General features: G+C 44.4%; 2 protein-coding genes, 2 long non-coding RNA genes and 1 pseudogene across 10 annotated transcripts in view; 3 read left to right on the top strand and 2 right to left on the bottom strand.

Annotated features, from left to right (window-relative positions):
* Nucleotides 1–9,419, top strand: part of BLOC1S6 (biogenesis of lysosomal organelles complex 1 subunit 6) — a 16,835-nt gene extending 7,416 nt beyond the window's left edge. For both annotated transcript variants that reach the window (XM_033190226.1, XM_033190227.1), the window contains 3 exons: nt 4,434–4,521; nt 6,777–6,863; nt 8,042–9,419. In XM_033190226.1, the coding sequence (XP_033046117.1) occupies nt 4,434–4,521; nt 6,777–6,863; nt 8,042–8,161 (295 nt within the window). In that variant the 3' untranslated portion in view covers nt 8,162–9,419. The remainder of the gene's footprint in view (nt 1–4,433; nt 4,522–6,776; nt 6,864–8,041) is intronic.
* A 3,878-nt stretch (nt 9,420–13,297) lies between these two features.
* Nucleotides 13,298–14,294, bottom strand: LOC117070714 (annotated as a pseudogene).
* A 24,547-nt stretch (nt 14,295–38,841) lies between these two features.
* On the top strand, nt 38,842–103,338 carry SQOR (sulfide quinone oxidoreductase). 5 transcript variants are annotated; one of them, XM_033190225.1, is made up of 11 exons: nt 38,842–39,038; nt 39,181–39,269; nt 64,045–64,295; nt 67,090–67,260; nt 74,817–74,870; nt 85,001–85,195; nt 87,453–87,662; nt 94,976–95,159; nt 100,739–100,806; nt 101,105–101,283; nt 103,031–103,338. In XM_033190225.1, the coding sequence occupies exons 3-11, from the start codon at nt 64,062–64,064 to the stop codon at nt 103,086–103,088; spliced, it is 1,353 nt and encodes a 450-aa protein (XP_033046116.1). In that variant the 5' UTR covers nt 38,842–39,038; nt 39,181–39,269; nt 64,045–64,061; the 3' UTR covers nt 103,089–103,338. The 5 variants fall into 5 exon arrangements, with proteins under 5 accessions (XP_033046116.1, XP_033046115.1, XP_033046114.1 ...); XM_033190224.1 differs by having other exon boundaries at nt 38,848–39,273; XM_033190223.1 differs by lacking the exon at nt 38,842–39,038 and having other exon boundaries at nt 39,131–39,269.
* Nucleotides 60,785–64,104, bottom strand: LOC117070715. 2 transcript variants are annotated; one of them, XR_004432021.1, is made up of 3 exons: nt 64,011–64,104; nt 62,660–62,743; nt 60,785–60,945 (listed from the first exon to the last, which is right to left on the bottom strand). It is a non-coding gene; the product is annotated as an uncharacterized LOC117070715 (long non-coding RNA). The 2 variants fall into 2 exon arrangements; XR_004432020.1 differs by lacking the exon at nt 64,011–64,104 and adding an exon at nt 63,866–63,956.
* A 14,801-nt stretch (nt 103,339–118,139) lies between the features above and the next one.
* Nucleotides 118,140–121,237, top strand: LOC117070709. Its single transcript, XR_004432018.1, has 2 exons — nt 118,140–118,357; nt 119,265–121,237. It is a non-coding gene; the product is annotated as an uncharacterized LOC117070709 (long non-coding RNA).
* Nucleotides 121,238–143,022: the final 21,785 nt, after the last annotated feature.

The raw sequence follows: 143,022 nt of genomic DNA, 5'->3' as shown, positions 1-143,022 counted from the left end.
AGAACAGAACCCATAGAGTGGGATCAGTATACAAAAACATATACTCAGGCTTTATCAGCTCCCATCCACAGACAACAGACTCAGCTTCTGCCTCCTCCTGGGTCAGGGCCTCTCTGGATAGCCCAGGCTGGCCTGTCATTTCTTTCTGTGGTGGTCATCATTATACTGGCTATGAACTGCTGCTGCTCTGAGACCTACCCTTTGAAAACTTACTTAAGAGGCCTTTATTAGGGGAAAAGGAGAGGAATAATAACTGTGCTCATTTTATAATTATAAGTAATGTTATAATCCTTGGTGTTAAGGTGCTAAATGCATATAAAAGGATCTTGGCTCACTGCAACCTCCACCTCCTGAGTTCAAGAGATTCTCCTGCCTCAGCCTCCCAAGTAGATGGGATTACAAGCGGCGCACCATCACACCCAGCTATTTTTTTTTGTATTTTTAGTAGAGACAGGTTTCACCATGTTGGCCAGGCTGGTTTTGAACTCCTGACCTCAACTGATCTGCCCACCTTGGCCTCCCAAAGTGCTAGGATTACAGGTGTGAGCCACTGTGCCCAGCCACATTCTCTGGAACCTTCTTTGAGAGTGGCCAGACTTACAGGTCAGGAAAGCACTATACTTAAAATTACAGTTTTATTATAAAGGGTACAGATCAGGACTAGCCAATGAAGAGACATACAGGGTAGTGCCTGGGAGGTTCCTGAACACAAAACTTCTGTTTCCTTCCCCAGTGAGAGGAAACCCCTGCTGCCAGCACATCAGTGTGTTCAGCAGCTTGGCGTTCGAGGCTGCAGTGAACTGTGGTCACGCCACTGCTCCCTAGCCTGGGTGACTGAGTGAGACCCTATCTCCACAACAAAAATTCAGTCTTTTAATCTACGTACTTGGAATGTCTCTATTATTTAGATGTTCTTTGTTATTTTTCATTAGTCTCCCATCTTGAAGCTCTAGGGGCCCATCATGAGTCACTTTATTAGTGTAAACTCACGTGTGATCCAGGGAGCTGATAGATAACAAAGACACTTCTGTCACTTGGAAAATTCCAAGGATTTTAGAAGCTCTGTGCCAGAAACCTGGGACAAAGATCAGACAAATTCTTTGTTAGATAACAGGTGTCTGTTCAGATCTTTTGCTTATTTTAAAATTGGATTATTTTTCTTTTTGTTGAGTTTTAAGAGTTCTTTGTATATTTTTGATATGAGTCCTTTATGAGTTTTGCAAATATTTTCTCCAAGACTGTGGTTTGTCTTATTACTCTCTTTACAGTGTCTTTGGCAGAGCAGGAGTTTTTAATTTTAATACATTTATTTAATAAATAAGAAAAAATCAGTTTTTTCTTTTATGAATTGTGCTTTTGGTATTGTATCTAAAAACTCATCACCAAACCAAGGTCACCTAGATTTTCTCCGGTGTTTTCTTCTAGAAGTTCTAGTTTTGCATTTTACGTTTAGACCTGTGATTTATTTTGAGTTAGTTTTTTTTTTTGTTTTGAGACGGAGTTTCACTCTTGTTACCCAGGCTGTAGTGCAATGGCGTGATCTCATCTCACTGCAACATCCGCATCCTGGGTTCAAGTGATTCTCCTGCCTCAGCCTCCTGAGCTGCTGGGATTACAGGCATATGCCACCACACCTATCTACTTTTTGTACTTTTAGTGGAGATGGGATTTCTCCATGTTGGTCAGGCTGGTCTCGGACCTCAGGTCATCCGCCCGCCTCCCAAAGTGTTGGGATTACAGGCGTGAACCACTGCGCCCAGCCTATTTTGAGTTAATTTTTATGGAGGCTGTAAAGTCTGTGTTTATTAATAGATTCATTTCTTTGCGCATGGATAGTCAGTTGCTCTTCAGCACCATTTGTTGTTGTTGTTGTTGTTTGAGACAGGGTCTCACTCTGTTGCCCAGGCTGGAGTGCAGTGGCACAGCCTCAGCTCACTGCAGCCTTGATTTCCTGGCTCAGTGATCCTCCCACCTCAGCCTCCCAAGTAGCTGGGACTACAGGCGCACAGCACCACACCTGGCCAATTTTTTTTGTAGAGACAGGGTTTCACCATGTTGCCCTGGCTGGTCTTGAATTCCTAGGCTCAAGTGATCCTCCTGCCTTGGCCTCCCAAAGTGCTGGGATTACAGGTATGAGCCACTATACCCAGCCATGATTTGTTGAAAAGACTATCCTTTCTCCACTGCATTGCCTTTGCACCTTTGTCAAAGAGAAGTAGATTGTTTTTGTGTAGATATATTTAAGAGTTTTCTGTTCTGTTCCATTGATCAATATGTTTGTTCTTTTGCCAGTACCATGCTGTCTTGATTTCTGTAGCTTTTTGTTGTTATTGTTTTTTTGTTTTTTTTTTGAGACAGGGTCTCACTCTCTTGCCTGGGCTGAAATGCAGTGGCGTGATCTCAGCTCACTGCAACCTCTGCCTCTGGGAGGTTGATTCTTGCACCTCAGCCTCCCAAGTAGCTGGAATGACAGATGCACGCCACCACACCGGGCTAATTTTTGTATTTTTCCTAGAGATGGGGTTTCACCATGTTGGCCAGGCTGATCTTGAACTTCTGACCTCAGGTGATCACCCGCCTTGGGCTCCCAAAGTGCTGGGATTACAGGAGTGCGTCACTGTGCCTGGCCAGATTTCTGTAGCTTTATAGTAAGTATTGAAATTGGGGGCCGGGCGCGGTGGCTCAAGCCTGTAATCCCAGCACTTTGGGAGGCCGAGACAGGCGGATCACGAGGTCAGGAGATCGAGACCATCCTGGCTAACACAGTGAAACCCCGTCTCTACTAAAAATACAAAAACTAGCCGGGCGAGGTGGCGGGCGCCTGTAGTCCCAGCTACTCGGGAGGCTGAGGCAGGAGAATGGAGAATGGCGTAAACCCGGGAGGCGGAGCTTGCAGTGAGCTGAGATCCGGCCACTGCACTCCAGTCCGGGCGACAGAGCGAGACTCCGCCTCAAAAAAAAAAAAAAAAAAAAAAAAAAAGAAATTGGGGTCCGGGCGCGGTGGCTCAAGCCTGTAATCCCAGCACTTTGGGAGGCCGAGATGGGGGGATCACGAGGTCAAGAGATCGAGACCATCCTGGCTAACACGGTGAAACCCCGTCTCTACTAAAAAAAATACAAAAAACTAGCCGGGCGAGGTGGCAGGCGCCTGTAGTCCCAGCTACTCAGGAGGCTGAGGCAGGAGAATGGCGTAAACCCGGGAGGCGGAGCTTGCAGTGAGCTGAGATCCGGTTACTGCGCTCCAACCTGGGCCGCGACAGAGCGAGACTCCATCTCAAAAAAAAAAGAAATTGAGTACTGTGAGTCTTCCAGTTTTGTTCTTCAATATTGTGTTGGCTTTTCTATGTCTTTGCCTTTCCATATGAACTTTCAAACAGTTTGTTGATATCTATACAATAACTTGCTGGGATTTTGATTGGGATTGCATTGAATCCTTAGATCAAGTTGAGAAGAATTTACATCTTAAAAAATATTGATGGGCTGGGCATGGTGGTTGACACTGGTAATCCAAGCACTTTGGGAGCCTGGGGCAGAAGGATCTCTTGAGGCCAGGAGTTGGAGACCAGCGTGGGTAATGTAATGAGACCCTGTCTCTACAAAAATATTTAAAAAGTCAACCTGGCATGGTGGTGTACACTGGTAGTCATAGCTACTTGGGAGACTGAGGCAGAGGATCCCTTGAACCAGGAGTTCTAGGCTGCAGTGAACGATGATCATGCCACTGCAGTCCAGCCTGGATGACAGAGTCAGACCCTATCTGAACAACAACAGTTGAGTCTTTTAATCTGTGTACTTGGAATGTCTCTCTATTATTTAGATTTTCTTTGATAGTTTTCATTAGAGTTTTATAATTTTTACATTTAGATCCTGTACATATTTTGTTATATTTGTACCACAGTATTTCACTGGGGATGGGGAACTACTATAAATGGTATTATTTTTAAATTTCAAATTAATTGCTGGTACACAGGAAAGAAATTGACTTCTGTATATTAACCTTGTATCCTGAAATCTTACTATATTTGCATATTAGTTTCAGGAGGTTTCTTGTTGAATCTTTGGGAATTTCCACATAGGAAATCACCTGGGAACAAAGACAGTATTATTTCTTTCTTCTCAGTTTGTATATCTTTTATTTCTTTTTCTTGTCTTACTGTATTAGTTTGGACTTAACGTATGATGTTGAATAGGAGTTGTGAGAGGGGACATACCTCGTTCTAGTCTTAGGAGAAAATTACTTATTAATAAGTTATCAGAATGTGGCTTTAGAATATTATTTTGAAAAATCCTGTTCTGTATTAAATAAACCTTGGAGAGTTAATACGTTTCCTACTTAATTTCTGTTATGATTAACCAAGATGAATATGATTCCTTTTAATGGGCCAGTATTTTAAATATGTAGAGTTTGTCTTGGCTGTGTGTTTTTGTTTCAGACAGAACCAAGTTGTATTGTTAGACACACTGGAACAAGAGATTTCAAAATTTAAAGAATGTCATTCTATGTTGGATATTAATGCTTTGGTAAGTATGATTTACTTGATGCAATTTAATGACATCTTATCTTAGCAACAGCTAGATTTTAAGTTTAGAATTTGTCTTTTTAACAAGAAACCTTAATTGAACTTCTATTGTGTTGAATTATCTTTCAAATGTTGAATTTGTACTAATTCAACTACTAAATTTAGTAGTTGTAGTAATTTAGAAATTGTAGTAATTTGTAGAAGTTGAACTTATTTGTGCATTTGGAATAGACCTGCTCATAATTGAGGACTTAGAAAAGAGGACTGAGACTTGGCACAACGGCTCATGCCTGTAATCCCAGCACTTTGGGAGGCTGCGGCTGGAGGATGGCTTGAGTCCAGCAGTTCAAGACCAGCCTGGGCAACATAGTGAGAACCCATCTCTACAAAAAGTAATTTAAAAAAATAGCCCGGCAGGGTGGCAAATGCCTGTGGTCTCAGCTATTCCAAGAGCTGAGGTGGAAGGATTGCTTGAGCTTAGGAGGTCGAGGCCAAGTGAGCTGTGACTGTGCCACTGTACTCCAGCCTGGGGGACAAAGGGACACCCTGTTTCCAAAAAAAAAAACTAACTGGAAGTAAAGAACCTTTGGGGTACCATTTTTTTTTTTTCTTTAAAGAGAGTGTATTTCTCTTTACCAATTACATGGTTTCTAAAATTAGCATTTTATTTAATTATATGGCATATTCATAATGCTATAATAAATTAATGCCATAGGCTGAAGTGGACACTTTGAGAATGATCAATTATACCTTTCAATATAAATAGTTGAACAGTTAAATTTCATCAGAAGTTCTATAGCTTTTTGGTGAGAGGAAGTGATACTCTTTATTATAAGAAACAAGGAATTAACAAAAAGGGAACTTGTTGCTACCTTTATTTTCTGATGAACATTAAAAATAGTTTTGTTTGTGGGCGGGGCATGGTGATTTATGACTGTAATCCCAGCACTTTGGGAGGCTGAAGTAGAAGGGTGGCTTGAGGCCTGGAGTTTAGGACCAACTCGGCCAACATAGCAAGACCCCATCTCTATTAAGGAAAAAAGAAGCTGGGTTTGCATGACTGTAGCCATTCATGCATACCTCAAAAAATGGACTTTTCTTTGGACAAAGATGGTTTACTAATGTTTTCCATTTATAACATTAAAAACAAAGTTCATATTCTCTGGCATTAGACAGAGGCCTGTGGAAGTAAATACAGAGTCATCTGCCCGGTAGTTCCTGGTTTCTTGTGAGGGAGGTGGGCGAGGCTACACTGACCTACTTTTGTGTTCCCCACTGAGATCCTGTTGCAACAGAAGGAATATTTGTTGAATGAATGAATGTTGAATGAATGAACCAAGCAGATGTAATACTGTTGCTTTGGTCAGAAGGGGCAGGATGGAGTCTTCCTCTTTTTTCTTCTCTTAATCAAGAGTAGTTTTTATTATCATCTGGGAACTGAAAACTGGAAGGCCCAGGATATGTGAAAAGGGACTATAACTTCTGAGCTAATCAGACAGTGACTTTACTTGCAGCTACATTAAGGCTGTGAATCTCTCTACTGACATTTCTTTCATTTCTTCTCTCTCTGTAACCTTGTCTGAAAATAGGGTGCTTTTCTCCTTCTCTGTGACATCTCTAGGCTTGCATTATCCTCCCATCTTCTCCTGACATAAGACTTCATTTTAGATTATGCAGGTTGGCTGAGTTGTAAAGACTGTACTTACGATTCCTCGAGAATGAAAGTGTCCTCACAGAGATCATTCTGCTTAGTCTGACTAAAAGAGCCCAAGGAATAGGATTAAACTTGTCCACAGTCCTCTCTGTTCAGGGCTCTGTGGCCACAGCTTGGGTTTTCCATATGGGCAGGCACGTCACTTAAACTATTTCATGTGCTCTGGCTCAGTCTCTCTCTTGTAAAGGCAGAGAGAATGTGTTACTTTTCTTAAATGAAACTGATAGCGTTATTAGATAGTCTTATCTGAAATTTTATAATTACATGTTTTTAAAGCAAAATATTGTCTATTCTCATCTTAATATAAATGTCTATTTTATGTTTAGTAACACTTTTGTCAATCTGAACTAAATCAAATGTCTTTCAAATCCTACTAATGATATAAGGAAATCTTTATTTTGGAATTAAAATGTTGAGGTAAGGCTGTAAAAATTTTGACCAATTTAGGAAGCACGAACTGTCATTTATATATTGCCTTATTTATTCATTTTGATATTTTAGTCTATTTTAACTTGACTTTTCATTTATTTTTCCACGTTAAGTTTGCTGAGGCTAAGCACTATCATGCCAAGTTGGTGAATATAAGAAAAGAGATGCTGATGCTTCATGAAAAAACATCAAAGTTAAAAGTGAGTTGAAAATTCTTTCACATTCTTTACAAAAGTAGAGGTTTAGTTGTTGTGTTTTTTTTTTTTTTTTTTTTTTTAAGATGGAATTTTGCTCTTGCCACCCGGGCTGGAGTGCAATGGTGCGATCTCGGCTCACTGCAACCTCTGCCTCCCGGGTTCAAGTGATTCTCCTGCCTCAACCCCCCAAGTAGCTGGGATTAGAGGCGCCTGCCACCACACCCACCTAATTTTTGTATTTTTAGTAGAGACATGGTTTCATCATGTTGGCCAGGCTGTTCTCAAACTCCTGACCTCAGGTAGTAACGCCCGCCTTGGCCTCCCAAAGTGCTGGGATTATAGGCGTGAAGCCACTGTGTCCAGCCAGTATTCTTATTTTGACTTTTTTTTTTTTTTTTTTTGAGACGGAGTCTCGCTCTGTAGCCTGGGCTGGAGTGCAGTGGCCGGATCTCAGCTCACTGCAAGCTCCGCCTCCCGGGTTTACGCCATTCTCCTGCCTCAGCCTCCGGAGTAGCTGGGACTACAGGCGCCCGCCACCTCGCCCGGCTAGATTTTTGTATTTTTTTAGTAGAGACGGGGTTTCACCGTGTTAGCCAGGATGGTCTCAATCTCCTGACCTCGTGATCCGCCCGTCTCGGCCTCCCAAAGTGCTGGGATTACAGGCTTGAGCCACCGCGCCCGGCCCTTATTTTGACTTTTATACTCTTATTTACAATAGCATAATTAATTCATGGTACATTGTTTTCTTTTAAAAAATGTCATTGATTATGAAATGTTAGAGACAGGGTCTCACTATGTTGCTGAGGCTGGTCTTAAACTCCTGAGCTCAAGAGCCCTCTGGCCTCGACCTTCCTAAGCTCTAGGATTACAGACATGAGCCACCGCATGCAGCCTAAAAAATGTCATTTTGTTTTTGAACTGCACACTGAGCTTTTTTACTAATAGCTGGGTTGATAGGCTTAGATTCTCTGGATATGCACTACAGTTCTCATTTAATAACAGCTTAGAGCAACAAATTTTTTTTGTATCAAAAGGACCTTAAATTATCCCAAATTTAAATGTCCAAGATGAAATTTATTAGTGTGAATGAATTGCCTCAAAGCAGAGCACTATTATTTTCAAATTAGACCATACCTGTAACCCCCGATTGCTCTCTTGGTTTTTAATTTTTTTTAACACAGAAAAGAGCACTTAAACTGCAGCAGAAGAGGCAAAAAGAAGAGTTGGAAAGGGAGCAGCAAAGAGAGAAGGAGTTTGAAAGAGAAAAGCAGTTAACTGCCAGACCAGCCAAAAGGACGTGAAAAGTTCTGTTTGTGTGTTTTCTTCTCCTGTCCCATATTTGGGTTATGATGACTTAATGTAGACTGAAGTTGAGGTAGTGCCTTATGCCGTTATGTCATATGTTGAAATCCTTATTCCGGTATTACTGTGTCTCCATGCCTTTTTTCCAAGTAGCAGACGTCATGTTGCTTGGTTTTTGATATTTATATGTAAGTTTTTCAAATTTTGTTTAATTTTAAAATTTATTATTTTGATCTTGAATTATTTATAAACCGGAAAATGGTTTGATTATTGTGAGTCAAAACTCTAAGTGGTTAAAAATTAGTATGAATTTTTTAGCTTCTTGATGAATACAGATTTAAAACTCTCCAGTTCTTATTTTATGAAATGACTTGCCTTTCTGGTAATACAATGCTGATTTTTTAGTAATTGCCTTTTCATTGCTTAATTAAGAAGAAATGCCAGCTGTTTAATCACACCTACCCCTGGAAAAGAAGTGAGTGAGCCTTTTGAACAGTTGAATTTCATCAGAAGCTCTATAGCTTTTTGGTGAGAGGAAGTGATACTCCTTATTATAAGAAACAAGGAATTAACAAAAATAAGGAACTTGTTGCTACCTTTCTTTTCTGTTGAACATTAAAAATAGTTTGGTTTGTGGACTGGCCATGGTGGCTTATGGAGAAGAGATGAGCCTTTGTGAAGAACATAATGGAGAAGTGCATGCATGAGAAATAACAGCACTTTAGGTGTAGTTCAGGTGAGCAAGATGCCAGATAGATTCTACTAACCATATACTCTCTCTGCTTCTTAGCGTCGTTGTCACTGCTTTCTGTAGCTTTTGGGTTCAAAGTAGATTATATCTATTCCTAAAGCTTGGTGGAGGTGGTGGAGCTATCACACACTCAAATGAGCTTGTATATTTATAATACAATATAGTATTATAATAACAGTTACCATACACTGAGATATAGTTTCTGTGCTTGTAAAAAATTCTTGGCTGGGCGCGGTGGCTCAAGCCTGTAACCCCAGCACTTTGGGAGGCCGAGACGGGTGGATCACGAGGTCAGGAGATCAAGATCATCCTGGCTAACCCGGTGAAACCCCATCTGTACTAAAAAATCCAAAAAAACTAGCCGGGCGAGGTGGCGGGCGCCTGTAGTCCCAGCTACTCAGGAGGCTGAGGCAGGAGAATGGCGTGAACCCGGGAGGCGGAACTTGTAGTGAGCTGAGATCCGGCCACTGCACTGCAGCCTGGGCAACAGAGCGAGACTCCATCTCAAAAAAAAAAAAAAAAAAAAAATTCTTGAAGTGAGGTCGGGCATGGTGGCTCACGCCTGTGATCCCAGCACTTTGGGAGGCCAAGGTGGGCGGATCATGAGGTCAAAAGATTGAGACCATCCTGGCCAACATGGTGAAACCCCGTCTCTACGAGAAATACAAAAATTGGCTGGGTGTGATGGCAGGCACCTGTAGTCCCAGCTACTTAGGAGGCTGAGGCAGGAGAATCGCTTGAACCCGGGAGGCAGAGGTTGCAGTGAGCCAAGATGGCGCCACTGCACTCCAGCCTTGGCAACAGGGCAAGACTCCGTCTCAAAAAAAAAAAAAAAGAACAGAAAATTTCTTGAAGTGGAATGATGTACACCAACTACTGACTTTACAGATAATTACAGGGATGGTGAAAAATTAGTAAATAACTTCACAAAAGAGGCAGCATGATGCCTTTAGTGTTTTCTAGAATTTTTTTTTTGTATATTGTTTGTAACAACTTATTGTTTGAGGGAAATATGAGGTTTCATTGTTTAAAATCAAGAGTGTGTTGTTTACTGTTTCACAGTATTATTTAATATCCAACTGGTCTCCAATCTCCATTACATAGGGACTGTACACAGCCTGTGAAGATGTATGAATGTGTGTCTTTTATAAGCCACAATACATTTTTGGTAAGATGGAATCACTACCTCTGATCACATATGTCAGACTAATGATGGAGAAAGCATTAGGTTTCAGTTGAGGGCTAAGAACTGGTTTGTTTAAAGGTTTAAATTGTTGGAAAGAGCATTTGCCTTCTTTATTGAATGATGGCCTCAGAATTCAGTTGACTTTGACCTAATATTTAAGAATATAAATATATTTTATTTGAAAAGGCTGAGTGTTGCCCTCAAACACTTGCTAAAACTGCCTAGGGCAGGATTCACTGGCGCTTGCGGACAATATCACCTAAATTGCTGAATGTACTCATTATAATATAATATCTGACAAAGGTGGTACAGTGTTTCTGAGTCATTTGGGACCAACTGCATGCTGTTTAAAATGCTAGTTCCTGCACACAACTCTCCATCTACTGAAGCACATCTGTTTTCTGTGTTTTGCTTTGCTTTTTGTGTTTAAAGTTTCCCTCAGTGATTCCAGTGCACCTGAAAAGTTGAGAACCACAGGCTTAGTGGTAGGTCGGGGTTTCCTACACTAGGCTGCATGGCATTATCACCTGGGAACGTTAAAAAAAATGCAGACATTCTCAGTTCTTAGTGTAGTTATGATGTGGATCCCATGTATTTTTTAAAAAGCTCCCCAGATAATTTTGATGTCAGGAGTCACTAGTATAGACTATCTATCTAGTGAGTTGTGTTATAAGCAATGAGATACTTTAAAAGCTACCCAGTAACTCCTGGGATTAATTTTATGAAATAAATTCTGAGCTGCTGCTTTTGATATAGTCAGACTTAAGACTGAACCCCAGTAGACAGGCAATAGATACAGAATTCTGGTTCGTTAATTGAACTTTTGTGACGTGTTTAAAAACAAGTCATATTTATTGAACAAATGGCAAGGCACAAATACTTTCAGAATTGTATTTAAGTTTTGAAGATTTTTTAAAAAGTGAAAATGAATGTATATTAGTATCCTCTATTTTAAAGTCAATTGTAAACGAGAAGTACTGTTACTTTGGTGATTAAAATCCAAAACTTTAGCTGTATTTCAGTAACAAAAACATATCTTACTAGACTGAGTGCGATGGCTCACACCTGTAATCCCAGTGCTTTGGGAGGCTGAGGTGGGAAGATTCTTTGAGCCCAGGAGTTCAAGGCTGCAGTGAACTCTGATCGCACCACTGAACTTCAGCCCGGATGACAGAGAGAGACCCTGTTTCTAAAAACAAAACAAACAAACAAACAATGTATCTTACTGACTAAACTACAAAGGAACTCATATTAGTCTTGTATTTTTCCCCAAAATAGTGAATTGGTACTTGGGAGACTTCTGTTTTTTGTTGAAAAAATTGCCTTTGTTTTGAAATTATATCACCTGTGTTCTGAACTAAAATGATGGGAGTTCATTTTGTATTTACTTTGCAGTATATATCATGTAAATATGCAAATGTTGAATGTAATGTAGATTGTGTCCTCGTTGAGTTTTTGGGTGATACAGTTTATAAATATACCAATTATATACCCTCATACATTCGTCTGATTTTGAGCTTGTAACATGAGAACTGCTTTTTACACATTTAATAAAAAAAGTCTCTGAATTTTCTGGTATCATTTATCAAGCATCCTTCTGTGCATAGCACTATATACTCCCCTTCATGTACATTATTTCAAACATTCTATCTTCTCTTCTCACCCGTTATCTTTCTCTTAATGTTCTCCATCTCTTGTGTCACAAAATTATGGGTCCACTCATGAAATTTCTTTTATTTATTTTTTTTTTTTGTTGAGACGGAGTCTCGCTCTGTCACCCAGGCTGGAGTGCAGTGGCCGGATCTCAGCTCACTGCAAGCTCCGCCTCCCGGGTTTACGCCATTCTCTCGCCTCAGCCTCCCAAGTAGCTGGGACTACAGGCGCCCGCCATCTCGCCCGGCTAATTTTTTGTATTTTTTTTAGTAGAGACGGGGTTTCACCGTGTTAGCCAGGATGGTCTCGATCTCCTGACCTCGTGATCCGCCCGTCTCGGCCTCCCAAAGTGCTGGGATTACAGGCTTGAGCCACCGCGCCCGGCCGAAATTTCTTTTAGAAAGGTGATAAAAAGGGGAGGCGCGGCATTGGAAGGGCAAGGCAGGCGGATCACTTGAGGCCAGGAGTTCGAGACCAGCCCAGCCAATGTGGCAAAACCCTGTCTCTACAAAAATTACAAAAATTAGTCGGGTGTTGTGGTGCATGCCTGTAATCCCAGCTACTACTCAGGAGGCTGAGGCAGGAGAATCACTTGAAAAGGGTGGCAGAGGTTGCAGTGAGCCAAGGTCGTGCCACTGTACTCCAGCCTGGGTGACAGAGTGAGACGCTGTATCAAAAAAAAAAGAAAAAGGATAGAGACTGGGCACAGTGGCTCATGCCTGTAATCCTAACACTTTGGGAGGCGTTTGGATCACTTGAGGTCAGGAGCTCGAGACCAGCCTGCAGCCTGGCCAATATGGTGAAACCTTGTCTCTACTAAAAATACAAAAATCAGCAGGGTGTGGTGGTGTGCTTCTAATCCCAGCTACTTGGGAGGCTGAGGCAGGAGAATCACTTGAACCCAGGAGGTGAAGGTTGCAGTGAGCTGAGATCATGCCACTGCCCTCCAGCCTGGGTGACAGAGCGAGAACAAGACTCCATCCCCCACCCCCGCAAAAAAAAATAGTGTGAAAAGATTCTAGTCAAAATAAACCAGTTTCAAAAATTTTTCACTTTGAGAACAAAAATAATACCTACTATTAGTAGTTTGGTAGGTAGAAAGTGCTTCAAAAGGATCCCTGCATGTATGATTTACAAAAAATGAGTATTTCCAACTTACAGAATATTTTAGGTCAGATTTTAAACTTTTTTTTTTTTTTTGAGACAGAGTCTTGCTCTGCCACCCAGGCTGGAGTGCAGTGGCCAGATCTCAGCTCACTGCAAGCTCTGCCTCCCGGGTTTACGCCATTCTCCTGCCTCAGCCTCCCGAGTAGCTGGGACTACAGGCGCCCGCCTCGTCGCCCGGCTAGTTTTTTGTATTTTTAAGTAGAGACGGGGTTTCACCGTATTAGCCAGGGTGGTCTCGATCTCCTGACTTCGTGATCCCCCGTCTTGGCCTCCCAAAGTGCTGGGATTACAGGCTTGAGCCACCGCGCCCGGCCAACTTTTTTTTTTTTTAAGGATATTTTATTAAAAATAAAAAAAAAGTGGGCTCTGGGAACAGGGTTAGTCCATTCAGGCCTTCAATCCTGGTGGTGATTTTGTCCTTTTCAATGATGTGGACAACAACTCCATGCCTGACACTGCAACCTGGTCAACCGCATTCAGCATGACTTGAGAGATGCTTTTTTTTTTTTTTTTTGAGAGGGAGTTTTGCTCTGTTGCCCAGGCTGGAGTGCAGTGGCGTGATCCCTCACTGCAAGCTCTGCCTCCCGGGTTCACACCATTCTCCTGCCTTAGCCTCCCAAGTAGCTGGGACTACAGGCACCCACCACTGCGCCCGGCTAATTTTTTGTATTGTTAGTAGAGACAGGGTTTCACCATGGCCTTGATCTCCTGATCTCGTGATCTGCCCGCATCGGCCTCCCGAAGTGCTGGGATTACAGGGGTGAGCCACTGTGCCTGGCCGAGATGCTTCCCAACAGGTGTTCTGGATCCATGCTGGGCTCCCAGAGGGACTCGTACATTCTGTACATTTGTTTGGCGCAGGTGCCACTGACCACAAAGTCATCAGTTGCCACGGGGCAGCCGATGAGATTGAGAGAGCAAATGAAGGGCTTAAAGCTCTTTGGGTCCAACCCAGAAATGACTGGCTCAGTATAGTAGGGGCCAAACTATTTCTCATACAAGAGGTTGGCCATTATGCTCATGACAGTATAAGGTTTGGTCTGCCAACCTTTCTTCAACTCATACAGGTTCAGCTGGAACTTGAGGCACTGGGCAAACTGTCTGGACATCTGTGGCAAGCCCAGCTAGACCGGTGTATGGCCCGTCAACCATGAACAACATCTTCTGGAAGTCCGTGGTCACCATCTGGGCCTGGATCCTGAAGCATCTGTCTGCGGCGATAGCCACACGGTTCTTCCCCTTCATGGCCGTGACAGGCCCTCCATTATAGGACATAATAGACATGATTGTGGTGTGCTAGGACCCCTTCATCCAGATTTTTAATTTTTTTAACCTTGGAGTTTTTGGATCCCTGAGGGAGGAACTTCTGTGAATGGCTTTTGGAGGGGACACAAACCCTTATAATTGTATTACAGAATTTTGTGTGTGTGTATTTCCCAGGACTGGGTCTACAGATTTCATCAGATTCATATGATGAATCTATAAATTTCCTACAAAGCAGTGATTCTTGATCATTAAACCTCCAAACCTCATTGTGCACATATTTAAAAAGTTACTTCGTTTCTAAATATTTATTTATTTATTTATTTATTTTTGAGACGGAGTTTCGCTCTGCCACCCAGGCTGGAGTGCAGTGGTCAGATCTCAGCTCACTGCAAGCTCCGCCTCCTGGGTTCACGCCATTCTCCTGCCTCAGCCTCCCGAGTAGCTGGGACTACAGGTGCCCGCCACGTCGCCCAGCTAGTTTTTTGTATTTTTAGTAGAGACAGGGTTTCACCATGTTAGCCAGGATGGTCTCGATCTCCTGACCTCGTGATCCGCCCGTCTCGGCCTCCCAAAGTGCTGGGATTACAGGCTTGAGCCACCGCGCCCGGCCTTAAATATTTATTTTGATGAAGATAGTTCCTATATAGGTTCGTTCAGATTAATCAGATATTTAAGATTTGTTCTGTTGCTAGTTGATTCCTCCTGTTGTTGTTTTGTTTTTCGAGACGGAGTCTTGCTCTGTTGCCCAGGCGTGATCTCAGCTAACTACAAGCTCCACCTCCTGGGTTCACACCATTCTCCTGCCTCAGCCTCCCTAGTAGCTGGAACTACAGGTGCCCGCCACCACACCCGGCTAATTTTTTGTATTTTTAGTAGAGACAGGTTTCACCATGTTAGCCAGGGTGGTCTTGATCTCCTGATCTCGTGATCTGCCTGCCTCGGCCTCCCAAAGTGCTGGGATTGCAAGTTTATTCCTACTGTTTTAGCTCAGTTTGTATGTATGAGGTCAAATGCTATTTAGTCTTCAGGTTAGCATTTGAGTGAGACTAGGTTTATTTTCAAAACCTGTAAGAGAATGAAGTGAGTAATCAAGAAAGACAGTTCTAAGGACTGCAATTTGAAAAGCACTTAAAGCAAAAATTCCAAAGAAACACAATGTAAAAGAAGGGCAATCAAAGAGAAGGTGGGTAAAATTTGGGATGGGATGGGGGTGGTGACTGAGAAAGAGAAAAAGAACAGGCCTAGACCAACGTGGAAGGTCAAGGTAATTTATGCTTCATGTACGTACCCTGAATAAGGGAGGCTTGCAGGCATGTAACCAACAATAAACAGAATCCACCTATTTTTGGTTAAAAGTAACAAAAAGTCGCTCCCTACTGTCACTTTATTGTAAATGGAGGAAAAGTTTGTAGCTGTTCATCCTGGTTTAGACCATAAATATATTCCTAATGAGCTCTAGGAAGCCTACAATGTTCACATCCTGATAAGGATGGGCTGAAAATCACTCTGAGAATGATTTTCACTCTTATTTTTGGTCTGACTTTTATTTGTCCATTAGAAGAGACAATTAAACAGTACAAGGGAATACAGGCTTGGTGCAGTGGCTCATGCCTGTAAACACAGCACTTTGGGAGGCCGAAGCAGGTGGATCATAAGGTCAGGAGTTCGAGACCAGCCTGGCCAACATGGTGAAACCCCATCTCTACTAAAGATACAAAACATTAGCCAGGCGTGGTGGTGCGTGCCTGTAATCCCAGCTACTTGGGAGGCTGAGGCAGGAGAATTGCTTGAACCTGGGAGGCGGAGGTTGCAGTGAGCCAAGATCATCCCATTGCACTCCAGCCTGGGTGACAGGGTGAAACTCCATCTCAAAAAAAAAAAAGACAAGGGAATACTAAGAAACAAAAATATGTCTATAAACCTGAAGGTTCCTAGCCTTCTCTTTGATTATAAAATTTAAAATTTTAAAGCATGTAGTTGCCTTAGTAATATAGTGGTTAGGATTATGAACTCAAGTCAGATTGAAACCGAGCATGATGACTCACACCTATAATCCCAGCACTTTTGGAAGCTGAAGCAGGAGGATCACTTGAGCTCAGGAGTTTGAGACCAGCCTGGGCAACATAGTGAAACCCCATCTCTACCAAAAACAAAAAAAAAAACAAAAAAAAAAAAAGAAGAAGAAGAAAAGAAAATTAGACAGGTGTCTACACGCCTGTAGTCCGAGCTACTTGGGAGGCTGAGGTGGGTGGATCACTTGAACCCAGGAGGTCGAGGCAGTGAGCCATGATCCCACCACTGCACTCCAGCCTGGTGATAGAACATGACTCTGTCTCTACATAAATAAATAAAGTCAGACTGCTTTGATTCATGTTCCTGCTTGATTTGGGACATTAGACAAATTGCTTAAATTCTGTGTCCCTAAGTTTCTAAAACTGTGAAGTTAGGATACTAAGAGCTTGTAGCTTGATAAGGATGTAAAGTTTCATGATATCTATATAAAAGCCCTTATTAACAAAATAGTAAGAGCTCAAATGTTGGATATTATATCTTAGTACCTCAAAGTCACATATCTACATGGGGGACTACTTATGTTGCCACCTTTTGCACATCTATTTTTGCTCATCGGAGTTCTCACTGCCTATAATGTCTGCCTGTTGGACACCTGTTTATTCTTTGCAAGTCAAATGGCACCTCTTTATGGTTTTTCTCACTGCCACCCAAAGAATTTATTTTTCTGTGTTCCCACAGTACTTTCATCATACATTGCCTTAACACTTACAGTATCACTTATGTGTTCATGTGTTTTTCAGATGTGTTCTGGGTATGACTGAAGTGGGTTGTAGGAAGCAGTGAACTGCTGCTGCCTGGAACCTCCCCCAACCCCATTCCCCTGCAGTCCCACCCTCTGCCCAGCATGCTTAGGAAAGTTGATTGTAGGGAACCCAAACAATCCCTGTAAGTAGGAGGTAAATAGATAGAAGGTAACTAGAGTAAATAGATTAAGAAAGCAACCAGATGGCTTAACATGTCATCAGAGACTTTCTGCGCACTTTCATTTTCGTGGTATAAAAGGTAAGGTGTATATTGCAAGTCCTGAGATGTCCCTTGTCTTGCTGCTGCCCAAGACTGCCTACTATGTAAGTTTCCCCTGAATAGATTTTTGGCTACCTACCAACCTAGAGTGGTCTGCTTCTTTCTTTGGTCTGAGCTTGCCCTCCGCTTATGGAGGCCATTATTGGTTCCAGTACAGAGTTTTCCTAACATGAGATCAAAGATATTTCTTTTTCTTTTTCTTTTTCTTTTCTTTTTTTTTTTTTTTGGAGATGGAGTCTTGCTCTGTCGCCAGGCTGGAGTGCAGTGGCTCGAACTTGGCTCACCACAACCTTTGCCTCCTGGGTTCAAGCGATTCTCCTGCCTCAGCGTCCTGAGTAGCTGGGATTACAGGCATGCAGCCCAAGATATTTCTTAATTATCTTTGTATTCCATGGTGCGGTGCCTGGTCTATCTGTAGTTTATTGTGAGGGCTGGCAAGTCTGAAATTTGTAGGGCAAGCCAACAGCTGAAAACCCAGGGAGGAGTCGATGTTGTAGTTTGAGTCCAAAGGCGGTCTGGAGGCAGAATTTCCTCTTCCCTGGGGATCTCAGTCTTTTTCTCTTAAAGCCTTCAACTGCGTGGACGAGGCCCCCACTATTATGGAGGACAATCTCCTTCACTCTAAGTCTACTGAATTAAATTTAATCTCATTTAAAAATACTTTCACAGCAACATCTAGACTGATAGTTGGCCAGATAGTGGGCACCATGGCCTATCCAAGTTCCCACATAAAATTAACATTCATAGTTGGTTTTAGTATGTATTTTGGGCTTGAATTGAATCTTATAGGAAAGAGATATACATAGATTTTTAAAAAGCTATAATGAAAAACTGGATTATATAAATGCCAAATAAAGAATATTACAATTAAAAAATTGAATTTCTGCAATTCAGACATTGCTAAGGAGCTTGTAATCCTTGGATAATATAAGCCACTGCTTCCATGCCTAATTATATATTTAGTTAGACTAAAAAATAATGATAACAGGTCCTGAGATTTTAGAAATAAAATGAGCTCAGAGATAATGAGTGAACTGGAGGACACAAAAATAGATGCCATATCTGTTTAGATTTATATCTTCTCCATCAACTAGGGGCTGCTCAGGTCTCTTAAAAATAGCTTCAGGAAAGAGGTGGGCAGATTGAGAGTAGGCTCAACAGATAATCCGGCTTCAGACTTTTTAACAGGACAAGGCACAAAAGGGGTAATGCTGCCATCTTGTGGTATTGTTCCCCTAGTTCTACAAATTCTAGTATTGTCTCAATCGGTCTGATGAAGTTCAGCCGGCCTACTTTTTTCTTTTTTGAGACAGTCTTGCTCTGTTGCCCACACTAGAATGCAGTGGCGCGATCTCGGCTCACTGCAACCTCTGTCTCCCGGGTTCAAGCAACTCTTGTGCCTCAGCCTGCAAAGCAGCTGGGACTACAGGCACCCACGACCACCCCCAGCTAATTTTTTGTATTTTTAGTAGAGATGGGGTTTTGCCATGTTGGCCAGGCTGGTCTCGAATTCCTGGCCTCAAGTGATCCACCGGCCTCAGCCTCCCAAAGTGCTGGGATTACAGGTAGGAGCCACTGCTCCTGGCTGGCCTAAGCCTTTTTATAGCTTTTTAGGCAAGTTAGGATTTTCTGTATTGTCTGAGCTTTGTTTAAACAGTGAGATGCTTGAAAGCAATCTATCTGAAACATTTTATAGGATTTAAGATATTTTCTAACTTTTTGAGTCTCCTAGTTTGATATTAGGCTTGAGGTTTTGATCAATTAATGATCAATTCATCTGTCATCTATTAACAGTCATGCTCAGAATCATCATTTAAGCAAAACATTCTGGTCCAAAGATCTTGCTGGGATCTTTGGGATCGCATGTATTTCCATGCTTTTATTCATCTGAGCCTATGATGTCAGGCCTTAGCTGATTGGATATGGGGTGGATACCTGGCCCAAGAGTAGCCAACCCATGGGCTAGTCAGTGATGAACTGGTCTGGCCGGAGAAACTCTGCCTAGATGGAGACTGCAGGGAATCTCAATGGCTTAGTCAATTACTGTCTTGGGAATATGCACTAGAATAGTCAGAGAGAGTCAGCCCTTTAGTAATTAAACAAGTGAGAGGGCACACAGATACTGACAGAGACTGGATGAGTATTAAGTGGAGATGAGTAGGGGATCGATGAACTTCTGCTTCTGAAAGGGGACAAAGTAATCAGCTCCCTCAAAATGACTTGGATCCTGAGCCAATTTGCCGGTATGGGCTCTATGAGACTTAAGCGCTAGACTTTTCTTGGGTTCCCATGGGATTTGATTCCTAGGCTAAGGTTCTTGTTTTCCACATTTTCACAAACATTTTTACCATACTGTCCTCCTGTCCCTAACACATCTCTGTTTATTGCAACTATAAGCATATCACTGTCTTTTAGGTTATTCTAGTAAGTTATATTTTTCAAAATGTTTTAATGTACATTATTTAATTTAATAATAAGGATCCTACTTAGCAGTTTATATATTTCCATGTCTGCTAGTCCAGGAATTCAAGGACGAAGATATCAATGACCAGCACAGAGATGTAATCTTGCTCTCAGCCACACACCTGAATGTTTCCCTTATTTCGTTGCTGGGTGTTTCCCTTATTTTGTCCAGTTTCTTTTCTTATTCTCATATTTGGCTGGATTTCTAATACCAGATCTACATCAGCTCCTTCTCAAACCTAAAATGCAGAGCCCAGATCTGTTGAGCAGCTATTATACTCCAGTTGCTTTATACATGTTATCTCCTAACAGCAGCCTTAGGAGTAACTGTTGTTATTACCATTTTACAGATGAGAAAGCTGAGACACGTTGCGTCTGATAATTGCCCAGGATCACATGGGTATAAGTGGTGGGACTGGGATTTGATTTCCGGAAAAAGGTGAGTTTTCTTAAGTTGGAGACCTTAGGAGTAGAGATAGAAATTGACCTTAGGAGTTTTACTTTAACGCCGGGCGCGGTGGCTCAAGCCTGTAATCCCAACACTTTGGGAGGCTGAGACGGGCGGATCACGAGGTCAGGAGATCGAGACCATCCTGGCTAACACGTTGAAACCCCGTCTCTACTAAAAATACAAAAAACTAGCCGGGCGAGGTGGCGGCGCCTGTAGTCCCAGCTACTGGGGAGGCTGAGGCAGGAGAATGGCGTGAACCCAGGAGGCGGAGCTTGCAGTGAGCTGAGATCTGGCCACTGCACTCCAGCCTGGGTGACAGAGCGAGACTCCGTCTCAAAAAAAAAAAAAAAAAAAAAGAGTTTTACTTTAAATACCTTGATAAAACTATATCCATAATGGGGAATTATGGGGCCACACCAATCTATCTGCTGTTTTTCTTTATCCAGTCTGATGATATTGGAAGAACAAAAGTAAAGGATGATTTGTTTTTTCTAAGACCACCAGAGCGGGCACAAAAGAACCAGCGACTAGGCAAGGGTAGGAGCAAAACTGCAAATTTATTCTTTGGTCACCTAGCTTCAGGGAAGAAGGTGTGGGGTGAGGTCCATCGGTCTCCAGCAGTGGGGAGGCTGAGGGAGTCACCCGGTGAAGCTCTCGGACAAAGTTCCTGCAGTTCCGACAGGAGTGGAGACTAAGGAAGTTCGCGCGGGGCGTCTGCTGGGAGCGGCTTTTCTAGGAGTGGAAGGGCAATAGGTGGGGCACGGGTGTGTTGGGGGGGGCGTTCCGTAGGTGCGACCAGGTAAATCTTGGTCTCCTCAGATTGACGTCACCTAGCGCATGCCCGGTTGGTCTGCACCTTCCCGGGAGCCGGCTGCATTTTCGTGCAGGTGGGAAAAGTTGGTGATGAAGAACCCGAAAGTGCGCCATCTTACCGCCATCTTACCTCCGTTCGTCCAAACAGTCCAACCTTTTATTGGTAATAGTGATAAGGGGCGCCTTGGTCTGTCTGGCTACTTCCTGCTGTTAAGGGGCATCATTAAGGTCGGGGTCCATGGTTGGCATTTGGACGTACGGATGAAGAAGCACCTGGTTGAAGATGACGCGAGTGACCTCCCGAATCCCGGCACGGAGAAATTTGATCAAAATGGGGACAAAACATAAAATAAGGCACAGTATTAGTATAAGAATGAGGAATGGAAGCATTCGTTGGAACATGGACAAAACCCAGAAGGATAGTCCTGGCAAGGCTGGGGAGTATGAGATAGTTAAGAAAATTTAGTAAGTTTGAGGCGAGTGGGGGAAAGCCAAACTGATTTCCACTGATTGCTTTCAGTAGGGGCCCTTTTTAGCTGGGAATGAGGAACGAGTGCGCAAAGTAGTTGTTGGCCAGGCAGCAATTAAGGAATGGAGTTTTTCGTGGAGTGGATGGCTTTCCGCTTACTCCTACTACAGAGATATTGGATGGAAGGCTAGGTCCAGAGAAGGATGGCAAAACAGAATAGGTAGCCCCGCTGTTGATTAAAAAATTAATTGTCTTACCTGCTACCAGGAGAGTTACCCGCGGCTCGGCGTGGGTGATGGGGGGTCCCCGAGTCTCGGCACCTTCAGTTGTCGTCGTCCAGATGTAGGAGCTGGAAGGAACTCCCAGGATCCTGGGAAAGGGGGTCACGTGGAGACGCGGCACCTGTTCTCAGGGTAGGGCAATCAGACTTCCAGTGTCCTCCCTGTTGGCAAGCAGGGCAGGGGGTTGCTGGTGGACGAGGGTTAGGACATTCACTGGCCCAATGTCCTGACACCTTGCACTTATAGCAAGGCTGCGTTGGGGCTTGGGGACCTTGTGGACACCTGTTGGCATAGTGTCCTGCCTTGCCGCACTTATAGCAGGCTCCTTTAGTAGCCTTGGAGTCTGCGGGGTGTGTGCTCTCTGGTTTGGGGTTACGACTGGGCTGTAAAGCCGCCGCTAGGATGCGCTCTTGCTCCTCAGGGTGTAGGGTAGAGATTAGGATAACCTGGAGGTCATGCCAAGTTAAGTCATAGGCCTGACAAAGGTATCTAAATTCCTTTATGTATATGGTAGGATTAGTTGAGAAATCACCTAAACGCTTCTCAATTTTGGAAAGGTTGGCCAGTGAAAAAGGGACATGTACTCTGACTACCCCCTCTGCCCTAGCTACCTCTTGCAAAGGTGCTAACACTATAGGAGGGTGTGGGGCAGGAATGGGGGCATCAGCAGGGCACCTAGAGCGGGTGTGTGCAGAGATAGGGGACCCTAGGTGGCCGGCTGAGGACATGGAAGGGGGCATGGGTGCGAGCGGGCTACCAGTCGATGAGGAGCAAGGAGGAGGAGTCTGGGCAGGAAGAGAGGGGGTGGAGAGAGTGGGAAGAGAAGGAGGAGTATAGGGCAGGTCGGGACGAGAGCGTAAGGCCGAAAAGCCTTGTATGTAATTAATTTCAGACCACTTGCCTAGCCGCTGGCAGAAATTGCTGAGGTCGATCACACCACAGTGGAAAGGAAAATTAACCGCTTCCTCCTAAGGTCTTGTTCGAGCTGTAAGGTTTTTAAATTGGCTAGGAGGCACCCTAACGGGGTGCTCTTTGGAAATTTGGACTGGGGGTTTCCCATTTGTTTCCTCTTTACTTACACAATGGACACAATGGAAATGGAAGTGGATCTCTGCCTGGCTTCAAAGCGTCCTTTGGAACCACCAGAGACAGACTGGAGGCTCTTGGAGCCAAGGTGGAGATTACCTTCAGGCGGATGTCTCCGTCCTGAACGGGTCTCCTGAGCCACTTGGTGGCTCAAAAGTGGGCCTCGGACCTGCGCAGGATTTTTGGCTGAGGGAGGTAAAGAGGAGACAAGGGCACTTACCTCAGAGAGGCCGTGAGAGTGAGGGAAGCGGGTCTCAGGTCCTGGTCCGTCTGCGGCGTGGAAGCAGGAGGAGGTTCCTCAACCCTTAGAGGCCTGAGGAGGGGTCTCCTCCCGGGTTTTGGCACCAACTGATTTGTTTTTCTAAGACCACCAGAGCGGGCACAAAAGAACCAGTGAGTAGGCAAGGGTAGGAGCAAAACTGCAAATTTATTCTTTGGTCACCTAGCTTCAGGGAAGAAGGTGTGGGGTGAGGTCCATCGGTCTCCAGCAGTGGGGAGGCCGAGGGAGTCACCTGGTGAAGCTCTTGGACGAAGTTCCTGCAGTCCCGACAGGAGTGGGGACTAAGGAAGTTCGCGTGGGGCGTCTGCTGGGAGCGGCTTTTCTAGGAGTGGAAGGGCAATAGGCGGGGCACGGGTGTGTGGGGGGGGGCGTTCCGTAGGTGCGACCAGGTAAATCTTGGTCTCCTCAGATTGACGTCACCTGGTGCATGCCCGGTTGGTCTGCACCTTCCCGGGCGCCGGCTGCATTTTCGCGCGTGCGGGAGAAGTTGGTGATGAAGAACCCGGAAGTGCGCCATCTTACCTCCATTCGTCCAAACAAAGGAGGCATGAGTTTCTCTGTTAGGAGAGAGCCTAGTGGTGAGGATACACAGAACTGTTATTTTCCTGCAAGGTTGCTTTAATTCTAGACAGCCACTAAAACTCCACACCTCTAGGGATAGAAATGAGCAACAGTGAGACTGGAACTGGGTGAGATTTGGCTCAGGAGCGTCTCCTTGAGATAACAATGCTGCTGATAGAAGGAAGGCAAAGCTGCTAGGAGAAATTAACAACTCCGGGATGGTTAGGACATTCCTGTTAAGGCAGGGCTATTTTGAGACATTTTATCCCCGCCACCATCTGCAGAAATCTACCTTTGATGCTGCCTTCCTGGGCCTGCATTTCTGGGTCTGTAGCCTACCACTTGGCTCCATCTATTTTGCACCTTTATCGCTTTGAAGAAAGAGCATAGCTAGTACTAGAAGCCAAATTTTTATCAATGGAGAAAGTTAGTTTCCCTTAGGGATAAATGTACAGACAGGAGGTGATCCCTAAGACTCTTACTGGCATTAACGTACTGCGACATCAATGGCTCTTGCTGCAGTTGCAGCTTCCAGGCAAATGCACTCATTGCAGGTGGGTTGTTTTTGGCCTTTAACCACCTCACAGCCTAGGCCTCAAGTGAGGAATCCTAAGATATGTAAATTCACCCTCTCAGAATGGAGGAACAGGGAACAGACTGCTTCTGAGTCAGGGCAAGTACTTCTTTCCTGTTTGGATTACAAGTATAATAGCAGGGAGAGAGGAAGTGAGGCAAACACAGATCACTTTGTCCCTATGCAGTCTGCCTGGGAGCCCTCTTATTCTACTGACTCAAAAGACACTCCTGAAAGCAGTGCCATCCTGAGCAGCAGCGTGTGCTACTTTACAAGTCAGACCTGTTATTAAAGATGCAGACTGGCATTTAAATCAGGCTGTGTCACACCCATCCTGGGCTTTGTTCTGGCTCCTGTGGTGGCCAGGAGAATGTGCCTCACACACCTCCAGCCACAGGGAGCAAAATGGCCTAAGAGCTCCGGTGTTGTACTCTGAGACCTACCTGCATTTGCACCCAGGCATGCTTCCTACACAGGCCGCTCTGAACAAATAGTTAAGGCTGGCAGGGATACTAAGACAGGTCCATTCCTGGAAGACATGGAGCTTCTCTGACTTTGGTTGACGGACTCCCCATTAACTTTCCTGAAGCTCTGCTGGGTAGTGTAATGCTTCTCCCCAACCCTCCTTTTCTTCTTCACTCAGGCAGATAGTACAGATAAGAATAAAGAGGCTGAAGGAAGTGGATGTGTTCGAAGGGCTATATTATATAAGGCCAGGCAAGGCACAGCGGCTTACACCTGTAATCCCAGCACTTTGAGAGTCTGCGGCTGGTGGACTGCTTGAACTTATCAGGAGTTCAAGACCAGCCTGGGCAACACGGTGAATCCCCATCTCTATTTTTGTAATAAGATATTATATTTATTTTAAAATATAAAAATATAGAAGGCCAAAAGACCCACTAGAGAATATGTCCCATGAGAAGGCACACAAGATACACCATTCTCCCAGCCATCAAAATGCACTGATGAGAAGGGCACCAACATCGCTAAGAAGTTCTGCAGGCCGGGATGATGGTAGGAGTGGCGGTTACAATCTGAGCTTGTCAGCATCTGTGGGCATGATGGGGCCAGGAGGTGGCACTTAATTGCCAGAAGCCAGGAGGCTTTAATTGCCTTACCCACCAAAAGGCAGGGTTTGAGGGGCAATCACTGGGCTTTACCAGCAGGGGGTTGTGGAAATGGTTAATGGAGCATAGTGTCTATTTTGAACTTAGAAGCAAAATAGGCAGACAGTCAACAAGGATAGCTTTTAGCATCTATGACGGGGTCAACAAACTGTTCAGGTAAAGGGCTAAATATTTTGGACTTTGCAAGGCATATGCTCTTTGTGGCAACTGCTCAGCTCAGCTGTTGTAGCACAAAAGCAACCGTGATGATGTGTAAGCAAACGAGTGTCCTGTGTTTTAACAAACCTTTAATTACGAAAAATAGATGATCGACTAGGGCCATCAACAGCTGATCGTTTGGGCATCATATGCTGATCCCTGATCTTTTGTTTGTTTGTTTGTTTGTTTGTTTGTTTTGAGGCGGAGTCTCGCTCTGTCGCCCGGGCTGGAGTGCAGTGGCCAGATCTCAGCTCACTGCAAGCTCCGCCTCCCGGGTTTACGCCATTCTCCTGCCTCAGCCTCCCAAGTAGCTGGGATTACAGGCGCCGCCACCTCGCCCGGCTAGTTTTTTGTATTTTTAGTAGAGACGGGGTTTCACCGTGTTAGCCAGGATGGTCTCGATCTCCTGACCTCGTGATCCGCCCGTCTCGGCCTCCCAAAGTGCTGGGATTACAGGCTTGAGCCACCGCGCCCGGCCTTTTTTTTTTTTTTTTTTTAAAGCAGATTGGAGAAGCAAGAGGCTGAGGGCAGCCATTTCAATAAGAAGTCTGGCTCCCTTGCCCAGTTCCCAGACTTGAGTTAATTTTTGTTGTTGTTGTTGTTGTTTTTTTTTCTGAGATGGAGTCTCGCTCTGTTGCCCAGGCTGGAGTGCAGTGGCCGGATCTCAGCTCACTGCAAGCTCCGCCTCCCGGGTTCACGCCATTCTCCTGCCTCAGCCTCCCTAGTAGCTGGGACTACAGGTGCCCGCCACCTCGCCCGGCTAGTTTTTTGTACTTTTTAGTAGAGACGGGGTTTCACGGGGTTAGCCAGGATGATCTCGATCTCCTGACCTTGTGATCCGCCCGTCTTGGTCTCCCAAAGTGCTGGGATTACAGGCTTGAGCCACTGCGCCCGGCTTGAGTTAATTTTTAGATCTGGACCCATGGATTGTAGAGGTGGTTGGAGGCAGAACCCTGCAACATGATGGCAAACATAGTCTGTGATGATTCCCCTAGTCTCCTCAGAGAGATCTATGGTCGTTTTCTTGGGTGACTATACACTGAAGGGGAAATAATCAGACATTTGAAAAATAATTGGACAGGCCAGGCGCGGTGGATCACGCCTGTAATCCCAGCACTTTGGGAGGCTGAGGCTGGATCGCTTGAGGTCAGGAGTTTGAGACCAGCCTGGCCAATATGGTGAAACCCTGTCTCTACTAAAAATACAAAAATTAGCTGGGCATGGTGGCATGTGCCTGTAGTCCCAGCTACTTGGGAGGCTGAGGCAGGAGAATCTCTTGAACCCCGGAGGCGGAGGTTGCAGTGAGCCAAGATTGCACCACTGCACTCCAGCCTGGATGACAGAGCGAGACTCCCTCCCCCTCACAAAAAAACTATTGGACAAAGGGTCTGAGTTGCACTGATACTGAAAGGCCCAAAGAAGCATCATGGCCCTGCTGTTAGAACAGGGTTAAGGAGGACCAGCTGAAAAATGGGGTACTAGATAAAGTCCAGTTTACAATGGGCCCAGGAGGCCTGCAGATCCACTCAGTGGTCATACTGCATCTTTTCCCACCACTCACACCTCCAACACTGCGGGGGTCTGCTGGCAGAACTGAATGCACTATGGCTTGGACCTGCTGCAGCACCCTTCCTTGTTCTAGCCCCACTCAAGCTGGAAGCTTTCTATCTCATCCAGTACATGGGCCAGAAATATACTCCCCAGGGGTAGAATATGTTGTCTCCAGAACCCAAAAAGGTCTGCAAGGCACTGCTTTCTTTCTTTGAAACAGGGTTAGAAGATACATCAATTTGCCTTTTAGTTTAGAATAGGCTATTCCAGAATACTTCCAAACACTGGACCTCCAAAAATGTTACCGAAATGGCCTGTTCTGGACTCTTCACAGGGTTTATCTCCTACCCTCTGAAATGCATGCATCTTATCAAGGCCTCCAGCATACTTGCCCCTCCGGCTGGTCCTGTCTAATGAGCTTGATGTCATCTCGGTGTAATGGATCAATGTGATATCTTCTTGGATGTTTAAGAGGTCCAGATCTCTCAGACTGTCGTATAATAGGAGGTGTGATAGGTAATATAACTCTAAGGCAAACTGTCAAGTAATATTGTTGTATGGTTTTTCTGCCCACAGAGCCTCAGCCAACACTTCTATCTGGAAGCTTAGGGAATGCTTGATCCACAGACATGGAATCCTATGTAGCAGAGCATCCAACTAGGAAATCTACTTGAAGTGAAGGAGGTATGGGAGTGGGTCCTGACCATGGGATTCTCTGGTTGTGTTATGAACTGCACCACCCAGAAAACTGGCCTTAGACATTGTTGAGATGGTCTTCTAAAGTTACAACTGAATGGGAGCTCTGAGAAAGGATATGAAAGAATGAAGTGCCATCTTTCAGGACACGGTGCATTTATTAAATCAGTGACCTCTCTATGGTGCTACGTCCTTAGTAGGAAGGATACAAGGGCCAGGAAACTAAGGGGTGGAAGGAGAAGTGGCCCTACTTACCATCATTTCCAGTGACCCACTTACTACCATTCCCCAGTGATCCACTGGGGGATTTTCTGCTTTCTTTCTCTGCAACTCTAGGCTCCGCATGATTGGAGGTCTTGATTCTCAAAGGGAACACACTCTTGCCAGGGACATAATAAAGGTCCCACTGAACTATAAGTTATGGCTGCTGACAGGGCGCTTTGTACTTTTTGTGTTCAGGCACCAGCAGGCAAGAGAGGAGCTGTTATACTAGCAAAAGCAATGAACTGATCATTAGCGGGAGGTAAGTTCATTTACAAGATGGGGTAAGGAGGAATATGTGTGGAACTCAGGTGATTCATTTGGGTACCTCCTGTACTCCCTAGCCCCATTATAACTGTGAATAGACAGATGCGGCAATGTCAGCCTTAAAAGAGTATGATTATCATGAGTTCAGACCCCTCAGGAATAAGGGTTTGGGTTACACCACCAGGTAAGCCACCAAGACCGGCCAAGGCAATAACTGAGGGTGAAGGAGATTTAGAATGAATAGTGGAAGAGGAAGAAGGTAAGTACTAATAGTGGTCCTGGGATCAACTGTGGTGATCTTGGGACTGTAATTCATCCAACCAACCCCCTCTGCTCAGTTGCCCCTTAGGAAGGAAGGCCCGTGAGGACTACGGAGGAGCTGCTCCTTGCACCTCTGTGGAGAAGTACATCTATACGGCTCGAGGGGTGGACTGTAGTGGCCATTAGAACACGCCTCACAGACCTCCAGCTACAGGGAACCTCAGTTTCTGGGCCCTGGTTACTTTGCTCTGAAGTGTTCTGCTACATTTGTACTGAGGATGCTTCCCATGGGCTACTCCTAGCCTAATGACAGCTCAGCAAGGATACTAGGCAGACCCATTCCTGAGAACAGAGATGGCTTCATAATTTGCAGGACCTAGTGCAAAATGAAAATGCAGGCCCCTTGTCAAATATGATGAAAAAATTTAAAATGGCAACAGCAGAGCATTAAGCCAAGTATGGGCCCTGTGTGACTGTACAGATCACATTCTCATTAAGCTGGTTCGGCCTGAAAAATAGGAGATTTCTCTAGGACTGGCTCTGACAGTTTTGCTGAGCCTTCCTTAGAGTACACAGCTGTATACAAAACTTCCACTCAACCTTTCATCCCTGTCTTTTTCTTCTGAGGTCAGACTTGCATTGTAGGCTGATGGATATCTCAACCATCTCCCTCTCATTTTCCCCCCAAGAATTTCCTTAAAAATCCTTGCATGTTTAGCTTTGTCTTGATGCCTGCTTCTCAGAGTACATGGATTAACACAGAGCCTTAATTCTGCTATGTTACCACACTTGTATGTAACAAACCCTCCAACATAAAATCTCTTTTTCCCAACAATAAAGCAATTTAGGCTTATTTCCTGGATCTCAGTTAGATACTGCTTACCCATAAAATGACTTGATTTCAAATGTACAGTGCAGGTCACACAGAAATTAAACTTAATTTGTATCCCATTTTTACCATATCTTCTCCCCTGACTGACAAGGCTGATTGTATTTTGGGCATGGGATTGCAGTAGAGGTTCCCGGGAGAGGAACAGACATTTGGAAGAAAACGGTGAGAAATCAGCTGGGCGCGGTGGCTCACGTCTGTAATCCCAGCACTTTGGGAGGCTGAGGCAGACGTATCATGAAGGGAGTTCAAGACCACTCTGACTAACATGGAGAACCCCTGTCTCTACTAAAAGTACAAAATTAGCGAGGCATAGTGGCACATGCATATAATTGCAGCTACTTGGGAGGCTGAGATAGGAGAATCACTTGAACCTGGGAGGTGGAGGTTGCAGTGAGCCGAGATCAGGCCATTGCACTCCAGCCTGGGCAACAAGAGTGAAACTCCATCTTAAAAAAAAAAAAAGAAAAAGGAAAAAGAAAAAGGTGAGAAATTATTGAGAGAAAAGAGAATGGGAGTAAGAAAGAGGGAGAAAAGTAGATGCAGAAAAGCCTTCGACAAAATTCAACAGCCCTTCATGCTAAAATCTCGCAATAAACTAGGTATTGATGGAATGTATCTCAAAATAATAAGCTATTTATGACAAACACACAGTCAATATCATACTGAATGGGCAAAGATTGGAAGCATTCCCTTTGAAAACCGGCACCAGACAAGGATGCCCTCTCTCACCACTCCTATTCAACATAGTGTTGGAAGTTCTGGCCAGGGCAATCAGGCAAGAGATAGAAATAAAGTGTGTTAAATTAGGAAAAGAGGAAGTCAAATTGTCCCTGTTTGCAGATGACAAATATGTTTAGAAAACCCCATCGTCTCAGCCCCAAATCTCCTTAAGCTGATAAGCAACTTTAGGAAAGTCTCAGGATAGAAAATTAATGTGCAAAAATCACAAGCATTCCTTTACACCAATAACAGACAAACAGAGAGCCAAATCATGAGTGAACTCCCATTTATAATTGCTACAAAGAGAATAAAATACCTAGGAATCCAACTTACAAGGAATGCGAAGGACCTCTTCAAGGAGAACTACAAACTGCTGATCAACAAAATAAAAGAGGACACAAACAAATGGAAGAACATTCCATGCTCACAGATAGGAAGAATAAATATCATGAAAATGCCCATACTGCCCAAGGTAATCTATAGATTCAATGCCATCCCCATCAAGCTACCAATGACTTTCTTCACAGAATTGGAAAAACTACTTTGAAGTTCATATGAAACCAAAAAAGAGCCCGCATTGCCAAGATAATCCTAAGCAAAAAGAACAAAGCTGGAGGCATCATGCTACCTGACTTCAAACTATACTACAAGGCTACAGTAACCAAAACAGCATGGTACTGGTACCAAAACAGATATATAGACCAATGGAACAGAATAGAGGCCTCAGAATTAACAACACACATCTACAACCATCTGATCTTTGACAAACCTGACAAAAACAAGCAATGGGGAAAGGATTCCCTATTTAATAAATGGTGCTGGGAAAACTGGCTAGCCATAGGTAGAAAGCTGAAACTGGATCCCTTCCTTACACATACAAAAATTAATTCAAGATGGATTAAAGACTTAAGTTTTAGACCTAAAACCATAAAAACCCTAGAAGAAAGCCTAGGTAATGCCATTCAGGAGCAGGCACGGGCAAGGACTTTGTGAACACAACACCAAAAGCAATGGCAACAAAAGCCAAAATAGACAAATCGGATCTAATTAAACTAAAGAGCTTCTGCATGCAAAAGAAACAACCAACAGAGTGAACAGGCAACCTACAGAATAGGAGAAAATTTTTGCAATTTACCCATCTGACAAAGGGCTAATATCCAGAATCTACAAAGAACTTAAACAAATTTGCAAGAAGAAAACAAACAATCCCATCAAAAAGTGGGCAAAGGATATGAACAGACTCTTCTCAAAAGAAGACATTTATGCAGCCAACAGACACATGAAAAAATGCTCATCATCACTGGTCATCAAAGAAATGCAAATCAAAACCACAATGAGATACTATCTCACACCAGTTAGAATTAAAAAGTCAGGAAACAACAGATGCTGGAGAGGATGTGGAGAAATAGGAACGCTTTTACACTTTTGGTGGGAGTGTAAATTAGTTCAACCATTGTGGAAGACAGTGTGGCGATTCCTCAAGGATCTAGAACTAGAAATGCCATTTGACCCAGTGATCCCATTACTGGGTGTATACCCAAAGGATTATAAATCATGCTACTATAAAGACACATGCACACGTATGTTTATTATGGCACTATTCACAATAGCAAAGACTTGGAACCAACCCAAATGTCCATCAATGATAGACTGGATTAAGAAAATGTGGCACATATACACCATGGAATACTATGCAGTAATAAAAAAGGATGAGTTCATGTCCTTTGCAGGTACATGGATGAAGCTGGAAACCATCATTCTAAGCAAACTGTCACAAGGACAGAAGACCAAACACCATAAGTTCTCACTTATAGGTGGGAATTGAACAATGAGAACACTTGGACACAGGGCGGGGAATATCACAACTGGGGCCTGTCAGGGGGTTAGTGGCTGGGGGAGGGATAGCATTAGGAGAAATACCTAATGTACATGATGAGTTGATGGGTGCAGCAAACTAACATGGCACATGTATACCTATGTAACAAACCTGCACATTGTGCACATGTACCCTAGAACTTAAAGTATAATAAAAAAAAAAGGGAGAAAAATAACGGGTAGTTGAGAGGAAACAAAGAAGGCTAAGAGGGACATTAATCTATTCTTGAGGGATCTGCCCCATGACTCAGACACCTCCCATTAGGCCCCAGGCTGTGCCTGCAACATTGGAGATTAACTTTTTTTTTTTTTGAGATGGAGTCTTACTCATTCGCCCAGGCTGGAGTGCAGTGGCATGATCTCGGCTCACTTCAACCTCCGCCTCCTGGATTCAAGCAATTCTCCTGCCTCAGCCTCCTGAGTAGCTGGGACCACAAGCGTGTACCACCACACCTGGTCAATTTTTGTATTTTAGTAGAGATGGGTTTTCTCCATGTTGACCAGGATGGTCTTGAACTCCTGACCTCACTTGATCTGCCTGCCTTGGCCTCCCAAAGTGCTGGGATTACAGGCATGAGCTACTGCATCTGGTGGAGATCAACTTTTATTATGAGATTTGGAGAGGAAGATCATCCAAACTATAGCACTGTCTTTTAGGTTAATAATTTTAAAAATGTGTTCATCTCTTAAATCATGTAGAAAAAAATAGTGAAATTAAGACTGTTAAAATAATACTAGCCTTTATTATTGCCCATGTGTTTACCTTTATTGAGATCTCTATTTCTTCATACAACTTTGAGTTACTGTCTAATGTTGTTCAATTTCACTCTGAAGAACTTCTTCGAGAATTTCTTACAGGGGAGATCTAGCGGTTACAAATTCTCTCATTTTTTTGTTTGTCTGGAAATAGTTTAATTCCTCTCTCACTTTTAAAGGACAGATCTGCTAGTATACAATTCTTGATTGACAGTTTTTTTCTATTTTAGCACTTTGAATATATTGGTCCATTGCTCTCTGGCCTCCAAAGTTCCTGATGAGAAATCTGATAATCTTATTAAGGATCCCTTGTATGAGACAAATTGCTTCTGTCTTACTGCTTTCAAGATTATCTTTTGATCTTTGTTTTTCAAAATTTTAGTTATAATATGTCTAGTATGGTCTCTTTGAGTTCATCTTTCTTAGAGTTGAGCTTTTGTATGTTTGTATTTATATATTTTATCACATTTGGAAAGTTTTCAGCCACTATGTATTCAAATATTATTTCTGTTCCTTTCTCTTTCTCTTTTTTTTTTTTTTTTTGAGACGGAGTCTTGCTCTGCCACCCAGGCTGGAGTGCAGTGGCCGGATCTCAGCTCACTGCAAGCTCCGCCTCCCGGGTTTACGCCATTCTCCTGTCTCAGCCTCCGGAGTAGCTGGGACTACAGGCGCCCGCCACCTCGCCCGGCTAGTTTTTTGTATTTTTAGTAGAGACGGGGTTTCACCGTGTTAGCCAGGATGGTCTCGATCTCCTGACCTCGTGATCCGCCCGTCTCCGCCTCCCAAAGTGCTGGGATTACAGGCTTGAGCCACCGCGCCCGGCCTCCTTTCTCTTTCTCTTCTCTGTAACTCCCACAATGAATATGTTGATCTGCTTGATGGTGTCCCACAGATGTCTTAGGCCCTGTTCACTTTCCTTCAGTAATTTTTATTTCTGTTCCTCAGACTTAATAATTTCTATTGTCTTCAAGTTCTATTATCTTCAAGTTAACTGATTCTTTTGCTTGCTCAAATCTGCCTTTGAATCCCTCTAGTGAATTTTCATTTCAGTTATTGTGCTTTTTTTTTTTTCTTGAGACAGAGTCTGTCTTGGTAGTGGGAGGCTGGAGTGCAGTGGAATGATCTCAACTCACTGCAACCTCTGCTTCCTGGGTTTAAATGATTCTTGTGCCTTGGCCTCCTGAGTAGCTGGGATTACAGGGGCCACAGCTGGCTAATTTTTGTATTTTTAGTAGATATGGGGTTTTGCCATGTTGGCCAGACTGGTCTTGAACTTCTGGCCTTGAGTGATCTGCCTGGCTTGGCCTCCCAAAGTGCTGGCATGAGCCACTGTGCCTGGTCCAGTTATTGTAATTTTGATTTTCAAAATTTCTTTTGGATTATTATTATTATTTTTTTTTTTTTGAGGCGGAGTCTCGCTCTGTTGCCCGGACTGGAGTGCAGTGGCCGGATCTCAGCTCACTGCAAGCTCCGCCTCCCGGGTTTACGCCATTCTCCTGCCTCAGCCTCCCGAGTAGCTGGGACTACAGGCGCCCGCCATCTCGCCCGGCTAGTTTTTGTATTTTTAGTAGAGACGGGGTTTCACCGTGTTAGCCAGGATGGTCTCGATCTCCTGACCTCGCGATCCGCCCGTCTCGGCCTCCCAAAGTGCTGGGATTACAGGCTTGAGCCACCGCGCCCGGCCTTTTGGATTATTTTTAGAGTTGCTCTTCCTTTGTCTCTCTCTTTCTCTCTCTCTCTTTCCTTTTCTCTCTGTCTCTCTTTCCTTCTCTCTCTTTCAACAGGGTCTTGCTATATTGCCCAGGCTGGTCTCAAGTGGTCCCCCTGCATTCTGAGTGGCTGGGACTACAGGCATGTACCACTGTGCGTGGCTTAGATCTTCTATCTGTTTTTTGATATTTTCATTTTGTTCATACATTGATATCTTGATTTTCTCTACATCTTCCTTTTGTTCTTTGAGCATCTTTATAATAATTGTTTTAAAATGTTTGTCTAGTAGGTCTGCCATCAAGTCTTTTTCAGGAACAGTTCATATTGATTTAGTTTTTCCTTCGAATGGGCCATACTTTTCTATTCTTTTTGTATGCCTTGTGATTTTTGTTGAAAAGTGAACATTTAAATCTAATAATGTGGTAACTCTGGAAATCAGATTTTTCCCCTTTCCCAGAATTTGTTGTTTATTGTTATTGTTTTTATTTTTTTATTGTTGTCGGCTGTCTCTGTGCAAAGATCAGCTAAGGTGTCAGCTTAAGGTCTTCTCAGATCTTTCCTAAATCTGTGCATTTCTTTGGGAATACACAGTCACTTTCTAATTTTCACCATATATACAGTTGCTTTTGAGTGTCTTAGTCTTTAATATCTGTCTTTTAAAAGAGAGAAAAAAGAAAAATGAAGAGGTGAGGAAGGGGTACTGGATCTTTAAATCACTTGAAAGTCACTTCAGCTTGAGGGAAAGGAGATTGCAACAATGGGGGGCAGGTGCAACAACATGATCACCTGCCTCTTTGCATCTTTATGATCAGAAGCAGCAATCAGCAAGCAGAGCACACATTCTCAGTATTGCAACAGTGTGCTTTTTGCCCAACCTGGCTCCCACAAGCTATATGTAAGCTGTTCCTGGAACATACAATTTTTTTGAGATGAGATCTTGCTTAGTCAGCTAGGTTGGAGTGCAATGGTACCATCATGGCTCACTGTAGTCTTGACCTCCTGGGCTCAAGCACTCCTTCCACCTCAGCCTCTGAAGTAACTGGGACCATAGGCATGTGCCACCAAACCTAGCTAATTTTATTTATTTATTTATTTTTTGGAGACAGAGTCTCACTCTGTTACCCAGGCTGGAGTGCAGTGGTGTGGTCTTGGCTTGTTGCAGCCTCCACCTCTTGGGTTCTAGTGATTCTCCCGCCTCAGCCTCCCGAGTAGCTGGGACTATAGGAGTGTGCCACCATGCCCGACTAATTTTTGTATTTTTAGTAGAGATGGGGTTTCTCCATGTTGGCCAGGCTGGTCTCAAACTCCTGATCTCACGTGATCTGCCTGCCTTGCCCTCCCAAAATGCTGGAATTACAAGTGTGAACTACTGAATCCAGCCTTGGGCTAATATTTTCAAAAATAATTTTTATAACTTTTGTAGAGATGAAGTCTTGCCATGTTGCCCAGGGTAATCTTGAACTCCTGGGCTTAGGTGATCCTCCTGCCTCGGCCTCCCAAAGTGCTAGGATTACAGGCATGGGCTACTGTGCCCGGTCAAAATATGCACTTTATTACTGCAGCTAACTGAGACAAATTAATATATTCTCTTTTAGAGTGATGATGTGCAAACACAAAGATAACTTTTGGTCTCCACATTCCCACATGCTCTGAGGTAGTCTATGGCCCAAGAGACACAATGTTTATTCTTTTAGCATATCTTCCAGGTAGTTCTTGAAGCAGGAGAAAAGATTTTATCTCCTTTTTTTTTTTTTTTTGAGATAGGGTCTGGTTTTGTAACCCAGGCTAGAGTGCAGTGGTGTGATCTTGGCTCACTGCAACCTCTGCCTCCTGGACTTAAGCCAGTCTCCCACCTCAACCTCACGATTAGCTGGAACCACAGGCACGTGCCACCATACCTGGCTAATTTTTGCATTTTTTGTAGAGACAGGGTCTCATTTTGTTGCCCAGGCTGGTCTCAAACTCCTGAGGTCAAGTGACACACCAGCCTTGGCCTCACAAAGTACTGGGATTACAGGCATGAGCCACCACGTTTGGCCTTATCTCCATTTCAACAACGACAAAATTTAGGTGTAAAGAATTGCCCCAAACCCAATTTGAGACTAGATTTCTGAGAAAGACTTGATTTTAGATCCAGTACTTTTCTTATGTCCTAGGAGACCTTTCTGGGTGGAGTCTAAGCTTGCCTGAACCACACCCCTCCCTGCTCTCCAGTACTCTAATAATACATGTATTTAGTAGAACCTTTTGTGGCACTAGGACTGAGTATTGTTATTATTATTATTATTGAGACAAGGTCTAGCTCTGTTGCCCAGGCTGGAGTGCAGTGGCATGATCTCGGCTTACCTGTGCCTCCCAGATTCAAGCGATTCTCATGTCTCAGCCTCCTGAGTAGCTGGGATTACAGGCGTGTGCCAGCACACCTGGCAATTTTTTCTTTTTTTTTTTTTGTATTTTTAGTAGAGTGGGGTTTCATCATGTTGCTCAGGCTGGTCTTGAACTCCTGGCCTCAAGTGATCTGCCTACCTTGTCCTCCCAAAGTGCTGGGATTACAGGCATGAGCCACTGTGCCCAGCCAATTTTCACTATTATACCACTTTGTTTATATATGTAGAAAATAGTATATGATAAGAAGATCTTATATTTGTGGAGCCTATAGTAGACAGCTTTCTCCCCCAATCCGCTGCTGCCAGTATTCAATCCCCCTTTCCATTTTTTGAAGGAATACCCATCATAATAGTTCTGGCAGAAGCAAGAGGGCCAAGTACATTCTCTCCCTGCTCTGACAGCTACAATGCTGGCCTTTGACATACAGTTGGTCAACTGGAAACTCCCACTGAGAACTTTCACTTTCACTCTCTTTATATTTGTGTCAATCATTCTAGAGTAATTTGTGATGACATGGGAGCATCCTGTGGGTAGCCAGGCTGTTTCTGTTAAAACAAGGTGTACATTCTGCTTTTTGATTCTCCAGAGCTGTCCTCATTCCTGTGCACTTCTCCTCCCATCGTTACCTATCATTTTGATGGTTCTGTGAATCCTTGAGAGCCTTTTAATGTCCCCCCTTTTTTTCTTTTTTTTTTTGAGACGGAGTCTCACTCTGTTGCCCAGTCTGGAGTGCAGTGGCGTGATTTCGGCTCACTGCAAACTCCACCTCAGGGTTCAAGCAATTCTCTGCCTCAGCCTCCCGAGCAGCTGGGGTTATAGGCACCTGCTACCACGCCTGGCTAATTTTTGTATTTTTAGTGGAGCTGGAGTTTCACTATCTTGGCCAGGCTAGTTTTGATCTCCTGACCTCGTGATCCACCCGCCTCAGCCTCCCAAAGTGCTGGGATTACAGGCGTGAGCCACTGTGCCCAGCCTAATGTCCCTTTTCTACTTAAGGCATCCAGAGCTGGTTTCTTTCTTGCAACCGAGAATGCTGATTGAGATAGAACCTCCATATACATTAGTGCTTCTTGTCTGAAAACAACAACAACAACAACAACAATAACTTGACCTTCAATGACACAGATGAGGAAACTCCATGGCAGTTTTGGTTATTATTTAATAAGCAGATTAGCTGTGAGGAAAACAGCATGTTTGGGAGGTGTTGGGGATGTCTGTTAAAAGCAAGGCATAAAACACAAGTATTATGCTGCAATATGGTTTGGCTGTGTCCACATCCAAATATTAACTTGAATTGTATCTCCCAGAATTCCCACGTGTTATGGGAGGAACTCAGGGTGAGATAATTGAATCATGGGGGCTGGTCTCTCCCATGCTATTCTCATGATAGTGAGTTAGTCTCATGAGATCTGATGGGTTTATCAGGGGTTTCTGCTTTTGCTTCTTCCTAATTTTCTCTTGTTGCCACCATGTAAGAAGTACCTTTTGCCTCCCTCCATGATTCTGAGGCCTCCCCAGCCACGTGGAACTGTAAGTCCAATTAAACCTCTTTTTCTTCCCAGTCTTGGGTATGTCTTTATCGGCAATGTGAAAACAAACTAATACACCCTGTTCATCTGCCTATCTGGTTCTGAGGCTGCCTTATGGTTTGGCAGGATGAAACTCCATGTGATGCTTGCTCCCTGATGCATAGCAGGAACTCATTCCCAGCTCTCCCACAAGTCTCATTGCAGCTGTGAAGCCTTGGCTAGGTTACTGTCCCAGCTAGGGAGGGTTTGCTGGGGAGGCTAGGGTATGAGCTGTTTCTCTAGCTACTCACCCAGGAAGCGTTTGCTGCGGGAAAGGGATGAAGGTGGGGCTTGCTGATCAGGCAGGAAGGACAGTACAGGAGGATCAGCCTCTTTGCTCTGATCTTCCTCCTGAGCCTTCCCTTTCTTGTGATAAGGATCCCTTTCACTGTTCCATTCTCTATTTCCACTCGTTCCTGTTGCCAGCCCTTTCTGCCCATGTGCCTGCAGATCTTCCCAGAGCCCTGGTTTGGATTTGTTTTCCTTCTCCCGGATGTTCTTGAATTGGGGTGTGTTCCTCTTAGTGCTAGCTCCTCCTATCACTTCCCACCCTTTAATGATTCTTCTTTCAGTTTCCCATATCCCCAAGTGCACTTTCATTCCTCTGCAAACTTCACATGGGTAGGAATCAAGTCTGATTTTTTTCAACAGTGTATGCCTACACAGCAGGCACAGGGCTAGTTGGACACAGAAGGCAAGGACTCAGAGAATATCCATCAGATGAAAGAATGACTGCATGAGTAAGTGAGTCAACTCTCAGTCCCCTTCCTTGTCTGATGGGCAAGTTACAACTTCTGTTCTCCTTTGAAGTGTTCTCTTTTGCACTGGAAGGCGGGTTGTTGAGTGAGATAGTAGAACAAATACACTGGAGGCTCTCAGCATGGGGGATATGGTCAGGACATCTCCCTCCCTCTCTTCCTCCCCTTCCTTCCTTCCCTCCCTCCTTCCCTCCCTCCCTCCCTCCCTTCTTCCTCCCTCCCTCATTTCCTTCCTTTCTATTTTAATGGAGTCTCAGTCTGTTACCCAGGCTAGAGTGCAGTGGCACGATCTTGGCTCACTGCAACCTTTACCTGCCGGGTTCAAGCAATTCTCCTGCCTCAGCCTCCTGAGTAGCTGGGACTACAGGCACGTGCCACAATGCCCAGCTAATTTTTTTGTATTTTTAGTAGAGACAGGGTTTCACCATGCTGGCTAGGCTGGTCTCAAGCTCCTGACCTCGTGATCTGCCCACCACAGCCTCCCAAAGTGCTAGGATTACAAGCATGAGCCACCGCACTCGGCCCAGGACATGTTTCTTAACTCTGAATCTGATTCCGCAGCCATCAGTCTCAAACCACCCAGCAGGCAGCACATCCCCTGTGACTCCTTCCTGCCTGCATCCTTCCCATTTAATCCAGGACTGCTTGGCTTGGGATGTGGAGGGTGATGGGACCGGGACGTGGGGTGAAGCATTTTGGAAATATGGGAGGGGACTTTTTATTTGTCATAAATTTGGGACAGAGTCTATTGGCATTTAGAGAGCGGGAACCAAGGAAGCCAACCTCCCGTGCTATGTGAACAGTGCCATATAACAATGAACTGTCCTGGCCGGACATGGTGCCCCACTCCTCTAATCCCAGCATCTTGAGAGGCTGAGGCAGGAGGATGGCTTGAGCCCAGGAGTTCAAGACCAGCCTGGGCAATATAGTGAGACCCCCATCTCTACAAAAAATAAATAAATTTAGAAAAAAATTAGTCGGGCATGGTGGCACATGCCTGTGGTCTCAGTCACTTGGGAGGCTGACGTGGGGGGACTGTTTGAGCTCCAGAGGTCAAGGCTGCAGTAAGCTGTTATTGCACCATTGCACTCAAACCTGGGTAGCAGAGTAAGACCCTGTCTCAATTAAAAAAAAAAAACAAAAAAACAAAAACCCAATTCACTGTCCAGAGTCCTGCACAATTTCTGGTGTCCTGTGCCTTGTGCCAACATTCAAGTATGCAAAAACCATTTTTTTTTTGGTTAAGTTATTTAGGTTCTAGTTCAGATAATTATAAACATTAAGCATTTTGCATGGCTTTCATATACTAAAATTTCCAGGAATAGTTCCATTGGAATAAAGGAAGAAAAGAGTTGTATACTTTGTTTTGTTCAGAGCTTCTTTACCAGAGTTATTTGTCATTTCAAAAAATCATGTTGGCTGGGTGATCCCAGCACTTTAGGAGACCAAGGTGGGTGGATCACTTGGTCAGGAGTTCAAGACCAGCCTGGCCAAAATGATGAAACCCTGTCTCTACTAAAAATACAAAAATTAGCCATGGGTAGTGGTGGATGCCTGTAGTCCCAGCTACTCGGGAGGCTGAGGCAGGAGAATCACTTGAATCTGGGAGGCGGAGGTTGCAGTGAGCTGAGATCATGCCACTGCACTCCAGCCTGAACAAGGGAGTGAGCCTTCATCTCAAAAAAAAAAAAAAAAGAAAGAAAAAAAGAAAAGAAAAGAAAATCATGTCACAGAAGCAATGCTGCAGATGGAATTGATTTACCAATAAAAGTCTACAGTCTGCGTTTGTATTATATTGTTCATGATGATTTTGCCTAGATACAGTCAGTTCCTTCGATTAAAGATAGAAAGTATCAGTTGAAAACATTTTTTAAAATAATTCAAGCCGGGCATGGTGGTTCACGACTGTAATCCCAGCACTTTGGGAGGCCCAGGAGGGCAGATCGCTTGAGGCCAGGAGTTTGAGACCAGCTCGGCCAACATGGTGAAATCTCATCTCAACTGAAACATACAAAAATTAACCAGGCATGGTGGCGCACACCTGTAGTACCAGCTACTCGGGAGGCTGAGGCATGAGAGTTGGTTGAACCCATGAGGTAGAGGTTGCAGTGAGCCGAGATTGCTCTACTCACTGCACTCCAGCCTGGGCGACACAGTGAGACTGTGTTTCAAAAAAAAAAATGTGTATATATATATATTCAAAATTCATAAAACCAAGTAAGCGTAAAAGAAACTCAAACTTTCAAGGGTTGTTTTTTTGAAAGCTTCTAGCACTTGCACTTCTTAGGATATGAGACTTTTGGGACACCCTATATTTATTGTAAAAAGGGTTACTGAATCTGGTATGGGGGAGAACCACTCACTGACACTTTACATCCACCTGGAAAGAGCCACCAACTGAAAATGTCCAGTCATGAATATGGGACGGGACACTGTGGAGGCCAGTGGCTGGAAGCCAGCTTGCCCCTGCCTGCGCGTTTTGAGGGAAGGGCTCCAGCGCACACCAAAGCTGAACCTCGGTCACCTTCTCTGTGAAATGAGCGCGGGAATACCTGTGTTTCTGGGCAGCTGTGGGAACCTGGTGAGAAGCCCAGGGCACATAGGAGGACCCAGTGGGAACAGCCAGGGCCTCTCTGCACAGCGCCCCGCCTGCGCTTTTGTCTGCCCTGATCACAAAACGCTGTTGGCACCCAGGGGGCGGAAGCGTCAGGTGGCCTCGGTGGCCTCCGCCTGTGCGCCCGAGCCTGCAGGGCCGCCCTTCAGGGCGCGCAAGGGGCGAGTCTGCCCAGCCAGCAGCGCCCCAGGCCGGATGGACGCTTGTTCCTGGTTCTGTGCCCGGTGAGCGCTCAAAGCCCTTGTGTGTGCACTGACCATGGTGCCTGGGCTGCCGCCCCGGGCGGGGCACGGCAGGACCTTTCGGGACCTTTCCTGGGGGGAGCCTCGCTTTCCCCGCCTCCAACCTCCGCCTGGAGGGCGGGCGAGCGGGCGGGGCCCCAGTACAGGCCTTGAGACCCAGAAGGGAGCGGCGATTTTTGCTGTGCCACGCAGTGACCGAAGGCTCCGCTCACGCCAGGGTAAGAGGCATCCGCGGCCGATCTCTGGCCCTGGGCCAGCGGAGGGAGACTGGGCAGGGACAGCGCCCACCACCGAGGCTGTTTGTTGGCTTAACTCGATTTCCGCAGCTGGGACTCAGCAGACCCGGTGCGCCGCGCCCCAAACTTTGCTTCCTCAACTCCGGACACCCGCAGCTCTTGCTGCCCTTGTCTGGAACCCGGGTCTTGGGACTCGCTTCCTTCTCGGAGTGGAGTGTCAGAGCCTCAGGGCCGCGGAGAGCCCAAGCCGAGAGGGGTTCTTAAAAACCGAAGTGTCCGTGGTCTTGGTGTGTGGACGTTTCTGGCGCCTTCCACCTGTTGATTGTCACTCGGCACCGTCCCTGAGCGGGAGTGGGTGCTCGGCGTCCGGGGACCAGGGACTGACACAGTCATCCATCGACACTGCACGTGGGACAGAGGGGCGCTCGAGGGGTCGGCTGCAGCTGAAACCTGAAGGGGAGAGGATTTAGGGCACCTGCTGAACAGGAATTGGTGGAAAGGGAGAAGGGGTCTTCTGGTGGAATCTGGGCTCATTTCCTTTCCTCTTCATCTGTCTCTTTTATTTATAGTAATTCTAACCTGGCTTTTTGCTCGAAGACACTGTGCAGAGCCCCTGGCTTTGCCTGGGCTGCCCATTGGTATAATGCAGGGCTCTGGTCCATTTTTGTGCTGTGTACCCCTTTGGCATTTCTGGGAAGGTTAAAGACTCTTTCTCAGAATAATACTTTTATTTTTGAGACAGAGTCTTGTGCTGTCGCCCAGGCTGGAGTGCAGTGGCACGATCTCGGCTCACTGCAACCTCCATCTCCCTGGTTCAAGAGATTCTCCTGCCTCAGCCTCCTGAGTAGCTGGGACTACAGGCGCAGGCCAGCAAACCTGGCTAATTTTGATATTTTTAGTAGAGGTGGGTTTCACCATGTTGTCCAGCTGGTCTCGAACTCCTGGTCTCAAGTGATCCGCACACTTTGGCCTCTCAAAGTGCTGGGATTACACGAGTGAGCCACCGCACCAGACCAGAATAATGCTTTTTTAAAGATATAAAACAAAAGGAGGAGTATTATAAAGGAAACCAATTGCAAAACACTTGTCGAAACGTTAAAGGATGCGGCCGGGCGCGGTGGCTCAAGCCTGTAATCCCAGCACTTTGGGAGGCCGAGACGGGCGGATCACGAGGTCAGGAGATCGAGACCATCCTGGCTAACACGGTGAAACCCCATCTCTACTAAAAGATACAAAAAACTAGCCGGGCGAGGTGGCGGGCGCCTGTAGTCCCAGCTACTCGAGAGGCTGAGGCAGGAGAATGGCATAAACCCGGGAGGCGGAGCTTGCAGTGAGCTGAGATCCGGCCACTGCACTCCAGCCTGGACGACACAACGAGACTCCGTATCAAACAAACAAACAAACAAACAAACAAACAAAAAAAGTTAAAGGAATTTATGCTATAGTAATATATATGTCTTTAAAAAACTAATGCATTATCTAATAGCAAGGTTATTAAATAACAAGATCTAGCAGTGGATTAAATAGTTACCATAATTTTGAAGTAGTAAAGAACATAAACAATATTTCAAGATATAGGTAACACTTGTAATATAAGAAAATATCTGTTATTTATTTATTTATTTATTTATTTGAGACGGAGTCTTGCTCTGTAACCAGGCTGGAGTGCAGTGGCGCAGTCTTGGCCCCCCACAACCTCCGCCTCCCGGGTTCAAGCGATTCTGCTGCCTCAGCCTCCCGAATAGATGGGACTACAGGCGCGTGCCACCAGGCCCAGCTAATTTTTGTATTTTTAGTAGAGACGGAGTTTCACCATATTGGCCAGGATGGTCTCTCAATCTCTTGATCTCGTGATATGCCCGCCTTGGCCTCCCAAAGTGCTGGGATTACCGGCATGAGCCACTGTGCCTGGCCAATATCTGTGATTTCCACTGGTGACAAAGTCTTAGTACTGACAATACTGCTGTAGTTTGTTGGCTGCATACATAATTGAAGTAAATGTTAAATTTCAGTTAGATACTAGAGAAATAAAAGATGTACATATTAAATATCAGTAAAAATAAAGATGTAAAAAAATTTCCCATCTACGTTCTTGGGTCCAGGTTAAGATCCTCTGATAGTAGAAAGGGCTCTGACCAGATGACTTGGCTTCTGGGCTTGACACTTCCATTGATATTTGCAAGGTCCATTGTAACGTTTGCCTTTTTTTTTTTTTTTTGAGAGATAGTTTTGCTCTGACGCCTAAGCTGGAGTGCAGTGAGGCAATCTCCGCTCACTGCAGCCTCCTCGCGGGTTCCAGTGATTCGCCTGCCTCAGTATCCCTAGTAGCTGGGATTACACTAGCTGCCCACCCCCACACCTGGCTAATTTTTGTATTTTTTGGTAGAGACAGAGTTTCACCATGTTGGGGAGGCTGGTCTTGAATTGCTGACCTCAAGCGATCTGCCCTTCGCTGCTTCCCAAAGCAACCACCACGCCCAGCCTAACCTTGGGTTTTGAATTTCTTTGAGCCTCGGCTTCTTCACTGTACCGTGCAGATACTAACACCTTCCCAAGAATTTAAGGCACCTAGCACTGCACTTGGTATAGAGGGCTGAAGTAGGTACCATTTATCAGAACTTATCTGTATTCCTTCCTAAGCTTATGGCCTTATATCCCCAAGCCTGGGGAGGTACTCAATATTTATTGAATGAATAGTTGGGTTGGAAAAGGTTGCTTGTGACTAAGTCCAAAAAACCAAATTCATTAAGAAGATAGCTCGTGGTTTGGGAAATGACTTTGTTTAAATTTGGGGCTTTTTTTGTTTTTTTTCTGGCTGGACAAATACATAAACACATCTGGAACGGGGGTGCTTGAAATGTCAGTCAGGGCCCAGGGTCTGTGTGTGCGTGTCTGCGTGGCTGGTGTTCTGCCAGTGAAAATGAAATTGAATGTTGAAACGAAACTGGATTCCTTTGCAGAACGGTTTCTGCCCCATGTTGCCTGTGTCTAGCTTTGTTAATCCGATGTGTTGTAACACAGGAAATGTCTTATAAAGAATGGAGACAGATCCATGACAAGGCATTTCTGGGCATAGATGTATTTTTTTCTTCTCCTTTCACCTTTCCTTGCTCCACTCTCTACTGTATAACTCCTCTTTGACTCTGAAGACTTGGTAAATAGGAGCAGTTTGGGTAGTTTATGAAAAGCTGCCCAGACCTGGCTTGAAGCCAACCAGTTGCTTGTTTTTTTTTTTTTTTGAGACGGAGTTTCACTCTGTCACCCAGGCTGGAGTGCAGTGGCATGAGCTCAGCTCACTGCAACCTCCACCTCCTGGGTTCAAGTGATTTCCCTACCTCAGCCTCCTGAGAAGCTGGGACCACCATGCTTGGCTAATTTTTGTATTTTTAGTAGAGACGGGGTTTCACCATGTTGGCCAGGCTGGTCTCGAACTCCTGACCTCGTGATCCACCCACCTCAGCCTCCCAAAGTGCTGGGATTACAGGCGTGAGCCACTGCGCCGGGCAACCAGTAGCTTCTTAATCCCAACCTTAAAAATCTTTGTAATCCCCGGATGTGGATGGTAATAATAATAAAGAAAAGTAGATCTAGCCAATCATCCCTGTGATTTACATTGAGAAAGTGCTAAATTGGGACAGGAGGTAAAGAACTTTGTGGAAAAAACAAAACAGAACAACAACCACAAAAAAACCCCCGGAAATTTAGAACACACTGGGACTATCTATGTCTATAACTTTGGGAAGGGCAAATACTGGTGTTATGGACTCACCAAATTCATATATTGAAACCCTAACCCCCAGTATCGTAGAATGTGACTATATTAGGAGATAGTGCCTTAGTCAAAAGTGGTGGTGAGCACCTGTAGCCCCAGCTACTTGGGAGGCTAAGGTGGGAGAACTGCTTGAGCTCAGAAGTTTAAGGCTAGCCTGGGCAACATAGCAAGACCTTGTCTCAATAAAAGAATAATTAGCCAGGCATGGTGGCTCATGTCTGTAATCCCAGCACTTTGGGAGGGCGAGGTGAGTAGATCACTTGAGGCTGGGAGTTTGAGACCAGCCTAGCCAACATAGGGCAACCCTGCCTCTACTAAAAATTCAAAAATTTAGCTGGTGAGGGGGTAGTGTGCATCTGTAATTCCAACTACTCAGGCGGTTGAGGCATGAGAATCGCTTGAACCCAAGAGGAGGAGGTTGCATTGAGCCAAGATCATCACACCACTGTATTCTAGCCTGGGCAACAGAGCAAGACTCTGTCTCAAAAAAAAAAAAAAATTAAAGAATAATTAAATTTAGATCATTAGAGTGGGGTCCTAATTAAGTATGAATAGTATCCTTATAAGAAGAAGACTCGTCAGGAGCACATGTGCATAGAGAAAAGGCCACGCAAAGGCACAGTGAGAAGGTGGCCCTCTGCAGACCAGGGAGAGAGGTCCCAGGAGAAACCAGTCTCATCAGCACCGAGGTCTTGGACTTTCAATCTCCAGAACTTTGAGAAAATAAATTTCTGTTCTAGACTTCATCTAGTCTATAGTGTTTTGTTATGGCAGCCCTAGCAAATTAATACAACTGGTTCTACCAAATGGACAATTGGTTTAAAAAAATGGCTACAACTAGGCACATCTCTTAAGTCATGATCCCGACATGTCCATCACTTGCTCTTAGGGTCCCTTACCCCACCTACGCAGAAGAGTCTCCCATGTACTTTCCTTCTACAGACACCCTGTGTGGTCCCTAGGCTCCTGCCTGAGGTTGTTAAAGTCATATTCACCTTCATGATTTTGATTGTTAGGAAAAGAGAAACTTGGCCTCTTCAGTAAGTGACGCAGGTTAGCTGTTGTGCCATGTACATAGTAAGTACTTTATAAATGCATGATGGGTGATGGATGATGATGTTGATGATCATCCTTGAATACCATGGGGTGACTCCCTTCTGATCATAATGAATCTCCATGTTTTGGCTCTAGCCCAGTCCTCAGGGAATTTTCATTCTGCCTAGCGGGGAACCAGCAGCTCTGACCCTAGCTACGTGAATGGAGAGAAAATGGCTTGTCTTTATTCTAGGACCAATTTCTGACTTCTGGGAGGGAGGGCTGCTTCTGGAAGTGGGGATTGTGGTGATTTCACTCTATGATAACTTTTTTATATCTTTGGCTATTTGTTCTAAGGTAGCCCATGATGTCTTTATAGGAAAATGATGTGTTTTAACAACCACCGTGTTTGGAGTATAGATTGTGAGAGCTCTTCAAGACAATGCTGGTCTAGTAAATGTGGTTTCGTGTTTCTGTGAGCACATAAATGATGCTTGAGACGGATGAGGGGCATCTGAGTTTGGAGGAAAGTCATGAGCCTTTCAAGGTCTAGGTGATAAAATCCAAGCTTGTTTTGAATCATCAAATAAGAAAGGTTTTTAATGGCAACTAGACACCTCCACTTATTTTATACTCAGGGAAATGGACTCAAAATGGCTAAATGACTATCTCATGGTCTCACAATCTTCATTTCCTCACTTATAAAATGGGAATAGTAATTCCCAGCTCTCTGGTTTTTGTGAGTAATTATGATAAGTGCATAGCACAATACCTGTCACATATCAAGACTTCCACAAATGATTTGGGGTCTTGGGGGGAGAGATTGGGAGGAATGGTTTCCCTTCTAATTATGTTCCAGGCCTGCTTATTAAGGCCTTGTTATTCTTTGCCACAAAAATTCACATCTCGGGTCAATCTAAGGAGTTATTAGAACAAAGTGTCCCCATTTGAAAGCCTGCTTGTGAACTTCTATTTTCCTTTTCTCATTTAGAGGATAGCAAATTTTTAGAGGATAGCAAAGTTTGATGCCACCCAGCCTGCTCCTTTATTCCATTGATGAAGAAAACATGGTCCAAAATGGGTCAGGATGAGCTGTACCTAGCACTCCCTGGGCTGTGGTCCTGGGTCTTTTGAGTTTTGATATACCCTCAGACAAAGCTTCACCGGGAATGGGTCAGTGTCATCTAGCTGGATACAGGAGACACGTGAGCTGTCTACACCTCATTCTATCCCAACTATTAAAGGATTGAGTTTAGAGTCTCTCCAACTGTGTTCAAATAGCAGATGTATACCTTGTAATTAAAGAGTGTTTTCTCATTATGGTAAGACCTCACACACTGGGTTCCAAGGAATGATATGCCTGAATGAAATGGCCAGTCCGGTTTACAGTGAACTTTTTGCATGTCAGATTCTGAGTGGAAATCCCAATGCTCCTGAGGCTGATGAATAATTTAAATGTGGTCATTTAACAAACTCAGGAAAACAAGTTGATCCCTGTTGTGTGACTGGGAGTATATTGATTCCACATCAGACTTCTTTTTCCAGTGAGTCGTGTCCTACAGTCTGCAGATGGGCACACACAGGCATATACAGACTAGGAAAGGAAACCTGAAAATTACCTGACCAGAGGCCAACTATGAGTGGTGGGGTTGAAGGGGAGCTAAGTTGTGCTTATTTATGTACTAGAACGTGAGAAGTCAGGCTCCCACTGGCTACAGCAAGCAGAAAAACAAGGTGTTCTTTTTTTTTTTTTCTATATAATTCAGTCAAAACTCTTAACTTTCAGTTGAAATAATCCAATTGACTGACATGTTTTCTTTCCTGGAATCTGAATGCAAGCATTTTCCTTGTGTAAATATAATTCTTGTTTTCTGCTTAGCAATTGTATTGGTTTGGCGAAATTGTCAGTTCTCTTGTTACAATGCATTCTCTGATTGTAAAATAAGCGCAGGCCAGGGAAATTTGTAGGACATTTCTCAGGAGCAAAGGGAGCCACTGTTTCATTGTCAAGTCCTCATTAGCAACTCTTAATCAGTAACTCTGTAAAGAAAATTCCTACAGTTTTGCCCCTGAAGAGTGAGGGAACTAAAGAACCCCAGCGCGGCTCCAGTTCTTGAATCATCGGAGAGCTATACAGAGTGTTCCTGTTTCCCTGATGACTCAGTCCTGACCCACTACTGGTGTACTTGCTTCACAGCTTAATATTTAAACAAATGTTTGGATTTATAACAGCTCCAGAGGGAGAGTTTCAACATGGCCCTGCAGGGCTAAGTGAAGATTGCTCCATTTTCTTTATTTGTTAACAATATACTAATACAATTCCTGAACACACAGGCAAGAATAGCACTGCCATTACTCAGGAGGAGGTGTGCCAAGAGGAAGAGCACAGCTGCTATCCTTTCTCGGAACAGCACTCATTCAGTTTTCAAGGGGTGTGCTTTTCTTCTCTCTCACAGTGCCTTGGAACTTTACTCCACTTTGAGTAATTCTAGTATGGCTACTTACATCTTGTCTTCATTATATTCACCTGAACAAGTGGATATAATGTCATAGTTCACATTCTTCCTTCTTCTTTATCCCCTATAGCTGATTGCCGCAAAAATGTCAGTGTGTGTCTCACATTCACACCCTTCATCTCTGTTCCCATTGCCCAGACTCCGCCCTCACTGGTGCCTGAATTTCTGAAACAGCCACTTAATGGATCTTCATATTCCTGGTCTTTCCTGTTATAACAGACAGACTCTTCTTACCCATCATTGACTCTGCAGTGCCTAGCACAATGCCTGGCATCTAGTAAACACTCAAAAATGCTGAACTCAACTGAATTGCTCCAATTCATCCTCTCAACTTCTCCTGGGGACTCTTTCTAAGTCTTTCTAAACCCAGCTTTATTAAGACCTTCCAAGGGCTCTCACTGCCATTAGTGGTAACCACAGGCTGAAATGCACACCAGGGCTGAGCAGGTAACAAATGAACAACATAGGCTGAGTGGGGCTGGAGTGAACTGAAACCTTGTGCAGGGTGGAGAAGACCAATGCCAAGAGTTTCCATGTGAGAATGTGGGCTTAGTGTTAGAGGCCAAGAATCTGGAATATTTTTGGCGACATCTCCGAATTTTTTAATGTTGATGCTGAATTCAAAATTCAAGAAAAGCACTGTGAGCCAAGCAAAACACGGCTCCGGCCTGCACTTGGCTTGCAGGTTGCTGCTTTGTGACCCCTAGATCAAATTGCCATTGTGTGGGATTAAGTAAGCTCTCAGACCTAAACTTTAGTAACACATGCCTATCCAATTTTCTTTCTCCCTCTTCCCAGTGCGCTAGACTGCCCTCCTTTACATCCACAGTTAGGAGATTCTCATTGCAAGTGATTCTACTTTCAAAATCTTGAACCCAACTGTCCAAAAGTAGCCCAAACAGGTCCCTGCTCTAACTTCCCTTTTTCTGCTCATATAATTCCTTTTTCTTCAGCTGCCTAGATGTCAACTTTGGCTTTTTTTTTTTTCTTCCAGAAACCTTTCCCACATCTCCTGAAATTTTTCTCTCTTCTCAGCCTCTATCTTATCTGAATCTTTATTTGCATTTCTAATGCTCACACCTGGACCACTCCAATAGTCTCCTAACTGTTTGTGAAAATCAGCCCGTGTCAAACTGGTTTTGTTTCTCCTCCAACAGCAGGGTTAATTTGTTCCAACACCGGAAGTTTCTCCTACTCAAAGCCGCTCCTTTGTGCGATCACTTTCCAGAACTTTGTTTTCCCATGTAAAGCCTCAACGCTCTAGCTAAAAGAGTGGGAGGGGGCCAGGCCTGGAGAAATTGCTGTCTCTCAGCATGCATCCTTATATATAGTAGGCACTCAGTGAATACTTGTGGAAACATTCTTTTTTTTTTGAGACAGAGTGTCTCTCTGTCGCCCAGGCTGGAGTGCTGTGGTGGGATCTTGGCTCACTGCAACTTCTGCCTCCCAGGTTCAGGCAATTCTTCTGCCTCAGCCTCCCAAGTAGCCGGGACTACAAGTGCGTGCCACCATGCCCGGCTAATTTTTTGTATTTTGAGTAGAGACAGAGTTTCACCGTGTTAGCCAGGATGGTCTCAATCTCCTGACCTCATGATCCACTTGCCTCAGCCTCCCAAAGTGTTGGGATTACAGGCGTGAGCCACCGTACCCGGCCTAGAAACATTCTTAAATAGCAGCAGAATTGTGACCATGCGGATTTCATGTAAGTCTGTTTCGTAAAGATGTACTTACATATTTAGCATAGCTAAACGTAAGTAATTTAAATCCTGTATCATTTGTGCAGGTAAAAATTCTCCTAAGAAAAATTCAGCTTAGATTATGTTTCCTGATTTTCACTTCTGCAAATTTAGCCACTGTGCGATTGAGACAAATTCAGTGTAGGTATAAACCTGAATTTGCACAGACTTATATGCTGCAGAAAACTTGTTTCTTACCTTCCTTTCTGAGCACTTCTGGTGGATGCCCTCCTTTATCAAGGTTAAATGGACAAAACAGATGTGATGATTTTTCTTGGTAGAGAAGATATCTTAAGTTTCAATAGAATGGAGGATAGTATATCACAAAGGAAAGGAAGGCCACGTGCTGCTGCTTCTAGAGCGGTTACTGCATTAAAAACTCAAACTGTAACTATGTTATTTAGTTGCAAAAATTTAGCTCAATCACCCACATAATTGTAATATTCTTCAGTAATGTGTAATTAAATTGCATTTTAGAGACGGCATCTTTTTTTTTTTTTCCTTTTTAAGACGGAGTCTTGCTCTGTTGGCCAGGCTGGAGTGCAGTGGCGGGATCTTGGCTCCCTGCAAGCTCTGCCTCCCGGGTTCAGGTGTGTCTCCTGACTCAGCCTCCTGAGTAGCTGGGGTTACGGGCACCCGCCATCATGCCTGGCTAGTTTTTGTATTTTTTAGAGACAGGGTTTCACCATGTTAGCCAGGCTGGTCTTGAACTCCTGACCTCAAGTGATCCACCTGCCTTGGCCTCCCAAAGTGCTGGGATTAGGAGAATTTTTATTAGAATTTTTACCTGCATGAGCCCCTGTGCCTGGCTTAAATTGCATTTTAAATGCCACCTGACAGTTTAGTGGATATGTGAGGAGAAGGAGCCGAGCAAAAATTTGTTAAACATGTAAAAGCTTCTATCTGATTGAATAGTTAGCACATGCATTTTAATCTAGATGTATTATAATGTACCTGGGATTTGTTTTAATCAAGTATGGTGAGGCCAACAGATCAGGAGGTGACTGCTATGAAGGAAGAAGCTCTTGCAGTTCCCTAGAAACAGGAGGCATAACACCCCATGTGGGGCCATAGGGGAAAGCACCTGCGTAGGTCGGGGGCAGAAAAAGTGAGGGGAAAGAACAGGCGAAAGGCAGTACTGGGAGGCAGGGGAAAGGGCTGGCCAGGTTTGAGACTGGCTAGTTTGAATAATTTTACAGTGCTCCAGGGTGCATCAGCTGCCTGTAGTCATATTTGTCTGATGCCTGGCCCTGGAATAATCAGGGCAGAGGAAAATTGCCTCCTGGAGTGTAAAAGCCAGATAGAGGAGCTGGTTCAGAATATGGCTCTGGATTGGTTGGTTTACATATCAAAGGTGTGGTCATAGGCAAGTCAGGCAAGTCTTTTACCATCTCTCAGAATGAGTTAGTTGTGGGAGGGGCAGTCTCTCTGGGATTAGCAAGGCCCCCAAATGTCAAACCATAAAAAAAATACAGACAATGAAAAACAGAATTAATACAGCAGGACTCAGAATATTTACATCAAGGGGAAACAGTCAGTTGCCTTCCTGGTTTCATGAAGTATCTAATGCAGTGCCATTGATATGTGCTGTAAATATTACTGGACACGTTACTTGCATGTATTTCAGATTAAGATGAGATCACGCTAAGAATCTCGTTTATGGGCTGTTTGGCATTTTCTTGGCGCCCGAAGTTGTGCTAATCAGGTGACAGTAACAATTTCCTTTTTGAGATATTTCCAGATTTAGACCTACCTTCTTAGAGTTTAAGTCAGAGGGTATGATGGTTAATTTTATGTTCCGGTTTGACTAGGCTATGGGGTGCCGAGAAGTTTGGTGAAACGGTGTTCTGGGTGTGCCTGTGAGGGCGTTTCTGGATGAGAGTAACATTTGAATGGGTAGATTGGGCAAAGCAGATTGTCTTCCCAATGTGGGCTGGCCTTACGCAATCAGCTGAAAGCCTGAATAGAACAAAAAGGCTCACATTCCCATGAATGAGGGACAGTCAGCCCTCCCTGCCTGGGTATCTTGGAGCTGGGACATCGGATGTTCTCCTGCCTTGAGACTCAACTGAAACATGGCTTGTCCTGTGTCTTGAGCTGGTGTTGAGACTGAAACTGTACCATAGGCTCTCCCGGGTCTTCAGCTTGCTGACTACAGATCTGGGACTTAGCTTCCATAATCTTGTGAGTCCGTTTCCAGGAATGTCCTTCATGTAATAGGGAAATGATGATGTTTGCTTTGGTTGCCTCCCTTGTTCCTTTCACCTCCTCTAGTTAAATCTTGTTTTGACCCTGCATTGGCTGTGGGCGCAGGGAGTTTTCCCGTGTTCCAGGAGGTAGCCAGGTTGTAACTAACAAGCATTGCTATGCTTGTATTTCTGATAAATTTTCTAAAAGAGATCTCAGAACAAAGGGTCCTAACTCACCAAGGATCCAGGTATTTGTTGTGATTTACTTTCTTATTCAAAATACATATTAGATATTGTATCTAATTTTGTATTTGTAATTTTGGGTTATGAAACCCCAGATTTGAAGCCCCAAATTGTATAGGCTTCAATGCCCATAAAACCCAGATCTGCCCCTTCTTAGAAGCCTGTCCCTCTAGGAGACAGCATGTGGGGCCACCCAGTGATGCAGGACTCTTCTGTTCTGCCCCATCGCAGCAGAGGGGCCATCCCTGGAGTTGGAAGGTGCAGACTGGGAATTGCTCCCTCTCTGAATTGCTAGCTCCTGCTAATGCCTGCATTGCTGCTGCAAAGGATATTCAGAAAAAGTTCCTCATCAGAAAAAGAATTCATGCTAGCTCTGGCCCTGCTGCTGATGCAGTGTGTGAAACCCTTGAGTGACCTCGCCTCTTGGAACCTCAGTTTCCCCATTTGTAAAGTGATATCAATACTTCCAGTATGAGCTCCATTTTGGGCCCTCTGAATTGTAAAGCTCTATGCACATGGGAGGATGTATGATTATAAGTTGTGTTGCTATTACTTGTGTTGCTAATATCTTGCTATTATTGAAATATGTCCAAACCTTAACATTTCAGTGACTAAAGAGCAAAATCAGTGTTCACTCTGACATACTGTTTTTTTGATTTTCCATTCATTCACTCATTTTAAGTTTTTATTGTGTAAACTTTCATCAAACATGTACAAAAATGACTGCCACAAGGAACTCCCCATATATATCCATCCACTGATTTCAAATTATTGCCAACTCATGGCCCATTTTGTTTCGTCTACACCCCTACCCACTTACACCTCCTAAAATATTTTCAAGCACATTCTGAGTCATTTCAGCTATAAGAATCTCAGTGTATATTTCTAAAAGATAAAGACTCTTAAAAAATTAAATCAGTACTATTATTGTACCTTGCCCTTCTCTGCCAAAAAACTTAATTTCCTTCTTTTCAGTTTATTTAGTAAGCTAAAATTTAATAACAGGGAGGCTGACGCAGATGAATCACCTGAGGCCAGGAGTTCGAACCAGCCTGGCCAACATGGTGAAACTCTGTCTCTATTAAAAATATAAAAATTAGCTGGGTGTTGTGGTGGGCGCCTGTAATCCCAGCTACTCAGGAGGCTGAGACAGGAGAATTGCTTCAATCTGGGAGGAGGAGGTTGCAGTGAGCCGAGATCATGCCACTGCACTCCAGCCTGGGCAACAGAGTGAAACTCTGTTAGAAAAAAACAAAACAAAACATATATTCACTCTTATCTCCCACCTCACTCCATGGCATTCAACCAAGCTACTTTAAATTTTTTTTTTTGAGATAGAGTCTTGGTCTGTGGCCCAGGCTGGAGTGCAGTGAGGCAATCTCCACTCACTGCAACCTCCTCTTCCTGGATTCAAGTGATTCTCCTGCCTCAGCATCCCTAGTAGCTAGGATTATAGGAGCACACCACGACGCCTGGCTAATTTTTGTATTTTTAGTAGAGATGGGGTTTCACCCTGTTGCCCAGGCTGGTCTCAAACTCCTGAGCTCAAGCGATGCACCCGCCTCGGCCTCCCAAAGTGCTGGGATTATTTTATTTTCACTCAAATTTAAAGTAGCTTGGGCCAGGCCTGGTGGCTCAGGCCCGTCAATCGCAGCACTTTGGGAGGCCGAGGCGGGTGGATCTCTTGAGGCCAGGAGTTTGAGACTAGCCTGGCCAACATGGCGAAATCCTGTCTCTACTAAAAGTAGAAAAATTAGCTGGACTAAAAGTAGAAAAATAGCTGGGCATGGTTGTGGGTGCCTGTAATCCCAGCTACTCCAGAGACTTGAGGCACCAGAATCGCTTAAGCCCAGGAGGCGGAGGCTGCAGTGAGTGGAGATCATGCTGCTGCACTCCAGCCTGGACAACAGAGCGAGACTGTCTCAAAAACAAAATAAAATAATTTCAGCCAATAGGCATTTTTCCTGAATTATTAGTTTGAATTAAGTTCTGTTGCTTAGTCATGTGGCCTTAGGCAAGTTCTCTATCTCTACTCAAACCCTCAATTTTATAATCTGTAAAATGGGAATTCTATTTAAAAGGTTATGAGGAGTCTTTGAGACAGCACAAGTACAACTGGTAAACAAGAAATGTTAGTTATTATTTCGATGATATTTTTTTGAGATGGAATCTTGCGCTGTTGCCAGACTGGAGTGCAGTGGTGCGATCTTGGCTCACTGCAACCTCCGCTTTCTGGATTCAAGCGATTCTCATGCTTCAGCTTTCCCAGTAGCTGGGATAACAGGCATGCGCCACCACATCCAGCTAATTTTCGTATTTTTAGGAGAGACAGGGTTTCACCATGTTGGCCAGGATGGTCTTGATCTCCTGACCTCATGGTCTGCCTGCCTTGGCCTCCCAAAGTGCTGAGATTACAGGCGTGAGCCACCACACCCGGCCAAAATAGGTTATTTTCCTACCAAATCCTGTCTTCTGGATGTGAAATAAGAAAATATTTGGTTAAGAGGTGTAAATAACTGATAATAGCATTAGGGCTGACTTAATTAATTAAATATGCCCAGAAAGCCCAGGTGGGAGGATTTAGTTAAGGAGGAGGAGGAGTTTTCCAGCAGTTCCTCCACCTGGGCACCAGGTGTAAGCCTGATCCGTGCTGTGTCCACAGTGCTCGCTGGTGCCCTGAGACTGGAAGCTACAGATCCAGACACAAGCTCACAGTAAGCTTGGCCCGGGTCTGGCGGGAGGAACAGGGTAGGCGACAAGAGCTGGAGCCTGTTTGTCGTCTGTTTTCCTCTTTGATTTTGGAAGTGTTCTGCAAAGCGATCTGTTAAAGGTTGACCCTGTGGTTATTGAAACCCAAAGCAGAGTGGGCCCAGCCTGGCCTAGGCTTGAGAGGAGACAATTGTTAAGTCAGAGACCCACTGTGTCCTCAAAAGCAAAAATAGCTGAAGGGTTGATGACAATCCTTGGCTTGGTGGATCTTTCATTAAGAATGCTCTGAGTAATTCTTACTTAGCGAGCAGCTCTGTTTGAACTCTGCCAGGTGCCCTGGCTGCTCACAAACCATGTCATGTGACATAAGATTAGGACACTTTTGACACAGGCAGTCTGTATTGCTTGTCCAGGAAGCGCTGTAGTGGAAAGGTATGAAGTCCCAAAGACTTGTCCAGACCAGGTGTGGAACCAGGGGCCAGTGATGGAAGCAGGGGATGCCCAGTCAGCTGTCTTATCTTTCAATCAACAGGGACTTTACTTTTCCAGTTAGACTGCGGTCGTATCAAAGCATTCATTCCGATTCTTTGAAGGAGGGATGCAATCAATTTAGAATTAATAGAGGAATATTAATCTAACTTAAAAGCATAATACTATTTGATTATAAAATATATATTGCATGTGCCATTTGGTACATGAAAGTTAAATTTACTTTATTTATTGATTTTTTTCTTTTTCTTTCTTTCTTTCTTTTTTTTGAGACAGAGTCTCATTCTGTTGCCCAGGCTGGAGTGCAGTGGCATGATCTCGGCTCACTACAACCCCTGCCTCCTGGGTTTAAGCAATTCTTTTGCCTCAGCCTCTCAAGCAGCTGGGATTACAAGTGTGTGCCACCACTCCTGGCTTATTTTTGTATTTTTAGTAGAGAGGGGGTTTCGATATGTTGGCCAGGCTAGTCTTAAATTCTTGACCTCAAGTGATCTGCCCACCTTGGCCTCCTGAAGTGCTGGGATTACAGGCATGACCCACCACGTCCGGCCGGTAGTTAATTCTTATTTCTTAAAAAAGTTAAGTGTTTCAGGCTATCTTCTGAGGAGACTAAGAAATCATATCAGATTTTTGCTCCTTGCTGACAGAAGTTTTCAGTTTTCTATTTTTTCTCTGCTGACTTTAGGGTCCAGTTTGGTCTTCTTCTTTTTTTTGTCTTTTTTTTGTTTTTTTTGAGACAGAGTCCCACTCTGTTGCCCAGGCTGGAGTGCAGCAGTGTGATCTCAGCTCACAGTCACCTCCGCCTTCCGGGTTCTAGCAATTCTTGTACCTCAGCTTTCAGAGTAGCTGGGATTACAGGTGCGGGCAACCATGTCCCCCAGGTCCAGCTAATTTTTTCTAATTTTTGAAGAGACCAGTTTTCACCACATTGGCCAGGCTGTTCTGAAAGTCCTGATCTTAAGTGACCCACCCACTTCAGCCTCCCTAAAGTGTTGGGATTATAGGCGTAAGCCTCCCTTTTTTTTTTTTTGCCTTCTGGTTAAGATTGTGTGGCTGGCCGGGCAGGGTGGCTCACACCTGTAATCCCAGCATTTTGGGAGGCCGAGGCAGGTAGATTACTTGAGGTCAGGAGTTCAAGACCAGCCTGGCCAAATGGTGAAACCCCATCTCTACTAATAATACAAACTTAGCTGGGTGTGGTGGCAGGCACCTGTAATCCCAGCTACTCGTGGGTGCCAAGGCAGGAGAATCGCTTGAACTCGGGAGGTGGAGGTTGCAGTGAGCCGAGATCCAGCCTGGGCAACAGAGCAAGATTCCGCCTCAAAAAAAAAAAAAGAAAGAAAGAAAGATTGTGTGGCTGTTACTTCCTTCAACTGTTTCTTTCTCTGCTTGTTACTATAGACTTACTTTAGGTCAATGTCAGTAATTCCTGTTGGTTCCTAAGTGATGTTTTCTGATGCCACTTCTAATATCAAATATATGTTATCTTTTTCAATACCAATCAGTACCAACTAGGTGCCCAGTAATTCAATTCAGTTGTGACATTAGCTTCCAGAGTTAGTGGAGGCCCCATAGTTTAAAGCTCAGTCCTGCAAGACTGCCCTCACTTCAGATGCCAGCCAGGCAGGGCATCTGCTGCTGGCCCCAAGGGGACCCGCACCTGTGTCTGGCCAACTACAAATTCCAAGGCTCCCATGATCCATCCTCCTCAGGTTCGATAATCAGCTAGAACTACTCAAAGAACTCAGGGGAACACTCTACCTCGGTTTACTGGTTTAGTATAAGGGATACAGCTCAGGAATTGCCATATGGAAGAGACATACAGGGCAAGGTAGCAGGGTGGTGCAGAGCTTCCAGGCCCTCTCTGGTCACACCACCATCCAGCACATCAGTGAGTTCACCAACCTGGAAGCTCTTGTCTTATTGTTGAAGAGCTTTTATAGAGCTCAGTTTCCAGCCCCACTCCCCTTCCCAAGGTTGGAGGTGGGACTGAGAGTTCCAGCCCTCTAATCACAGTCACATGTTTGGTTTTTCTGGTGACCAGCCCTATCCTGAAGCCATCTAGGGATCCCACCTTGAGTCCCCTTACTAGCATAAACTCAGGGACTCATTATGAAAAACAAATGACACTTCCATCACTCAGGTAATCCCAAGGGTTTTAGGAACTTTGAGCTAGGAGCCAGGAACAAAGACAGAATATGTTTTATATTATACCATGGTTTAAAAGTGGCATTTAGGCTGGGTGGGGTGGTTTATGCCTGTAATCCAGCACTTTGGGACGGCGAGGTGGGCAGATTACATGAGGCCAGCCTGGCTAAAATGGTGAAACCCCGTGTCTACTAAAAATACAAAAAATTAGCTGGGCATGGGGGCGCGTGCCTGTAATCCCAGCTACTCAGGAGGCTGAGACAGGAAAATTGCTTGAACTCGGGAAGTGGAGGTTGCAGTGAGCTGAGATCTCCTCACTGCCCTCCAGCCTGGGTGACAGAGCCAGACTCAAAAAAGAAAAAAAAAAAAAAAAAAAGAAGTGGCATTAAAAAATTACGATTCTTGCCCTGGTTTGTTTCTTTGACATTGCATCGTGCTCCACCTTCTCCACAGGCAGGGCTGGATTATGGTTCTGGGTTTTCTGATTTGGAAGTTTAGGTGAAGTTACATTGTTAGAATTAGAGAGTAATTGAGATTTTTCGGCATTTTGAAACTTGGACATTCCCTCTAACATATTCTTTTGTGTTTTTGAAGTTGTTGCTTATAGTTCGAAAGTGAAATTTGACTGCAAAGGCCAGGACATTCTGCTATGTGACTGTCAATGATGTCAATAAAACTGGTTCAGAGGACTTTTTGTTTATAAATACTGAATCCAGGAATAGGCTATGGATAATTAATGAAATAAAGCAGAAGTAGGCTTCTTGGCTGAGTGAGAGAAATATTTGTGTACATTTTCAAGAGAGGAACCATGAGGTGTTAGCCTGGAAGGGAGCTAGTGAAGTGGCTACGTTGACTGGGGTGTATACCCATGACTTATTGTCTTGCGCCAGGAAAATTTAGGACACGGACACACACAAGGAGTTTAGGAGTGGAGGTTTAATAGGCAGAAGAAAAGAGAAAGAAAAACAACTCTATTGAGAGAGAGGGGTCTTCTGAGTGGAAAGACCTGGCTGGTGGTGGATGTATCAGATTTTACAGTCAGGTTGGTGGAGGCCGTGTCTGATTTAATAGGGCTCACAGATTGGTTTGATCAGGTGTGATGTTTACATAGTGCGTCAGGAAGGCTGGCCTCCGCACCCTAATCTTATTATGCAAATGAACGTTCCCCTTAGTTGGGGCCATCTTATCTGCTCCTTACTGTACACATGGCTGACAGAGGGAAAATGGAGCCGCCATCTTGAACATGATTGGCACAACTGCCAGCATCTATGTCTGCATCTCGATTTTACAGGCTGCTCTTTGTTAGACAGGAAAATGACTTGGGGCTGCTTTTCATTAAAATGAAAACCTTACCGAGGACTTCCATACCCTCACTATCTGCCTGAATAATTTTTTCTCAACTTTTGTACCACTAGGAGGCCAAACAACCTCAGACGGGGTGGCTGGAAATCAGAAACTGAGCCAGGCCTCCTCCTGCCCCTGCCCTGTGGGGTTCTTTCTATGGGGCCTTTTCCATGGGGATAGATATAGTGTCAGGACCATGAAAACATGATTTTTATTTTCTGGAAAGTGAGAAGTTTTGCGCTGTGATTCTATCATTCTGTGGACATTTAGAATGAAAGGCAGGATGTGATGACTGGGTATGCACCATGAAATATCTTCTTCCTTCCGTATGAAACATCCATGTCTTACTTGGTGATTTCTTCTTCTCTTCAATCTAAAAAAAAATCTGTTTGAGTAATTTAAGAAATTTTAAATGTATAATGTATTAAAGAAAACTTGAGAAAAGTACACACAAAGAAGAGGAAAAATAATTATAATCATATTAAAACCATTGCTAATATTTAGGTATCAGTACCTTGAAAAATGGTTTCCCTTTTCTGGGAAGTTGTAGAAAGTATACCCCCCCCTTTTTTTTTTCCCATTTAACATTATCACACAAGCATTGTTTTGTTGCTGTTGAGACATATTGTTCTAAAGGTCATAGAGATAGTACGGTGTAGTGGTTTAAAGTAGAGGCTCTGACACAAAAATACCTGGGTACAAATCACAGTCCACCCATGGGCTGTATAACCTTGACAGTTACTTAACTGCTATATGCCTTAGTTTTACCATCTGTTAAATGGGAATGATAGTGGTAGCCAACTCACAAGTTAAATGCTTATGTAGAGGACTTAGTAAATGTTAATTATCATCTAAAGGAAGATTTTATTAATATTAATTTTATTTATTTATTTTGAGACAAGGTCTCCCTCTGTCCCCAGGCTGGAGTACAGTGGTGAAATCACAGATCACTGTGGCCTTGACCTCCTGGGCTTGAGTGATCCTTCCACTTCAGCCTCTCTAGTAGCTGGATGCACCAATATGCCTGGCTAATTTTTTTTTTTTTTTTTAATAGAGATGGGGTTTCCCTATGTTTTCCATGCTGGTCTCAAACTCCTGGGTGATCCCCCACTCTCAGCCTCCTAAAGTGCTGGGGTTACAGGTGTGAGCCACCATGCCCAGCCAGTATTAATGTATGTGTATAGTAGAGACTTTTATAAAATATGTAAAAGCTGAAGAAATCAAAATCACTCATTATTCTAAAACCCAGAGAAAACCACTTACCAGTGTTAAGATTTTGGCTTTGTTTTTTCTAATACATTTTCTCTTACATAGTTGAGAGAATATTGCATTTCTAATTTGTTTCCTGATCATGATGTAAACATTTTATATATATATATATATATATGAAGAGAGAGAGAGAGAGAGAGAGAGAGACAGTCTCACTCTGTCACCCAGGTTGGAGTGCAGTGGCATGATCTCTCAGCTCATTGCAACCTCTGCCTCCTGGGTTCAAGCAATTCTCATGGCTCAGCCTCCCTAGTAGCTGGGATTACAGGTGCACACCACCACGCCTGGCTAAAAATTTTTGTATTTTTACTAGAGACAGGGTTTCACCATATTGGCCAGGGTGGTCTTGAACTGCTGACCTTGGGTGATCCACCTGCCTTGGCCTCCCAAAGTGCTGGGATTACAGGTGTGAACCACCACACCTGGCCTATGTAATTTTTATGAACATAATTTTAAAAGACTACAGAAATCATCTTGGGTTCCATGTTTTAGTTAACCCTTCCCCAGTGTTTTGATATTTGGATTGCTCTCTGTCCCCATATTAAAGTGGTGTCCTGAGCCTTTCCTGGCCTGTGTGGAGACTGCAGTTTTTTTTTCTGTCCCCAGGACATAATTAGCCCTAATCCACAAGCCAATTAACAGAGGGGTGACCAGATTATGAATACATTTGTGAAAAACATCTTTGTAGTGGTTTTTCTTCTTCAGTATTAGAGGTTATTTCCTTAGATTAGATTCCTAGAAATGGGAATGCAGGATCAAAGCGTAAGTTTCCAGAAGGGTTGTATTGACTCTAGACTCCTGGAAACACTGTATGTGCCTGTTCTACTTACCGTGGGCCTCCAAGTCTCCTTCATACAGCTCTAGGTTGCTTCTCAGATCTGAAATACTGGAGAAGTTGTTGGGGCACCAAAACTCTGGAATAAAGTTAATCTTAACAGCCCCTCGGCTCCTCTTTCCCATTCCCTATTATTTTTCCGCCTCTCCAAGGCCTTTCTTTTTATAGCCCCTTTGCCCTCTCAGCTTTCTCTAATCCCCTTGTGCAGACTTCCTCTTCTCCAGTCGGGAGGGGGAAAATGATATAATGAAGTCATTTCATTAAGAAGTTAGTAACCTTAGCAGCTGTAAGTGTTAATCCCCAGCTGGACACTTACATTTTCATAAAGGGTTCTTGGAGCAGTGTTGAACCCTAAGCACTGGACTTGACGGTAGGATTTGGGGCACTGTCATACCCAGGGAGGGAGATATGAGTCGGGGTCACTCAAGGTTTACAAGTGGATGGGGTCCTGGCTGTCGGGCCAGCTTTGTGCGTGGGGTGAAGCAAAGGTCAGTCTCTGAGAAGCCTTAATTTCCTCTCTGCCAAAGCACTCACTGCTCAGAGTAGAAACAGGTTTTCTTAAAGGTAAAGTGAGTCTCTCGGAGGAACTGTTAAGGATAAATTGTTTACTGAATTGGATGTAATAAGAGACTGGTCAGCAGCATGTGCAGATTCCTTCAGTAAAATATAACTTTATGATACCATGTAGGGCTCCTTTTATGGCTTTCTGAAATCATCTGGCTGAAATTGCTAGAGGTGTAGAGGGCCTTCACTTGTGTGTCTGTAGCCAGTGATTTAATTACACTGTATTTCCCTGGGCAAGCAGAGCCAGGAGGCCTCTGGATGGGGGCTGCGGCCTTGATTGTCTTGGTGGGTACTCTGAGTTGCAGAAGGTGGGTTTCTTGCTGGATGGTTTCTGTTTCAGCAAGGTCTCAGGTGCTTTTTACTGCAAGGAATGTTGTAGGTCTCTAATTGTGGACTCGTATATCAGTTTTAATGGACTGAAAACCCAGAGAAAGCATTGGAGAGTGTACCTCAGTGGAGAATGGGCCAACAGCTGGATACAGCCAGATGGTGCCCTAGATCTTATGGATGGACAAGGATGGGCACAGACAGGTTATTAGGAAAGAATTAAAGAATTGGGGAATTTGGTTCCAAGTCCTCGATAGCCTGAGCATAGGAGGAAGGGGAGAAATGGAAAGTATAATCAATTGATAGCTACCAATTGGGTGCTCTCAGGAGGCCTTGGGACCATAGCCAGCGGGGAAAGTGGTCTTGAGAGATGATGGGGACCAGTGGGAGTGGGCCAGATGTTGGCCTCCGTTCCTCCTGGGAAGAAAACGCTTCAGTCCCATGATGGTTTCTACCTTGGCACTCATAGCTCTGTCTCTTCCTTTCCAGACTGATCCTGCCTGAAGATGGTGCCACTGGTGGCTGTGGTATCGGGGTCCCGTGCCCAGCTCTTTGCCTGCCTGCTCAGGCTGGGCACTCAGCAGGCCGGCCTCCTTCAGCTGCACACCGGGGCCAGCCATGCAGCCAGGAACCATTATGAGGTGCTGGTGCTGGGTGGGGGCAGTGGTGGAATCACCATGGCCGCTCGCATGAAGAGGAAAGTGGGTGCAGAGAATGTGGCCATTGTTGAGCCCAGTGAGGTAAGCCTCCCCCCTTGAGGGCCTGGGTGTGTGTGTACGTGTGTGTATATGTGTGTGTGTGTGAGTGTGTGTGTGTGTTCTGGGGTTGGGTATGACTATCAAGCAGTGGGTCTTCATGTGTCCAGGCTAGGGCTTCTCCTGGGCACAGAAAGCAGCCTATCCAAAAGGACTGGGAGGAAGTGGAGGGAAAGAGAGGGAGGACAGATCTCTTGGCTTTTACTGTTCTCCTCTGTATTAGTTTCTTAGGGCTGCCATAACTAATTACTACAAATTGGGTAGCTTAAAACAACAAACGTCTATTCCCTCACAGTTCTGGAGGTGAGAAGCCTGAAACCAAGCTATGGGCAAGGCCGTGCTTCCCCTGCAGCCTGGGTGAGAGGGATGGGCAGGCGGCTTTGTCTCATGCCTCTCTCCCAGCTTCTGGTGGTTACCCTGAAATCCTTGCCACTCCCTGGCTTGCAGTTGTACCACTCTGTTCTCTGCTTCCATCTTCACAGAATGTTCTCTGTGTGTCTCTGTGTCCCTGTGTCTTTACATGACCCTCTTAGAAATCCAAAGTCGTTGGATTTATGGCACACTCTTGAAGAATGACCTCATCTTAATTGGATTACATTTGCAAAGACCCTATTTCCAAATAAGGTCACATTCCCAGGTACTGGGGTTAGAACGTCAACATCCTTCTTTGAGAGAGACACAATTCAACCCACGACACTCTCCCAATGCCAACCTCCTGCCCAGAGGAAAATCAATGGCCACTGCACCTTCTTATCCATTCCCGTCTGGAGAAGGGATGATGCTCTGGGGGGCAGGGAGGCCTCTGGAAAGCTGTCAGTGGGCTTAGAAACTTAAATGCAAGGGCAGGTTATAAGGGAGAAAAGGTAGCTGACACTAGGAGGGAAGACTGAGTAAGGCACTGTCTCGCAAAAAACATATTAAGATTGTCCAAAAGCTTCAGAAAAATATTCAAGATTTTTGGTGGTTTGCCTAATGTTTCCTGCGGAACCAGGCATGTACCGGTTGGGAGCTGTATCTTTGGGAGAAAAAAGCAAAATGGATCAGGTGCCTGTTTCAGGGGGAGGACAGGACAAGGAAGACATACTCCTTTTCAAGATTTGTCCCATTCAAGGGAATGATGTTACCTAGGGCCATGATTTGAGAGGAAACTAGGGGGCAGTCTCTATCATTTTCCTTTGTAAAGTGGCATCTCTTCAATTCGGGAACCTTACTTTAAATGACAGTAGTCTGCGAGCTGTGTCAGGTGGCCACTCTTTCTGGTGTATGTTGTATTTTAGCTAATGCATGGGTGGGTCTCCCAGTCGGGCTTCTCTTTGTAAGGAGACTGGCTCTTCTGGGACCTGGGCACAATTCAGGTGGCCAGAATCAAGTTTGTCTTGCCCTGTGAGAAAGTACAGGGCAGGAATTTCTGGAAGGAGTTGCCAGAGCCACAGGCTTGGTACTTTCCCTGCTGAGTCTGGTTTAGTGATAGTTGGAGCTGATGTTCATAGTCTAAAAATAAAATCTGAGCTTGTATTTTTGCTCCTCTTACTGTTCAAGATGGACTGGCCATTGATGAGCTCGCTTAAATGGAGACCACTGTCTTCCTCCTCTTGGATCACATTATTGGTTGTAGGGAGACTGCAGAGTCATTCCTGGTGTCCTCTTCACCTCTCTGTGGGTTTTGGCAGTGCTGGCCCGCCACTTTGAGGCATTTTGGCAATATTGAGAGCTCTTGGTCCGCAGTCTACTCTAAGTGGATTGGAATTCTTAGAGGCCATTATACATATCTGCCCTTTGCCCCTATGTCCAGAACTTTCACAACTAACTTAGATCAAGAATGGACTATCTGTTGCCAGGCACAGTGGTTCATCCTGTAATCCCAGCACTTTGGGAGGCTGAGGCAGGCAGATCACCTGAGGTCAGGAGTTCAAGACCAGCCTAGGTAACCTGGTGAAACCCTATCTCTGCTAAAAATGCAAAAATTAGCCAGGTGTGGTGGCACATGCCTGTAAGTCCCAGCTACTCGGAAGGCTGAGGCAGAAGCATCACCTGAACCCAGGAGGTGGAGGTTGCAGTGAGCCGAGATCATACCACTGCACTCCAGCCTGGGTGATTGGGTGAGATTGTCTAAAAAAAAAAAAAAAAAAAAAAAGAATGGACCATCTGAAGCAAGAAAACTCCAGAAGATAGTGAAAGTTTGGGCATGCATTGCATTGTGGAGCAGGATCTGGTACTTACTGTCTTTGGGTGTACAGTCTCTGAGGGTCTGAGAAAGTAGAAGAAAGGCTGATCAGGAAACACAGCCCTCACTGGGCTTGGGAGACACAGTTGGAAGTGAATGAAGTTTAGAGGACCCCTGGAAGTGGCTGTAAACCTTCCAGACTTACCTCTGTCTTCACATGCTCCTGAGGGGCCATATTTAGGCTACTGGGCTTAATTTTTAAAATATTTGTTCATATGAAGTATCCATAATATGTGTGTAGATACGCATGTGTATATAACATGTACATATTAAACACCAAATCAACTTTCAGCAATAAATAATGCAGTGGTCACTAAAGATAGTTTATAGCTTTTTCGATGATCTTGGAAGAATTCTTGTGTTGAGTGACTGTCCTTCAGAACTTACCATAATAGGAGACACATAATAGAGGGAGCTAATTTTGTGGAGACCTTTCCATACGATGCTCTAAGAGTCAGGAGGGAGTAACTGAGGGAATCTAGCTCATACTGTTAGCTATGACCCCTTTTGATCAGTGTCAAACTGCAATAAATTTTCAAATACTTTGTTTCTTAGAGACATTTCTACCAGCCAATCTGGACACTGGTGGGTGCTGGTGCCAAACAGTTGTCCTCATCGGGTCGTCCCATGGCGAGTGTGATTCCATCTGGTGTGGAATGGATCAAAGCTAGAGTGACCGAGCTGAACCCAGACAAGAACTGCATTCACACAGACAATGATGAGCAGGTAACCACTGGGGCCTTTGGATTTTTTGTTAATCTGATGGCTTGTATTAATACACAACCATCTTAAACTGGATAGCTTTGTGTTGAAAGAGCAGTATATATGCACGAGTGTACATGAATGTATGTGTGTTGAATACTGCACAAGATGGCAGGGTATATGGTAAGTGGAGGATATATGGAAGGACTGAGTGATATTGAGTTAATAAACAACTAAGGTAAGTGTTTGTTGAACACCCACCGTGCACCCTATTGCTTAGTATAGTATCTTGCACCTGAATGTTTATCAAACCATTTGTTTATATGTTGCTACATGTTAAAATAGCAAGCACCTTCCTCTTTCTCTTTTTCTGAAGCAGTCAGATTTTCTACCTGACGCCTAGCCTCCCAGAGCAATAGGATACTGGAAAGTATCCATCCAGCCACCCCAGGGGGCGCTCTGCCAGAACTGTAGGGGAATCCTGTGACTCTGAGGTTCATGCCAGCGCTAAGGAGAATTGTTGCTGCAGCTTGAGGCTCATTACTGCTCAGCACCTTTTAGAAGTCACCCACTCTCACCACTCAGGGGTCAAAGCTTTTCAGCAGTGGCTGCCCCATGTTTAACTGAGGTGATAAGAGCAGGATGGTGGAAGGCCTGCTCAGAAGCCATCCACAGCTTTCTTTCCCCCACGTGCTGCTGAGCCAGGACAGGGGCAGGCAGTGCAGCCACCGTGCTCTGACCTGTTCCAGGCTTCTGTGGTTTTGGGGCTCCCAGAGTGTTATTGGTCTTAATCCTCTGCCTCTTCCCCCTTCAACTGGAGACTCCAGCATTTTCACGGAATTGTAGAATCAGAGTTGGTGAGGATCCTAACATGTTTTCAAGTCCAACCCTTCCCTCCAACAGAGATTCATCTGCTGAGGCATTCTTTTTTTTTTGAGACAGAGTCTCACTTTGTCGCCCAGGCTGGTGTGCAGTGGCACAATCTTGGCTCATTGCAACCTCCACCTCCTGGGTTCAAGTGATTCTCCCACCTCTGCCTCCCCCGTAGCTCGGATTACAGGCTTGTGTCACCATGCCCAGATAATTTTTGTACTTTTTGGTAGAGATGGGTTTTACCATGTTGGCCAGGCTGGCTTGAACTCCTGACCTCAAGTGATACATCTGCCTCAGTCTCCCAATGTGTTGGGATTATAGGGGTGAGCCATCGCGCCCGGCCTGCTGAGGCATTCTTAAGCCTTTTTTAGGTCATGGATCTTTCTGGGTACCAGACGAAAGCCCTCTCTAGAAAAATGCACCTATGTACCAGATTTTGCATTTTCTTTTAGGGAGTTCAGAGACTTTCTGTAGCTTTTCCCTGGACCCAGATCAAGAGAACCTACTTTGGCCGAGCATGGTGGTTCACACCTGTAATCCCAACACCTTGGGAAGCTGAGGTAGGAAGATCACTTGAGCCCACGAGGTGGCGGCCAGTCTGGGCAACATAGTGAGACCCTGCCACTAAAAAAAAAAAAAAAATTTAAGAAATTAGCTAGGTGTGGTGGTGTGTGCCTGTGTTTCTGGCTACTTGCAAGGCTAAGATGGGAGGATCACTTGAGCCCAGGAGTTCAAGGCTGTGGTGAGCCGTGATTGCGCCACTGCACTCCATCTTGAGTGACAGAGCTGTCTCCAAAAAAGAAAAAAAAAAAACAACACAAAAACAAAAAAAAGAGTACCTGTCATATAGCATTTATGATCCTTGGCTTTCTGGCCTCCATTCATTCATTCATTCTACAAATATTTATTAAGCATCTACTATAAGCCAGGTGCAGTTTTAGGTATTAAGGATACATGAGTGAACAAAAACAGACAAAAATTCTTACTGAACTGGATATTATATTCTAGTCAGTGAGAACATACAATCAACAATAGACATATACTGTGTTAGAATATGATGGTTATTCATGGAAAAAATAGAGCTGATTTGGAGCTAATTGGTATTGGGGCACATGGAGGTGGGGGATTGAATTTAAAATAGGTTGGTATTTACATAGTCCATGGCCAAGGAGTTCTCTGATAAGTTAACTCTTCATTTTTTTAGACAGGTGGGTTATATGAAAGTTCTGTCTTTACTGAGCCAGAATCCACCTTCCTGTAACCTTTTTTGTATTCTTTCTTGGACACCCAGGATGTTATTACTTTTAATACACTTAATACCTTTCTTAATACTTTTATTCCTTGTTTTGTCCTGTTGTGTATGAGAGAAGAATGTCTTCTGTCTTTTCTGTGGAGAAACCCTTCAGCTATTTGAAGATGGCTCTTACGTTTTATATAAATTTTCTCTTTAGGTAGATGTGTCCCCCCTGTCCTCATGTCCCTCAATTCTTCCTCACATTTCATGGTTTCCAGTCCCCCCAGCCCCCTCTTTATTCTGCTTTAAACACCATCTGGCTTGTTAGTGCCCCATGAAAGAGGTGCCTGGAAGAGAAGGCAACTTCCTAGAACAGCCTGGAATAGAGTGGAGCCATTCTCTCCCATGATCTCATGCCGCCTAAGTTAGCATTTGCCTTTTTCATGACAGTTACCATGGTGCTGGTTCATGCTGGGCTTGAGGTCGGTGCAAATTTCTGGGCCCTTTTCATACGACCCACAATCGAGTCAGGCTTCCCCCATCCGGAAAAAGTACAGTTGTTACTGACTTTACCTAAAGGCAGGAATGAATATATATAAGCAAATACCTATATGCATATATATTTATTTTAATTAAAAATTTTATATATGGCTTTTACCCTGTTAGTAGTTCAGAACTTTTAAAATTTTTCTCAATGTCTCCAGAAGACCGGACTGAATTACAGTCAAGATTGTTCTCAATTCACAAGGTTGAGCTTGGTGGCTCTTTTGCCTTGCTGGTCTCCTGCATACAGGGCCAGGAGACCTCTCTCATATCACACACAGCATCTCTTTGGTACAGCAGGGCCTGCCTCATTGAGACCCCTTCGAGCTACAGTTCGGAGCCCTCTGTGGTTGGGTTCACGCTCATCTCAAGGAGCATGTACTTTACTCATCTCTTGGGAATGACAGGCACTAGTAGGTGTTCTCACTGCTGAGTCCTACCTATTACTCCTAAGGTTAGACACTTAGGAAAGCTGTAGTGTCTTATTTTAGGGCTAGAGAAGTTGGTGCACTGTGGTGGGACTTTCTTCCAATATTTTATGAAGCAAAACTACTTCATATCCAGAAATCAGAAATACACTTGACATCTCATGTGAGAAATCATCCTGCTGGTTTTAGTTCATCCTCCCAGCCCATCTGGGTCCTTTGGATTTATGACTCTGTCACTCCATTAGCAATTTTTCCTGTTATTCACAGGTGGTTTCATATAAGTTCAAGGTTTTAATTCTGTAACATGTCGCTAGAGAGCTTTTTTAGATTGCATAAAATTAGTCAGTATTCTTTAGCAAATATTATTCAATTGACCAAATCATTCCATTCTGTGTTTTTTTTTTTTTTTTTTTTGAGATGGAGTCTCACTGTGTTGCCCAGGCTGGAGTGTAGTGCTGTGATCTTGGCTCACTGCAACCTCTGCCTCCAGGGTTCAAGTGATTCTCCTGCCCCAGCCTCCTGAGTAGCTGGGATTACAAGCGTGTGCCACCATGCCCAGCTAATTTTGGTGTTTTTAGTAGAGACAGGGTTTCGCCATGTTGGCCAAGCTGGTCTCGAACTCCTGACCTCAGATGATCTGCCCACATCGGCCTCCCAAAGTGTTGGGATTACAGGCATGAGCCACTGTGCCCGGCCCATTCCATTCTTAGTTTATACTTTCCCACCTTATTGGTGAAAGACTGAGCTGAAGGCACTGTTGAAACCCAGACTCAGTGTGTCTCTGACTCTTCCCTGTTCCAGGGGTGTGTTTGTCTGAAACACATCTCAAGGCCCCATGTAGACTGGCCCTTGCTCCTTCTCCAGGCTTAACCCGGTTCTATTCTCCCCTTGTTCCTACTCCTGCCATACTGGCCTCTTATTTCCTCAAATGCCTCAGCCTTTTTCTTACCCCAGGACATTTGTACATGCTATTTCCACCTCTATCCCTAGCTATCTCCTACTCATCTTTAGCTTCGATATGACTCCTTCAGGCAAGGCTTCCTTGACTTCCCAGACTAGGTCAGGTTACCCCTTGATGTGCTATCACAGCATTCTGTGATTTAGTAATTATTTGTGTCATTATCTGGTAATGCCCATCTCACGCACTAGATGGAGTTCCTGAAGGACAGGAAGTATATTTTTCTTGTCCATTGTTTTATGCCCAGGACCTAGCACAATATCTGGAACATAGAAGGTGCTCAGTAAATATTTGTGAGCAAATATTTGTGTCTGTTTCTTCATTTGTAAAATAATAATAATAATAGTACTTAGATACCTTATGAAGTTGTTGTGAGTGTTAAGTGAATGAAACCATATGAAGCACTTAGAACAGCACCTTGCACAGAGCAAATGCTCGATAAATGTTGTTGTTATTTTTAAAAGAATACATGAAAAGGAAAAGGATTTATTTACTGAGTATCTACTATATGCCAGCAGTTCTTGATCGCTGACTGAAAGCAGCAGGCTTATCATCTGTGAACCTATGTTGGTGCTCGTTTTCCTCTCCTCTCCTCTCCCCTCTCCTCCCCTCCCCCTCTTTCTTCCTTCTCCTCCCTCTCTCCCTCCCTTCCTTCCTTCCTCCTTCCTTCCTTTCTTTCTCCCTCCCTTCCTTCCTCTCTTTGTCTCCTTCCTCCCTCTTTCTCCCTCCCCTCCCCTCCCCTCCTTCCCCTCCCCTCCCCTCCCCTCCCCTCCCCTCCCCTCCCCTCCCCCCCTCCCCTCCCCTCCCCTCCCCTCCCCTCCCCTCCCCTCCCCTCCCCTCCCCTCCCCTCCCCTCCCCTCCCTTCAGCCTTGCTCTGTTGCCCAGGCTGGAGTGTAGTGGTGAGATCACAGCTCACTGTTACTTGAACTCTTAGGCTCAAACGATCTACCTCAGCCTCCCAAGAAGCTGGGACTTACAGGCACACACTACCATGCCCAGCTAATCTTTTAAAAAAGTACTATGAAATGTCTGTTTAGTAGTTGAGCCTAGACTTTTGCAAAGGATTCATAGCCTGTTTACTAAGGCGTTCATGTCAGAATTGACCTCTTCTGACCCCTGTGCAATATGAGAATACTTGCAGATATTCAGCCTTCTGGCAAGGTCTACACTGTTGTACATAACTGCTCTAAAGTCTTATCTATAAGCTTTTGCGGTTCCTGAGGGTTTAGGTCATCTAACCTGAAAACTTGAACTCATTTAAAAGGCTTGAGGTTTTCTTCTTGCTCTGTTGCTATGGAGGGTTTATTCTCTCTTAACGATTTTTTTTTCTCCATAATCTTAAGCTGGCGTGTTTTTAGTCCTTAGAAATAATGAATATTATACTCTAATAAAACAGAGCATAATCAATATTATGTTGCATTATGCTTGGTGGTGGCTTGCACAAACCAAAAGCTCCTCTGTTGGCCGTGGTCATGTGTTTCACCTGTAGCTCATCACTGCCACACCCCGTGCTAGCTCTCACCTAACGTGCCCGGATTGCTCAACACGGTTTGGCCAGCCACTTAACGGGCCCAGTGCCCTTTCCTGCAGAAGATGGAATTTCAAGACATCATCTTTCTTTCTTTCTTTTTCCTTTTCTTTTTCTTTTTTTGAGATAGAGTCTCGCACTGTCACTCATGCTGGAGTGCAGTGGCGCGATCTTGGCTCACTGTGACCTCCACCTCCTGGATTCAAGCGAACTTCTGCCTCAGCCTCCCGAGTAGCTGAGATTACAGGCGCCCGCCACCATGTCCAGCTAATTTTTTGTATTTTTAGTAGAGACGGGGTTTCACTGTGTTGGTCAGGCTGGTTTCAAACTCCTGACCTCGTGATCCACCCACCTCAGCCTCCCAAAGTGCTGGGATTACAGGCATGAGCCACTGTGCCTGGCCGAGACATCATCTTTCTATGGATAGGGAAAACATACAGATGAAAATGCTTATATTATCTATCCACTTAGGGAAATCGTGTTTTTCACAAGCAGCTGAAATCATTCATCTATCCATTCACCCAACAAACATTACAGAGTTCCCCACTTTAGTGACTGTGCTAGATTCTAGGAATATAAGGAATAAGACGTAACTTTTATCCTCTAGGAGTGGTCAGTGTGGTGGGGAGAACAAGTGCTAGGAAGCCTCATGCACACTGTGCTGGGGAACTCTTAGGAGGGGCCAGTGGTGAGGGTGATCATGTCATAATAGGAAAGCCTGCTGTGGAGGTGCCCCTGGGGCTGAAGCTCCCGGATGCCATGCGGGACCAATTCTGCATGTTGCTTCCCTTGGCTCCTCAACCAGAGCCAAGCACTCTCAGGTCTTGGAGTCCTCTCTCTCCAACTATGATTCACTCAGGTTGCTTGCTCTGCTCTGCCATTTAGTACAGGATCATGGTAATCACCATCTGTTTCTTCTTTCTGGGCTACTGAGTCTCATTGCAATCATTCTCCGACTCCAGTTTTCTAGGCAAGTTCTTGTACTTTACGGCTACTTTGCTTACACTTTTTGGCCTAAACTTGTCTTCCTCTTTGTCCTAAGCCCAGATTTCCATCATGCTACTTATGGATACAATACCCACATTTGAAGAAGGGACATTTTTCACCCCATACAGGTCATTAAATAAGATCAGGTGAACTATGTCATAGCCTTTCAATGACCTTCAAAAGAGCAATCTCCCAATTATGATATTGGTCCAATCCACGTGACAGGTCAGACTTGCTTGAGATTCACATATTACCCCATAGATTTTAGTTTTTTAATATATAATGTATTTATGTGTATATTTGAGACACAGTCTCACTCTATCACTGAGGCTAGAGTGCAGTGGTGTGATCTCTGCTCACTGCAACCTCCACCTCCCAGGCTCAAGCGATTCTCCCACCTCAACCCCCCTGTAGACTACAGGTGCATGCCACCACACCTGGGTAATTTTTGTATTTTTTGCAGAGACAGGGTTTTGCCATGTTGCCCAGGCTGGTCTCCAACTCCTGAGCTCAAGTGATCCACCTGCCTCCCAAGGTGCTGGGATTACAGGTGTGAGCCACTGTGCCTGGCCTGCCCCATAGATTTTAGACAGTGGATTGTCTTTTAAGATTAGGAAGCCCTTTTCTTACCTCCCAATATGAAAAAGTGTTAATACAAGCACTGTACAAATAATTGTGGCCTCTCACTGTGTAAACACATAGCTGTCTCAAGCTTTCTGGATCTAGGCAGCTTACAGAATATTTGTGAAGCAGTGAGGTATGAGGCATAGATGGCAGAGGGCATGAGGGGAGTGGACGTGCATCCCTCCCTGCCTGTCTGCCCACCTCCCCCAGCCCCAGGACATTCAGATTAAAAAATGGGAACCTGAACCCAACCTTGTTCTGCTTTGGTTTTCTCATCTGTTCTATGGGCTAGTAATATTTCCCTGCCTCCCTCAGACCACATGGAACCACATCTGGGGCCTGAGTCAGTCCTTGAGCTGCTGCTTCTTGGGTCCTGGCCTAAAATAATGTCTTTTTGTGTTGCAGATCTCCTACCGGTATCTTATTATTGCTCTCGGAATCCAGCTGAACTACGAGAAGGTACTGTGTGAAACTGTTTCTGCGTTATGCTGGCTTATCTATGGCAAGAGCAAATGATGCATTTAGTTGCTTGATTGTATTCATTTTGACAAGAAAGGGGTTCTGAGAAAATCTCTTCTGGTTTTATTTCTTGGCAGTCCTTTTATAGTTTTAAGGAAGACTTCTCTAAGTTTCTGTCAATAATAATATGTTCTAGCTTTAAGCTTTAATTAGAGTTCAGCATGCTCATGCCTTAATGAGAACTCTTGCAAAACAGCAGTTTTCTTTCTACATTTATAAGAAACCTGTCTTTCTATGTGGGACTGAGTTGGCTATATTGAAGATTAAATTCCACTTTGGAAGGAGGGTTTAGATGATAAATTTTAAAACAGACTTTAAGGGGTGGAACACCAGCAGGTAGCTCATCAGTTGCTGGAGGGACATCTGGGTTTTGTTGTGTAGATGCTAGGATGTTAGTGTGAAGTAACTGCTGCAATGGAAAGGCCACCCAGAAGCTCCTCAGAGCTCCCTTTTCAGTGAGCTGGGGGGCCAGATGCTGTCTGAAAGTTGTGAGATTCAAGCTTGTTTTTCTAAAACATAGCAGAGTAAATCGGTAAATACTATCATTTCCAGAAGCTTGTTGGGGACTACGAGTAAATAGTTGGAGTACAGGAAACATCTGTGCTAACTGGGTAACAAGCTTCAGGAATGTGACCTGGGCAAGGGCTTCATCAGAGTTGGCCCAGTAAGCATCTTTGAAGTGTGCTTCTATGTAAAGAAACCTGAATTGTGACATGTCCAGAGGAAGGGTAGTGAAAATGTCTTGGGATGTGTTGTGGGAAAGTTCAGAGAAGCTACAAGTTGTTGTGTATGTTGTAAGATGGCTTTGAGTCATGGTGCAATGGGCCATGAGTCTGTTAGAATGACAGGCAAGCTATGAAGTAGACGATATGGAGAAAGGTGCCTATTACAACTACTTTCAAGAGGGGCATACCTTCCAAAAAAAGCCCCCACAGTGTTGACCTAGCAAAGGCAATGCATCTCCATGGTACTGTCTTTCCAAAGTCCCAGTGTCATGTGAGAAGGACTGCAGAGGCCAGTGCTCAGAGTTCATAGCAGCCTCTTGTAGCAAACCAAGTCACAGAGATATTTACAAGTAGCTATGATTATGGAATCTCTGTTACATACCAGGAACCATGCTAGGAATCAAATGTTGTTTCTTTTTTATTTTGAGATAGAGTTTGGTCACTCAGGCTGGAGTGCAGTGGCATGATCTCAGCTCACTTGCAACTTCTATTTCCCAGGTTAAAGCAATTCTCCTGCCTCAGCCTCCAGAGTAGCTGGGATTACAGGTGCCCACCACCACGCCTGGCTAAATTTTGTATTTTTTTTTTTTTAGTAGAGACGGGGTTTCACTGTGTTGGTCAGGCTGGTCTCAAACTCCTGGCTTCAAGTGATCCACCTGCCTCAGCCTCTCAAAGTGCTGGGATTACAGGCATGCGCCACTGCACCCAGCCAGGAATTAAAAATTGATTCTTTACAACTACTTGTGAGGGAGGCATTTTTATCTTCACTTAATAGATAGGAAACTGAGGCTAAGGGAATGTAGTAACTTAACCGTGGTCACTGTGCTACTTGGGACTCTTTGATGGCAAATTCAAGGAAACTACTCAGGTTGGTGTAAATAAAAACTGGAGATCATTGATGAAAATACTGAGATGTTTCTGGAACACTAGGGCAGGAATGTAGGTGGGCCTCGGGCAGGACTGGATCTCCACTGTGAGTTCTGTTGGACTCAGGCAGTCTGTCTTTGTCCATCTCTCTCGGCCTCTTTCTCAGACCAGCTTCACAGGGTCTCTGCAGCAGGCCATCTTGCCTGCTGGTCTACTCTGTGATAGGATAGTCCACAGCTCCCTAGTGCATAGCCTGTTGCTGGAAGCCAAAGGAGAAGTCACATCTCATCTCTCCCTGATTCTCCCTTTTCCTCTCTCCCCTCCTCTCTAGCTCTCTCTGCTTCAGAATTCCCAGGGAAGCAACTCTGACTGGATGAGGGGTCAAAACCACCCTTTTTGACACAGGTTTTCCTAAAAGGAGCTTGGTTACCACTTTACGGAACCTTTTCCATCAACGACACTTTCTTAAAACTAGGGAGAAATAATGAAGGTGATAAGACATCAACTGCTTGTTTATCTCTTGGATAATGAGATTTGCTTTGGGAACTAGAAGGTATGGTGGTCCTGTGGGAAGACCCCCAGGCAGGTGGGCAGAGGCCTTGGTGTCTGGTTCTTTAAGATTCTGGGCAGTGCTCCATCCATTCTATGTGCTAATAATATTCCCCTACCTCCCTCAGAGGTACATAGTGACTGTCCAGTGTTGGCATTGATTGAAACTGTGAAAACATTAACATACAAGGTGATTTTATAAGAGTTATTATTATTGAGACTGCCAATGTCACTACTATCTAACTGTAACGGGGTGAACAGTAACAAAGAAATAGTTGCTTTTAACATTGAGTGTGGATAAGTAATGAACCCAGGCCACTGAGGAGACGAGAAGACTTTGTTTCCTTGAGACCTCAGGGATGGGTGTCTGGAGTGATTTTGGAGGTGTCCCAGAGAATGGCCTGGGGAGGCTCTGAAGGACCGGCTCATCTTGATGACTGTTTCTTTTTTTCTTTTTTTATATATATATATATATTTTATTATACTTTAAGTTCTAGGGTACATGTGCATAACGTGCAGGTTTGTTACATATGTATACTTATGCCATGTTGGTGTGCTGCACCCATCAACTCGTTAGCACCCATCAAGTCATCATTTATATCATGTATAACTCCCCAATGCAATCCCTCCCTCCTCCCCGCTCCCCATGATAGGCCCCAGTGTGTGATGTTCCCCTTCCCAAGTCCAAGTGATCTCATTGTTCAGTTCCCACCTATGAGTGAGAACATGCGGTGTTTGGTTTTCTCTTCTTGTGATAGTTTGCTAAGAATGATGGTTTCCAGCTGCATCCATGTCCCTACAAAGGACGCAAACTCATCCTTTTTGATGGCTGCATAGTATTCCATGGTGTATATGTGCCACATTTTCTGAATCCAGTCTGTCACAGATGGACATTTGGGTTGATTCCAAGTCTTTGCTATTGTGAATAGTGCCGCAATAAACATACGTGTGCATGTGTCTTTGTAGTAGAGTAATTTATAATCCTTTGGGTATATACCCAGTAGTGGGATGGCTGGGTCATATGGTACATCTAGTTCTAGATCCTTGAGGAATCGCCATACTGTTTTCCATAATGGTTGAACTAGTTTACAATCCCACCAACAGTGTAAAAGTGTTCCTATTTCTCCACATCCTCTCCAACACCTGTTGTTTCCTGACTTCTTAATGATTGCCATTCTAACTGGTGTGAGATGGTATCTCATTGTGGTTTTGATTTGCATTTTTCTGATGGCGAGTGATGACGAGCATTTTTTCATGTGTCTGTTGGCTGTATGAATGTCTTCTTTTGAGAAATGTCTGTTCATATCCTTTGCCCACTTTTTGATGGGGTTGTTTGTTTTTTTCTTGTATATTTGTTTGAGTTCTTTGTAGATTTTGGATATTAGCCCTTTGTCAGACGAGTAGGTTGCAAAAATTTTCTCCCATTCTGTAGGTTGCCTGTTCACTCTGATGGTAGTTTATTTTGCTGTGCAAAAGCTCTTTAGTTTAATTAGATCCCATTTGTCGATTTTGGCTTTTGCTGCCATTGCTTTTGGTGTTTTAGACATGAAGTCCTTGCCCATGCCTATGTCCTGAATGGTACTACCTAGATTTTCTTCTAGGGTTTTTATGGTATTAGGTCTAACATTTAAGTCTCTAATCCATCTTGAATTAATCTTCGTATAAGGGGTAAGGAAAGGATCCAGTTTCAGCTTTCTACTTATGGCTAGCCAATTTTCCCAGCACCATTTATTAAATAGGGAATCCTTTCCCCATTTCTTGTTTCTCTCAGGTTTGTCAAAGATCAGATGGCTGTAGATGTGTGGTATTATTTCTGAGGACTCTGTTCTGTTCCATTGGTCTATATCTCTGTTTTGGTACCAGTACCATGCTGTTTTGGTTACTGTAGCCTTGTAGTATAGTTTGAAGTCAGGTAGCGTGACGCCTCCAGCTTTGTCCTTTTGACTTAGGATTGTCTTGGCAATGCGGGCTCTTTTTTGGTTCCATATGAACTTTAAAGCCGTTTTTTCCAATTCTGTGAAGAAAGTCATTGGTAGCTTGATGGGGATGGCATTGAATCTATAAATCACCTTGGGCAGTATGGCCATTTTCACGATATTGATTCTTCCTATCCATGAGCATGGTATGTTCTTCCATTTGTTTGTGTCCTCTTTGATTTCACTGAGCAGTGGTTTGTAGTTCTCCTTGAAGAGGTCCTTGACATCCCTTGTAAGCTGGATTCCTAGGTATTTTATTCTCTTTGAAGCAATTGTGAATGGAAGTTCATTCCTGATTTGGCTCTCTGCTTGTCTGTTACTGGTGTATAAGAATGCTTGTGATTTTTGCACATTAATTTTGTATCCTGAGACTTTGCTGAAGTTGCTTATCAGCTTAAGGAGATTTTGGGCTGAGACAATGGGGTTTTCTAAATATACAATCATGTCATCTGCAAACAGGGACAATTTGACTTCTTCTTTTCCTAACTGATACCCTTGATTTCTTTCTCTTGCCTGATTGCCCTACCAGAACTTCCAACACTATGTTGAATAGGAGTGGTGAGAGAGGGCATCCCTGTCTTGTGCCAGTTTTCAAAGGGAATTTTTCCAGTTTTTGCCCATTCAGTATGATATTAGCTGTGGGTTTGTCATAAATAGCTCTTATTGTTTTGAGGTATGTTCCATCAATACCGAATTTATTGAGCGTTTTTAGCATAAAGGGCTGTTGAATTTTGTCAAAAGCCTTTTCTGCATCTATTGAGATAATCATGTGGTTCTTGTCTTTGGTTCTGTTTATATGCTGGATTACGTTTATTGATTTGCGAATGTTGAACCAGCCTTGCATCCCAGGGATGAAGCCCACTTGATCATGGTGGATAAGCTTTTTGATGTGCTGCTGAATCCGGTTTGCCAGTATTTTATTGAGAATTTTTGCATCGATGTTCATCAGGGATATTGGTCTAAAATTCTCTTTTTTGTTGTGTCTCTGCCAGGCTTTGGTATCAGGATGATGTTGGCCTCATAAAATGAGTTAGGGAGGATTCCCTCTTTTTCTATTGATTGGAATAGTTTCAGAAGGAATGGTACCAGCTCCTCCTTGTACCTCTGGTAGAATTCAGCTGTGAATCCATCTGGTCCTGGACTTTTTTGGTGGTAGGCTATTAATTGTTGCCTCAATTTCAGAGCCTGCTATTTGTCTATTCAGGGATTCAACTTCTTCCTGGTTTAGTCTTGGAGAGTGTAAGTGTCCAGGAAATTATCCATTTCTTCTAGATTTTCTAGTTGATTTGCGTAGAGGCATTTATAGTATTCTCTGATGGTGTTTGTATTTCTGTGGGGTCAGTGGTGATATCCCCTTTATCATTTTTTATTGCATCTATTTGATTCCTCTCTCTTTTCTTCTTTATTAGTCTTGCTAGCGGTCTGTCAATTTTGTTGATCTTTTCAAAAAACCAACTCCTGGATTCATTGATTTTTTGGAGGGTTTTTTGTGTCTCTATCTCCTTCAGTTCTGCTCTGATCTTAGTTATTTCTTGCCTTCTGCTAGCTTTTGAATGTGTTTGCTCTTGCCTCTCTAGTTCTTTTAATTGTGATGTTAGAGTGTCAATTTTAGATCTTTCCTGCTTTCTCTTGTGGGCATTTAGTGCTATAAATTTCCCTCTACACACTGCTTTAAATGTGTCCCAGAGATTCTGGTATGTTGTATCTTTGTTCTCATTGGTTTCAAAGAACATCTTTATTTCTGCTTTCATTTCGTTATGTACCCAGTAGTCATTCAGGAGCAGGTTGTTCAGTTTCCATGTAGTTGAGCGGTTTGGATTGAGTTTCTTAGTCCTGAGTTCTAGTTTGATTGCACTGTGGTCTGAGAGACAGTTTGTTATAATTTCTGTTCTTGTACATTTGCTGAGGAGTGCTTTACTTCCAATTATGTGGTCAATTTTGGAATAAGTGCGATGTGGTGCTGAGAAGAATGTATATTCTGTTGATTTGGGGTGGAGAGTTCTATAGATGTCTATTAGGTCCGCTTGGTGCAGAGATGAGTTCAATTCCTGGATATCCTTGTTAACTTTCTGTCTCGTTGATCTGTCTAATGTTGACAGTGGAGTGTTGAAGTCTCCCATTATTATTGTATGGGAGTCTAAGTCTCTTTGTAGGTCTCTAAGGACTTGCTTTATGAATCTGGGTGCTCCTGTATTGGGTGCATATATATTTAGGAGAGTTAGCTCTTTCTGTTGAATTGATCCCTTTACCATTATGTAATGGCCTTCTTTGTCTCTTTTGATCTTTGATGGTTTAAAGTCTGTTTTATCAGAGACTAGGATTGCAACCCCTGCTTTTTTTTGTTCTCCATTTGCTTGGTAGATCTTCCTCCATCCCTTTATTTTGAGCCTATGTATGTCTCTGCATGTGAGATGGGTCTCCTGAATACAGCAGACTGATGGGTCTTGACTCTTTATCCAGTTTGCCAGTCTGTGTCTTTTAATTGGAGCATTTAGTCCATTTACATTTAAGGTTAATATTGTTATGTGTGAACTTGATCCTGTCATTATGATATTAACTGGTTATTTTGCTCGTTAGTTGATGCAGTTTCTTCCTAGCCTCGATGGTCTTTACATTTTGGCATGTTTTTGCAATGGCTGGTACCGGTTGTTCCTTTCCATGTTTAGGGCTTCCTTCAGGGTCTCTTGTAAGGCAGGCCTGGTGGTGACAAAATCTCTAAGCATTTGCTTATCTGTAAAGGATTTTATTTCTCCTTCACTGATGAAACTTAGTTTGGCTGGATATGAAATTCTGGGTTGAAAATTCTTTTCTTTAAGAACGTTGAATATTGGCCCCCACTCTCTTCTGGCTTGTAGAGTTTCTGCCGAGAGATCTGCTGTTATCTGATGGGCTTCCCTTTGTGGGTAACCCGACCTTTCTCTCTGGCTGCCCTTAAGATTTTTTCCTTCATTTCAACTTTGGTGAATCTGGCAATTATGTGTCTTGGAGTTGCTCTTCTGGAGGAGTATCTTTGTGGCGTTCTCTGTATTTCCTGAATTTGAATGTTGGCCTGCCCTACTAGGTTGGGGAAGTTCTCCTGGATGATATCCTGAAGAGTGTTTTCCAACTTGGTTCCATTTTCCCTCTCACTTTCAGGCACCCCAATCAGACGTAGATTTGGTCTTTTTACATAATCCCATACTTCTTGCAGGCTTTGTTCATTTCTTTTTCTTCTTTTTTCTTTTGGTTTCTCTTCTTGCTTCATTTCATTCATTTGATCCTCAATCGCTGATACTCTTTCTTCCAGTTGATCGAGTCGGTTACTGAAGCTTGTGCATTTGTCACGTATTTCTCGTGTCATGGTTTTCATCTCTGTCATTTCGTTTATGATCTTCTCTGCATTAATTAGTCTAGCTGTCAATTCTTCCACTTTTTTTCAAGATTTTTAGTTTCTTTGCGCTGGGTACGTAATTCCTCCTTTAGCTCTGAGAAGTTTGATGGACTGAAGCCTTCTTCTCTCATCTCGTCAAAGTCATTCTCTGACCAGCTTTGATCCGTTGCTGGCGATGGGCTGCGCTCCTTTGCAGGTGGAGATGCGCTCTTATTTTTTGAATTTCCAGCTTTTCTGCCCTGCTTCTTCCCCATCTTTGTGGTTTTATCTGTCTCTGGTCTTTGATGATGGTGACGTACTGATGGGGTTTTGGTATAGGTGTCCTTCCTGTTTGATAGTTTTCCGTCTGACAGTCAGAAGGACTGTCTGTTGGTCTGTTGGAGATTGCTTGAGGTCCACTCCAGACGCTGTTTGCCTGGGTATCAGCAGCAGAGGTTGCCGAAGATAGAATATTGCTGAACAGCGAGTGTACCTGTCTGATTCTTCCTTTGGAAGTTTCCTCTCAGGGGTGACTCCACCCTGTGAGGTGTGGGGTGTCAGACTGCCCCTAGTGGGGGATGTCTCCCAGCTAGGCTACTCAGGGGTCAGGGACCCACTTGAGCAGGCAGTCTGTCCGTTCTCAGATCTCAACCTCCGCGTTGGGAGATCCGCGGCTCTCCCCAAAGCTGTCAGAGTCGTTGGCGTCTGCACCGGCCCCCGCTGCTTCCCCTATTGGACTTCAGCTGTGCGCTGTCCCCAGAGATGGAGTCTACAGAGACAGGCAGGCTTCCTTGAGCTGCTGTGAGCTCCACCCAGTTCGAGCTTCCCAGTGGCTTTGTTTACCTACTTAAGCCTCAGCAATGGCGGGTGCCCCTCCCCCAGCCTCGCTGCTGCCTTGCGGATAGATCGCCGCAGACAGCTGTGTTAGCAGTGAGGGAGGCTCCGTGGGCGTGGGCCCCTCCTGGCCAGGTGTGGGATATATTCTCCTGGTGTGCCTGTTTCCTTAAAGCGCAGTATTGGGGTGGGAGTTACCCGATTTTCCAGGTGTTGTGTGTCTCAGTTCCCCTGGCTAGGAAAACGGATTTCCTTCCCCCTTGCGCTTCCAGGTGAGGTGATGCCTCGCCCTGCTTCAGCTCTCGCTGGTCAGGCTGCAGCAGCTGACCAGCACCGATTGTCCGGCACTCCCTAGTGAGATGACCCCAGTACCTCAGTTGGAAATGCAGAAATCACCGATCTTCTGTGTCGCTCGCGCTGCGAGTTGGAGACTGGAGCTGTTCCTATTCGGCCATCTTGCTCCGCCCCCTCTTTTTTCTTTTTTCTTTTTTTTGAGATGGAGTCTCGCTCTGTCGCCCAGGCTGGAGTGCAGTGGCACCATCTTGGCTCACCGCAAGCTCCGCCTCCCGGGTTCACGCCATTTTCCTGCCTCACCCTCCCGAGTAGCTGGGACTACAGGTGCCCACCACTACGTCTGGCTAATTTTTTGTATTTTTAGTAGAGATGGGGTTTCACCATGTCAGCCAGGATTGTCTCAATCTCCTGACTTCGTGATCCGCCCGCCTCTGCCTCCCAAAGTCCTGGGATTACAGGTGTGAGCCACAGCGCCTGGCTGGATGACTGTTTCTTGATGATTGAAGTTGAACCTGTTCTTGTTAAGAACTGGGACTTAAGTCTCTAACTCAGTCTGTGACATCTTCATTGCACTCTATGAGCCTTCTAACATTTATAATAGGTATCCAGTTGATCTTATTGGCAATAATCAGCTAACATTTACAGGATATTTGCCAGGTGCATGTGTCCTTTACATGCATGGCCTCGTTTGCTTCTGCCCACAACCCTGTGAAGCAGATACCTTATCCCCATTTCACAGATGGTGAACGCTGAGATTCTCAAACCTGAGTGTGCATCTGAATCACCTGGAGGGCCTGTGAAAACACAGATTGCTGGGCCTGCTCCCAGAGTTTCTGATTCAGTAGGTCTAGGGTGGGGCCTGATAATCTGCATTTCTAGCAAGTTCCCAGGTGGTGCGTGTGCTGCTGGTCTGAGCACCACACTCGGAGACCTACTGGCTTAGAAGTATTACATAATTTATGCAGGGTCACAATGCTGGTAAGTGGAAGAGCCAGGACTCAAACTGGCATGTGGGATCCTAAAGTCCATGTTTTTAGGTACCTGGCTTTATGCCTTTACCTAGAGTTTTGTCTGGTACAACCTGATAAAGGGTGATTTAAATTCTTGATGATATAAATGGCACTTGGTCCTGCCAATTGTTCTTTCCAGTAAGTCAACTGGTTCTCCGAAAAGGAAGGCTGGCTGGCGTCTTGTCCTCACTCTGATGGTGGGAAAAGTGGTATTCAAATTATGTTCTCAAGGCCAGGGAGTTGGAGGGTTCCTCTGAGCTGGGCCCACTCTGCAGTTTGGCAGGTGACTGCAGATGCCACAGCTCTGGTCTTGGAACCCTCACCCACCTGCCTGCTCTAGGCCTGTGGGTATTGGTGGGTAGTCATAGTACTGAAATATTTGAAAGGCTGTAGAAGTGGCAAAGAACAAGGACTCTAAGGACATTTGCACTTTTGTTTAAAATGATTTTTGTGTACTTTGTTGCAGATTAAAGGCCTACCTGAAGGTTTTGCTCATCCCAAAATAGGGTCGAATTATTCAGTTAAGACTGTAGAGAAGACATGGAAAGCTCTGCAGGACTTCAAGGAGGGCAATGCCATCTTTACCTTCCCAAATACTCCAGTGAAGTGTGCTGGAGCCCCTCAGAAGATCATGTATTTATCAGAAGCCTACTTCAGGAAGGTATGCTTCCTTTCCGGGGACAGAGATGAGCAGGGAATACAGTGCTGATTCACTGATTGCAGGAATTCCATTTTATCTCTATCGTAATCCCTTTTTATCTCTAAATTTTTGTTACATATGTACAAAATTAGATAACTGGAAGTTTATAAAATAGAAAAGAGGAGAAAATCACTCATGATCCAATTGCTTTAATAAAGCTGCAGTTTTCAATTTGACATGGCTTTCTAGCTTTTTTTCTGTATACTTAAATATGGTTACAGTCATAGTGTACATGAAAAATTTAGATATATTATGTAATATTAAATAGTCTTTGTTACATACTTTTTAAATATGTGTGTAAAAGTCTACTGGATGCTGGGTGTGGTGGCTCACACTTGTAATCCCAGCACTTTGGGATGCCGAGGTGGGTGGATCACCTGAGGTTGGGAGTTCAAGACCAGCCTGACCAACATGGAGAAATCCCATCTCTACTAAAAATACAAAAAAATTAGCTGGGCGTGTTGGTACATGCCTGTAATTCCAGCTACTTGGGAGGTTGAGGCAGGAGAATTGCTTGAACCTGGGAGGTGGAGGTTGTGGTGAGCCCAGATCGGGCCATCGCACTCCAGCCTGGGCAACAAGAGCGAAACTCCATCTTAAAAAAAAAAGTCTACTGGAGAGATTGTTTAAATATTTCCACATAGTTAGACAATGAGTTGCAGATTGTTCATTTTTATCCATAATGCTATCAACTACTTCCACTCAAGTTTAAGCTCATGAGTATTTTCTGTCCTTTGGGTATACATTTAAAAAAATATGATAGGAAAAATGCCAATTTTGAAAGCAAAAAAATCTTCTCATGTAACTTTAAACCTTCATGGAAAGAGATATTTGGGCAGGAGGAGACTTTCTCAGCATCCTCCAAATGCTCTCTGTGTAAGAGCAGGTGTCTGCAGCTCCAGTACACCTGGCTTAAGCTTGGGAGGGAAGCTGTTCTTGCCCTCCCTGCTCTTGCCTGGGGTGTGACATTTAGTTTATCAAAGTGTGGTTTGGCTTGAGACCGTGGCAGGGTTCCAAGCAGCCCATAGTCACGTACGGGAACAGACAGGAAGAAGGGTGGGGAAGAACGGGCTGGGGAGTGGTTGAATGTGTGCGTGGAGGCTGGGACTGGGCAAGACCATCCCCTGAATTCTTTAAACTGCAACAGCCCTGTGAGGTAGGGAATTAAAGACAGTTCCAGTAATCATTTCTGACTCCAAGAAAGTTCATCCTGGGTCCTAAGGGGTTGGCATAACCTTTTGAGGCACTTACTCACCTAACTTTTTCAAATGGTGAGATCCGGATAAGCAAGTCCTGAAAGGAGCCGAGCAAAGGAAAGAATAAGAAACTAGCTGTTTCTTCTGTCCTGGAAACTTCCTTTGTGTAATTCTTTTCTCCCAAGTCTTGGATGACCTAAGAGGAACGTTCTCTTTCGAGTACCATAAGATCTTCGGCATTTGGGAGAATATTGGCCTCTCTGAACAATATCAAGAAGGTAGGAAATCAGGGTCTTGTTGTTGCTTTTTAGTTTAGTTTTTTTTTTTTTTTGAGACAGAGTTTTGCTCTGTCACCCACGCTGGAGTACAATGGTGCGATCTCAGCTCACTGCAAACTCTGCTTCCTGGGTTCAAGCGATTCTCCTGCCTCAGCCTCCTGAGTAGCTGAGATTACAGGCACCTGCCACCACGCCCAGCTGATTTTTGTATTTTTAGTAGAGACAGGCTGATCTTGAACCATGTTGGCCAGTCTGGTCTGGAACTCCTGACCTCAGGTGATCTGCCTACCTCGGCCCCCCAAAATGCTAGGATTACAGGTATGAGGTACTGCGCCTGGCTGGAACTCAGTTTTGCTGACTGCTGTTCCCTCAGCACCTAGGACAGTATCTGGCCAACTCTAGAACTTTGTTAAATATTTATTGAGTGAATGAATACATGAACATATGAGTAAACATTCCATTCTGCTCTATTCTATCTTGACCTGGACCTAGCCTTCACCTCTGGCCTTCAGCTGAACAGTGCCCACGTCAGCCCCCAACTCAAGTGTATACTTAGTTGTATGTCATAGGCAGAACGTAAGGAGGAGGCAGTGGATTGGTCTACCCGTTGCCCTGCCAGGACATAATGGTGGCAAAAACTAGCAAAGTCTCTGCTGAGGGTTTTAATTCTTGTCTAGATTTTTTTTTAAAAAGAAGGCAGCTGGAGTCATGCTTTGGTGTTAATGGTTTTCTTTTTTTTCTCAGACAGGGAAGCGATCCAAGGCCAATATCATTTTCAATACTTCTCTTGGAGCCATTTTTGGGGTTAAGAAGTATGCAGATGCCCTGCAGGAGATCATCCGGGAGCGGAACCTCACTGTTAACTACAAGCAAAACCTCATTGAAGTCCGAGCCGATAAACAAGAGGCTGTATTTGAGAACCTGGACAAACCTGGAGAGACCCAAGTGATTTCAGTGAGTAGTGAGGCTAAGCTGTCGGTCTGAAGCGTTGTCTCCTGAAACATGCCATAGACACATGGGGGCTCGCACCACCCTGTCTGCCGTCATTGTGTGCTGGGGAAGACCGGGGGAAATGAGCATCTTAGGGAAGTGATAGGGCAAGAAAGCAGGCCAAAATGGGTGGGGAAGAGAAAGATGTAAGAGGCTGTGTCAGTGGGAGGTGAGAAGGTGTTTTTAACTGATGCCAAGGGAATTTTTGTCCTATTCCTTTGACTCAACTTTTCCTGGCATCAAGTGACTTGAAGTAGCCAAAAATATTCCACAACTTCGGTTACTGCTTAGAGGTAAGGGAGGGCTTCCTCGCATGCAAGATCTGGTGATTGTCTCAATTGGCGGAGTGTGAGAAACAGTCCTGCTTGTGAGCAGGAAGTAACCCTGTGGGTAGTTCAAGAAAACAGGGATTGGTTGGGCATGGTGGCTCACACCTGTAATCCCAGCACTTTGGAAGGCCAAGGCAGGTGGATCACTTGAAGTCAGGAGTTCGAGACCAGGCTGGCCAACATGATGAAACCCTGTTTCTACTAAAAATACGAAAATTAACTGGGCTTGATGGTGGGTGCCTGTAGTCCCAGCTACTGGGGAGGTTGAGGCAGGAGAATCGCTTGAAGCCAGGAAGTGGAGGTTGCAGTGAGCCGAGATCATGCTATTGCACTCTAGCCTGGGCAACAGAGTGAGACTCCATTTCAAAAAACAAAACAAAACAAAAAACAACAACAACAAAAAAAAAACAAAAAAAAAAGAACAACAGGGATGTCTTTCACCTGTGGAAGAGGCTATCTGTAAAAATATTTCCCCTTGAAGGATCTGGCCAGAGCTACCATGCTTCTTGGAAAGATTTGGCCTTTGTTGCATGGGGTTGGTCTTGGTGTCTGAGTTTCTTCTTCTGTGAAGTGGGAATAGTACTTTCTAGAGGTGTTATGAGGTTAAGAACAAGATGTAAAATCATCTGGAGAAGCATGCATGGAAGAATATTTGTTTACATCATTTTGGCAAAAGCTGTTGGCAATGAGAAAATGTTACAGAGTCACATTTTATTCATTCAGAATTTTTCAAGAAATCAAGGGTTCCATAAAAAGGAATTTTGAAGTGAGCCAAAGACTAGACTTCTTCAAAACTTCAAAACTTCAAATTTTAAGCTTTTTAGCTCTACTCTTCCTAAAATTTATTGATACATCTTTCCTTTTTAAAATAGTATACTAAATATCACTTGAAATGTTACTGATGATTCAGGGTCATAATTTTAAAAACTTTTGTTTGGAAATAATCTCAGGCCAGGCACTGTGGCTCTTGCTTATAATTCTAGCACTTTGGGAGGCTGAGGCAGGCGGATCACTTGTGGTCAGGGGTTCGAGACCAGCCTGGCCAACATGGTGAAGCCCCATCTCTACTAAAAATACAAAAATTAGCTGGGTGTGGTGGCATGTCCCTGTAATCCCAGCGACCCGGGAGGCTGAGGCAGGAGAATTGCTGGAACCCAGGAGGTGGAGGCTGCAGTGAGCTGAGATTGTGCCACCGCACTCCAGCCTGGGTGACAGAGTGAGACTCCATCTCAAAAAAAAAAAAAAAAGAAAAGAAAGAATCTCACTTAGAGAAGTTGCAAAATAAAAATAGTACAAAGAAAATTGTATGTAGCTTTTACCTAGATTCACTTATAGAATTTTACCCCATTTGCTTTAGCTTTATCATTTGATTTCCTTCCTTTCCTTTCCTTTCTTTCTTTCCTTCTCTTTCTTTCTTTCTTTCTTTCTTTCATCTTTGTCTATCTATCTATATCTTTCTGTCATCCATCCATCTATCCATCCATCCATCTATATCTGGTTTTTCCAAAGGAAATTTACATATATCATGCATCAGGTCTCTTTAGCCCCAAATACTTTAGTGTTAATTTTCTAAAATAGGAGTGTTCTCTTACATAACCACAGTACAATTATCAACTCAGTACATTTAGCACAGATACAAGTTTTTAACTTACTATTTGTATTCCAGTTTAGTTGAGTGGCCCAACTGTGTTTATAGCATTTTTTCCTCCAGTGCAGGACTCAGGCTACAGTCAGGTACTGCATTCAATTGTGAGGTCTATTTAGCCTCCTTTAATCTGGGACATTTCTATAGCTTTTCTTTGTCTTCTATGATGTTGATATTTTGAAATAATATAGCCCTCTTGCCACCGCTTTTCTTTCAGTAGAATGTTCCTCATTTTGGGTTTGTTTATGTTTTCTTGTGATTAGTTTCAGGCTCTGCTATTTATTTATTTATTTTTGAGACAAAGTCTTGCTGTGTTACCCAGGCTGGAGTGCAGTGGCACAATCTCAGCTCACTGCAGCCTCTGCTTCCCAGGTTCAAGTGATTCTCCTGCCTCAGCCTCATGAGTAGCTGAGACTACAGGTGCGCACCACCATGCCTGGCTACTTTTTTTTATTTTTATTTTTAGTAGTGACGGGGTTTCACCATGTTGGCCAGGCTGGTCTCAAACTCCTGACCACAAGCCATCCGCCTGCTCGGCCTCCTGATGCTGGGATTACAGGCATGAGCCACCACGCCCGGTCTCAGGCTCTGTTTTTTAGACTGGAACATTGCGAAAGCATTGTGCCCTTCTAAGGTATCACATTTGCAAGCATATCATGTTCATCTGCCCTTCATTGGTGATGTTAATTTTGATCAGCAGACAAGATGTGGTCCAGTTTTTCCATTGAATAATTGCAATTTGTTTTCTCCCTTGCTACTAATAAGAAGTCTGTGGGAAGACACTTTAAAACCATGCAAATAGTCTACTCATTCAAGTCTCCCCACTAGAGTTAGCATCCGTTGGTGATCCTTGCCTAATCAAATCTTTACTATGGGTGGTTGCAAAATAATGATTTTCTAACTGTAACATTTCCGGCACGTTTACCAGCAAGCTCTTGGCATTCTTTCAGCAAGAGTCTTTGCTTCTCTCTTAGTTAATTCACTATTACCATGAACTCATGAGTTCCTAGTTTTTTTCCAATGGTGTATCATTCATTATTGTTTTTAATTATTTTGGTGCTCAGATTGTTCTGGATTTGGTCAGTAGGTGCCCCTTCCAGCTGGCTCTTGTGCCCCATCATGTGTTCGGGCACTTCCTTTACTTTCTGGCGTCACAGGTTGTCCCAGGCTCATCTAGCATCTCTCTGCAGCAGCTCAGGGTCATCGTTTTGAAAAGCTCCTGTGTAGTTATGAACAAAGAGGCTAAATGTTTGGAGCTAGTTATCACTTTATGAAAGGGTCTCAAATTCCTGCTCTTTGTTTTTATGTGTGTCCTTTGTGTAGTTTTCCTTTTTCCTGGCTGTCAGGCAGTTGTAAGTGACTTTGGACGGTCCCTCCAGCTTTAGCTGTTTTAAATTGCTGCTCCTCAAATGGGCTCCCTCCAATGGGCTCTGAGCGAGAGCCTGAAGCATGTCTTTCTGAGCAAAGTGTGTGAACTTGAGGCATGAACTGAACTTTGTCAGTACTTTGGTTCTCAGCTGTCCTCTGGATTGCTGCGGTTATAGGTAGGGATGTGGATACATGAATGGTTATTCTTCTTCTAAAGGGTTTGTCATGAAAGAAGATATTTGTGTCCCTTTTGCATTATAGGATTTCAGGTCAGATAGTTAGTTCCACTCTTAAAATCTGAATTTCAAAAAATCCACCAGAAGGATTTAAAGCTGTGGCTCTTAACCCTGGCTACACATTAGGGAGCTTTTAAAATGTGCTGATGCCTGGTCTCCCTACCAGAGGTTTTAGTTAATTGGTACAGATTGAGGATGGGGAGTTTCAAAAATTCCCCTAATGACTCTCGTGTTCAACCAGGATTGAGAACAACTGATGTAAAGAATTGTGCTGGGCTCGGTGGCTCACGTCTGTAATCCCAGCACTTTGGGAGGCCCAGGCGGGTGGATCACGAGGTCAGGAGTTTTAAGACCAGCCTGGCCAAGATGGTGAAATGCTGTCTCTGCTGAAAATACAGAAATTAGCCAGATGTGGTGGCAGGAGCCTGTCATCCCAGCTACTAGGGAGGCTGAGGCAGAGAATTGCTTGAACCCGGGAGGCGGAGGTTGCAGTGAGCTGAGATTGTGCAACCGCACTCCAGCCTGGTCGACAGATGGAAGTTCAGACTCAAAAAAAAAAAAAAAAGTAAATGTAACCCGAAGTTTATAATTTTGAATCTTTATTAGAGAACTTGTGAATTGATCCCAGTCCCCTAAGTTTAAAAAAATCTAAACTGTTTTACACCACAGAGTCCAAGAACTAGAAGAGACTTTGGAGACTGTCTAGTCTAGTACATTTCTTTATGGATAAGCAAATTAAAGACCAAAGAGGTGAAGTGACTTGTCCAAGTAATAGCATTCTGTTTCTATTTTTCTTTGTAAATGAACCTGTTCCTTCGAGATTGTAGGAATGTGATCCACAGGTTTTACATGTCAGAATCACTAGCAGATTTTGTTAAAGTACAGATCCTGTGCTTTACCCAGATCTACTAGATTGGGATCTCGGCATGGTACAGCCTGGGAACCTGGGACTTTTCCACAAGTCTCCCAAATGCTGCTAATAAACATTAAAGTTTGAAAACCACCACACTGAATGGACTATGTATGTTAATAAAGGAGAACCAAGTTATTTATCCTATATAGTTACAGAAATAAATGATGGATAATGAACAAGTTACAACTAAGTGCCAATGTTTGTTTTCCTTCCTTCCTTCCCTCCTTCCTTCCTTCCTTTTCTTCCTTTCTTCCTTTCTTCCTTTCTTCCTTTCTTCCTTCTTTCCTTCTTTCCTTCTTTCCTTCTTTCCTTCCTTCCTTCCTTCCTTCCTTCCTTCCTTCCTCCTTCCTTCCTTCCTTCCTTCCTTCTTTCTTTTTCTTTTTCTCTCTTTTTTTGAGACAGAGTCTCACTCTGTCACCCAGGTTGGAGTGCAGTGGACAACCATGGCTCATAGCTCACTGCAGCCTCTACTTCCCAGGCTCAGGCAATCCTCCTACCTCAGCCTCCTGAGTAGCTGGGTCTGTAGGCATGCACCACCATGCCCGGGTAATTTTTGTAAAGACTGGGTTTTACTATGTTGCCCAGGCTGGTCTCAAACTCCTGGGCTCAAGTGATCTGCCTGCCTTGGCCTCCCAAAGTGTTGGAATTACAGGTGTGAGTCACCACACCCGACCCGGTGTTAATTTCTTTTTCTTTCTTTTTTTTCTTTTGGAGGCAGGATCTTGCTCTGTCATCCAGGCTGGAGTGTAGTGGTGTGATCTTGGCTCACTACAATCCCCACCTCCCGGCCTCAGGCAAGCCATCCTCCTACCTCAACCTCCTGAGGAGCTGGGACAACAGGCATGTACTACCACGCCCAGCTAACTTTTTGTATTTTTGGTAGAGAGGGGTTTTACTACGTTACCCAGGCTGGTCTCAAACTCCTGAGCTCAAGCCATCTGCCCACCTTGGCCTCCAAAGTGTTGGGATTACAGGCATGAGCCACTACACCTGGCCATTAATTTCTAATAAATCCATAAAGTAGACCCTAGTATTTCTTCTTTTGTAGGATGTTAGGAAAAACTCCATACCTTTATGATGATTATGTGAAAGTATTTAGCTTTTCTTTTAGAAAAGAGGTGTGGAATTTATGTGTACTTGTGAAATTCAAACACATTGACTCCATCAAGATGACTCTAGTAAGGTTTAGACCTCGGTTCAAAAACGTAGTTCTAGGTCAGCTATGGTAGCTTGCATCTGTAATCCCAGCACTTTGAGAGGCTGAGACAGGTGGGTTGCTTGAGCCCAGGAGTTCAAGACCAGCCTGGCAACATAGCAAGACTGAGTCTCTACTAAAAACAACAACAACAACAACAAAAAACTAGCTGGGTGTGGTGGTGCATGCCTGTAGTCCCAGGTATTTAGGAGGCTGAGGCAGGAGGATTGCTTGAGCCCAGGATTTAGAGGTTATAGTGTGCTATGATCAAGCCACTCCCCTGCAGTCTGGCAACAGAATGAAACACTGTCTCAAAAGTAGTTCTAGTTGACTGCAGAAATGCAGACAGGGAATTAATAATTTGGTGGATGATAGTTGTTGACATTTCATCCATTATCCTGCAAACATGCGTTCAGTTTTAATGTTCATTAACAGACCTGGCCTCAGGGACCCATGTCCCCAAGAGCCACCCTCCACCCAAGATTATCCTGCAGACGAGAAGCAGCCATTTGCAGTGCTCCTTCCCTGAGGTTAATTAAGCTTCTATTTGTCTGAGAGTTGTAATAAGTACAAATCATCTTCCTAATTCCCATTGCCATCAGTGACTGCTGAGCCTTTCTGAGGGCATGGGACCATTGGACTTCTTATGGAAATGGAGGGCTATTTACTGTCTCACAAGGTTGGAATTGTCTTGAAACGCTTACGTTTTTACCCTAATGACATGTCGTGAACATCTCAGTCAGTGTGTCCTTAACCGGACCCACTAGCAAATTGATGAAGCTGCTGGATGGAGTTTGTTAAAAATAAATAAAAAGCATAATAAGAACCAACTACAAAATGTGAAAGAATATTACATAAACAAAAAAAATTAAATGAACCCTCAAAAGTGATTAGGATGGGTCAGTGCACCACTACCAAGGGTAACTTTGATAACGGTGTTTTGGAAAAAAATTCACCTCTGCCTTCTGCACTGAAAAGTAAATCCAGTACTGAATCAGACCCCTGGCTCCTTTTCCAAAGAGCTAGCTAATATTTTTACCACCTCTTTTCATCTTAAATTGGTGTTCTGACAGTTTCCTTTATGTGTTTTGAAGTTGACACATATTTGGGAATGATGCTTTCTTACCAGCTCCTAACACGTCCTTTACAAGTTTAAGGGATGCTGAGCATCACCTTACAGAATAACACGGAGGTGCTAAAGTTTACAAGTTGACAGCTGAGGGTCAGGGAGACTGCAACTGAAATATACCACCCCTTTATTTTAGTATTAATGAAAACATCAGTGGAGTCTTTCAGAATTATTAGTAAGCTTCACTCCAATATCTCATGTACCCCTATGTGTGTGGCCACAGGGATCTCTTGGTCTCTATGGGGAGATCATGTCAACTGAGAGAATGGTTATTTAGCTTATCACCACCCCCCAGGAGAGCACATAAGGTCTTGGAGAGGGTGCGGACTGATACAAGTGCTGATTGTATAATGCTCCATGCAGCCATAGCGCAGTGTATGGAGTAAGGAAGTTCAGGGGAGAGCTTTTGGAGCTGTGGAAATATTGAATAAATGAAAATGTGGATTCTCTCCTTGTGTGTAGTATGAAATGCTTCATGTCACACCACCAATGGGCCCACCAGATGTCCTCAAGACCAGTCCTGTGGCTGATGCTGCTGGTTGGGTGGATGTGGATAAAGAAACTCTGCAACACAAGAGGTACCCAAATGTGTTTGGGATTGGGGACTGCACCAACCTTCCTACGTCAAAGACCGCTGCTGCAATAGGTAAAATAACCAGCTCTATTTCTCTCTTTCTCAAAAAGATGTCACCTCGAGGCACTACTGTAACAAAAACAAAAGCTTGGCATCTGCCTGTAATCCCAGCACTTTGAGAGGCTCAGGCAGGCAGGTCGTTTGAGGCCAGGAGTTTGAGACCAGCCTGGCCAACATGGTGAAACCCCATCTCTACTAAAAATACAAAAATTAGTCAGGCGTGTGGCAGGCGCCTGCAATCCCAGCTACTCAGGAGGCTGAGGCAGAAGATTGCTTGAATCCGGGAGGCGGAGGTTGTAGTGAACCAAGCTCGCACCACTGCATTCCAGCCTGGATGACAGAGCAAGGCTTCATCTCAAAAAAAAGACTTGGCACCAACAGCATTCCATTAATAATGAAGAAAGTTCTGTGTCCTAAATATGACTTTGACCTTCCTAAGACAGAAGCAAGTTGTCAATGAACCCAGTGTCATATGAAGCAAAAAGTGCCTTTGGAGTGCTCTGCCCCAGAGTAGCGTGATCTTATCTACCTTTTCTAGGTCAGAGGGGTTGTCAGAAGAAGGGGCCTTAGAGGGACTGCATCACTTTTCCAGCTCTCTTGAATTCTGTTACTTCTCATACTGCCATGCTGGCATCCCTGGTATTCTTTGCCTCTGCCACCAGGCAGCTTGGCTATTTTTCTTCTGCCTGAAACACCATAAAGCTCGGGAAGCATTTGTTTTCCCAGAAAACACATGCAAGTCAATGAAAGCTTGCAGACCAGAAAATTGTCCTGTTAAGACAAATACAGTGGAGCATGTCCTGAGTGGTACATGATTAAGGCCTCAGCCTGGAAAACTAAATTCTTCACCTCGATGTTCTGCACCAGCAGTGATGGGGAGAATTGCCTTTTAGATTCTGTCCTCTACTGACAGGAACTGTCTTTTCTGGATGCTATAAAACACAAGACCTCCAGTATGGTAGTGTTTTGTGTGAATGAGATGCCTGTGGAACAGATTGTGGTACTTTTGCTGACTATTTCGACCTCAAGATAGACTATCTAGGAAACTCACTGAATGTCTTTTTCATTATTCATGCTAATTTCCTCCCAAGTTTTTATTTTAAAAAATCTCAGACCTATACAAATTTGAAATAAATTATAATACTCATATATCTTTCAGGTATTAACCAATTATTAATATTTTGTGACATATGCTTCATTGTATTTATGTATATATGTATATTATATATATAATGTGTATGTGTATATATATAAATATTTATATATATATATATTTTTGGTGGGGGGACAGAATTTCACTCTTGTTGCCTGGGCTGGAGTGCCGTGGCATAGTCTTAGCTCACTGCAACCTCTGCCTCCCAGGTTCAAGCAATTCTCCTTCCTCAGCCTCCCAAGTAGCTGGGATTACAGGCACCCACCACCACACCTGGCTAGTTTTTGTATTTTTAGTAGAGATGGGGTTTCACCAAGTTGGCCAGGCTGGTCTCGAACTCCTGGCATCAGGTGATCTGCCCCCCTTGGCCTCCAAAGAACTAAGATTATAGGTGTGAGCCACGGCGCCCAGCCTGTATTTATGTATATTTTCCTAAAGATGTCCTTTGTCGTCCCAGCCCCTCCTTAAATCCACCAGCCAGTCAAGGATCACACACTGCATTGGGCAAAATGCCTCTTTGGTCCCCTTTAATATAGAGCAGGCCTTCTGACATTTGTTCCTTTACTTTCATGACATCGACATTTTTGAAGATTCCAGGCCAGTTACCTTGTAGAATACCCCACAATTTAGAATTGTCTAGTTGTTTTCTTATGGTTTGATTCAGGTTATATGTTTTGGCAAAAATCTCCGTGCCTGAGGCTGTGTACCTCCCTCTGCGGCACCTCAGGAGCCCGTCACGTTAGTTTGTCTTGTCTTTGGTGAAGCTTGACTTCCTCACTGGGTTAAGGGGTGTTCTCTGTCTCTCTCTTTCATTGTAAAAGTACTCTCTCTCTTTGTAATTTATAGGTAGTCTGTGGGGTGATGCTTTGAAATGACATTCATTTAATGCAAGCCTGCTGAATTTATGTGGTGAAACTACCTGTGATGTGAGGCCCAGATTACCCGGCTTTTAGCCTTCTTCAAACAAATATTTAATTCGATGTTCCAGATAGATAAGACTGAATATGACTGAACAAAAATATTCTAAGTGGCAAGTCTTTTGCTCCAAGTCCTGCAGTGCATCTGCGTGGCTTCCATGGTCCCCCAACCACGGAGGGCGTGTCCCTGTTGTTTTTACATTTGTGTCTTACAATCTGCAACCTATTCTATGGTTGCTCTAGAGCTTATATAATGAGTCCACTCTTAATTATATCTGGATTGTTTCCAACCCATTTTTATTCAAACAGTACCATAATGAGTGCTCTTTACCTGTTATTTAGGTTGGTGCAAAAGTAATTGCAGTTTTTGCCATTAAGCGTAATGCCATTAACCACAATTACTTTTGCACCAACCTAATATTTCACCTCTGTGAAAGTCTGTTTACTCTTCTCTTCAATGCCCAAATTACAATAGTACTAGCTTTTCCCAAGCAGATCTTCATTTCTTCTTAGATTCCCTTCCCCAAATCCTCTGAGTATCCCAAGGCAATGCCACACTTTTTCCACAAATCTGTCGTTGGGTTTACTTGCCACCAAGCCTCGGTCCAGACCCCTATGCCATTGTGAGCAAGACCCATCTTGCCATGTTGAATCTGGCTTTCCTGAGCTCATGTCCCCTTCTCTGCTTCTCTCTGCCCCAGGATGCTCCTTTAATCACTCTCAGCACAGCTAAGATCAGGATGTGGCATTTAACAAAAGTTAACTGAAGGCCCGGGCATGATAGAAGGGGATTGTAATACCAGGCAAAACCCAACTCCCACACACCTGCACCCATGCACGCTTTAAGTCTAGATGTTGAGTGACTGCTTCCTGGCTTCACAGGCCTCACCTGTGTGCAGTGGCACCCAGTAGATGTCTCTGCTCCTTTTCTGTTGGCCTTGGTGTCCTGCTGCTGTGGCCTCCTCAGGTGTTCTCAGTTCAGATTCCAAGCTCTTTATGGCCCTCAAAGAGGAACACAGTTTTCCAAAAGGGAAATATGATCTTTAGAGATGTTGCTTTGCCCACAGTGAATATAGCCATTTAATTTTTTTTCTTGTTTTAGAGACAGGGTCTCGCTCTTTTGCCCAGGGTGGAGTGTAGTGGAGCAAACACGGCTCACTGCAGCCTTGACCTCTTGCGCTCAAGTGATCCTTCCACTTCAACACCCCCAAGTAGCTGGAACTGTAGGCATGTGTCACCATACCCAGCTAATTTTTAAAATATCTGTAGAGATAGGGTCTCCCTATATTGCCCAGGCTGGTCTCAAACTCCTGGGCTCAAGCGATCCTTCTGCCTTGGCCTCCCAAAATGTTGGGATTACAGGCATTAGCCACCACGCTTGGCCTCATTTAATATCTATATATTTTTAGATGGAGTCTTGCTTTGTTGTCCAGGCAGGAGTGCGGCGGCATGATCTTGGCTCACTGCAACCTCTGCCTCCTGGGTTCAAGCAATTCTCTTGCCTTAGCCTCCTGAGCAGCTGGGATTACAGGCACCTACCATCACACCTGGCTATTTTTTCTATTTTTTGTAGAGATGTGGTTTTACCACATTGGTCAGGCTGTTCTTGAACTCCTGAACTCAAGTGATCCACCCACCTCAGCCTCCCACAGTGCTGGGATTACAGGCGTGAGCCACCACGCCCAGCCTCATTTAATATTTTTAAGCAGAGTTGTTTACTCTTCATTTTTTGGACCCCCACCCATTCCAGAAAAAATATCATTGCTTCTTTGATTTGGGCATCAGTCAAACTATAGTTTATGGGCCAATGCAGTCCACTGCCTGTTTTTGTATGGTGGAAATTTTGTTTTTTGTTATTACATAATATCTTTGATTTGCCATTGGCCCACAAGGCCTGCAATTTTTCTTTACAGAAAAAGTTTGCTAACCCCTGATTTGGGAGATTACAAAATAACCACTCCAATAAGCATTTTATAATACAAAGGTAACCCATCTTTCCTCAAAAGTGAATCCCATGTTCTACTTCTAGAGACACAAACTGCTGTATCTTTATTTTATTTTATTTTTGAGACAGAGTCTCACTCCTTCATGCAGGCTGGAGTGCAGTGGTGCGATCTCAGTTCATTGCAACCTCTGCCTCCGAATTCAAGCAATTATTGTGCCTCAGCCTCCTGAGTAGCTGGAATTGCAGGAGCAGCACCATGCCTGCCTAATTTTTTGTATTTTTAGTAGAGACAGGTTTCACCATGTTGGCCAGGCTGGTCTCAAACTCCTGGCCTCAAGTGATCTGCCCACCTTGGTCCCCCAAACTGCTGAGATTACAGGTGTAAGCCACCATGCTCGGCCACAAACTGTTGTCTCCTTAAAAGGGCAGTCTTTTTTTTTTTTTCTGAGATGGTGTCTTACTTTATCGCCAAGGGTGGAGTGCAGTGGTACGATCTCGGCTCCCTGCAACCTCCACCTTCTGGGTTCACGCAATTCTCCTGCCTCAGCCTCCTGAGTAGCTGGGATTACAGGCGTGTACCATCATGCCTGACTAATTTTTGTATTTTTAGTAGAGATGGGGTTTCATCATATTGGCCAGGTTGGTCTTGAACTCCTGATTTCAAATGATCCACTTTCCTCTGCCTCCCAAAGTGTTGGGATTACAGGTATGAGCCACAGTGCCCATCTGGGCAGTCTTAATTATTCAAAATTGAACACAAACTGGGTTTAGATTATATGAAGAAACTATTACTAATATTTGGGGTGTGAAAATACTGTGGGTTTGTGTGAAGAAAATTCCCCATCAGAGATACAGACAGGAAGATTTATGAGTGAATTGATGTGATATCTGCTCTAAAAATACAGCAGGAAAAAAAATAGCATGAGTGATGAGATGGATTAAACAAAATGATGGAATTTGAATATTTTCCTAATAAAAAAGGCAGTCTCGCCACTCTTGCCAAAGAAAAACAAAAAAAAATCCTGATGTATGTATGTATCTGTCTGTCTGTCTGGCTATCTAGGAAAGAGACAGAGAGATGGAAATACAGGTATATCTCTGTATGTATATCTATATCCACCTGGTCCTGCCTCAGCCAGAACAGTGCAGGGGAGAGGAAGGCATGCTTTGTCTTATTGGAAATGCCTGGGGCCACCAATCCAGACTGCCTGTGAACAGGGACACAGGGATAACCCGCATGGCCAAGAATACTAAGTGGACACACAGACTAAATTGACAGCCTCAACCCCAGGAGGAGAGGCAGTGGTTTTGGGGTAGGTCCATCCTTACAGCCACACTGGAGAGAGTCAGCTCTTTAGTTTCAAACCCATGGAAACACATGTGCGGGCCTTTCACGAATTAAAGAATCCCCTCTGGTAGTCAATTTCAATTAGTAAGAAGGTCATGTTCTAGTCACAGTTTCCAGGGATGGGAAATGGAATCTTCTTAACTTGTTTACATTAAAGTTATTTGCAAATTAGTTTCCATGGAAAACCTAGATGCTTACATTTTTCTGACTTTCCCATTTCTCTTATAGCTGCCCAGTCAGGAATACTTGACAGAACAATTTCTCTGATTATGAAGAATCGAACACCAACAAAGAAGGTTTGTGTGCCTTGTAAGAATCACTGTCTCAATGAGCATCTTCCATTCTGTGTGAAAGTCGTGTTTTCCCACAATTTTGCACTTTCTTCATTAGTGTCTCCAGTATGGGTACTACTGTTTTTGCCATTAGTACTATTTTTTTTGTAATATAATTTGCATTTTTCACAGTACAAAAAGTCAGAATATACAGAAAAGAAAAAAATATATAACCACTTACAACAAATAATAAATTCTAAAGTGTTAATATAGGACCATGAAAAAAATCTACTTTCCAACTCAGTCTGATTTACAATTTTAGTATGATGGCTACACATCATGTCCACTGGTGACCGGCTACAACCGTGTGATTCTTGCCGAGTTTGACTACAAAGCGGAGCCGCTAGAAACCTTCCCCTTTGATCAAAGCAAAGAGCGCCTTTCCATGTATGTCATGAAAGCTGATCTGATGCCTTTCCTGTATTGGAATATGATGCTAAGGTAAGTGTGCTGCCTGGTTCCTGGATGAGGAAAGGGATTTATAGCACATCTCCACCCGCACGGGATGTAGCCTCTTTTCTTCATTGTTAGCAGTGACCAACTGTTCTGTCTTCCATACTCTAGGCCCTCTTTTGCTGCTGGATAAATAATAATAGTAAATCACTTTCACATATCAAGTACTCTATCATCTGCTACCTTACTTTTTTTTTTTTTCTTGAGATGGAGTCTTGCTCTGTTGCCCAGATTGGAGTGCAGTGGCACGATCTTGGGTCACTGCAACCTCCACTTCCGGGGTTCATGCAGTTTTCCTGCCTCAGCCTCCTGAGTAGCTGGGATTACAGGTGCCTGCCACCATGCCTGGCTAATTTTTGTATTTTTAGTAGAGACGGGGTTTCACCATGTTGGCCAGGCTGGTCTCAAACTCCTGATCTCAAGTGATCCACCCACCTCGGCCTCCCAAAGTGTTGGGATTACAGGCGTGAGCCACCACGCCCGGTCCCTTACCTTTGTTTTTATTATGTTATAGGAAAAACCAAACAGTAAGAGCACGGACTTTGGAGTTAGACCTGTATTTGAGTCATACTTCTGCCATTAGCATGGCAGAAGTCATCAGCAGTGTCATGCTATTAGCAGGACATACATAGCTGTGTGTCCCAGGGAAGTTCTGTTTAATTTAATTTAAACACTATTTGTGTTTAAATTTCTCATCTGCAAAATGAAAGTAACATTGCCTACCTCACAAGATGGAGGTTAATGAGATAACACATAAAGAGGCAGGCACATAGTAGGGATTCAATAAGTAAACAGAGTAATAAAAATTCCTCTTCTTCATTCTTTTTTTTTTTTTTTTTTTTTTTTTTTTTGAGATGGAGTCTCGCTCTGTCGCCCAGGCTGGAGTGCAGTGGCCGGATCTCAGCTCACTGCAACCTCCACCTCCTGGGTTCAAGCGATTCTCCTGCCTCAGCCTCCCAAGTAGCTGGGATTACAGGAATGCGCCACCATACCCAGCTAATTTTTGTATTTTTAGTAGAGAAAGGGTTTTGCCATGTTAGCCAGGCTGGTCTCAAACTCCTGGCCTCAAATGATCCACCTGCCTCAGCCTCCCAAAGTGCTGGGATTACAGGTGTGAGCCACTGCATCCAACCACTCTTCATTCTAAAAGCTGATGACCTCATTTTACTTTTCCAAACTCATATGAGAGAGAAATCAAGGTGTCTACACCAGTGGTCCTGAACCAAGAGTGATCTTCCTATCCCTTGCTGCCCTGGGGACATTTGACAATTTCTGGAGACGTTTTTTGTTTGTTACAACTGGAGGGGCGCTACTAGTGAGCAGAGGCCAGGGATACTGCTGAACATCCTATAATGCCAGGTCAGCCCCCAACAGCAAAGAATTATCTGGTCCAAAATGTCAATAGGGCGGAGATTGTGAAATGCTGACCTACAGTTAATTATGAGCTAATGGAAAGCAGAAAGAGTAGCAGCTTGCATGTAGTAGAGGCTTTAGACACGTTTGCCAAATTGAGTCAGTACGTCCAGGCTTACACAGCTAGTCAGTGTCAAAGCTAGGACTGAAAGCAGGTTATCCCCTACTAGTCATGGGATCTTTCCAACTCACTAGACAATCTTGCTTCATGTGCTGATAAACGTGCTCTGTGTGCAGCCCGGCTTCCCTTTCAGCATCCTCCTGACTGAAGTCGCCCCATCTCTCTTGCTGCAAGTACATTTTTTTGTGTTATTTCTTACAGGGGTTACTGGGGAGGACCAGCAATTCTGCGCAAGTTGTTTCATCTGGGTATGAGTTGAGGCTGGCTCAGCACTTGCTCATTTGGATGGCTTCTGGGCCAAAACTGCAGTCACTGAATGACCAAGAGCAGCACGAAGGACTTGGAACCTATCCTTGTAAAGAGTTTCTTGATGGATAATGGTGACCACATGCCTCCCTTTTCAGTACCTTTGAACAGCAACCATGTGGGCTGCTCATGATGGGCTTGATTATTTGGGAATAATAAAACAAAATAATGCTTTTATTTTCTGAATAATGGTTTGTCACTGATTGTGTTCTATGAGAAAATTTTATCTTGGCTGGTAGGGATGAAAAGTTCCAGCACTTGGGAGAAAAACGTGGTGGTGGTGAGCTAGCTTACGTGTTATCTACTGTGAGTATTCAGCTGACAGCTGGCATAATTTCAAAGAGCCTATTTGGATTCACTGAAAAGGGTCATTCCAGGGACAATATTGTTTCAAACATAGTGTGCAGTAGCCCTGAACACGTGCTGCTTAGAACTCCTGCCGCGGGAGCACAGCGGAGTAAGAGCCCAGCTGCCACCCCTCTGGTTCCACCACCCTGTTTGTGCTGAGGCCATACTTTCTTCCAGCCAGTGACTGAACATGGTGGGGCACCAGTGCTGGCCCATTCTTTGGAATGTGGGACTTCTCTACTGGACAACTTTAGCTCCAGGACCCCCCATCAACCTGTCTGAAACTTCCTTAGAACTGCGCTGCGTCTGAGGTTCTTCTATCCAGTCCTTCTTCCTTCCCCCTCTGTTTTCATAGCTGTCCATCTTGCACTGTGGTGTGAAGGCCCACCTTGCCTTCTCCTGTTCCTTCTCCTTTATTCTTCCTAGACATTTCCCCCACTAAGTCTCCTGCAAATCTAGTTCTCTCCAGGCACCTGTTTCTCAGGGAAGCTACACACAGTGAGACTGGGGTTAGAGGAATCCTGATGTGTATAGCAAGCACTTGCTAGATTCAGTTCCAATTTTGCCAACAAAGTTTTGAATGAGTTTGTACGAGAGATATTGCAGGAAATAGTTCCAGTTTATTTGAAGTTCAGCAGTGGCTTAAAAATAATTTGTTTCCTATTAGTTTATTGTAGAAATTCATAGTTTCAGTTCAATCTGGCGTTTTAAAGCTGTGTACGTTTCATATTTATAAACTCCCCCAAAGGGAAAGGCATAGCAGTCTATACAATGCCTTAGATTTTTTTTTCTTTTTTCTTTTTTTTTCTTGAGACAGAGTCTCGCCCTGTCACCCAGGCTGGAGTGCAGTGGCACGATCTTGGCTCACTGAAAGCTCTGCTTCCCGGGTTCGTGCCATTCTCTTGCCTCAGTCTCCTGAGTAGCTGGGACTACAGGTGCCCGCCACCACGCCCGGCTAATTTTTTGCATTTTTAGTAGAGACGGGGTTTCACCATGTTAGCCAGGATGATCTCAATCTCCTGATCTTGTGCTCTGCCTGCCTCAGCCTCCCAAAGTGCTGGGATTACAGGCGTGAGCCACCGCGCCCCACCACAGTGCTTTAGATTTTTATAAGTTTAGAGTTCAAACCCTTTTATGTGTTACTAGATGGCCAAGTCGGTTTTCCTAGAGTTCTCTCGATGATGTTAGAGACTTTGGGCATTCACTCACTCATTCAACAAATATTTATTGAGCATATGCTACCTGCTAGTACTACAAGTACTATTCTTGGCCCAGGGCATCCTGTGTTGAACCAGACAAATAAGGCCCTGTCCACGTTTTTGTGGTGCCTGTGATAGTTTCCTTTTCTTTTCTTGGGATGCCAAGGGAGCTTGTTGAGTGAGGTCCTGGCTTGATTAGGGAAGTAGACTGTCTTCAGTGGCATACATTCTGGGGGAGGGCAGGGAACTAACTGCTCTAGCAGCAGGCCCCTAACCTGGTGACAGGGCTGGAAGATGTTCTCTAGGGTGTCCACACATCCTAGTTTGCCTGGGATAGTCCTGTTTAACACCTATTGTCCTGGCATAACTAAATCGTGTCCCCTTTAGCTCTCCAAGATGTCCCAATTTAAACAATAGGTTTCCGAGCACTCTGGGGATCACCCGCCACCCCCCAGTCCCAGAATGGGAGAGCGGTGCTGTGAATGGTGCTAAGACAGGACTTGTCACCTCATTGGCCTTCCCGTGGTGCTCATGAGACAAGCAGGAGTAGGATTAGTCTGCCTTGTTCTCTGAGTCCTGGCAAAGAAACTCCATCCCTTTATGGAGTTCCTGCCCAAGATTGCTGCCGCCTGGTTCCCGGTGGGCTGCTCGCTCTCTCAGGCATGGAAGTCAGGGAGGGCTGGGGGCTGTTCACCTCTCATGGTTCTCCCCTGCAGGGTCTAGGAAGGCTTGAGGATAATCCAGTTAGGACTCTCTCCCTGGATGTAGACAAAAGTGCTGGCAAAGCAGGTTTCTGCCTTTTCAGAGAATGGGGCTGTGATTCTTGGGAATGGTTGAGACTCCAGGTGGAGTAACTTTGAAATCCCTTGCGGAGTTACCTCGAGTCTCCTGGGTCTGTTTATGATGATGCATTGTGAATGAAACCTTCAAGCATCAGGGAATTGATTCCGGGTTCACATTATGCTGGGTAGGATGTATTGCCAAGGCTGGAGACAGCAGTGACCATGACTGGACAGTTTTCCTTCCCCTGGCTGGGAAAGACAAAACGTGCTGAATTCTAGAAAAGCTAAGCCTTTGAAACCTTATCCACAAATGTGGGGTGCCAAGGGAGAGGGCTTCCCTTGGCACTGCCTCCATAATTAGGAGTGGGCAGCAGGAAGAGGCGGTAAGACCAGGGTAGGGATAAGGGTAGTGATTTCTCCAAGGGTGTTACCTTGGGGTGGGGAGGAGGTTGTAGGTCCCACCCTGCAGAAGGCTCCAAACTCAGGCCTTCAGAGTCCATAACTGACATGGTGCTGAGACTGCCAACTCGGGGAATCTCTTGAAACCCTCTACCCCTTTCCTCCAGAGCTTCTTCCTTCTTAATTCCTGCTTTGGTGTCAGCCCTGGGTGAGCTGTGGGTGTAATAACAGAGCTGAGGTTGTAGTTTAGGGACCACTGGGGTATAGGGAGGCAGGCTAGGCTTAAGTTGACTTGGGGATCATAACATTTGAGATTTAATATAATTTTTTGGTATTAATTTTTTTTTTCTTTTGAGAGGGAGTCTTGCTCTGTCATCCAAGCTGGAGTGCAGTAGCTCGATCTTGGCTCATGGGAACTTCTGCCTCCCAGGTTCAAGCGATGCTCCTGCCTCACCCTCCCAAGTACCTGGGACTACAGGTGCATGCCACCACGCCCAGCTAATTTTTGTATTTTTAGTAAAGATGGGGTTTTTCCATGTTGGCCAGGCTGGTCTTGAACTCTTGACCTCAGGTGATTGGCCCACCTTGGCTTCCCAAATTGCTGGGACTACAGATGTGAGCCGCCATGCCTGGCTGATAGTAACATTTTTTTTTTATTAGTATACTTTAAGTTTTAGGGTACATATGTACAATGTTCAGGTTTGTTACATAGGTATACATGTGCCATGTTGGTTTGCTCCACCCATTAACTTGTCATTTATATTAGGTATTTCTCCTAATGCTATCCCTCCCACATCCCCCCACTCCACGACAGGCTCTGGGGTGTGATGTTCCCTGCCCTGTGTCCAAGTGTTCTCATTGTTCAATTCCCACCTATGAGTGAGAACACGCAGTGTTTGGTTTTTCTGTATTTGTGATAGTTTGCTCAGAATGATGGTTTCCAGCTTCATCCATGTCCCTGCAAAGGACATGAACTCATCCTTTTTTATGGCTGCATAGTATTCCATGGTGTATATGTGCCACATTTTCTTAATCCAGTCTATCATCGACGGACATTTGGGTTAGTTCCAAGTCTTTGCTATTGTGAATAGTGCCACAATAAACATACGTGTGCATGTGTCTTTATAGTAGCATGATTTATAATCCTTTGGTTATATACCCAGTAGTGGGATGGCTGGGTCAAATGGTATTTCTAGTTCTAGATCCTTGAGGAATCGCCACCCTGTCTTTCACAATGGTTGAACTAATTTACACTCCCACCAACAGTGTAACAGCGTTTCTATTTCTCCACATCCTCTCCAGCATCTGCCGTTTCCTAACTTTTTAATGATCACTATTCTAACTGGTGTGAGATGGTATCTCATTGTGGTTTTGATTTGCATTTCTCTGATGACCAGTGATGATGAGCATTTTTTCATATGTCTGTTGGCTGTATGAATGTCTTCTTTTGAGAGGTGTCTGTTCATATCCTTTGCCCACTTTTTGATGGGGTTGTTTTTTTCTTGTAAATTTGTTTAATTTCCTTGTAGATTCTGGATATTAGCCCTTTGTCAGATGGGTAGATTGCAAACATTTTCTCCCATTCTGTAGGCTGCCTGTTCACTCTGATGATAGTTTCTTTTGCTGTGCAGAAGCTCTTTATTTTAATTATATCCCACTTGTCTATTTTGGCTTTTGTTGCCATTGCTTTTGGTGTTGTATTCATGAAGTCCTTGCCCATGCCTGTGTCCTGAATGGTATTGCCTAGATTTTCTTCTAGGGTTTTTATGGTTTTAGGTCTAACATTTAAGTCTTTAATCCATCTTGGGTTAATTTTTGTATAAGGTGTAAGGAACGAATCCAGTTTCAGCTTTCTACATGTGGCTGGCCAGTTTTCCCAGCACCATTTATTAAATAGGGAATCCTCTCCCCATTTATTGTTTTTGTCAGGTTTGTCAAAGATCAGATGGTTGTAGATGTGTGGTGTTATTTCTGAGGCCTCTGTTCTGTTCCATTGGTCAATATATCTATTTTGGTACCAGTACCATGCTGCTTTGGTTACTGTAGCCTTGTAGTATAGTTTGAAGTCAGGTAGAGGGATGCCTCTAGCTTTGTTCTTTTTGCTTAGGATTGTCTTGGCAATGTGGGCTCTTTTTTGGTTCCGTATGAACTTTAAAGTAGTTTTTTCCAATTCTGTGAAGAAAGTCATTGGTAGCTTGATGGGAATGGCATTGAATCTACAAATTACCTTGGGCAGCATGGCCATTTTCACAATATTGATTCTTCCTATCCATGAGCATGGCATGTTCTTCCATTTGTTTGTGTCCTCCTTTATTTCACTGAGCAGTGGTTTGTAGTTCTCCTTGAAGAGGTCCTTCACATCCCTTGTGAGTTGGATTCCTAGATATTTTATTCTCTTTGTAGCAATTGTGAATAGGAGTTCACCATGATTTGGCTCTCTGTTTGTCTGTTATTGGTGTATAGGAATGTTTGTGATTTTTGCACATTTAAATTTTGTATCCTGAGACTTCGCTGAAGTTGCTTATCAGCTTAAGGAGATTTTGGGCTGAGACAATGGGGTTTTCTAAATATACACTCATGTTATCCACAAACAGGGACAATTTGACTTCCTCTTTTCCTAATTGAAAACCCTTTATTTCTTCCTCTTGCCTGATTGCCCTGGCCAGAATTCTAACACTATGTTGAATAGGAGTGGTGAGAGAGGGCATCCCTGTCTTGTGCCAGTTTTCAAAGGGAATGCTTCCAGTTTTTGCCCATTCAGTATGATATTGGCTGTGGGATTGTAATAAATAACTCTCATTGAAATACGTTCCATCAATACCTAGTTTACTGAGAGTTTTTAGCATGACGGGCTGTTGAATTTTGTTGAAGACCTTTTCTGCATCTATTGAGATAATCATGTGGTTTTTGTCATTGGTTCTGTTTACGTGATGGATTATGTTTATTGGTTTGTGTATGTTGAACCAGTCTTGCATCCCAGGGATGAAGCCGATTTGATCATGGTGGATAAGCTTTTTGATGTACTGCTGGATTTGGTTTGCCAGTATTTTACTGATGATTTTTGCATCGATGTTTATCAGGGATATTGGCCTAAAATTCTCCTTTTTGTGTGTGTGTCTCTGCCAGGCTTTGGTATCAGGATGATGCTGGCCTCATAAAATGAATTAGGGAGGATTCCCTCTTTCTCTATTGATTGGAATAGTTTCAGAAGGAATGGTACCAGCTCCTCTGTACCTCTGGTAGAATTCGGCTGTTAATCTTTCTGGTCCTGGACTTTTTTATTTGTGTAGAGGTGTTCATAGTATTCTCTGATGGTAGTTTGTATTTCTGTGGGATCAGTGGTGATATCCCCTTTATCATTTTTTATTGCAGCTATTTGATTCTTCTCTCTTTTCTTCTTTATTAATCTTGCTATTGGTCTATCAATTTTGTTGATCTTTTAAAAAAAGCCAGCTCCTGGATTCATTGGTGTTTTGAAGGGTTTTTTCTGTCTTTATCTCCTTCAGTTCTGCTCTGATCTTAGTTATTTCTTGCCTTCTGCTAGCTTTTGAATGTGTTTGCTCTTGCTTCTCTAGTTCTTTTAATTGTGATGTTAGTGTGTCGATTTTAGATCTTTCCTGCTTTCTCTTGTGGACATTTAGTGCTATGAATTTCCCTCTACAGACTGCTTTCAATATGTCCCGGAGATTCTGGTGCGTTGTGTCTCTGTTCCCATTGGTTTTAAAGAACATCTTTATTTCTGCCTTCATTTTGTTATGTACCCAGTAGTCATTCAGGAGCAGGTTGTTCAGTTTCCATCTAGTTGTGTGGTTTTGAGTGAGTTTCTTAATCCTGAGTTCTAATTTGATTGCACTGTGGTCTGAGAGACAGTTTGTTGTGATTTCTATTCTTGTACATTTGCTGAGGAGTGCTTTACTTCCAACTATGTGGTCAATTTTGGAATAAGTGCAATGTGGTGCAGAGAAGAATGTATATTCTGTTGATTTGTGGTGGAGAGTTCTGTAGATGTCTATTAGCTCTGCTTGGTGCAGAGATAAGTTCAAGTCCTGAATATCCTTGTTAACTTTCCGCCTGGTTGATCTGTCCAATATTGACAGTAGGGTGTTAAAGTCTCCTATTATTATTGTGTGGGAGTCTAAGTCTCTTTGTAGGTCTCTAAGGACTTGCTTTATGAATCTATGTGTTCCTGTATTGAGTGCATATATATTTAGGATAGTTAGCTCTTCTTATTGAATTGATCCCTTTACCATTATGTAATGGCCTTCTTTGTCTCTTTTGATCTTTGTTGGTTTAAAGTCTGTTTTATCAGAGACTAGGATTGCAACCCCTGTTTTTTTTTTTTGTTTTTTTTTTTTTTGCTTTCTATTTGCTTGTTACGTCTTCCTCCATCCCTGTATTTTGAGCCTATGTGTGTCTCTGCACATAAGATGGGTCTCTGAATATAGCACACTGATGGGTATTGGCTCTTTATCCAATTTGCCAGTGTGTGTCTTTTAATTGGGGCATTTAGCCCATTTGCATTTAAGGTTAATATTCTTATGTGTGAATTTGATCGTGTCATTATGTTAGCTGGTTATTTTGCCCATTAGTTGATGCAGTTTCTTCCTAGCATCAATGGTCTTTACAATTTGTCATGGTTTTGCAATGACTGGTACCAGTTGTTCCTTTCCATGTTTAGTGCTTCTTCAGGAGCACTGGTGGTGACAAAATCTCTCAGCATTTGCTTATCTGTAAAAGATTTTGTTTCTCCTTCACTTATGAAGCTTAGTTTGGCTGGATATGAAATTCTGGGTTGAAAATTCTTTTCTTTAAGAAAGTTGAATATTGGCCCCTACTCTCTTCTGGCTTGTAAAGTTTCTGCCGAGAGATCTGCTGTTATTCTGATGGGCTTTCCTTTGTGGGTGTACCTGACCTTTCTCTCTGGCTGCCCTTAACATTTTTTTCCTTCATTTCAACTTTGGTGAATCTGATAATTATGTGTCTTGGGGTTGCTCTTCTCGAGGAGTATCTTTGTGGTGTTCTCTGTATTTCCTGAATTTGAATGTTGACCTGCCTTGCTAGGTTGGGAAAGTTCTCCTGGATAATATACTGAAGAGTGTTTTCTGACTTGGTTCCATTCTCCCCGTCACTTTCAGGTACACCAATCAAATGTAGATTTGGTCTTTTCACACAGTCCCATATTTCTTGGAGGCTTTGTTCATTTCTTTTCTCTTTAATCTTGTCTTCTTGCTTTATTTCATTAATTTGATCTTCAGTCACTGATATCCTTTCTTCCATTTGATCGAATTGGCTGTTGAAGCTTGTGCATGTGTCACATTCTTTTGCCATGGTTTTCAGCTCCATCAGGTCATTTAAGGTCTTCTCTACACTGTTTATTCTAATTAGCCATTCATCTATACTTTTTTTTTTTTTTTTAAGGTTTTTGGCTTCCTTGTGATGGATTGAACATCCTCCTTTAGCTTGGAGAAGTTTGTTATTACTGACCTTCTGAAGACTACTTCTGCCAGCTCATCAAAGTCATTCTCTGACCATCTTTGTTCCATTGCTGGTGAGGAGCTGCGATCCTTTGGAGGAGAAGAGGCACTCTGGTTTTTAGCTTTTCTGCTTGGTTTCTCCCCATCTTTGTGGTTTAATCTACCTTTGGTCTTTGATGTTGGTGAGCTACAGTTGGGCTTTTGGTGTGGATGTCCTTTTTGTTGATGTTGATGCTATTCCTTTCTGTTAGTTAGTTTTCCTGCTAACAGTCAGGACACTCAGCTGCAGGTTTGTTGGAGGTCACTGGAGGTCCACTCCAGACCTTGTTTTCCTGAGTATCACCAGCGGAGGCTGCAGAACAGCAGATATTGCAGAACAGTAAATATTGCTGCCTGATCCTTCCTCTGGATGCTTTGTCCCAGAGGGGCATCCGCCTATATGAGGTGTCAGTCAGCCCCTACTGGGAAGTGTCTCCCAGTTTGGCTACACGGGGTTCAGGGACCCACTTGAGGAGGCAGTCTCTCTATTCTCTGAGCTCTAACACCATGCTGGGAGAACCACTGCTCTCTTCAGAGCTGTCAGACAGGGACATTTAAGTCTGCAGAATTTTCTGCTGCCTTTTATTTACCTATGCCATGCCCCCAGAGGTGGAGTCTACAGAGGCAACAAGCCTTGCTGAGCTGTAGAGGGCTTCATCCAGTTTGAGCTTCCCCAGCTGCTTTGTTTACCTACTGAAGCCTTAGCAATGGCAGACGCGTCTCCTCCTGCCAGGCTGCTGTCTTGCAGGCTGATCTCAGATTGTTGTGCTAGCAGTGAGCAAGGCTCTGTGGGCGTGGGACCCACCGAGCTGGGCGCAGGATATAATCTCCTGGTGTGCCATTTGCTAAGACCATTGGAAAAGCACAGTATTTGGGTGGGAGTGTCCTGTTTTTCCAGGTACCATCATCTGTCCCGGCTTCCTTTGACTAGGAAAGGGAAATCCCCCGACTCCTTGTGCTTCCCAGGTGAGGCAATGTCCCACCTGCTTTGGCTTGCCCTCAGTAGGCTGCACCCACTGTCCAACCAGTCCCAATGAGATGAACCAAGTACCTCAGTTGGAAATGCAGAAATCACCTGTCTTCTGCGTCGATCATGCTGGGAGTTGCAGACCAGAGCTATTCCTACTCAGCCATCTTGGGATGGAAAATCGATATTAACATTTTAAAAGCTTTTTTTTGGTATAAATTTTGCAGAAAATTTAGAGAACAGGTATAAACAAAAGGAATAAAAATCACTTCCACATTTGCCACCCAGTTATAATAACTAGTAACATGTTGGTGTCTCTCAAGTGACCTAATATGATTACATATCAAGTTTCTGAAAACTAAAACAGGATGATATTGTAAGTAGTGTTCTGTGGCCTGCATTTTATGCTTAATAGACTTTGAAGACCCAGTGGTTGGTTGTGGAGAGGAGGTAATCAGTGGGCAATCTCTCAAGGAGCAGAGGGCATTTGTGCCTGCTGAGAAAACTGCTCATTAACCAATTAATGTAACATATATATGTCATGTGCTAAGTAGGGTATTGGTACATAATCAGCATTAGGTATTTTTCTCATGTAATTATTTTATTTTATTTTTTTTTAAAGACAGTCTGACTCTGTTGCCCAGACTGGAGTGCAGGGGCGTGATCTCTGTTTGCTGCAACCTCTGCCTCCCAGGCTCAGCCTCCCAAGTAGCTGGGATTACAGGTCTGTGCTGCCATACCCAGCTGATTTTTATTTTTTATTTTTATTTTTATTTTTAGTAGAGACAGGGTTTCACCATGTTGGCCAGGCTGTCTCAAACTCCTGACCTCAAATGATCCACCCGCCTCAGCCTCCCAAAGTGCTGGGATTACAGGCGTGAGCCACCACGCCTGGTCTTTTTCTCATGTAATTCTTACAACAACCTTGCAGGAGAAATTATCAAAGACATGGAATATTATTCCTTTTGAGAAAGGTGGCTTTTGCAATGCAACGTATAAAAGTAGCTCCTCCGGATTTTTTGGGTTTAAATGTAGGGGTTAACTGTTCCGACATTAAAACAAAGTTCCCCCTTCGCATCCTAAGACCACAGAGCTTTCATTCAGGATGGCTCCCCTGTGATCGTCCCAGGGAGGGAAGAAATGCTTTGGATAAGGTGAAGACTTTTGAGTGGATTAAGGCAAACTATATTTCTCCAGTTAGGTTAACTGTCAAATACCTAAGAAAATTGCTTGTCTATATGCTGGAAGAAGTCAAGGTTAACGTTTGACAATAGATAGGTGGAAAGGTCACAAGAAGCGATTGAGAAGAAGACGGATGGTGAAATACTAGGCAGTTTTCTCCCTCAATATTGATTTTTGAAAAGTAATTTCCCTGGAGTACAGCATGCTATGAACAATCCTAAATGAGGTCATAACTCTCCATATTTGCATGAAGTAAAACTCCTGTGATTGCATCTCTCAGGGACAATTTGGGGCCACTCCGAGGCCTACAGCAGGACAGAGGCTGCAAAAGGGCAGATCCTCTGGTGTGTACTAGGTACCAGCTGGGTTGGGTTTTCTTGAAGAGCAGCTGATAGAACACAGGACTAGCAGCCCCAGACCTGGATTTGGATCCTGGCTCTCCCACTGACTCCTGCCTGAGAGTGTCCAGCTCAAGCATATTAGTCAGCATTTCCTCACCTGTAGGATGGGTAATAATACCATTTCCACAGAGTTCATATGAGGATTAAGTAAATCAAGGGAAAGCTCTGAGCAGTTTGGCACCTAGACAGTAGCTACTGTTGTTAATTCTAGGAGTCCAACAAAGCATTCAGAAATATAACTCCCCCCGAAACTAGAAATTTCTATCAGTCCTGCAGAAATGGGATCATGACAGGGGTTTCCAGCATCCTTGCACTAGTCAAAGGGCGTGCAGATTCTGTTACTTGCCACCCTTACATCTCTCTGCCTCATTTCAGACTTTCAGCATCGGGAAATCCCCAGTGTTACAGATTCGCCAACGTCGGGTAGTGGGTAAAAGTGCAGGTGTGGATCCCGCCTCTGGGTTTGAATCCTAGATCTACTTCTCATTGAGTGTACGGTCTAGGGGAAGTCATTTCAACTCTCTGGGCCCCTGTTTTTTTCTCTTTTTTTTTTTTGGAGACGGGGTCTCACTCTGTTGCCAAAGCTGGAGTGCAGGGGCACCATCTCGGGTCACTGCAACCTCCACCCTCCAGGTTCAGCTGATCCTCCTGCCTCAGCCTTACCGGTAACCGGGACTACAGGGGTGGACCACTACACCTACCTAATTTTTTTTTGCCTCCCTGCCTGCCTCCCTCCCTCCCTCCGTTCATTCCTGCCTGCTTTCCTGCCTTCCTGCCTCCCTGCCTCCCTGCCTTCTTGCTTTCCTGCCTTTCTTCCTGCCTTCCTCCCTTCCTCTTTTTTTTTTTTTGAGTCAGGGTCTTGCTCTGTAGCCCGAGTTGGAGTGCAATGGTGAGATCTTGGCTCCCTGCAACCTCTGCCTCTCAGATTCAAGCGATCCTTCTGCCTCAGCCTCCGGAGTAGCTGGAACTACAGGCACCCACTGCCATGCCTGGCTAATGTTTGTATTTTTAGTAGAGGTGAGGTTTCGTCATGTTGGCCAGGCTGGTCTTGAACTCCTCACCTCAAGTGATCCAGTTCCTTTCTTTCTCACTCTTTTTCTTTCTTTCTCGCTCTCTTTCTCTCTTTCCCTTCTTTCTCTTTTTCCTTCATTTCTTCCCTCCCTTCCTTCCCTCCTCCTCCCCTTCTCCTCCTCCTCTTCCTCCCCTCCTTTCCTTCCTTCCTTCTTTCCTTCCTTCCTTCCCTCTTTCTCCCTTCCTTCCCTTTCTTTTTCATTTCCTTTCTTCCTTCACTTCCTCCTTTCTTCCCTTCCTTCCCTTCCTCCCTTTCTTCTCCTTTCTTACTTTGTTTTTCTTCTTTCTTCCTTTTTCAAGACAGGGTCTCACTGTTGCCTAGACTGAAGTGCAGTAGTGTGATTTTGACTCACTGCAGCCTCCACCTCTTGGGGCTCAAGTGATCCTCCAGGCTCAGCCTCCTGTGTAGCTGGGAACACAAGTGCACACCACCAAGCCTGGATAATTTTACTTTTTGTAGAGACAAGGTCTTTGTTGCCCAGGCTGGTCTCAAACTCCTGTGCTCAAGCAATCCCCCCACCTTGGTCTCACAAAGTGCTGGGATTATAGCCATGACAGTTTTCTTATCTATAAATTTGGGACTAAAATAGCATCTACCTTGCTGAGTTGTTATGGAGATTAAATATGTCAAATACTTCTTACATGATGCTAATCAAATACCAAGTACTGTTCTAGTTATAAGCTATTATTAATTGCTTCAAGTCAATCAAAATTGACTGGCTGCTTCCTCGTGACTTGTAATGAGATATCCCATAGAAACAGATGGGCTCCTTTCCTGGAGTGAAATCTGTCTGACCCAAGGTGTGTGGATTCTGACAGGTTTAGCTTATGGAAGGCTCTTTGTATTCAACCTATCTTTATCTCAAATCAATTCCTCTCTCCAGGGTATATAAATACATACCATAGAGGCCGGGTGCAGGGGCTTCATGCCTGTAATCCCAGCACTTTGGGACACTGAGGAGGGCAGATCAGTTGAGGTCAGGAGTTTGAGACCAGCCTGGCCAACATGGCAAAACCCTGTCTCTACTAAAAATGCAAAAAAAGAGCTGGGCGTCCTGGTGCGAGCCTGTAGTCCCAGCTACTTGGGAGGCTGAGGCAGGAGAATCACTTGAACCTGGGAGGCGGAGGTTGCAGTGAGCCGAGATCATGCCACTGCACTCCAGCCTGGGCGACAGAGTGAGACTGTCTCAAAAAAACCCTCAGAAAACATACATACCATAGAGACATACTATTAGAAATGCTATTTGCTATAGAGGACCAATGAAGAAAAAATTTCTTACTAGTCACTCCCATAACCATTTCACTTCTAGTGCATCTAATATATGTAGGACTCTGGGGATTCATAGATGAAAGCCTTTGCCCTCAATGAGATCTGTTTAATTACTTATGTGTCTATCATGTGAATTGCCAAGATAGACGTTCCAGGTATATGTTCTGATAGCATATTTTAGAATATCCCACTGGCTTATATCAGACATTCAGGGAAAAGAAGAGGAAGTTTGAGCTGAATTCCTATACTAGTCAGAGCTCATTTGATTGTAAGTGACAGAAATCCAACCCAAATAAGCCTGTGCAGAAGAGGGAATTTATTGGCTCATGTAACTGGGAAATCTAAGGGTAGATTTCAGGTGTGGCTGGATCCAGGAGTCAAATAATATAGTTACAATGCTCTCTCTTTTCATCTCCCAATTCTTTTTCCCTCTGAAGCACCTTTTTTTTTTTTTTTTTTTGGAGACAGAGTCTCACTTTGTCACCCAGGCTGAAGGTGGTGGTGCCATCTCGACTCATTGCAACCACCTCCCAGGTTCAAGTGATTCTCCTGCCTCAGCCTCTGGTGTAGCTGGCATTACAGGCATGTACCACCAAGCCCGGCTAATTTTTGTATTTTTAGTAGAGATGGTGTTTCACCGTGTTGGTCAGGCTGGTCTTGAACTCCTGACTTCAAGTGATCCACCCACCTCTGGCCTCCCAAAGTGTTGGGATTACAGGTGTGAGCCACCACCTCTGGCCATCTCTGAGTCACTCTTCTACTGTAGACACATTTTCTTAGTGTGGCCAGGGGAGAGGGCTATGTTCATGGCCTCCCAGATTGGTCTCTTTGGAGGAAAGTGACAAACTTTGCTTTCTAAGTGTTCATAGATCAATTTTAGGTGAGGATTATCATTATCACCTGATAAATAAATGTGTTTTCCTTGTCAGAATGAGTACAGGGATTTGTCATCTTTTGTTCAGTGCTGTATTAGTAGGAACTAGAATAGTAAATATGGCACACAGTAAGTACTCAGTAAATATTTGTTGAATAATTGAACAAATTAGCTAAATTTTGGTCATTGCCCACTTCATATATAGGGGAGTGGTTTGCTACCCAAAGAAGGACATTGGAAGAAAAATGTTCTGAGCAGTGCCAGACCATTATTATCTCTATGGTCCTGAACGAAGAGCAAGACTTGGCCAAACAGGAGTGGAAACTTCCCAGGCACAGGGAATAGTATATGTAAAGGGGTAGAGGTGAGGGGATGTAGGACCTAGAGTTAGTTTGGTAGGGGTGGCCTACTGGACCACATGAAGACAGGCTGGGAAGTGGTCTTTTGAAGGCCATTGGGCTGCATTTTTTTCTGTTGCTTTTGTTCCTTCAGCTCTACCCTCCACTTTCTGCACATTGCCCTGTGCCCCAGGAGGCTAACAGGCGTGGTATCAATGTCCTCTCCTGATTATCTGGTTTCTGGTTGGGTTTGGCCAGTGGAGGGTGTTGGTAGGAGACTGGAGAGAGGGAGGAGAGTAAGACTGGCTTTTTTATTACTCTGGCTCCCTCCCTGCAGGGCTGTCTTGGCGCCATGATGAGGGAAGAACGGAAATTAAGAATATACATTTACGGCTGGGTGCGGTGGCTCACTCCTGTGATCCCAGCACTTTGGGAGGCTGAGGTGGGTGGATCACTTGAAGTCAGGAGTTCAAGAACAGTCTGGCCAACATAGCAAAACCCTGTCTCTACTAAAAATACAAAAAATTAGCTGGGTGTGGTGATGGGTGCCTGTAATCCCAGCTAGTCGGGAGGCTGAGGTAGGAGAATTGCTTGAACCCAGGAGGTAGAGGTTGCCGTGAGCCAAGATTGCACCACTACACTCCAGCCTGAACAACAAAGCAAGACTCCGTTTCAAAAAAAAAAGAAAAAGAAAAAAAGAATATACATTTAAAAATCCTTGTAGCAATTTGATAGAGAATTTTATCTTTTGAATCTAATATGAGTTGAGGATCCCTAATCTGAAAATCTGATATCCTAAATGCCCCAAAATCTGAAACTTTTTGAGGGTTGACATGATGCCACAAATGGAAAACTCCATACCTGACCTCATGTGATAGGTTGTAGTCAAAATTTTATTTCATGAGCAAAATTATTTAAAATATTGTACAAAATTATCTTCAGGCTATGGGTAATGGTATACCTAATACAATGAATTTCATGTTAGATTCGGGTCCCATCCCCAGGATATCTCATACACAGTAGATGTAAATATTCCAAAGTCTGAAAAAAATCTGAAATCCAAAACACTTCTGGTCCCAAGCATTTCAGATAAGGGATACTTAATTTGTAATGAAAACCATTTGGGCTTGTACTCTCTGTGAGTTTTCTCATCTCATTGTTTCCTAATGATTTTTAATTGTAAGTTACCAAAGCACTAGTCTGAGGAGAATAGGATTAAAAACGAATCAAACACAATGAGGACAGAAACCCAAACCCGGTCCTTCAGCACAGATCGTTAGAGAAGGCTGACTCTCCATCACTCTTTTGGGTTCTGGAAATTGCTCCCTGCCTTTATCCTGGTGGGCTTGGAGGGGAAAGAGCTCCACTGCTGTCAACCTGAGCGACTACTCTGTGCCTGTCGTTCCCCTAAACCTGGGCCCCTCGTTTGTCAACAAGCCCATGTTGAATTATCTTAATTTGACTGTGCCATCTGCTTCCTGTTGGGACCCCAATGGACACAAGGCAACCTAAAAATGACACAGAGCTACTGAGAGAGTTTATGGAGGAATGACAGGAGATTGTAGCCACATGAGTGAGGTGTGGACTAGGGAGGAGAGACCAGACAGAGTGACCAATGCCAGGGCCAACTTACTTTAAAAGGCTGAGGGCTTGAACTAAGGCAGTGGTACTAAGGGCAGGAAAAAATCTATAGATATTGAAGATATCCTGTCGGTTAGGAAAACAGAAACCTGTTTAGATTTGGGTCCCATCAAGCTATACGATTTGGGTCCCATTAAGCTTAAGGAGAAAGGAATTAAATATTGTAGAGGGTGGCAAACTATGACTTTTGAGCCGAATGCAACCAGTGGCCTGTTTTTATAAATAAAGTTTTATTGGAACACGGTCATGCTTATTTATTTATGTGATGTTTGGGGTGCTTTTCCGCTACAAAGGCAGAGTTGAGCAGTTGTGACAGGGACCATATATGATCTGCAAAGCCTAAAATATTTACTCTCTGGCCCTTTACAGAAAGAGCTTGCTGACTCCTGGAATATTGGACAGCAATGTTTACAGAACTCTAGGGGAACAGGCAAGAATCGTGGAAAACTACTGTTGGCTTTCAGATCAGGGGGCTGAATAAACTGCGGGAATACTGGTCCCAGTGATCTTGGCTGTGGATCAGCCACATCAAAGTAGGTGATTGCAGGAGACCACCTAGAAGCCGATGCTGGCCTCATGTCTATAGATGCAGACACCCACCAACACCAGAGAAGGAAGGGCTTCTCCTCTTCTGCCTTCCCATCTGTCACGAGTGCCCCTCATTGGCTGGCACTAAGTAAAACTGATGTACTTTTCTAGCTTTTCGTCTTGATACAGTGGTGAGCATAGAAGGGGCAGGGATAGGGAAGCCCGGGGCTTTGGGATGACTAGAGAGGGTAGGAATTCGGAAACTGGGAGGACTCCCGGGCTTTGGTGTCAGTGATGAATTGTGATACCCACAGAGAGGAAGAGAAGAAGAAAAGAAGAAGATTCTAGAGAGGAGGGGAGGCTCCATTGGGAGGTTAGATTCCCAAACCGCTGCCAACTGTGGAGCAGAGTCACAGCCACCTGCCCCAGCGGGGCTGTACTTAGATTGATTCATGGAGTCAAACCATAAAGTACTTTTGACATAAAACATTGGTATTCTGAGCCCAGGATGAGCAGGTTTTGCCATGGCTGATGGATATCTAGCTCACAAGCTAACGCAGTTATAAATCTTCCTTTGGTAGGTTTCAAGGAGACCTTCCAGGAATTGGAAAGCGCTGGCAATGTATTTGGCCTGGGGCCCTGTTGGCATGCGTGGTGTTGTGAACGCCAGAGAGGCCTGAAGCAAAGTCACCAAGTGAGAAGAGTAGACTGGAGGGAGAGGAGGTGAGAGGTAAAGGGGTGGAGAGGAGAGCAAGGAAGCCCTGGGGAGGAGCCTCATTACTGAGGTGAGAGGTCACCTAATGCCCGTGGAGGGAGGAGCAATGGAGGATGTGGGGAAAGGGTGCTGGGACCGCAGGTGCTGACCAGCCCAGGCCTCCGCCTCCACCTGGTTTATTGTCAGTCGGAGCTTCACCTTCCTCCAGAGCAGGCTCCCTACTGTTGACCGGGGACTGTGCTGTGAAATTTAGCAAGATTTGGCAGAAAACTCATCCCCATCCTATATCTTTCTCTGGGCAGAGACTCAAGGACCTCAGCTGTGTGACTTTTCACTTCAGCAAAGTTGGTTTTATTAGCTTTACGTCCCCCAATTTGGTAGTAATCCAGCTCACAAATCCATCGTTACAGCCTACTAATCCCTAATCCATGTTATATCCTACTAGTTAGCGATTGTCTTCTAAACGAGAAATGCCTTCCAATCACTTTTATGTGCAAATACAATACTGCAGGTGCTTAAATATCAATAATGGTACAAACAATATGGTAATTGCTATAGCCTGAATATTTGTATTTCTCCCAAATTCGTATATTGAAGCCCTCAACCCCAGTGTGGCTGTATTTGCAGATAGAGCGTTTACAGAAGTAATTAAGGTTAAATGAGTCCACAAGGGTAGGGCCCTGATCCACAAGGAATAGTGTCCTTATAATGAGAGGAACCAGAGAGCGCTCTCTCTCTGCCATGTAAGAATACAGTAAGAAGGTTGCTGTCTACAAACTAAGAAGAGGGCCCTCACCAGAATTCAATCATGCTGGCACCTGATCTTGGACTTTCAACCTCCAGAACTGCAAGAAAATAAACTTCTGTTCTTTAATCCGCCCCAGTCTGTGGTATTTTGTTATAGTAGCTCAAGCTGATTAAAAACATATTTGAATGGTTGTGGTTAAGATGAAGCTTTTCTAGAATTCAATTGACAAATTTAGAAAAGGGTTGTCATTTATGATTAGAAACATGTTCATTGTCAAAAGGCCTGAGACACGTGCGAGATGATGTGGCGACAGAGAAGTAGAACCGAGATACGAACCTCAGTCTGTCCTCCCAGCATCTCGGGGGATCTCGTCGATGTCAGGATTACTTTGGAGTTCTTTTCCTGTCCAGCACTGTCCTATTTCTGCTTAGGAAGTAAAGGAAAGGGGAGAGATACATTTGTCTAAATTCTTTCACTTGCCAAGTAGAAATAAATAAATAAAAATAAAACATTCATTGGTTTAAGAATCTAGGAAGTCTGGGAAGGAGATCAAGCATGGGTGGATCAAGAAGCTTAATTTCTTAATTTCTTGACCTTTCAGCTCTGACTTTGTTTGTGTTGGGTTCTTTCTCAGGTAGACTCACTTCACATGTTGACCAAGTGGGCCTGGGCGGGGTTGGACTTTCCTGGTCTAGAGACCACAGGCCCAGAGACAATGCCTCTTTTCTGTTAACAGTAAAAATCTGGTGAGAACTTTGAGGATTCAAGCTGGGTTTGTGAGCTTCCCCGAACCAACCAGGTGCTCACCCTTGAAGGAGAGGATTAGGTCAGCCATGTGGGAGCCACACCGACTGAGAATGGGTGTAGGTGTGGGGTTTAAAAACCTGCATTTACTACAAGGATAGGAAGGTGGACACATCCTGTCTTTTCCATTCAGTGTTAATGTATTCATTCATTCTACAATTAGCAACCGCATGGGGCCTGGCCGGCTGCTGGGGTTCTTCAGGTGAGTAAGACGAGCTCCAGCCTTGGAGGAGCTTCCAGTCTAAGGCAGCCCGAGTTCACAGAGAAGGTCCCCTAGGACACTGGCACGGCATCCTGCTGGCCAGGAAGGGGAACTGCTGGTCCTCCGGGGAGGACAGGTTTTGTTTGTTGGTTTGTTTTGCCGGAGGACACCATGGTTCCTGCCAGCACCTGCTTACCACAGCCCTTTCAACGTCGCAGGGCCTGTCAGTGGGTTCTGTGACAGAATCGTGCCAGTAATGGCACGCCGAGAGGGCGCGCGAATGCGCCTGGTTCCTTCCTGGAGCCCGGGCTGCGGACGCCCACTGCGTGCTGCGAAACCTGAGGGGTCCCGGTCCTTCTATAGCAGGAGGAGCCGCAGACAAACCTCTCAGACACCGAATTGTAGAAGGAAGGGCTTTATTCAACTGGGAGCATCCGCAAGCTACCGTCTCAAAATCCGAGCTCCCTGAGTGCACAATTTCTGTCCCTTTTAAGGGCTCACAACACTAAAGATTTCATATGAAAGGGTCGTGATTGATTTGAGCAAGCAGGGGGTACCTGACATGGGTTTCATGCACTGGTGGTCAGCGAGAAACAGAACAGGGCAGGGAGTTTCACAATGTTCTTCTATACAATGTCTGGAATCTATGAATAACATCGGTTTCTGAGTCATGAGTTGATTTGTAACTACTGGGTTTAGGCCAGGCAGGCCCAGGCCTGGTTTTGGGCGTGGCGCCGGGCTGCCTGTCTTTGGTTTTACTTCCTTGTTTATTTCTTAAAGCAGGTACTGAGTATAAAACAATATAAAACAATATGAGAGGGTCTCTCTCTTTCCTCACTTCCTGGCCTTTTATAGGCAGTGGGTAGAAATGCTTGGCTTGACCAGTTAGAAGTAACGCCAGGCTGTGAATGTTTACTACCTTTACACTGTCAGCGCTGGGTAAGGGCCGGAACCCCCTGTTCCAGGAGCCCCTGCTCCTCTCTCCAGCTACCTTCCCACCAGCCCACAACGCACAAGGACCACAGCGCTCTCTTTCCAGGCGCGTTCCCTCTGCGGGAGTGCTCCACCCCTTCCGCTGGGCGAACTCCTATTCATCCTTCTAGACTCCTTCCCAGAGCTAACTACAGACCTGAAAGATTTCTTCTTCTGCGCCATCAGGGAACAACAGTCCTTAAAGTCCAGCTCACGCTGCTGTGCTGCAGCCTCGCGCCCGGTCCCCTCCACCGCACTGGGTCTCCCCACTGCACTGGGCCCCCTCTTCACTGCACCGGGCCCCTCCACGCACCCGGTACCCCGGTCCTCTACGGCACCCAGTTCTCTCCTCGGCACCCAGTTCCCCGCCCTCACCTCCGCCCCAACAGCACCCAGTCCCTCGCACCCAGCACCGCCCCGCCCCCACAGCAGCACCCAGTCCCCCCGCTGCGCCATGGCACCCAGTCCCCTCACGGCCACCCAGTCCCCCGCCTCCGCCACGGCTCCCAGTCCCTCCCCTCCCCCCGGTACGGCACCCAGTCCCCCGACGGCTCTCGGTCCCCTCCTCGCCGAGCCTCGGAGAGCAGGGGCTTTGCTTTTCCGGCTGAGGTGCTCAATAAACATCTCTTAAACAAAGGTAAGTGAATTTATTGAGGTGTTCAATAAAAATCTCTTAAAGGAGTGCATGAGATAACATAAAGTGCTTACCACTATACAAATGTACAGAAAGGAAGATGATATTATTTTACTTCAGCCCCGTGTTTAATTATAAAGCATTTGTGAGCAAAGCTGATGAACATCGATTTTTAATTTCTAGTGTGAGACATGACGCTTGGGAGACAAGCCGTAAATGAGACGTGGGGTTATGTTTTCGGTAGGTGAGATTTAATGTATATAAGGGTAAGAGTAGGAAACAAAAGTAATTCGAAGTTAAATATGGTCTTTTTGGTTAAATTCAACGGGTTCTGGGAGGAGAGCAATACCATTTCCTGCTGAGGTGAGTTTGCTCGCCTTTGCCATAATCACAATCGTAATAAAAATAACATTAATAACTACAATTGATCGAGCTCTTTGAGGCGGACATCGGGTTAGGCATTTTGCCTCCAATTTCTAATTTAATCCTCACGACCACCTTAAGGGGGTGCTTTTAACCCGTGTTTTACGGGGACTGAAGCTTAAGGAGCAGTAACTTGCCCAGGTCTCGTGGCTGGGAAGCGACAAGGTCAGGTCAGAGCCACAAGAGGGCGCTCTTTCCCTTTCTATTCTCTGTTGTTTATCGTTCCCGTTTTTCCTTAGGGGCGCCTTCCACAAATGTAAAAACCCCACATAAACACCTTGTTTCTCTCTCTTCCTCCTTCTCCCTAGTCTCTCTCTCTCTCCTCTCAGTCTGTCTCTCTCCTCTCAGTTTCTCTCTCACTTTCCTTACTTGTTTTTTTATCTTTCTCTTCCTCCTTGTTTTCTGTTTATTTATCTATTTCAGGGGATGGGCAACCTTGGGAATATGGGCTGTAGGTAGGAAGAGAACATTTCTGGAATTGAAAATTATGCTACATCTGGTCTAACGGGAAGCAACATTTTTGAATGTGGGAGTCTTGTAAAATCTAGATGTTGGTCATCAGTATCACATGGGATGAAACTGTAAAGCTATGAGCAGCTGTGGTGAGTTGTGGCTGGGAAGTCACGAGGGGTGTGTATGAACACATGCACTTGCGAGCTTCCCTGGAGCTTCCTCCAGGTTACTCCTGGGTTCTCCCTTTCCCTGATTACACTTAGGATTGAAGCCTCCTTCACCTCTGTGTATTTGCTCATGCTTTTCCTGTCACTGGTGTTAATTTCTGCAGTCTCTCTTCATGTTCAACTAAATTCTACCTCTTTTAAAAAAAATTTTTTTTTTTGAGACAGCGTCTTGCTCTGTTGCCCAGGCTAGAGTGCAGGGGTGCAATCTCGGCTCACTGCAATCTCCGTCTCCCGGGTTCAAGTGGTTCTGCTACCTCAGCCTCCTGAGTAGCTGGGATTACAGGTACACACCACCAAGTGGGGCTAATCTTTTCTTTTCTTTTCTTTTCAGACAGGATCTTGCTCTGTCGCCCAGGCTGGAGTGCAGTGGCGCGATCTTGGCTAACTACAACTTCTGCCTCCCGGGTTCAAGCTATTCTTCTGCTTCAGTCTCCCGAGTAGCTGGGACTACAGGTGCGCGCCACCATGCCTGGGTAATTTTTTTTGTATTTTTAGTAGAGATGGGGTTTCACCATATTGGCCAGGCTGGTCTCGAACTCCTGACCTTGTGATCCTCCCCCCTTGGCCTCCCAAAGTGCTGAGATTATAGGCATGAGCCACCGTGCCTGGCCTAATTTTTTATTTTTATTTTTAGTAGAGACGGGGTTTCACTTTGTTGACCAGGCTGGTCTTGAACTCCTGGCCTAGAGTGATCCGCCCCCCCTTGGCTTTCCAAAATGCTGAGATTGCAGGTGTGAGCCACTGCACTTGGCCAAAATTCTACTTATTCTTTATGGAGGAGTAGTACTGGCTGTTTCTGACTGCCCCATCTGTAAGTAAACAATCTAGTTTCGAATTGTCAATTGATTTAAAAAGTGATAGTTTTCAAATCTTCACTGAGGCATTTTGTATCCATTGATCCTTCCTGCCAGAGTTTAGGCTTCTGAAGGCAGACTCTGTCTACATTATGCGTAGAAGCCTTTCTGTGTGTATCCTTACTGGGCCTTGATGCTGGGTAACTGCATGATTCTGATAACCAAACCTGGTGGCACATCCCAATCAGCTTTTTCAAAAAAGGGCTTTCTGGACCTTCACCTGGAGATTCTGTCTAGAGGTGTTTGGGCTGAAGCCTGGCAACTGTGTTACATGAACAGTTGGTCTCCATCCCCGGGGCATCTGCCTCTGCTGCACTGATGCCTTCCCCAGCTCACATCATGGCTGCATGGGGCCAGAGGGTGTTCCCTGTGACGCTTGCAGAAAAGCTTGGGTCTGCTGGTAGGAGTGGAAAATGGACTGCTGCCCTCTCCAGAGTGGCTTTAAAGGACAGCGGGGAGGGAGTCTTCCTAATGAGCAGAGCTGCGAGCAGTACCCTCATTTGTCCGTCTTGTATGGAAGGAGAAGGGGCCCGAGGTCGCTTACATGGACTCTTGGGGAGTGGTGAATGATTTGGTTGGAAGTCTGGAAAGAGCAGGAGTGGAAGATCTGAGAGCAGGAGCCTGGGTGAGGCGTGGATGAACCTTCAGGAGTGGGCAGAAAGCACTCAGATCTCCCTGCTGGCCATCAGTACCCAGCTGATGGGGAGCACAGCAGAGGAGTCGCTCAACAACCGGGTGGACAGACGACTTGTCTCGTAGATGCCTACCAGCCTCTGCCCTTGGTCACTCCAGCGCTCCTGTTACCGGAAAGTGGTCCTGATCCAGATCCCAAGACAGGGCGCTTGGATCTTGCACAAGAAAGAATTCGAGGCTAATCCGTAAAGTGAAAGCAAGTTTATTAGGAAAGTAAAGGAATAAAGAATGGCTGCTCCATAGGCAGAGCAGCCTGAGGGCTGCTGGTTGGCTCTTCTTATGGTTATTTCTTTATTATATGCTAAACTAGGGGTGGATTATTCATGAGTTTTCCAAGAAAGGGGTGGGCAATTCCCAGAACTGAGGGTTCCTCCCCTTTCTAGACCATATAGGGCAACTTCCTGATGTTGCCATGGCATCTGTAAACTGTCTTGGCACTGGTAGGAGTGTCTTTTAGCATGCTAATGCATTATAATTAGCAAATAATGAGCAGTGAGGTCACTTTTGTTGCCATCTTGGTTTTGGTGGGTTTTGACCAGCTTCTCTACTGCAACCTGTTGTATCAGCAAGGTCTTTATGACCTGTACCTTGTGTGGACCTCCTGTCTCATCCTGTGACAGAATGCCTAACCTCCTGGGAATGCAGCCTTATCTTACCCAGCCCCTATTCAAGATGGAGTTGCTCTGGCTCAAACACCTCTGACACTCACACCTGAGCCTATGGCTGGAGGAGCTACGGTAGTGGGGATAGAGGCTCTGTAGAGGGCCAACAGCAAAGGCCCCCTCTGACCAAATCTGGTCCAGTTACTGCCACTGCTGAATACCCGACCTGTGGATGGTAGAGACCGAAGACGACCCCTCAGTATGGTCCTACTTCTTGGAGAGTCTAGCTAGACATTTGCTGGCAAGTTGATTCCATCAGGCCTTTCTCACCCTGCAGGGGACAGGGATTCATTCTGTTTTGGAATCGATCCCATCAGATACCATCAGGTTGCCCTTCCTATGCCTCTGCTGGTATCATCCAAGAGTTTACAGAGTACATGATTACCAACACAGGGTTCCATGTAACAGCTTTTCAGGTGAGAGGCCCATTTCACAGTGGACAAGATGTGATACTGGCAGCCAGCATGGGGTCCTCTGGACCCACCACGCACCACATGGCCTGGCAGCCTAAAGGAGGATGCAATGGCCGGTGGGCCTTTGACCCTTCAGGTGGAATCAGCTTGTGGTAGATGTCCCTTAGATAGAGCCCTCAGAGACATCCAGGGACTCTGAATGCAGGTATTTCCGTAGAGAACAGGAGGCCAGAGGGAGCAGGAGTTCAGGCCTGGTAGCGTGTGTGCAGTGGGACACTAGAGGTCTCAGAGTGGGAATCTGTATTATTAAGGGCTCTTAAGGCACGTCAGGTAGTCTCCTAGGGTCGAGAACCACCAGGGGGTGGAAAGAGGATGAAACATGGAGGAGGAAGAGCTGGGTGTGAGTCCTGGTGCTATCACTTGCCCAAGGTGACCTCCCTTTGTCACAGGCTGAGGTGAGGATCACAGTTACTGACTTACTCATTTATACTCTTTTCTCATTAGAACTGGGATCAACTTATCAGCTAGGACTGCCACGTGTGAACCATTGTTAAATGAGTTAATATACATAAGGTGTGTAAAACAGTGCCTCAGTTGCACAGGAGCACTATAAAAGGATTGGCTGTTTTTATGCAAGTGATTATTACTGTTAACAGAGGTTGAGATACAGAGGAGTCACTGATGAGGGCCGAAAACGCCTCGTTCTTCCTGTCCATTGGCTCCTTGAGAACCCAGCAGCAGGCAGCAGGATGGCCGTTTCTTGCTTTCCTTTTTCCTCTCCACTTTTCATTTGGAAATAATTTCAAACTTACAAAAATTGCAAGCATAAAATAGTGCAAGGAGCATTTATATACCTTTTACTCAGATTCACACATTGGAACATTTTACTCCCGATTACTTTATTGTTCATGTTCTTTTTTTGGTTTTTGTTTTTTTTTGAGATGGAGTTTCGCTCTTTTTACCCAGGCTGGAGTGCAATGGTGCAATCTCAGCTCGCTGCAACCTCTGCCTCCCAGGTTCAAGTGATTCTCCTGCCTCAGCCTCCCAAGTAGCTGGGATTACAGGCGCCTGCCACCATGCCTGGCTAATTTTTTGTATTTCTAGTAGAGATGGGTTTTCACCATGTTGGCCAGGATGGTCTCAATCTCTTGACCTTGTGATCCACCCGCCTCGGCCTCCCAAAGTGCTGGGATTACAGGCGTGAGACACCACGCCTGGCCCTATTGTTCATGTTCTTTATCTTTCTTCCTATCTCTCTAAATTTGTGGAATATATATACGTACATATTTATATATACAGATATAGATGTATATCCATATATAAATATTTATTTATTTATACTATCATATATTATATATGCATTCCCATTTTTTTTTTTGGAATTAAAGGTGAGTGACATCATGGCTTTTAATCTTCAATACTACATTATACCAAATATTAAACTATAATACCAGGAGTACTAAATACTACACAAAGGATGATCTCTTATATAACCACAGCACAGTTGTCAGCCTCACACATTTACACTGATACAATATGTTATTTGATCTACTGTTCACATATCAATTTTATCCGTTGGTCTAATTATGTTTTTTTTCCAACATTTTTCCCTCTGGCACAGAATCCCATGTAGGGTCAGGCTGCATTTAGTTGCCCTGTTTCTTCAGCTTTTCTTCATCTGGAACATTTCCACAGCCTTTCTTTGTCTTTTATAACCTTGACACTATTGAAGGTTAATAATGTTGTTGTTTTTTTTTTTTTTTTTTTTTTTTTGAGACGGAGTCTCACGCTGTCACCCAGGCTGGAGTGCTGTGGCCGGATCTCAGCTCACTGCAAGCTCCGCCTCCCGGGTTCACGCCATTCTCCTGCCTCAGCCTCCCGAGTAGCTGGGACTACAGGCGCCGCCACCTCGCCCGGCTAGTTTTTTGTAGTTTTTAGTAGAGACGGGGTTTCACCGTGTTAGTCAGGATGGTCTCGATCTCCTGACCTCGTGATCCGCCCGTCTCGGCCTCCCAAAGTGCTAGGATTACAGGCTTGAGCCACCACGCCCGGCCAGGTTAATAATGTTGTTTTAATTCCCTTCCCCCTATTGTTTTAATAGGATGTTCCTCATGTTACATCTGTCTGGTGTTCCCTTGCAAGCAGGTTGTGCATTCTCGGCCGCCGTTCCTAGTAAGGCAAGAGTGCTGGTGGCTGATGAGCCCAGGGCTGTTCTTGCTCACTTTCCTGACAGCACCCGAGAGGGAGTCAGCAGAGCCAGAAGTGCAAATAAAGCCATAAGCTTCAGGAAATCTTGGGTGTCATTCCATGTAAACAATACGACTGGACGAATGGAAAACTAGGCAGCTGGAAGCACTGTCAGAAATTCAAGCCAGTAAAACCAGGCAGAGCAATGCCATTCCACGATTACAGCCAGCTGCACGTTTCAGTGCTAAAATGTTTGATTTCTGAACAATGACACTCACTAGTTATAAAATAGATGGGACTGGTTTATGCATATTTTATCTCTGAAGTTGCGACTATTTGTAAAATATCCATTTTACAAATAAGGAAACTGAGGCTTGGGGGGGCAACTACAGCAATGCCACATGGCAAGCATTGGCGCTAAGGCTAGAATCTTGTTTAGAATTTTGTCTAAATGCCCTATGCTGTCTCCTTGAGAGCAGTGCTTTGCCTGAGAAGTCCTCAAGTTTTAGTTTGAGGGAGGTGGGCTGTAAACAAATCAGTGAAGCCATTGATAAACACTGATTATCTACAAATGTTACTAACTTCCTGGCTGTTTTCTTTTCTTTCCTTTTCTTTTTCTTTTTTTTTTCTTTGAGACGGAGTTTTGCTCTTGTTGCCCAGGCTAGAGTGCAATGGTGTGATCTCAGCTCACCACAACCTCTGCCTCCCAGGTTCAAGCAATTCTCCTGCCTCAGCCTCCTGAGTAGCTGGGATTACAGGCATGCGCCACTATGCCCAGCTAATTTTGTATTTTTAATGGAGACGGGGTTTCTCCATGTTGGTCAGGCTGGTCTCGAACTCCTGACCTCAAGTGATCCACCTACCTTGGCTTCCCAGAGTGCTGAGATTACAGGCGTGAGCCACTGCGCCTGGCCCCTGCTTTTTTCTTTAATCTTCACTCCTGACAAATCATAGTGAAATGTCTTGGGTTCATTGTCTTGGGAAGTCCGAGGTCTAGGGCCCCCATTTGATGTAGGTGGAAGGCATTTACATGGTGAGAGGGCCAGTGGATACCATCTCAGGTCTCTCTTGCTTTTATTATAGAGCCACCAGTCCTCCTGAATTAGGACTTCATCCTTATGATCTCATTTAACTTTAGTTACCGCCTAAAAACCTATGTCTAGATATAATCCCACTGGGGATTCTATTTTCAACACATAAATTTCTGGGGACACATTCAAACCACAGCATGACCTTTGATTTTGAAGGCTGAGCTGGGTCTGTCCAATGTGTCCTCGTGGCCAGATACAAGCCATGCATTCCCGGAAGAATTCCAGAAAATGATGCTGTGCTCTTCTTGGTGCAACACATCGGGAGGCACAGGATGCTACATTCTTCCCCTGGTGTTACCTTGACCACTTTGCCAAGTTAGTTTCTGCCATATTTCTCCTCCAAAAAGCCACTGGTTTTTTCCCATTGTGATAAATGTATTTTGTAGGGAGATATTCTGGCATTGTACCAATATCCTGTTCCTCATTGAACCTTTACCCACCATCCTTAGCAATTATTGACACTTTCCTCTATCATGGTTGCCACATCATAGAAGAAGATCACGTTATATTGAAGTGATAAAGTTATACTGCCAAGCATTATAATTTTATGTAATAATATATAAATAGAAGGACCTGCGAAGATGAGAGAGATGGGAAAGATGGCAGACTTTTAGAAGTTAGTGAAAAGATGATTGAAACAACTTTTTCTTTTTCTTTTTTTTTTAAGACGGAGTCTCACTCTGTCGCCCAGGCTGGAGTGCAGTGGCGCCATCTCGGCTCACTGCAAGCTCCACCTCCCAGGTTCACGCCATTCTCCTGCCTCAGCCTCCCAAGTAGCTGCGACTACAGGCTAATTTTTTGTATTTTTTAGTAGAGACGGGGTTTCACCGTGTTAGCCAGGGTGGTCTCGATCTCCTGACCTCGTGATCTGCCCGCCTTGGCTTCCCAAAGTGCTGGGATTACAGGCGTGAGCCACTGTGCCCGGCCTGTAACAACTTTTTCTGGAATCTTCGGCTATGATCTCACCCAACTGCCAGCTTCTGCAAGTTTGAGGATTCTAGAGCTAGGGTTTTATTTTCTAATTTTTTTTTTTTTTTTTTTTTTTTTTTGAGACGGAGTCTCGCTCTGTCGCCCAGGCTGGAGTGCAGTGGCCGGATCTCAGCTCACTGCAAGCTCCGCCTCCCGGGTTTACGCCATTCTCCTGCCTCAGCCTCCCAAGTAGCTGGGACTATAGGCGCCCGCCACCTCGCCCGACTAGTTTTTTTGTATTTTTTAGTAGAGAGGGGGTTTCACCGTGTTAGCCAGGATGGTCTCGATCTCCTGACCTTGTGATCCGCCCGTCTCGGCCTCCCAAAGTGCTGGGATTACAGGCGTGAGCCACCGCGCCCGGCCTATTTTCTAATTTCATAGATGGCAGATGACTGAATGCCAGTTTCACATCATATTTTCATATCATCTGCTCTTGATGGTTATTTCTGATTGATTTTACACGCTGGTGAATTCCTGCAGCAGATCTTTTATGACGTTTATTTTTTATTTTACATTTTAAGTTCCTAGGGTACATGTGCAGGCTGTACAGGTTTGTTGCACAGGTAAACATGTGCCATGATGATTTGCCCTGCAGCAGATCTTGGAAAAAAAAGAATTGCCGTGTTAGAATTCAATGATGTTAGCCTGAAACAAGCAAGAAAGCAGACAGGCATATAACCAATCAGCACAGCCTCCTCCCTGCTATCGCGCGTTCTTTTCTTTTCTTTTTTTTTTTTAATCCCCAAATAAGCATAATACCTGTGACGTTTAAAGTCTAGGTCAGATACTTTCTGCCTGATGCAGCTTTTCTCTCAGGTTATATCCGTGATTCCAGCGCGACTGGTAAAGAGGGCGATGGTGAATTGCACCAATAATGCTGTAGGTGGCGCTGTGTACTTGATGCAGGTGGCCAGTGTGTCTCGAAGATTTCTTTGGAGAAAGGATTGCGTCTGGCATCATTTTAGTTAAACGTGATCTATCGGTTTAGTTTCTGTGGAGCAAGTCTGAGAAACAGATTAGCCAATTTCTGACCCTAAATGGAAGGTCAGCCGTTCTGTGCTCAAATGTAGCATTCACCGTACCCTGCATGATGTCCCGGGCTGGGCGTTGGAATGATGCTCATAGGCTGTGAAAATGACCCTAAGGTGTTTCTTCCGAGCCTTTGCTGGGGCGTCGTTTCTGGATTTTGTATTTGGAAGCAGAAATTACATTAGGGTCACATGCTAGGTCTCTGGAGGCTGGGGGGAGGTTCAATTGAACATGACTCATCAGCTATCTTTAAGCAGCAAGGCCGTTTGGTGCTTTCACTGATGTAGCTGAATTTTTCAATCCAATATTGCCCTTTAAAGTGGGCCCCTGGTTGAATGAAGTCTTTATTGCCCCGATCTCATTCCCAAGTTTTTGGAGCTCTTTCTTTGTTAAAAACTTTTATGACTACTCAGGAAAATTGGCCTTACACTGGCATAGAGGCTCTGTGATTGTGCACTGCAGATCACCTAATAGGAGAAAATTGAGTGCTGAGTGTATCGTTTGTCAGCCAAACTGGAGGATCTCGAATTCCTTAATTAAACTTGCAGGTTTCAGGTTTTAAAAACATGTAGAATTGAGAGAATTGAAGAGCACCTAAGAACTATGGACTAGATGACCTCCTAGTATATTACAATGCTAATTCCCTAAACACTAAAGGCATGTCTGACTTCAGGTGTCTCTTTTTTTTTTTTTTGAGATGGAGTCTAGCTCTGTCGCCCAGGCTGGGGTGCAGTGGCCGGATCTCAGCTCACTGCAAGCTCCGCCTCCCGGGTTTACGCCATTCTCCTGCCTCAGCCTCCCGAGTAGCTGGGACTACAGGCACCTGCCACCTCGCCCGGCTAGTTTTTTGTATTATTTTTTTAGTAGAGACGGGGTTTCATGGTGTTAGTCAGGATGGTCTCGATCTCCTGACCTCGTGATCCGCCCTTCTCGGCCTCCCAAAGTGCTGGGATTACAGGCTTGAGCCACCGCGCGTGGCGAGGTGTCTCTTATATTTTCTTATATTTAAGAAAATATTCTCATGTATTTATATTGAAGGGAATGAGAGGATGCTTCCTGTCACATTTCTCTAGTGAAGTTATTAAAGATGAATTTGAGTATTTTTACTTTTTTCTGTTGTGTTTAGATAACTTCCTCCTTTTACTTGTGACCAGTAGATGGCTCTATGGCTTTCCTTGAGTTAACAGGAATTAGTTTGGTGCCTCTCAAAGTAGAAGGTTAGTTCAGTTTTGCCCTGGCCTAAGGGGAAATCTTGAGCTGTTTTTTTCAGTCCCACAGGAGAGGAGGATGGCTGATGAAGCTTCTTTCCCTCCACCTAGAAAGATTTAAAGAGTACTGACCTGTCTTCATCTATTTTCTGTTGCTATAACAGAGTGCCATGAACTGGGTACCATCCTCCTACACCATCCCTACTCTGCCTCTGGATCTCTGAGAAGATGTGAATGTGTGTGGAGGGAGATTGTCCACTGGAGTCGTCAGATAATGACTAAGTCTGGGGGTTCCCGTGGGCATCAGTCCTGTGGATGGTCACCGGGCAGTGTGCTGGCTGCTGTTGATCAAAGGTCCTGCCCAGATGCCAGAGGGAAGGATGACTAGTGTGACTCCTCAGCTCTGGCCACGTAGAGCACTAATGGAGTCTGGAGTATCTGACTATCTGTAGCACTGACTCAGGTTCTGTTTGTCTCCCTGGTGCTGGGGGTTGCTGCTTAGAGGAGGTGGGGTATGGGGGTATATCTCTGGATGCTGTTTGTGCTTCTGTCCACATGGTCTCTCCAAATAAGGCTCTTTGTCAATTCCCCTCATTACTTTTCTTTCACTGCTCTCATTCTAGGAGTGGGAAAACTGTGCCCGATCACACATATTCTTAAATCGTTTCACCATATTCTTGTGAGGTAAAAATTGCTGGTGCTCACTCATACCTGGTTCTCCTTTCCTCCCTGGCACAAGTGAAGATGAAGCTTTCCAGCCCATCTTGTAATTAGTGGAGCCATGTGACCTGTTCTAGCCAATACAATTTGAATGGGAATAGTATTTCATATTTCCAGGCTGTTAGGGACTGAATTGTCTCACCCCATCCCCTCAACCCCAATTTATATGCTGAAGCCCTAATTTCCAATATGACTGTATTTGGAGACAGAGTCTTTATTTATTTATTTATTTATTTTTGAGACGGAGTCTCGCTCTGTCGCCCGGGCTGAAGTGCAGTGGCTGGATCTCAGCTCACTGCAAGCTCCGCCTCCCGGGTTTACGCCATTCTCCTGCCTCAGCCTCCCGAGTAGCTGGGACTACAGGCGCCCGCCACCTCGCCCAGCTAGTTTTTTGTATTTTTTAGTAGAGACGGGGTTTCACGGTGTTAGCCAGGATGGTCTCGATCTCCTGATCTCATGATCCGCCCGTCTTGGCCTCCCAAAGTGCTGGGATTACAGGCTTGAGCCACCGCGCCCGGCCCAGAGTCTTTAAACAGGTAATTACGGTTATAATGGTGAGGCCCTAATCCAATCGACTGATGTCCTTATAAGAAGAGGAAGAAACAGTAGGGGTCTGCACGCTTCGTGTGAACACACAGAGAGTAGGTGGCCATCAGCAAGCCACGGAGAGAAGCCTCAGGAGAAATCAAATCTCTAACACCTTGATCTTGGACTTCCAGCCTCCAGAGCTGTGAGAAATAAATATCTGTTGTTTGAGCCACCCAGTCTAGAGCATTTTATGATGGCAGCCCTAACTGACTGATGTACAGGCGGAGGAATTTAACAGTGGGTGTGAGTTCTCCATTCTCTCTTCCTCTCTTATTGACCTTCAGGGCATCTGTATTCCAGATGATGTTGCTAAAAGCTAGAATGGGGAGGCCCAACCCAAATAACTTTTCTTGTGCCAATCCCCTGATATTTCTGGTTCAGTTTTGCTGTAGTATAGCCCGGCATTCATCAGGCAGACCAACTCAATCTGGCCTTTGAAAACAAAAGCTCATCATGTGACCATTTGGCTCTGCAGTTCCATGGGATGAATCCTCCTTCAGGCACTGGATGCCTCCTGTTTGGATGCATGAATGGGGTTGACTCACAACATAACTGAGGATATCAAGGTGAAAGAGTTGGTTAATTGATTGCAATATTATAGTAGTGTAATTACATAGGGCTCCAAGCAACTTAAGAGGTTTCCTCTTAGTGTTCAAACAGCCCTCCAGATCTCAGAGACCTGATGAGATGCTTGAGGTGGAGGTCAAAGGCAAGATGGGCCGCTGGCTTTTCTCTCTTTAATCAGAACAAATCTACTTTTATCTGTGTATGGTTTTGTGTGAGATTTAATTGAAATGAAGAGTTCTGTTGCTAAAGAAAATTTAAAAGTCACTCTGGTGGTTCCATAGTAAAAGAAATACAGATTTTATGAGTATATGAAGTTCTTGGAGCTTGAAGTTTAGTTTAATTCAGCCAGAGCTCTGTATTGATGGCTTCAAGATCATAAGCCTCAGGTCAGCTCAGTTCCTTGATTTTCTAGTTGATCTGAAAAACTCTCTGACTCAAGGAAATAGATTTGCACAAAGTGCAAGAGTCATTGTAGGTCTTCATGTGTTAGTGTGTGAAAAAGGTATTTATGGAAGGCACCACTGGCATTCGGTGATACAGCAGTAATAGTAAAACCATATCCTGAAAAGACACATGTGCTTCAAATGCTGCTACTCCTCATTCTGTGCAGACATGTCTAGTTGATCACAGAATTTATTCCTGCAGAGCCCAGATATAGCCCTGCAATTCTTCTCAGTACTCTGTTCTGTGTAGCCCCTTCCCACTAATTCATGTTAACACATGAAATGAGACCCCGTTTGTCATCTTTGCATAATTAATGATTTGGGGTTTGCTCATGTATGTCTTGAAAGCTGGGTTATAGAGCTGTGGTTAAGTTGGTCACTGAGTGATCTGTACTTCTTGAAACCCATAATGCACACGATGACCTTATTTTTAAAACTTAAATTAGGGATGTATTCTATCTAAAGATCCTAGTGAGGTTGAATGTTTGAAATGAGAATGTATCAATCAGGACCCTGGCTTTGTGTAGCTTTTAGGTGGCTCCAGTTCTTTCTCAAGACCTCTCTCTTGATTTTAGCTACCATTTTTGTTTGTTTGTTTTGAGACAGGGTCTTGCTCTGTTGCTCAGGCTGGAGTTCAGTGGTGAGATCTCGGCTCACTGCAACCTCCACCTCCCAGGCTCAAGCGATTATCCCACCTCAGCCTCCTAAATAGCTGGGACCATAGGCATGTGCCACCAGGCCTGGCTAATTTTTAATTTTCTTGTAGAGACGGGGTTTTGCCATGTTGCCCAGGCTGGTCTCCAACTTCTGGACTCCAGCTACAATTTATAACGCACTTGGTGTGTGCCAGGCATCATGCTAAGTGTTTGACATGTGTAATCTTATTTAATCCTCACAATATTGCCCATGAATATAATCATCATCTCCGCCTCACAGATGAGGAAGATGAAGTAGGGAGAGAACAGTGATCTTGCATAAGGTCACGCAAGTAGTAAGTCAAACCAGCTTTGTCTTGAAAAGGATTTATGTTGCTTAAAAACACACATAATACTATGAAGTAAAGTAAAATACAAGTAGGTTAGAAAATTGTAGCTGAAGGCCAGATGTGGTAACTCAACGCCTGTAGTCCCAGCACTTTGGGAGGCCGAAGTGGGAGGATTGCTTGAGCCCAGGAGTTTGAGACCAGCCTGGGCAACATGATGAAACCCCATCTCTACAAAAAAGCCAGGTGCAGTGGTGCGCATCTGTAGTCCCAGCTACTTTGGAGGCTGAGGTGGGAGAGTCACCTAAACCTGGGGAGGATGAGGTTGCAGTGAGCCGTGGTTGTGCCACTGCACTGTAGCCTGGGCAACAGAGTGAGACCCTGTCTCAAAAAGCAAGCAAACAAACAAACAAACAAGAAATTTGCAGCTGAGAGAAAGGTGGGATGAAGTGGGATGGGAAGTTAGGCACGCATTGTCTGCCTTGTCTGAGGGAACTTACCTGGGGCTTGGGCATACATTCGGCTTTAAGATGTTGATATTATATTATATTATATTATATTATATTATATTATTTTTTGAGATAGAGTCTTGCTCCCTTGCCCAGGCTGGAATGCAGTGGTGTGATCTCGGCTCACTACAATTTCCACCTCCTGGGCTCAAGCAATTCTCCTGCCTCAGCCTCCTTAGTAGCTGGGACTACAGGTGCGTGCCACCACACCTGTCTAATTTTTTGCATTTTTAGTGGAGACGAGGTTTCACCATGTTGGCCAGGCTAGTCTTGAACTCCTGACATCTAGTGATCCACCCACCTCAGCCTTCCAAAGTGCTGGGATTACCAGCATGAGCCGCTGTGCCCAACCTTTAAGATGTTTAGTAGCCAACACAACAAGAAAAACATGAGCAGTTAATGCAAGAGAGAGGAACCCATGTCACTATTCCTATTCCTGATGCCAAGTGCAGGATAATGTTCCTATCATGGGCCTTCAAAAATGTAACAAGGCTCGTCCTCAACAACCCTCACTGTTTGGTTTTCTTTTTTTTTTTTTTTTGAGACGGAGTCTCGCTCTGTCGCCCAGGCTGGAGTGCAGTGGCCGGATCTCAGCTCACTGCAAGCTCTGCCTCCTGGGTTTACGCCATTCTCCTGCCTCAGCCTCCCAAGTAGCTGGGACTACAGGCGCCTGCCACCTCGCCCGGCTAGGTTTTTTTGGTATTTTTTTTAGTAGAGAGGGGGTTTCACCGTGTTAGCCAGGATGGTCTCTATCTCCTGACATCCTGATCCGCCCGTCTCAGCCTCCCAAAGTGCTGGGATTACAGGCTTGAGCCACCGCGCCCGGCACTGTTTGGTTTTCTAGGGCTATTTCTTTTAATATGCTTTAGTGTAGGCTGAGGCTTGGGACAGCCCCCCATTCCAAAAAATATGTCCACAGACATAAATTTAAAACATACATGGGATAGTGTAAGATGTCAGGAAGCAATGCCCTTGAGTAAACACGTCGTGTCCACTGCCCTACCCCATTCGCCAAGAATGTTGACCTTGGAGATGAGGGTCTCTCAAGTCTCCTTAAAAGGACTGTGGAATCTACCAGTGCATGACGTGTGGGGCTACGGGGCCAGCGGTAAGGGAGAACACCCTGAGAGAGAAACTTTCCAATTTCTGCGTGAGGGAAATGAGATTTTTCTCACCTTACTCCTGCTAGTGATTTTTAAACCACTCATAAAATAAATACAAACGTAAGAGAAAAAAGGAAGGAGAGAAAACTTAAGCCAAATAACGAGGAAAGGGTAGACGTTTAAGAGAATATTAAAAATAAAGCATTGATACTTGGTAAGAGAAAGGTGAAGGAAAAGGAGCAGGATAAATATTACAATCAGAGAATAAAAGCCCAGTGCAGATAAAAGGTTAAGACATAAAGCCACAGTGAGAGATAAAATAAATAAGTTTTAAGATAAGAATACAGAAGAATGACATTACTAAAAGAAAATGAGAGGAGTGAAAAAATAAGGCTAAAATTAAATCCAAGTTAAAAAATTAAGAAACTGTGAATAAAAGTTAAAAAGCAAAATAAAAATTAAGAACTAAAAAGTTATGACAAGATAATAAATAAATCAGATTTAAGATAATAGATGAAATAATATAAACCAACAAGGTAAAAGGTTAAATACATCAAAGTGAAAGAGATAAAAGATTAAGAGGATAACGGACTAAACCCCATGGGGAAAACCGATAAAAACATAAAAGTAGATGGTTTTGAAGCTTAAGTACAAGATTAAGGAATTAAGAATGCTCTTTTTGTTGTTAATACTTTAACAAAGAGGATTAAGAGAAAAATATTTTAAAAAGAAAATAAAAGAAGCTTGAGTTTAGAAAAATAGATAAAAATCAACCCAGGTAAAGGAAAGGAAAATTTAAATGAGCACGAACCAAGACAACAAAATTCTCAGCAATAATCACAGAGAAAAAAAGCTAAAAAAAAAAAAAAAAAAAAAGTAGAAAACCCAGAATGTTTCCCTGGTAAGCAAATACCCAACACCTTCAAAACCAGCATCTATTTGTTGCAAATCCCCAGCCTGGGCCTTGGTCCCCGCACAGGAGAGTCCCCTGTTGTAGTAGCAATGGCATTTATGGCAAGATGAAAGAGGCCAGGCATGCTATGAGATGCCCTTACCGTTTGCCTAGAAGCTTGCAGGTGCATGCCACCACACCTGTCTAATTTTTTGCAGTTTTAGTAGAGACGAGGTTTCACCATGTTGGCCAGGCTAGTCTTGAACTCCTGACATCTAGTGATCCACCCAGTCTCTGCTTCCACTGCTTTCTTTGGCAGTGGTGAAAGGATGGTTCCTCTGTAACTCAACCAGCTGGGGTTGGGGGTTCTGGCACGAGCAGTTGCCAGCCCAAACTATGCAAACATCTTGGGCAGAAACCACATGGGAAAGTAATATGTGCTTCAGAGAAGGAAGGAAAAGTTGGCAGGGAGATGGGGGGTAGGTTTGGGATTGAGGGTTGGTGAAGGTGGAGATGGAGAGAGATCAGAGTAGACCGAGGGAGGAATAACAGGTAGCTCTTCTCAGTGAAATGGGAGTTGAGGTCATTTTCTGAGAGTGAGAGGGTGAGACTGAGGATGAGTAGGATGAAAATGATTGGGTGCAACTGAGGGGTGGGGACATGCCTTGCAACCCAACCCTTCACCCTAGTTGGGACCCAGCTGTGACTGGAGAGCCTGACTTTGTCTAATGTTGCCAGGCAAAGTCACCCTTCAATGCTGGTTCTCTTACAAAGTACGGTCCCAGTGGGTGGAAAGCCAGGAGCAATTCGGATCCTGGGTTATTAGTAAAAGCAGAATTAAGTGGCGGTTGATCAGACGTGGTTGATCTTGGGGACTAGCCAGGCCAGAGGGGGACTGGTTGAGTGGAGAATGGGGCTGAATACTTGCTTCAAAACAGTCTCAGTAAGAGAGGGGATTGTGGCCCTAGGGAGAGGTAGCAGTTGGATAGGAGTTTCAGAGCAAGAGCTTACACTTTGATGTTTTGGAGATAAAACAGGCCCATGCTCACACGATACATGAGGGTGTTTGCAGGCAAGGGAGACCATTGAGGTGTTTCAAGACCATGAATGATATTCACGTCTCTAAGGATGAAGGAAGGGTATATTGGCAACGATGATGGGAGCAAAGGTTGGGAAGTTCTGAAGAACGCAGGGGAGAGGTCAGGTGGAATAATTGATTCAAGAGGATACAAGAGGAGGTGGTGAAGTAGACTAAGGAGGGAGAAATATGTGATTTTTCCTTCTGGTTTATTGAACTGGAGTGAGTAGGAGAAGCAGCGGTCTTCTTTGGATGGCATGGGAAAGGGGGAAAGTAGGTTGCGGTTTAGGAGACGAAGTGGAAGGGGAGAGGAGGTAGGATCTGAGAAGCAGATGGACTCAAAGAATCTTTCTTCTGATATGAGCATGGCTGAAGAAAAGAGAAGACTTGATTGAGCCTGGGGAGGGAGAGAGTAGAGTGGATTAGAGACAAAAGGAGTCTAAAAAGAGAATGTGCAGAGTTATTTGAATCTACAATAGCAATTGTGGGTCACTGGGGCAAAGAGGTAGGCGTTGATAGTGTGGTGGGGAGGGATAGAAGTGTGGGGAGTGTTGAGAGGAGTTTATTTACCATTGGACAGTTTAGTGTAGCTTATCACATTCCAAGTTTTGATATAAACACTAAGGATTCTAGGTGCACTGCATATACTAGTAATTGAAAGGCAGGGTTTTTTATTTTTTATTTTTTGTCGGGGGGAAGGCATGGGTGCTACTGATAGAGACCAGGAGGTGGGCCACTTAATAACCACTTCCAAGTTATGGTGGTTTACAAATATAGTTGTGGCTGGGCGCCTGTAATTCCAGCACTTTGGGAGGCCGAGGCGGGTGGATCACCTGAGGTTGGGAGTTCGAGACCAGCCTGACCAACATGGAGAAACCCCGTCTCTACTAAAAATACAAAATTAGCCAGGTGTGGTGGCGGATGCCTGTAATCCCAGCTACCTGGGAGGCTGAGGCATGAGAATTGCTTGAATCTGGGAGGCAGAGGTTGCAGTGAGCCGAGATCATGCCATTGCATTCCAGCCTGGGCAACAAGAGCCAAACTCTGTCTCAAAAAAACACAAAAAACAAACAAACGAAAAAACAAAACCACACACACAAATATAGTTGCAACCTAAGATAAACAGTGCTTTGGTTTGAATATTGTTTGACCCTAGCAGAAGTCATGTTGTCTTGGTCCCCAGCGTAAGGGTGATGAGAGGTGGTGAGACCTGTAAGAGCTATGTAGGTCATGAGGAATCTGCCCTCATGAAGGGATTAATGCTATCTCACAGGAGTGAGTGGGTTTTGCTTTTGTGGGACTAGATTCGTTACTTCGAGAGTGGGTTGTTGTAAAGGGAGCCTGCTTCTCGTGTTTGGTCTCTTTACACACTACCACTTCCCTTTCTGTTTTCCACCATGAGTTGAAACAGCATGAGGTCCTCACCAGATGTGGCCACCAGATATTGGACTTTCCAGGCTCCAGAACTGTGAGCCAATTAAACCTCTTATGAATTGCCCAGTCTCAGGTATTTTGCTGTAGCAACAGAAAATAGACTAAGACAAACAGTGAAAATTAAGGAGTTAAGAGTAATTAGGAAGAATACTGGTTTGAGACTCAGGACACCAAACAGGTTACTACAGATAGTTGGCTTGCTAATACTGCTGCCAAAGTACCTTTGATTCTCAGCATATTAGACAATAGATATAAAATACGCCTGTGTGCCTGAAAAAATTTTTGGGGGCAATAGCTGCTGGCAACTCTTCTGTAGGTAATTACAACACAAATTCTCGTACATTTGCTTAGTGGATGGCCTATCAGTGATGCATAACAATGATGATTTGCTTCTGGTTGGATGTGTTAAATTGTCAGCTATCAAACATTTTATATGTGAGACTGCTGGGAGTGATGAGACTGCAAGAGCTTTTTCAAAGCATACCCTCCACAGGAATAGCTCAGCATCCTGTGCACCATGCAGCATCTGTTTCTGTGAAGGATAAGGACTCTGGGCCATCAATTTGAATACCAATTAAATGGCTTAAAAATGTCCTGATACATGTATTGATCCAGAATAACCTGGCTCCAACAAAAAAGCCTTTGGCTACGGTGGGAATTTAAATGCATTTGTTAACCAGGGTTCCAGGATGCCCTGGGAGTATGTGGAAAGAGGGGAAAATGACCTCTTTTGACATTGGTTCCCTAAGGGAGGGGTTGAGAGAAGCTTTTCTC

Source organism: Trachypithecus francoisi, unplaced genomic scaffold (genome assembly GCF_009764315.1).
Source record: "Trachypithecus francoisi isolate TF-2019V2 unplaced genomic scaffold, Tfra_2.0 Lachesis_group3, whole genome shotgun sequence".
In the NCBI taxonomy this organism is placed as follows: Eukaryota; Metazoa; Chordata; class Mammalia; order Primates; family Cercopithecidae; genus Trachypithecus; species Trachypithecus francoisi.
Note: the sequence above shows the minus strand (reverse complement) of the source record. Positions and strands in the feature narration are given on the sequence as shown.

Excerpts from the sequence above, each read along its gene's own strand:
- SQOR (XM_033190225.1), top strand. The coding sequence starts at position 64,062 with ATGGTGCCACTGGTGGCTGTGGTATCGGGGTCCCGTGCCCAGCTCTTT. Across the intron at positions 85,196-87,452 it reads CAGAAGCCTACTTCAGGAAG|ACAGGGAAGCGATCCAAGGC; the intron begins GTATGCTTCCTT and ends TTTTTTTCTCAG. Across the intron at positions 101,284-103,030 it reads TATTGGAATATGATGCTAAG|GGGTTACTGGGGAGGACCAG; the intron begins GTAAGTGTGCTG and ends TATTTCTTACAG.